Here is a 125,672-nt window from a genome sequence, read left to right as displayed (position 1 = left end):
CCCCAAGATACTGCTGTAGTGAAACACTGGGACACCTGCACCCCAATATTCATAGCAGCAATGTCCACAATAGCCAAACTGTGGAAGGAGCCACCATGTCCTTTTGACAGATGAATGGATAGAAAAGATGTGGTCTATATATACAGTATATTACTCAGCCATCAGAAAAGACAAATACCCACCACTTGCTTCAATGTGGATAGAACTGGAGGGCATTATGCTGAGTGAAATAAGTCAATATGGCTTCACTAATATGTGTAATATAAGAAATAGTGAAAGGGATTATAAGGGAAAGGAGGAAAACTGAATGGGAAAAAAATCAGAGAGGTACTCCAAACTCTGAGAAACAAAGGGTTGCGAAAGGGGGGTCGGGTGGGAGGATGGGGTAGCTGGGTGATGGGCACTGAGGAGGGCACTTGATGGGATGAGCACTGGACTTATACTATATGTTGGCAAATTGAATTTAAATTTTTTTAAAAAGAGGGCAGCCCAGGTGACTCAGGGGTTTGGTGCTGCCTTCAGCCCAGGGCATGATCCTGGAGACCCAGGATCAAGTCCCATGTCAGGCTCCTTGCATGGAGCCTGCTTCTCTCTCTGCCTGTGTCTCTGCCTCTCTCTCTGTCTTTGTGTGTCTCATGAATAAATAAATAAAATATTTTTTTAAAAAAAATTTTAAAGAGTACTTAACATTATCTGACAGACATCAGAGCATGGAATGGAACTGCCAAATGTCAGGTTCTTAATCCCATGCTCTTAGCCCCAAAATTACAGGGGAGTCCATGGCATCACAACAGATTTTGGCTTCTATCTTCCTGCTACTTCTCGTATTCAAAGAGTTTGAAGCTTTCTCTTGTGGCTAAGATCATAGATACTGCAATAATCTCTCCTAAGAATGGCCATGCTTTCTCTCACTGCTGAGCTGACTGCAGCATGCTACAGGGAAAGAGTTAACAGATGGGTAAGAAGTAAAAAACAGAACCTCAGGACAGGGTCAATCGCCATATCAAGTCCAACAGGAAGCCTGGCAGCTCCAGAACAAGGTGAACTCATTTAGATCCAATGAGAGTATAATCTCAAGGCAGTAGGAGATTCCAGAGGCAGATATGGCTGAGAGGAAATGAAGGAAGAGCCAGAAACTGGGTTTAGCGACAGATTACGGGATTAACAAAGTCAAGAAAGTCCTTTGGTTGAGAACTTAGTAAAGAACCTGAAAACTGAAAATTCCAGGTGTTCCAAATCTGGAAATGATAGAGAAATTCTGGATATCCAAGACACGAGGGAATACAGGACAAAAATGAGTAATCTCCTAGCCAATGTAGACTGAAGAAAGAACCATACTCTATCCTTGGACAATATTTTCTATATCCTAAATTTATTTTTTTTAATTTTTTTTAAGATTTTTATTTTTTCCTCATCAGAGACACAGAGAGAGGCAGACACAGGCAGAGGGAGAAGCAGGCTCCATGAAGGGAGCCCAACTCAGGACTCCAGGATCACGCCCTGGGCCAAAGGCAGGTGCTAAATCACTGAGCCACCCAGGGATCCCCTCTATTTCCTAAATTTAAAATGCAATCTATACTTTAAAGACTTTTGTGTTAGGCAGAATAATGGCTCCCCAAAAATGTTCACACTCTAATCCTCAGAACACATAAATATGTTATTTTACATGAAAAAGGTAGCTTTGCAGCTGTGATAATGTTTATGCAATTGGGATAAGAGATTATTTTGGATTACATGGGTGAGATCTGTGCAATCACATGAGCCCTTTAAAGTAGACAAGGAAGACAATATTTGGCCAGAGAGATGTGACAACAGAAGAGGTAGTGGAGAATTATACACACGAGAAGGACCTGACCAGCCATTGAAGATTTTGAAGATGGAAGAAGGGGTTACAAGACAAGAAATGTGGGCAGTCTCTAGAAACTGAGAATGAACCTCAGCTTCGAGCTAGCAAAGAAATGGGAACTTTAGTGTTATAGTGGCAAGGAACTGAATTCTGACAACAACCAAAATGGGCATAGAAATGGATTCTCTCCAATAAGAAACACAACCTGGACAACCTTGATTTTAGCCCATTGAAACTGGGCTAACTTCTGACCTATGGTACTATAACATAATAAATTTGTATTGATGTAAGATATTTGTGGTAATTTGTTACAGCAACCATAGAAAACTAATACAACTTTCAAAACACATTCTCTAAAAAGACCACTTTCTATCATGGGATATAAAAACCTTCAATGGTTGCTAATTTCCCTGAAAATAAACTCTAAACTCATCCGAATGGCATCCAAACCTTCTTGATATCTCCTACCAACACTACCCTACTCCCAAAATATTTCTAAATACATCTTCTGCCACTTGACCCTGTGAAATGCAAATAAGAATAAAAGGAATGTCAGAAGAAAATGTAAAGAAAGGCCCAATGCCCTCTGTGTTTTAAGTTGGCAACCTGGTCAAGACTTAAACTTCACAAAGTCAGATCCATTAAGAAAAAATTCCTCAAGGGGTTCCTGGGTGGCTCAGCTGGTAGGGTGTCTGACTCTTGATTTCAGCTTGGGTAATGATCTCAGGGTCCTGGGATCAAGCCCCGAGTCAAGCCCTGTACTGGACTCTGCATTGGGCATGGAGCATGCTTGAGATTCTTTCTCTCCGTCTCCCATACCCCTCCCTATCCCTGCTTACTTGTACTCTCTCTCTCTAAAAGAAAAAACTTTTTTAAAAATTCCTCAAGCTGAAGGCAAGTCTTCAAGTGTTACAAAGGCAACAGTATCCCAGGCAGTCTTTCCTCTTTGACCACTGCCTATGACTTAGACAAAGACAAGGCATATCAATCACTGTTCAATCAACAACTCAATGTAGGTTTTTTCTACCAATTTTTTTTCAACCCCATTAATTAGAATGAGTTTCCCAGGCACAGTTACCAGAAACATGGGTTCTGAGGATGAATTATCAAGACTGTGAACCATCAAGATTTCCCTGAGTGCCAAGTTAGTTGCAGCTCACAGATCCCTTTCTCTTTGCTCCTCCCTCCACTCCTGGTTCCTACATCCAAGGCTGTACTGTGTTCTCTCCTTGAAGGAGGTACCAGCTGATCTTCACTCATGTTATTTCACTGATCTCAATCCCCTACATCCCCAAAAGGGTTTTATTTTTTTATCTTTTTTTAAAAATTTTTTTTCCAAAAGGGTTTTTAGATTCCATTCTGCCTTGGACAGAGAGGCAAATTTACTCCAAAATAAGAATACAGTTTTAAAAAGGGCCCAGTGAAGTTCACCCAATTCTTGTTCTTTTGTTTGTTTAAATCTCCTCTTTGCATTATGGAGATTGTCAGAGTCAAACCCTCATCTGGAACCTAGAAAGATACATTGAATCTTGGGAGTATCATAAAAAAATCTGCTTTGTTCGTTTGAATGAACTTAATAAAAATAGTGAAGGAAGATAGGCCACTATAGTTTGAACACCTACTATATATCAAGCACCGTGTTAGACATTTTGACATGCATTCTTTCCATATAACTCTTCAAAGTTATATTCCCCCACTTACTTGAGGTTTCTGAAAAAAGATATCTAGTACTTTGTCCAAGCCCACACTGCTAATAAACAGCAGATAAAGGATATAAACCTTGTCCCAGTGACTCCAAAACCTGTGCCATTTCCTTTGTATTTTTCCATAACTACATTTCTAAATACACAGATGTTTCCTAGATACTGAAACTTGCTTCTTTCCTCACATACAGCAAAAAGCCACTATTTAGATAACATAGGAAGTTTTATGGCTTTTCATATGATCCTTGATTTTAGCTCCTAGTGAAAAATTCTTTGAGGCCTGTATATAGTGAGTCTTCACAATTCCTATTTAAATTAAAGACTTCTCTGGAAACCACTTCATAATATTCTAGTTCTACATTCCAGAAAATGATAGATTTAAGTCCAATATAAGCATAACTAGAATAACTTCACCATGATATAAATAGGTGATTGGCAGTATAAGTTCAACTTGTGTGTTTTGGTAAATAGCTTTGAATGAGGATCCAAAGCCAAAACAACATTTTAAAACCAAATAGTTGGGGCACCTGGCTGGATTAGTCAGTTAAGTCTCCAACTCTTGATTTCAGCTCAGGTCATAATCTCAAGGGTGGTGAGATTGAGCCCCATGTTGGGTCCCACACTCAGTGAAGAGTCTGCTTGAGATTCTCACCCTCTCCCTCTCGTTCTGTGCCTCCCTCCACTCGCACATGAGCTCGCATTCTCTCTCTCCCGTTTTCTCTCTCTCCCTCCCTCTCTAAAATACATAAATATATTTTTAAAAAATATTTAAAAAAATAAAACCAAATAGTCCTATTTTGGATTACAAAATCCATTCTCCTTTTACAAAGATTTTCATGTTTCTTAATGAACCAATAACATATTAGCAGAGATAAATTTAAACAATCTATAGATAAATGCCTGAAACATAAAGTTGAGTCAAGAATGAATTATAGAACTATTAGTACATCAGCTTGGATGTGCTATGATTGCTATTATAATAAACAATATATTATTTCTTAAAATAATATATTTAAGTCATAATCAAGGAAAACAGATTTTTAACCTGTTTCATTTTAGCCATTACTGCTTCTGACATAGATTTAAGCATAATTTATTTATCTTCAGGATATAGAAATTTCTATCAGTTATACATTCAAAAGAAAATTATTACCAAGAGTGAAGATATTTTCAATTCAGGACTATCAACCATATGTTATAGAATTACCTCGTGGACATAAATTTTTGTCCAAGAATTTAACTTGCAGACTGATGATTAACTCCAACATGAATTTTTTAAATAGTCATTCTAAAATCTAGCAACAAATTGCAGAAATAATCATTAAATCTTTAAGAGTTTTAGATGAGTATCTACCTTGCTTCTCCTGATTAGAATATTCTACTGCATGTGGATGTTAAGAAAAAAGAATAACTATATATATCAATCATGTTCTGACTAACACCCATCCTAATCAATGTCACATCACATCCTTGGCTAAGATGAATGCTCGAATGAAAAATAGTAAGTAGCCAATGCAGAAGAGCTTCTGAAAAAAGCATTATGCATTTATTTTAATAATCTTTTAAAGATTTATGAAGATACTGGTTTAAAAATACTTAATGTCAAATGGAGAATAATCTTGGCAGGGGTGTAAGTGATATAATTTAGGTGGATCAGTCCACATTCTCTCAAAATTTATAGTTATTTGTTCCAGTGATGCTAAGGAAGATTTGAATAGAAAGGATCAGTTTACACACACACGATTGAGGTAAGTGATCAATTGGCTGAAGAAGTGTGAAGACTTTCTTCCAAGAAATAAAAGACAATGCAGATAAAGAGACAATTAGTGAGAAAAAAATATTTTTCTCTTTAGAAAATAGAAATCAGGGGATCCCTGGGTGGCGCAGCAGTTTAGCGCCTGCCTTTGGCCCAGGGCGCGATCCTGGAGACCCGGGATCGAATCCCACGTCGGGCTCCCGGTGCATGGAGCCTGCTTCTCCCTCTGCCTATGTCTCTGCCTCTCTCTCTCTCTCTCTCTCTCTGTGACTATCATAAATAAATAAAAATTTTAAAAAAAGAAATCATGCAGCTTCCTGCACTATTCCACTTCCCCCCACAGCTACATAAATGTCCTCTTCTTTTGTCTTCTTTTGCAGCAGAGAGAAGTCAAGAATACTAGCCAGAAAAGATCAGAAAAGAAAAACCTAGTATATCTGCCTTTTGTTGTTTATCTTTTCAGGGGAAAATATTAAATGCTTAAGATACAGTATTGTTGGTTAATACTTGGGAAAGACTATCATTTTTAATATAACATTTTTTGAAAATGTGGCTGGTTTATTAAGTTTTATAAATTATGCATATTAAAGTAGTATTTATTGTTCATAATTAACAAAAAGATTATTCACATACAACTGATCCAAATAGTATCTAAATGACAGAAGGAAGGAGGAATTATGTCTAGAATGGGAAAAAAATCAGAGAATATGGAATACAAATATCCATGCATATCTCACACTTAATGGGTGGACAGAATAAACTCAAGTGTCTAAGGAAACCATCTTCATTATTGTTCCACACTCTTTTTCCACAGTAGAACAAAATCAGTGACAAGCTAATATAGGATGTTCATTCTCCAAGTATTAAAGACAAAAAACGTAGGTAAAGTGGCAAATTCCCAGTGAAAGAAGTAAAGAAAATATTCTTGATTAGGATAATTATTATATTTTAAGTCTGGAAAGAAGAAATTTTCAGAGCTTTGTTGAATATATGGCAATAAATCTAAGTAATACTGGAGTATCAAAAATACAATTTCAAATAGATCATTTAACATTTTTATATTATGAAGCAAAATTGGGAAGTACTGGGTAGATAAAAATCCCCCATGAGAGTAATCCAGATGGTCAAATACTGGCATGAAGAGTGAGATTAGGGCATCAGCCTGGAAACTAGGCAGACCTGTGGGACATAACAGACCATTGCAAAAGGTTCCAGAAGTTAAGGCATAGAGAAACATAGCAGTAGACTATGGAAAAAGGAATTCCTATGAAACAAAGGGGATATGATATCAAGGAAATTTGGTGGAAAGGACTATTGGTTCTATCTAACTAATATCTGTCAGGATTTGGTGGCAAGGGGATGACCTATTCATAAAGCCAGAGATCCAGGCACAGATTCTAGTCTGCAGGACTGGTACAAGCAAGGCAAGAGTCAGAAAGACAAAATAAAAGTTCTCAAGTAATAAGGAAAAAGTCAGGACACATTTTTAGCTCCAGATATAGCTGGTATGAACCAAGCAATAACCTGGGAAGGCCAAAACCTAACTAAACAATATGTATTTCTGGAACAATTTTCTGCATAGGCTCCTGAACCACAAGACCAATGCAATGGTTTTTATTAGAGTGTCTGCATCAACCCAGGGCAGTAGCATGTACAGGTGACCTGGATCAAGTAAGAATCTGCAGAAACTCCTTATAGAACCTAGAACCTTAAATGAACACTTAGGGGAAAAGGCAAAGCAGTAAAACATAAAGAGGATAGAAGACATGAAAGAGAGGAAGGAGAGTGTGGCAAATTGTATTTTCCAAGGACAGCCACAGTATCTCCCATCCCACAAGCTCTACTGCGAAGTGATCCTCCCACTCCCCTAACAAGAGGCAGAATCTCTGTAATCAGGGTTTCTCAACCTTGGAATTACTAACATTTTGGGTAATATAATTCTTGTTGTGGGGGCTGTCCTGTGCATGTAGGCTGTTCAGCAGCATCCTTAGCCTCTATTATAGGATGCCAGTAGCACACTCTCCTCCCTCAGGCATGCAATCACTGCGTCTGGTTGAGAACCTCTAATGCTTTGAAACTGGATGGGCCCTGTAACTCTTCTAACCAAAAAAATGCGGCAAAAGGGATACCATGCCAATTCTGTGCACAGCACATAACCAGCCTGGCATCATCTATTTTTTGCCACTTTGGGAATGCTCCCACTTAGAAACTAGGTAACATACTAGGAGAAGCCCAAGCCACATGGAAAAGTCATTGCAGGCTCTCCAGAAGAGCCCCCAGACAATAGCCAGCATCACCAGCCAGCAGAATGGGTGAGCCATCTGGTCCAGCGAAGCTGATATCTGACTGCAACTGCTTGAGAGTCTCTGAGCAAAAACCACACAGCTAAGCCTAGGCAAACCATGGACAAATGAGAGATAATAATAAATTATTCTATAAAATCACTAAGTTTTGGGGTATGTATGCAGCACTGAAATAGGAAAGAATAAGAAGAACATCAGATGATAATATTGCATATATTATTTAAAATGTTGAACATCAATGTTACTAAAAGAAATTGTAGACCAAAAAAGTCAGTAATGTTTATCTTATAACCACAATACTGGTCATGAAATTCACTGACCATTAAGTATTTGTTTTGTAATTAAAAAAAAGAAAACAGATATGCTTGAGTTGAAAGGTAAAGTTTTATTAGTGCCTGTCTTTAAAAGGGTTGGGATCATTTTATTTTATTTTTATTTTGAGAGAGAGAGAGAGAGAGAGAGAGAGCATGTGAGTGAGTTGGGGAAGGGGTTGGATCATTTTAATAAAAATAAATAAATAAATGACGGGCATATGGGTGTCTCAATCAGTTAAGCCTCCAACTTTTGGTTTCAGCTCAGGTCATGGTCTCAGGGTCATGAGTTTAAGCCCTGCGTCAGGCTCCACGCTCAGTAAGAGTCTGCTTGAGATTCTCTCTCCCCCTTCTGCTCCTCCCTCCATTCACATTCTCTCTAAAATAACTAAATAAAACCTTTAATAAATAAATGAATGAATGAAATAGTTCTACCATCTCTGTTCCCTAACAGCAAGTTATTATAGTAAAAAATATAAAGTATACATTTTAGATTCATGTAGGGGGCCAATGTCCAGTTACACCAACTTTCTAGTTGTATTCATTCCAACTGTGAAACATTAAACATAAAATATAAGGATGGCTTTTATCATCTTGATAAACAACACTACCCTGAAAATTTTAGCCAATGCAATAGAATTGACGAGAAAAAATAAAGATGGAGAAGAAGCATGAAAACATGAAACATCAGGTTGCATTGAGACAATCACTGTACAGGAGACAGAACAGTCCACTCTCTTGATTAGAAATCCCAATAGGTTTTACTGATTAAATATGGTATATACATGCAGTGGAATATTATTCAACCTATAAAAAGAAGGAGATCCTGCCATTAGTGACAAGATGGTTGAAAATGAAGGACATTATGCTAAGGGAAATATGCCAATCACAGAAAAACAAATACTGCGCAATAGACTTCTATGAGATACTTAAATAGTCGAGCTTACAGAAACACAGAATATAATAATGATTGCTAGAGGCGGAGAGTAGGGGGGAGTAGGGAGTAGTTGTTCAATAGGTATCAAGTTTTAACTATGCCAGATGAGTAAATTCCAGAGGTCTACTGTATGACAAATTGCCTACAGCTAATGATACAGTATTACACACATGAAAATTTGTTAAGAGGGCAGATCTTATGTGACCTGTTCTTAGTACCAAAGAAAAAAAGAAACAAAAACAAAGGGTTGCAAGAAAACTTCAGGAGGTGTTAGAAATGTCTGTTACCTTGACTATGGTGCTACCACAGGTGTTAGCATAAATCTAATCTCATCAAACTATACACATTAAATAAGCAAAGTCTGTATATTAATTTGTTATGTGCTGAATGCTGGTGTTTTCCCAAAATTCTTATGTTGAAACCCTAACTTCCAATTGTTGTATAAGTGCCTGATAATTAGCTTTTTTTCTATTAAAATGTAAATGACTGATATAAACTTATGATTGTTGAGCCATCCATTTCAAAGTCATCTATCTATGGCCAGCTAAGCAAATAGCTAAAGAGCCAGGGCACTCCACCCATGAAGTTTCCTTTTTAGAAAGCCCTGAGGGGGGACCTCTGGGTGGCTCAGTGGTTGAGCATCTGCCTTTGGCTCAGGGCAGGATCATGGAGTCCTGGGGTTGAGTCCCATATCAGGCCCCCCATAGGGAGCCTGCTTCTCCTTCCACCTATGTCTCTGCTTCTCTCTGTCTCTCATGAATAAATAAATAAAATCTTTAAAAATAAAATAGAAAGCCCTGAGGGACCTAGATGGCTGACCACTTAAGTGATCTTGCTTTTTTCTCCCTGAGCTTTAATTCCAGCTTTCATGTTTTAAATTCACCAATAAAGAGTGAACTTCTAATCCCTAGGTACCCTACTCTTGACCCTAATAAAGGTAGAATCTCAGGTCTGAGCTTTCTCTCTATCGCTACCAAAGACCTCACTGCATGGCCCTTGAGCACACACTATAGAAACTGTGAGTCGGAAAAAAAAAAAGAAAGAAAAAGAAACTGTGAGTCACAAACCTTGTTTTCTCAAAATGCCCTGATGTTTGTTGCTGAGGCATAATAAGAACCACTGAGGGCCAGTCTAGCCACAGCATTGTTTCTAGTGGGGAAACATGTATAAGGCCTGCCACAAGTAGTGTGGGCCCAAGTGAGTGCCCCCAACCATTCGATAGTATCTCTATCTATAGGTTGAAATTAGCACAAAACACCAATACAATTGTATTAGTGGGGAGGTGGGGCCTTTGGGAGGTCATTAGGTCATGACCGTAGAGCGGAGAAGCCCTGAGAGTTCTCCAGCCCTTTCTAGCCCTCTTCCTGACCTATGAGGAGATAAGGAGAATATGGCTATCTACAAACCAGGAAATGGGCTCTCATCAGACACAAATGGGCTCTCATCCCAGGCTCCAAAACTGTGAGAAATGCTTGTGTAGGCCATCCAGTCAATGGTAATTTGTTATAGCAGCACAAACTAAGACATGCTATACTTCAATAAAGCTGTTTAAAAATCAGAAAATATAAGGAAAATTATTTTAATGAGAACATTAACCAAAACTAAAAACACATACAAATTATGGTCTGCCTCTCTGAAGAAAATCACAAAAATTTCCTGGAAGGCATAAAATGAGACTTAAATAATTTCCTTTTATAACTCATTGGAAAGAAATACCATCCTCTTAAATAGGAAAGTTTAATATCATAATATTACCCCCAAAAAAATGGTAATGAAGAAAAATGAGTAGTGGGATGGCTTGCCCTGTCCTACCAAATAATAAAATGTATTTTACAGCTTAATAATTGAAACTATTGCACAAGTATGCCTCTCAAGGCAGAACATGTAGCATTTTAATGAAAGAATTTGAACATGTATCTCTACAAACTATTTTAGTATCTTTAATATTAACTATAAGAAATACAAAGAAATCAGAAGGTGAGATAATTTGGCTAATATATCCATATCTCTTTCTGTGAGCCATTCAAATTGAGAATGGGATCTGCTCTCTAGTTTTAATTTAGGCTTGCTTTTACTCCAGGCTTAGAAGTGCCTTATAAACTGTGCTACGTTCAAATGTGTGACATCATCTTAAATGCTGACATGCAGCTGCTATCTCATCAAATGACCCAACAAACAATTATTCTGTAGAAGCAACAAGAAAAAATAGTGCTGGTTTAAATAGAAATTACAATCAATACAATAAAAGATAACTCAAACCGCAGTGTAGATCTGGATTGATCACCATCAAAATCATTTGTCCTTAGCCTCAGCCAGAGGATGACCAAAAGGAAGTCTGAGAATAGAAAATCAAATTCACAATTCTACCTACCAGAAAATTAGCAGTCTGCAAAATGACCAAAAGCAAACTACAATCTACTCTGAAAAGAGAAGACAACAACAGTTTCAGGATTCAGACTGAAAAAGAAAAAAGCAACACAGATTGCCCCACTTTGTACTCCCAGGCCAATTAAGTGACTGCCTCCTGCCCATTAACTCAGTGCTATTCATGGGCCATTTTCAAAAGATCACCCAATTTATAAACCTGAGAGTTAGCTCTTGAAAAACCCACAACCTCCCTTCTGTGGACATAGCTGATGTTCTGTTCTTAACAAAGTGTTTGCTTGCTGGAAAAATTACTAATAAATGACTTGGCTTTTGACATAGGCTTTTCTGATGATTTGTGTGTGGATTTTAACCGCTCTTATAGCTCTTATCTAAAGCCAGGCCTCCACTTATTCATGAGATCTCATCCTCTCTCTTCTTAAGAAAATCACTCCAGATTTTCCCCTCTCCCTCTCCTTCTGTCTCTCTCCCTATCCCTCCCTCCATCTCTCTCCTGGATCAGTCCCATCAACATACAATCATCCTTTTCCCATTAATAATAAGTATCCATATCTCATGTCTCTTGCCCCCCTGCTGATTTTTCTCTCCAATTTACAGCAAACTTTAAAAAGGTTCACACTTTCTCCAATTGCTCTCCAACCCAATCTCTTATTCCAACTCAAAATCTGACTTTTACAAAACTTTCCCTCTAGAACTACTCTTTCTAAAATCATTGATGACTTGAATATTTCTATAAGGCCAAATCTCAGCTTTCATTTCTCTTGGCATTATCAGTATCATCTGACAGTCATTCTCTCTTCCTAGAAACGGTTTCTTGACTTGGCCTCCAGGACACGATCTTTTTCCCACTGACCTCACTGGCTACTTCTTCTCAGTCTGCTTTATTGACTCCACCACATCTCTCCATCACAGCTCCCCAAGTTTTAGTCTTGTACTTCTTCTATCTACATACACCCACTTCCTTAGTGTCTATATCAGTTTTACGATTTTAAATACCATACATACTCTAAAAACTCCCATTTGTATGTCTCCGGTTTGGACTTTTACCTTGACTTCTAGTCTCATTTATTCAACTGTCTACTCAACAGCTACACTTTGATATCTAATCTGTATCTCAAACTTAACATGTCCAAACTGAACTCCAAGTCTTACCTGAAGATCAATCTGCCCCATCCCTAGTCTTCCCCATATAAAGTGATGACAATCTGATGACTCTATAATTTACTCAGGCCAAAAATTTTGGAGTCACTTTTGATTCCTCTCTGCTGTCTCATATTCAATCTATAGATCCTGCCAGTTCTACTTCAAAACATTTCGACAATCTTACCACTTCTTCCTGCCTCCAGGGCTACCACCCTAGTAAGCCTGGATTATTACACTATCCTCCTAATTCAGCTCTTTTCTTCCAACTTTGCCTTATTAAACTCAGCCTGTTCTCAATACAACTACCAGTGATCTTTTTAAAAAAATTTTTTTCATTTTGTTTTTATATTCAATTTAGTTAACATATAATGTATTGTTAATTTCAGGGGTAGAATTTAGTGCTCATGAGATCCCTGGGTGGCGCAGCAGTTTAGCGCCTACCTTTGGCCCAGGGCCCCATCCTGGAGACCCGGGATCGAATCCCATATCGGGCTCCCGGTGCATGGAGCCTGCTTCTCCCTCTGCCTGTGTCTCTGCGCCTCTCTCTCTCTCTCTGTGTGACTATCATAAATAAATTTAAAAAAAATTTTTTTTAAAAATCCACCTTTAAAAAAAAAAATTTAGTGCTCATAACATCAAGTGCCCTCCTTCATGCACATCACCCAATTATCCCATTCCCCACCCATTGCCCCTCTGGCAATGCTGTTTCCTAGAGTTTCTTATGGTTTGTCTCCCTCTCTGTTTTCATTTTATTTTTCCTTCCCTTCCCCTATGTTCATCTGTTTTGTTTCTTAAACTCCACATAAGTGAAATCATATGGTATTTGTCTTTCTCTGACCAACTTATTTCCTCTATAATACCCTCTAGTTCCATCCACATTGCTATAAATGGCAAGATTTCATTCTTATTGATGGCTAATATTCCTGTGTGTGTGTGTGTGTGTGTGTGCACACCACAACCTTATCCATTCAACTGTCAATGGACATCTGTGCTCTTTCCATATTTTGAGTATTGTGGACATTAGTTGCTATAAACTAATCTTTAACAAAGCAGGAAAAAATATCCAATGGAAAAAAAGACAAATCTTTTCAATAAATGTTGTTGGGAAAATTGAACAGCAACATGCAGAGGAATGAAACTGGACCACTTTTTTACACTGTACACAAAAATAAACTCAAAATGGATGAAAGACTTAAACGTGAGACAGAAATCCACAAAAATCCTAGAGAACACAGGCAGCAACCTCTTTGACCTGTGCTGCAGCAACTTCTTGCTTGACACATCTCCAAAGGCAAGGGAAACAAAAGCAAACATGAACTATTGGGACTTCATCAGGATAAAAAGTTTTTGCACAGCAAAGGAAACAGTCAACAAAACTAAAAGGCAGCCCATGGAATGGAAGAAGATATTTGCAAATAACTTATAAACAGCTAGTATCCAAAATCTATAAAGAACTTATCAAACTCAACACCCAAAATAAAAAGTGATCTTTTAAAATGTAAGTTTTAAAGTCGAGTTTTACCACTTGCCTCTGCTAAAAACAATCCAATGGCTCCCCAACTCACTCAGAATAAAAGACAAGGTCCACACAATGATCTATAAGGACCCTAAAAATCCCATTGCCCCTATGACCTAATCTTCCACCACCCCCTCTACTCCAGCCACACCAGCCTTTTGCTCTTCTTTGGACATATTAGACACATATGCACTTCATATTTTACTTATCCATTCATCAGATGATGGAGAATTGAATTGTTTCTACTTCTTGACTGTTAGAAACAGTGTTGCCATGAACAGGGGTGCCTGGGTGGCTCAGCTAGTTAAGTGTCTACCTTCAGCTCAGGTCCTGTTTTCAGGGTCCTGGGATCAAGCCCCATGTTGGGCTCTCTGCTCGGCAGGGAGTCTGCTTCTCCCTCTCCCTCTCCCCACTCCACCCCACCCACGCATGTGCTCTCTCTCTCTCTCTCTCTCTCTCAAATAAATAAAATCTTTTTTTTTAAATTGTTGCCATGAATATTCATGTACAAGCTTTTGTGTTGATATAAATTTTCATTTCTCTTGCCTATAACCTATGAGTGAAACTGCTGGATTATGTGATAACTGCATGTTTAATATTTTAAGGCACTGCTAAACTATTTCTCAAAGTAGCTGCACCTGGTTATATTCCTACCAATAATGAATGAAAATTCCAATTTCTCCAATTCATATGTAGTATTTTTTATTTTAGCCACCTGGTAGTTATGAAGTAGTATCTCTGTGGTTTTGATTTTGCACTCCCCTAATGACTAAGGATGTTGACCATCTTCATGTGCTTATTGACCATTGGTATACCTAACTATTCAAAGCCTTGGTCCAGTTTTCCGTTCGGAAGGTCTTTTTATTGCAGAGCTATAAGAGCTATTTATAAATCTCCGGTACAAGTCTCTTATCAGAAAGAGTATTTGCAAATATTTTTTCCTATTCTATAGTTGGCCTTTTTGCTTTCTTGATGGGGACTTTGAGACATAAATGTTTTTTAAATTGTTGAAGTCTGGTTTATCTATTTTGTTGTTGTTTCTTGTATTTTTGGTGTCATATCTAAGAAACCACTGCTTAACCTAAGGTCACCAAGATTTATTCCCATAAGTTTTTATCTAAGAGTTATATAGTTGTAGATATTACACTTAGGTCTATGATATATTTTTAGTTACCTGTTGTATACAGTGTGAGGTAAAGATCAACTTTGTTCTTTTCCATGTGGATTTCCAGTTGTCCACCATTTGTTTTGGTTTTTAAAAATATTTTCTTTATTTATTCATGAGAGACACAGAGAGGGAGGCAGAGACACAGGCATAGGGAGAAGCAGGAATCCTATGCAGGACTCGATCCCAGATCCCGGGATCACTCCCTGAGCTGAAGGCAAACGCTCAACTACTGAGCCACCCAGGTGTCCTCCCAGCACCATTTGTTGAGAAGGCTTCTTTTATTGTTTGTCTTGGCACCTCTGACTAAAATCATTTCACCACACTGTAATGGTTTATTTCTGGACACTCAATTCTATCCTATTCATTCATATATCTATCCTTATACCAAAACTACACTTTCCTAATTACTATAACTTTGCATTAAATTTTGAAATTGAGAAGTCTGAATCCCCCAATATTATTCTTTTCCAAAACTGTTTTGGTTACTATGGGTCTCCTGCTAAACCATATAAATGTTAGGATTAGCTTGTCAATATGGGGGAGGGGGAGGTGAGAAAGCCAACTGAGATTCAGACAAGCATTTTGTTGATCTGTAGATCAATTTGGGGAGCACTAATATCTTAATAATATTAAGTATGTCAAACCATGAACATGGAATGTCTTTCCATTTATTTAGATCTCTTTATTTTCTTTCACAATGTCTTATAGTTTTCAGTCCATAAGTCTTATACTTCTTCTGTTAAAATATTCCTTTCTAATACAACTGTAAAGTTTTCTTAATTTCATTTTTTAAATATTCATTGCTAATGTACAGATATACAACTGATTTTTGTATATTGATCTTGTTTATTACTTATAATACTTTTTTTTTTTACTTCTAATAATTTTATCACAGATTCCTTAGTATTTTCTCTATACAAGATCATATCATCAGCTTTTCTCTTTTATTTATCTTGACAGTGGATTTTTGGTCTTTTTAACAAATTTGACTTTTTAACATATATATCAGAAGAAGCAACACACACAAAGATAAATTTAAGAGAATGTAACCAAAAATTTATAAAGGTGTAGGCAGATTTAAAGGAAATAACAAGAGATGATGAAGTACCCACACACTTAGGGAAACCACTGCCAAACCATATTTATTTGGCATTTCTATTCTATTTTCTGTATCTCTAATTATTCCTTTCTAGTACAAATATTTAAAGTAAATTTTCCCAAAGACTAGTATGATAACAATATTAAGGATAAGTATTTTTAAAAGATAAATATTTATAGCTATCACTATGTACCAGGCACTCTTCTAAGCACTTTAATATATTAATTCATTTAATCTTCATGACAAACCTCTAACAAATTAGCCTTCATGCTATAAAGTGATATAGGCTGTTCTTATAAAACTTCAAACTTTGTAAAATCATATACAAAAAATTAAAAGCCTTATGAGGATAATAATGTTGAATTAGACTATTAAAAACCTATACATTTTTGTAACCAAAGCACTAACTGAAAGAAAATCCTAGGGACACCTGGGTGGCTCAGTGGTTGAGCATCTGCCTTTGGTTCAGGGCATGATCCTGGTCCTGGGATTGAGACCCAAATCAGGCCCCCTGCAAGGAGCCTGCTTCTCCCTCTGCATGTCTCTGCCTCTCTCTGTGTGTCTCTCATGAATAAATAAATAAAATCTTTTTAAAAATCCTAATAAAAATCCTAGAAAGAGTACTCACTTCGGCAGCATGTATACTAAAACTGAAACAATATAGAGAAGATTAGCATGACCTCTATGCAAGGATGACGCACTAAAAATCCTGCCCCCCCAAAAAAAAATCCTAGAAAGATGTATCTCTTATCTCTGCTAGCCTTTGTACTCACCATCAGTGAATCATTCACAACTTTTAAACTGGAGCTTGTTCTTCTTTCAAATCTTTGAGTGCAGTAATTTCTAGAGATGAATTTCATTACAGTTTAAAAATCTGAACCAGAGAATAGTCTCATCTAACTATATATATATATTTTTTAAACAAACACAGGATAAATGCTTTCACAGCTACCTAATCTTTACTCATAATTTTGCCAGTAACTGATTATTGTGTAGAATGTAGAGGTCTTGAAGGCACTCTACTTAGTGTCCCACTAAAAGAAAGCACTTCAGCTGTTTTCAGCTTTTTTCTTAAAATGCATATATTGTTAAGGCTTTCTCCCTGAGAGTAAGCTGCCCCTGATAGTTTCTTTTGTCTTCAATCTATATGATTTATTTTTGCATCTATTTCCCCCCATTTCCATTACTTCATTATATCAAATTTTATAACACTGGCAATTATTTGTGCTTAGATACTTAGAATCATGCTCAATTACATACAACATCAACTCCTTTAGTTGACTTGCGAATGTGATTTCACGTTTTTTCAAAAGCCTTTAGAATTTCAAGATTTTCCTTGATGGTTATAACATTTCAGAATCTGCTCACTAACTTCATGACCATCAATCTACTATGTCTTTGCTAAAATTTTTATAATTCATTCCCTATATATAATCCATACAAAAATTTTCTGCCAGCCAGAAATACTCTTTAACTTTTCTTCTTGGTGTTATTTGAAAATAGAAGGGAATATTTTTTTTGGGGGGGGGATATTTTATAAAATAAAATGTAAGGCAAAATTTTTTTCTTCTGCATTCTACTGAGAAGTATCACTCATATTCATGATCTGCTCTTTCTCTCTTAAAGTCCTGTAAACTTTCTCTTGATAGTCTTATGATATCCTTATAAGCTTTCCTCTTTGATATTCTTAAATTCTTCTGTAAAGTGTGAAGTGTTCCCCCTTCCTTTTCTGTCTTGTTTGGCACTCTTTGTACTTTTTAAATCTGGTTTGTTTGTTATCTTTCTTGAACTCGGTGCAACTCTTGGTCATTAATTCTTCAAGTATTTCATTCTTTCCATTCATTTTTCCCATCTCCTCTGGGATTCCAGTCATACAATAACTACTCTGTTATTTCTATGTAACATATAGCTTTTATTTTCTTTTTCTTTTACATTTTCCATCTTTTTTACAGTTTCCTGTTACCTTTTAAGAGTTCTCTGAGCTGAACTCACAGTTCTTTAGTTACAGTTCATTAAGTATTTTTTTCATTTTATATATATGCATATATATATATATTCCATATATATATATATTTTATTGAAGTTCGATTTGCCAACATATAGTATAACACCCAGTGCTGGGATGCCTGGGTGGCTCAGCAGTTGAGCATCTGCCTTCAGCTCAGGACATGATCCCAGTGTCCTGGGATCGAGTCCCGTATTGGGTTCCCTGCATGGAGCCTGCATGGAGCCTGTCTGTGTCTCTGCCTCTCTTTCTCTCTATGTCTCTCATGAATAAATAAATAAAATCTTAAAAAAAAAAAAAAAACCCAGTGCTTATCCCATCAAGTGCTCCCCTCAGCGCTCATCACCTAGTCTCCCCAACCCCCCACCTGCCTCCCCTTCTAATATCCTTTGTTCATTTCCCAGAGTTAGGAGTCTCTCATGTTTTGTCACCCTCTCTAATTTTTCCCATTCATTATGCCTCCTTTCTCTTATAATCCTTTTCACTATTTCACTATTTCTACCCATATGAGTGAAACCATATGATATTTTTCCTTTATTACTCAGCCATTAGAAATGACAAATACCCACCATTTCCTTCAACATGGATGGAACTGGAAGGCATTAATTCTTTATTAATTCACCATCACCTGTATCAATTATGCTGCTTAATCTAATTACTGAGTACTTTATTTCATTTAAAAATATATATTTCAGAAGCCAAAAAGAAATCAGACAGCAGGTGTGTGACCTAGAATCAGCCAACCAGAGGCTCACAGGAAGGACTTCGGACCTGGGAGCGATGACTTGGGCACATTCACAGAGGCAGTTTCAGTGTCAGAGGCACAATTCTCACAATTGAAATGTGAGTGGTGGTGCCAGCATCAGTCCTCATAGAGGTACTTGGTTATGTTCTCAGTTGTTTAAGCTCTCTGGTTCTCATTCTGATCTAGACTTTCCAGTCTCCCCAATGATTCTGTGAGATTGCCAATTTCCTTCCAATAAATGTATTTTCTCCTTAAGTCATTTGAAGTTGAACGTGCAATGGGATATGGGAAAAGTACAGGAGAAATGAAGCACTAATTTCTTCCTCCTATGTAATTGAGATTCTGAAGATATTGTCATAAGTTATGGCTCAAAACAGTAAAGTTAAAAACATATTACTTAAATTATACAATTAATAATAAATAAAACTAATCCAATTTGGAGAGGAGAATGGTTTGGAGGTTAAATGAGATAATTCCCAAACTTTGATGAATAGGATTAAAAAGTTACAGTTCAAAGTTGATAAACCAAGTAAGACAGGCAAAATTAGAGTTGTGAAAGTCATCCCTAGAAGAATTAAGGCAAATGGCAAAATATAGCTAAATCTGGGCAGTGGGACTAATAATGGGGAGTGGAATGAAAACATGTTACTATTTAAAACTTTTTAGTCCACCCTTAGGCTGCATCATACTACATAACAGAAAGAAAGGCTAGTGGTATCTATACACATATGCACAAATGCACATGTGCATGGATCCAGCTGCAGCTCTGAGAATGCAAACTAGAAAAGATTTACATAAGGAATCAGTTCCAGAGCACAGATTTGCCTCCAGATTTGTTTTCTTGGATAAAACACAAAGCAGCCTCACACCCATCATGAGCTAAATCATGTTTAGAAAATGAAGGAAATCTAATCCCAAAAAGTGACTGGGAAAATGCAAGTGTTTTGTCCCTAAGAAGAGCAAGTCATAGAAACTTCAGTTGTGATTGGGATCCTGGCTCCCATGCAACCCACCGATACCTTTCAAGTTGCAACAAACCTGATAGATTAGTTGTTTATTTCATCTGCTGAAAAATATTCATAAACTTGAGCATTCCACAGGAAACTCTCAGCATGAAGTCTTTAAATATGAACAAGAAAAACTTAAGGTCTACTGGAAAATGCACAAGACCTGGAGTCCAAAACTCTGAGATTCTTTTTCCTGCCTCATTGATCTTGAGATGATGATCTTGAGCAAATCACTGCTCCAGCCTGAGTTTTGTGATCTATAAATTGAAGACCGAAATATAACTACATAGAGTTGTTATTAAAATAAAAAGAGATAACGTGTTATCTCCTATATGTTGGCTAACTGAATTTAAATTAAAATTTAAAAAAAAATCAAATGAGATAATGGGCAATATATAAGAATATCTGATAAAATGTAAAGCCTAAAACAAATGGGAGGTATCGTTATTATCATTCTTACAACTGGTCACGAGGGACATCTGTATAAAGATAAGCAGGGCGTAATGGAAAATTCATCCAACTACTAAAAATATAACCTATCTAGGTCCTGGGCTTTGAAGCTTCATACAGAACATGACAGTCAAATGACTTTTATCATAAAAGGCAAGTCTAGTGTTCAAAGAAACTTCTAGAAATATAAAGATGTGTTGTTTTATTTTTCAGTCAGATAACTAGACCTACTATAATAGAGAAATGGGAAAATTATTTGATATTTCATTTTTAAAAAGCTTATCTAAAATGACTATCATTAATGGATAGGTGAAATTTAATAAAAATTAATGATCTTGGGGCACATGGGTGGCTTAGTGGTTGAGCATCTGCCTTTGGCTCAAGTCATGATCCCAGGGTCCTGGGATTGAGTCCCACATCAGGCTCCCCAGAGGGAGCCTGCTTCTCCCTCTGCTTATGTCTCTGTCTCTGTGTGTGTGTCTCATGAATAATAAATAAAATATTAAAAAAATTAATGATCTCTATATTAAGTGAACTTATATATGTAATTTAAAAAGAAATGAAAAAAAAAGAAAAAAATAAAAATAAAAATAAAAATAAATGAATTATTTAGTATATAAACAGAATATAACAACTACTTTACCAAACACAAAGCCCCAGTCTTGATTTTTATAACACAATAAGACAGTTATACTTCACACTGCCAAAAGAGAATAGTATTAGTTTTTATCCTGTACTTCCTATAGCTCATTTATTGATTTGGTATCAGAGAAGAAAAGTTTTAAAAGATACAAAAGTCAGCTTCCTTTCAGAGAGCTACCAACAAGTGTCTCAAAAGGGTAGTCTGAGCACACATCTCTCTAGGATTTCCAAGCACACACTGTCTTCCACAGAATTCTCTGACAAGTCTGCTTCATCCTGGGATTCCCCAGGATCAGAATGACAGAATGAAGAGAAGGATAGGCAGCCATGACTGTCTCAGAGATGAAGACAACGAGGAGATCAGCAGAAGACTTGGAGGTAATGGAAAAGGGGCTGGCCAGGATATAAATCACATGAAGGATAAGGAAGCAGCCCAAGGACTTCAGTACAGTGATGTGAGCCTTGGCCTGAGCATCTCTCCTACCAGCTGTATGTACCTCCATCTTCTTGTGGTGTCTATACAAAGAGACAATCAGCATCCCAGAAGAAACAAGAAACACCATGAGAGGCAATCCACTTCCTGCGTTGAGCTTTACTATATACAGGTAGTGCCAGCTTTTAAGGGGGTACAGAATGCTGCTGTTGCCTTGAGAAGGATTATAGGGCTTTAAGCCAATGTGTGCTACAAGTAACAAACTGATCATGAGGTACACCAGAAGGCACCAGAGACTCAGGCAATAGGCCCTCTGCTTCAGCCACAAGCAGACAGGATGTTCAAGAGTCATGATCTTCCTGCAGTAGAAGACGCTGAGGAAAGTGGCAAACCACAGGCTGGCCTGGCTTACCAGGATCCAGAAGATACTGAGATAGTGAAGCCAACGGCTACTCTGGAAAAATGGAAACAGGCTTAAGTCCATCATAATCAGACACTGCAGGAGAAATCGGCAGACAGCCAGGCCCAGGACAATGAGGTTGTATGAGGACCCGTTGAATTTTCTGACCCATTCACCAAAACTCCAGACCATAAGGACTCCATTTCCCACCAAGCCAATGAGAAATTCAACCACTGCCACCACCATCAGCAGTGGTAGGGCAGCAGTCAGCATGGCTGGAGATAGGAGTCTCTCACTTCTGTCACAGAAGGTGTCCTGCTTCAGCAGATGAATGTGTGTGACTGCGGCTGAGCTTCAGATATCTGGGGGTGATATCACACTCAAGGTAAGTTTTCACACCACAAAATCTGGATTTGGCCTTGTCCTTCAGGAACCTATCCTCCAAGACTGAACAGGTGCGACCAGGCACAGAGAGTTTAGAAGTTATGATTCCCCTCTCCGTATTTGCATCCACATGAATGCACTCTGAGCCTATACTGAGAGATTTGAAACAATACCCCAGACACCAACTTCCCTTCTCCAGGGTCATGAGCTAGGATCTAGACACTAACACATAATATATCAAGATTTCTCAACAAGAAGACCAAATCAAAACATTCTCAGGTTTTACCAGTGCCAAACGTGAGCTCATATTATAAAAAACAAATTTTATTTTTATGAGAAGTATTCTGAATATAAAAGCATGAAAGCTGAATAAACTCAAATCTAAAATATATTTCATTATCAAAAAATAATAAAGTAAAATATATTTCACTATCAAAGAGAGAAATAAGGGAAGTTCTAGGGAAGAAAACAAGCAGAGAAGAAAAACGGTATGTTTAAGTGCCAAATAATAAAAAAAATGGAAGTCAGAGAGAGGAGCCATTACTGCTAATCAGGGTCTTTGAGGTCATCCATCTTTCATGATCAATTATCCATAAACATCTCACACCAAGGTCTTAGGGGAAGGAAATGAGCTCAAATAAGTGAAAAAAGACTAGCACACTTATCAAGAAATATAGGAAAAGTGTTTCATTTAAATGTCCAGATTCCAACCTCCCTGGGAGCAGCCCACCACAAATGTTTATGGAAGGTTGAATTCTAAAACTGCCTCTAAGATTTCCACTCCTTAGTGTATATACCCCGAATAACCCTAGAGCAGGTGGGACAGTACATAAGACGGGTTGTTACTTCTGTAACTAGGTTATATTATATGCCAAAGATAAAGAGCTTTTGCAAATGTAACTAAATCAGTTGCATCTGAATTACTCAAAAAAAATTCCCCCTGGGTGAGTCTAACTTAATCAGTTAAAGTCTTGGAAGAGAAACTGTGCCTTCTTGCTGACGTTGAACAATCCAGCTGCCTGGTTGTGAGAGACACACATGGCAAGAAACCATAGCATTGAGATTGGCCCCCAGAAGACAGCAGCAGAAAAACTGGGACCTTTGTCTAACAACCACAAGGAACTGATTTCTGCAAATAGCCAGTAAGCTTGGAAAAGCACCCTCAGCTCCAGAAAAAAAAACACATCCCAGTCAACATCTTGATTGTAGCTTTTAAGACTCTGCGCAGAGGGCCCACTTAGGCTGTGCCTGGACTCTACCCACAGAAACTGTGACATAAATGTGTGCGTTGTTTTAAAGTGTGTTAAAGTATGTGTTGCTACACAGCAAAGACAGTGGTCAAACCAGACCAGGAACTCTGAGGAAATGAGGAGAAGGAAGAACTGAATTAGAAAGAAGGAGGAAGGCTAGGCTAGCTTCTGAGGAAGGCAACATGCTTGGGGAGGAAAGAGCAAAGCAATCTTAAAAGATCCTAGAAGAAACCAAAAACCTAGCCCCAGGCCCTCTGCTTCAGCCACAAGCAGAGAGTGTTCAGAAGTCATGATGTCCCCGCAGTAGTAGACACTGAATAGCCAGCACGCACAGGACAATGAGTTTGTATGGGGATCCCTTTACATTTTCTGATCTATTCTCCAAAATCCCAGACCACAAGGACTCTATTTCCAACAAGGCCAATGAGAAATTCAGCCACTGCCACCACCATCAGCAGTGCTAAGGGTAGCAGTCAGCATAGCTACAGAAAGGGGTCTCACTGCCATCCCAGAAGGTGCCCTGCTTCAGTGATGAATGCATGTGGCTCCTGGCTGAGCTTTAGATCCTGAGGGTGATACAGTATTAGGGGAGAACATTTCATTTCTCAGAGTTTGCGTTCTGTCACTGTCCTTTTGAAATCCATTCTCTGACAAAGAAGGCACAGCTGTGAACACCAGTCACGTTCTCAAAGAGCTTCATTTCCATTTGCATCTGCATGAAGCTGGCCTAGAATCTAAGATGAAGAACAAGCCCACAGCTACAGATTGTCCTTCCAAAGGAAGCAAGTAAAATCTGAAGTACTCTTGAACCCTACTCCCACACACCATAACTCTGCAAAACCAAAATAAGACATGCTGAGAATCTCAACAGTGGCAAACACAAAGCAGGGAAAGTATAATATTTATGAATAATTTGGCAAATATTTATCAAATGCCTACCATGTGCCAGGCCCCTAAGGCAGGCTTTGGAGATACAATCACCACAAAAACAAAGTCCCTACTGTCACAGAGCTGACATTCTGGTGGGAGAGGCAAATAACTAATACTGTTCTAACATATTTGTAACTTGAATATATAAACCTAGCATTGTACTTATACACATACGAAGGTTTGTTTCAATGGCAGGGAAAACAAAAAAAAGAACAGGATAAGAAAATGAGTGAAAACAACTATGAGACAGGATAAATATTTATTGCTGAATATTACGTGCAGAAGAGGTCAAGGTGGAGAGAGATCTGGGAACCATAGTGCTAGTTCATTTCCATACAGAACTGTTATCAGCCTCCAGACAAAGGGCTGTAATGAAGAAGTATATCTGGACAGTGACAGCCTCAGTGTTCTCTAGTTTACCAGATCAACCACTTGGGTTTACTTTTGATGTAACCTAACCATGTTGGTCATAACACTACCACATCTCTTTCTACCAAAATCCTTTCCATTCATACTCCTACTATTCCACTACTCTGAGCCCTTCACCATTCTCACAGTACCTGAATCAAGGAAAAGAAGGCCATGAGAGACCAAGAGGAATATAACCATAAGAAGAGGCAAATGGGCAAGTTGTGGCTTTCTACTCAGCATCAACAGAGCAGTCTATCTTATAGAGCATAACAATATTGATAAGCTTCTGCTCAACAAAAAAACAACAAAATGAAAGGCAATCTACATTGGGAGAAAATACTTGAAAACCACATATCTGATAAGGGGTTATCATCCAAAATATGTGAGGAATTCAATAGCAAAAAGCAAACAACCCAATTAAGAAATGGGTGAAGGACCTAATATGGTCATTTTTCCCAAAAGACACAAAATGGCCAACAGGTACATGAAAAGGTGCTCAACATCACTAATCATCAGGAAAATGCAAATCAAAACCAGAATAACATATCACTTCACACCTATTAGAATGACTATTATCAAAAACAAATAAATAAATGATGAAAAGTGCTGGTAAGGATGCGGAGAAAAGAGAAACTTTATACATTTTTGTTGGGAGTGTAAATTGCTGCAGCTATTATAGATATCAGTATGGAGATCCTTACAAACAATTTTAAAAGACCTATTATATGATCCAGCAATTCCTCTGCAGAATCCCAAAAAAGTATCTGTGCTCCCATATTCATTGCATTAATCACAATAGTCAAAACAGGGAAACAATCTAAGTGCCTATCAACAGATGAAGAAATTGTTTTAGATAGACACAGAGAGAGACAGTTCCCAATTTACAATGGTTCAATTTACAATTTCTCAACTTCATGATGGCACAAAAGTGATACACATCCAGTAGAAACTATACTTCAAATTATGAATTTTGATCTTTTCCTAAGCTATGCAGTATGACACTCTGTTGTGATGCTAGGCAGCAGCAGTGAGCCTTGGCCCCGAGCCAACCACATGATCACAAAGGTAAACCAAAAAACTTAACAACCACTCAGTTTTTCACTAATTCATTACATGATATATAATAGGCTTTGTGTTGGATGATTTTGCCACTAACTATAGGCTAATGTAAGTGTTCTGATCATACTTAAGGTAGGGTAGGCTAAGCTATGGTGTACAGCAGCTAAATATTAAATAAACTTTCAAAGTACGATATTTTATTTTTTTTAAGGTTTTATTTATTTATTCATGAGAGACAGGGAGAGAGAGAAAGGCAGAGAAATAGGCAGAGGGAGAATCAGGCTCTCTGCAGGAGCCTGATGTGGGACTCAATCCCAGACCCCGGGATCACACCCTGAGTCAAAGGCAGATGCTCAATCGCTGAGCCACCTAGGCAAAAGTACAATATTTTCAACTTAAAATTTAAGTGATGGGGTTCACTGTAAGTTGAGGAAGATACGTGTGTGTGTGTGTGTGTGTGTTATTCAGCCTTAAAAAAAGAGATCCTGACATTTGCAACAACATGGATGAACCTAAAAGGCATTATGCTAAGTGAAATAAGCCAGACACACAAAAAAAGAACGTGTGATCTCACATATATGTGGAATCTAAACAAGTCAAATAGAGAAAAGCAGAGAATAGAATTATGGTTATCAGGGCTGAGGAGGTGGGGGAAATGAGGAGGTGCTATGTAGGATAGATAAGTCCAGAGATCTAACAGACAGCATTTTGACTAGAGTTAGTAACCCTGTATTGAATACTGGACCTGTGCCTAGAGAGTAGATTTCAGGTGCTCTCATCACACACCAAAAAATGGCATCCATGTGAGGAGATGATATGTCAATTAGTTTGACTGTCATTATCATTTTACTATGTATATGTATAATAATTCATCTTATTGTAGACCTTAAATATATACAATTTTTATCTAAAAAAATAAAATGGTTTCACATGGATATAGACAAAAAAGAAACAAAGAACAAGAGTTGCTTTCAAAAACTCAGGACACTTTCATCCCAAAAAGTGCCCTTCCTCTACCATGTTGCCAGACCAAGTATATAATTCCTTCCCCATTCTCCATCTGATACCTCCCAGTACTCGAACATTTTGTACTCCTATTCACAGGCACCCATTTTCAGTGCTTCCCAGAATTGCACCTACTTTGCCACTAGACGGTGCTGAGGCAACTCTTTTGCAGCATCTGTTAACCAGAGCAAGGTCATTTTCTTAATAAGCTGCATGAGTCCAGAAATTCAAAAATGGAGCAGATGAAGCAGGTGGTTAATAAGCATGTGTAACAGGAACAGAAATTATAAATTTGTGTATATTCATAGTCTTTCCAGTTTCCCTCCCCATCACCTTAAAAAGAGGTGGGCTTCTTACTCTGCTGGTCAGTTCCACCTCTTGGAAGGAGGTGTCTGGAGGGACAAGAAGGGGTACAGTCATGACCCACAGGGAGCAAGGATCACAAACAATCCTTGAGGAAGTTTAAGAAAAGAATAATCAGCATGGCTGGGGTAGTGAAAGTAATAGAGTATACTTGGAACTTGGAAGATGAGAGAATAGGAGCTATTTTTGTCTGATTCCATAAACATGAAAATTTGGGGAGAAAGTTAAATACAGCAGATAAAAGTTAGAAGACAGTCTAGAGGCAAGGCTTAATTCTCCTTCTCTTGAGAGTGAGCTGGACTTCAAGACTTCTAAACAGGAGACTCTGGAAACAGAAACAGAGTAACTGCACCTAACCAAGCACTCATGGGTAACATGACCAGTGAGAAGTCATGATGATATCAGGTATCTACCAACACCTCATATCGGTTGGACTCCTCCCCAAAAGCCCACAACCCCAGTCTAACTATGAAAAAACCATCAGACAAACCCAGATTACAGAACGTTTTACAAAATGACTGAACAGTAATCTTCAAAACTGTCATGGTCATGAAAACAATGAATGATTGAGAAACATTACAGACCAGCAGAACCTAAGAACACCTGACAACTAAATGCAAGGTGATATGCTGGACTGGATTCTGGAACAGAAAAAGAACATGTATGACAACTGGTAAAATCTGAATGAAGTCTGTAGTTTAGTTCACAGTTAATGTATTAGCGCTAGTTTGTATCCCAATGAGGGCTGGTGCTAGCATGAAGATGTCAACATCAGGAAAACTGAGTGAAAGGAATCCGGGAACTCTCTGCACTCCATTGTAACTATTCTGTAAAATAAAATTTAAAATTATAACTTCATTTTTGCCAAGTTATAGACAACTCCGTTACATGCAGCCATTTGTATAAAAATTATGTTTTTAACAGTTTGAGAATTGTGTTTCTCCAGAGGAGACTAAGGTTTTCCCATAACATTGTAGGATCATGCTAAGAAATGAGGCAAAACATTTCTGCTCATCCACAGGCAAGAGCTTGCAGGTGCATGTCAATGCCAACCCTCAGCAGGGCACAAACCTCAAGACTAGCTCCCTGGTGGGGAAAACTTAGGAATGGAGTGTTTGGTGCCATTCACAGAAAGGCAACATGCTTCAAAGTCAGACAGATTCGAGTCTGCATCCCAGTTCAACCAGTTAGTAGCCGTGGCCTTCAGCAGTCAATTAACTTCTCAGAGCGTCAGGTCCAAATTCTTTATACAAATTCTGATACTGAATCTGATACGATTCACCTCACAGGGCTATTATGATGATAAAAGGACGTATAAAATTACTTAGCCTGGTGCCTAGAAAATAGTGTTACCTAAGTAATGTTACTTTAGCTTTAATGTTACTTTTCTTTCCTTCCATGGTGACTTCTCTCCACAAACATTCCTTTCTATAAAGTCGGAGAGTGCCTGAAGTCTGCTATTATTCACGTATGTAAATAGAGGATGATTGAGTTGCTGCCTCTAAATGAAGATGATCAGCATTTCTAGAAAGCAGAATAAAGATGAAAGGCTGCTTAGCCCAGGCCTTTGACAGGAGTCAAAAGTATAGAGAGGTACATAGGAGTTAGAGAGCAATATCAATATCAATATCTTTATTTCCTTTGTTGAGATAACTGGATTCAGATTATAAGATCATTGTCTCAACCATGAAAGCAGAAAAATTGAGACAAATAATTTTCCTGTATTTAAAAAAAGTCAATAATGCTTTGAAACCAGAACTAAATCACAAGAAGAAGTTTGGAAGGATTTCAAAACACGTGGAGGTTAAGGACCATCATGCTAAAAGCTGAAAGGGTCAACCAGGAAATTAGGGAAGAATTAAAAAGATTCATGGAAACTAATGAGAATGAAGATACAACCATTCAAAATCTTTGATACAGCAAAAGCAGTCCTGAGGGGGAAATACATCGCAATACAAGCATCCATCCAAAAACTGGAAAGAACTCAAATACAAAAGCTAACCTTGCACCTAAAGGAGCTGGAGAAAAAACAGCAAATAGATCCTACACCCAGCAGAAGAAGAGAGTTAATAAAGATTCAAGCAGAACTCAATGAAATAGAGACCAGAAGAACTCTGGAACAGATTAACAAAACCAGGAGTTGGTTCTTTGAAAGAATTAATAAGATAGATAAACCATGAGCCAGCCTTATTAAAAAGAAGAGACAGAAGACTCAAATTAATAAAATCATAAATTAGAGAGATCACCACCAATACAAGGAAATACAAACAATTTAAAAAACTTACTATGAGTAGCTACATGCCAATAAATTAGGCAATCTAGAAGAAATGGATGCATTTCTGGAAAACCACAAACTACCAAAACTGGAACAGGAAGAAATTGAAAACCTGAACAGACCGATAACCAGGGAGGAAATTGAAGCAGTCACCAAAAACCTCCCAAGACACAAAAGTCCAGGACCATATGGCTTCCCAGAGGAATTCTATCAAATGTTTAAGGAAGAAACCATACCTCTTCTACTAAAGCTGTTCAGAAAGATAGAAAGAGATGGAATACTTCCAAACTCGTTCTATGAGGCCAGCATCACCTTAATTCCAAAACCAGACAAAGACCCCACCAAAAAGGAGAAATATAAACCAATATCCCTGGTGAACATGGATGCAAAAATTCTCAACAAGATACTAGCCAGTAGGATCCAACAATACATTAAGAAGATTATTCATCATGACCAAGTGGGATTTATCCCCGGGATGCAAGGCTGGTTCAACACTCGTAAAGCAATCAATGTGATTGATCAAATCAGCAAGAGAAAAAACAAGAACTATATGATCCTCTCAATAGATGCAGAGAAAGCATTTGACAAAATACAGCATCCATTCCTGATCAAAACTCTTCAGACTGTAGGGATAGGGGGAACATTCCTCAGCATCTTAAAAGCCATCTACAAAAAGCCCACAGCAAATATTCTCAATGGGGAAACACTGGGAGCCTTTCCCCTAAGATCAGGAACAAGACAGGGATGTCCACTCTCACCACTGCTATTCAACATAGTACTGGAAGTCCTAGCCTCAGCAATCAGACAACAAAAAGAAATAAAGGGCATTCAAATTGGCAAAGAAGAAGTCAAACTCTCCCTCTTCACAGATGACATGATACTGTACCTAGAAAACCCACTCCAAGGTTGCTAGAACTCCTACAGCACTTCACCAGTGTGGCAGGATACAAAATAAATGCCCAGAAATCAGTGGCATTTCTATACACTAACAATGAGACTGAAGAAAGAGAAATTAAGGAGTTAATCCCATTTACAATTGCACCCAAAAGCATAAGATACCTTGGAATAAACCTAACCAAAGAGGTAAAGGATCTATACCCTAAAACCTATACAACACTTCTGAAAGAAATTGAGGAAGACACAAAGAGATGGAAAAATATCCCATGCTCATGGACTGGAAGAATTAATATTGTGAAAATGTCCATGTTACCCAGGGCAATATACACGTTCAATGCAATCCCTATCAAAATACCATGGACTTTCTTAAGAGAGTTGGAACAAATCATCTTAAGATTTGTGTGGAATCAGAAAAGACCCCGAATAGCCAGGGGAATATTAAAAAAGAAAACCATAGCTGGGGGCATCACAATGCCAGATTTCAGGTTGTACTACAAAGCTGTGGTCATCAAGACAGTGTGGTACTGGCACACAAACAGACACACAGATCAATGGAACAGAATAGAGAATCCAGAAGTGGGCCCTCAACTTTATGGTCAACTAATATTTGACAAAGCAGGAAAGACTGTCCCCTGGAAAAAAGACAGTCTCCTCAATAAATGGTGCTGAGAACATTGGACAGCCACATGCAGAAGAATGAAACTAGACCATTCTCTTATACCATATACAAAGATAAACTCAAAATGGATGAAAGATCTAAATGTGAGACAAGATTCCATCAAAATTCTAGAGGAGAACACAGGCAACACCCTTCTTGAACTTGGCCATAGTAACTTCTTGCAAGATACATCCATGAAGGCAAGAGAAACAAAAGCAAAAATGAACTACTGGGACTTCATCAAGATAAGAAGCTTTTGCAGAGCAAAAGAAACAGTCAACAAAACGGAAAGACAACCTACAGAATGGGAGAAGATATGTGCAAATGACCTATCAGATAAAGGGCTAGTACCCAAGATCTCTAAAGAACTTATTCAACTCAACAGCAAAGAAACAAACAATCCAATCATGAAAGGGGCAAAAGACATGAACAGAAATCTCACAGAGGAAGACATAGACATGGCCAATGGCACATGAGAAAATGCTCTGCATCACTGGCCATCAGGGAAATACAGATCGAAACCACAATGAGATCCCACCAGTGAGAATGAGGAAAATTAACATGGGAGGAAACAAGAAACGTTGGAGAGGATGTGTAGAAAGGGGAACCCTCTTGCACTGTTAGTGGGAACATGAACTGGTACAGCCACTCTGGAAAACTGTGTGGAAGTTCCTCAAAGAGTTAAAAATAGGGGGATCCCTGGGTGGCGCAGCGGTTTGGCGCCTGCCTTTGGCCCAGGGCGCGATCCTGGAGACCCGGGATCGAATCCCACGTCGGGCTCCCGGTGCATGGAGCCTGCTTCTCCCTCTGCCTGTGTCTCTGCCCTCCTCTCTCTCTCTCTCTGTGACTATCATAAATAAATAAAAAAAAATTACCGAGAGTCAGATTTTAAAGGATGTTAAAAAAAAAAAAAAATAGAACTACCCTAGGACCCAGCAATTGCACTGCTGGAGATTTACCTCAAAGATACAGATGCAGTGAAACGAGGGGACACCTGCACCCCGATGTTTATAGCAGCAATGTCCACAATAGCCACACTGTGGAAGGAGCCTCAGTGTCCATCAAAAGATGAGTGGATAAAGAAGATGTGGTCTATGTATACAATGGAATATTAATCAGCCATTAGAAACAACAAATACCCACCATTTGTTCGATGTGTAGGGACCTGGAGGGTATTATGCTGAGTGAAATAAGTCAATCAGGAAAGGACAAACATTATATGGTCTCATTCATTTGGGGAATATAAAAATTAGTGAAAGGGAATAAAGGGAAAGGAGAGAAAATGAGTGAAAATATCAGTGAGGGTGACAAAACATGAGAGACACCTAACTCTGGGAAATGAACAAGGGGTAGTGGAAGGGAAGGTGGGCGGGGGGTTGGGGTGACTGGGTGATAGGCACTGAGGGGGGCACTTGGCAGGATGAGCACTGGGTGTTATGCTATATGTTGGCAAAGTGAACTCCAATAAAAAAATTTTTAATATTAATTAATTAATTAATTAATTAATTTTAAAAGGTCAGAAATATTATCAAGCAGATCGCATGTGGGCCTGTGTATAGACATCTTATTTGTAAAGCAAAGTATATGTGCATCAAGCCATTTACACAGGGCCTCTTGCTCCTTCCTGCAGAGCCAGACTTACAGTCATGTCTTTCCCAGGCCCTAGAGAGCCCACAACCATCATCTAGAGAACAACCCAGCTGTTCTGACAGGTTAATACCGGTGCTTCCCCAGAAGAATGACCCCACACCCACCCCACTTAGCTAAGGAGGATGCTGTGCAGTCTCTGTTCCTCCCCTGATGTTATCCTTACAAGGGATTCTCTCTCCCTTCCTCTCCCCACCTCAACCTCCATTAACTCAAATCACTTCCTCCTTGTTCACTTCCTTGCTGGGCAAATACTCAAACTAGTTCCCTTCACACTTGTTTTCTCAGGGGATACAACTGGCATCAGCCAATTACCCAAAACCCTGGAGAGTTTTGCCAGGCTACCACCTCTCTCTCTACTCCCATATCCAAGAGAAATGGGAGGCAGGGCATACAAAATTTGAAAAGAATTCCCAACAGATCCTAAATGCTTCTCACCTCTCCAGCCTTCCTTGAGAAGCAGTGGGTGAAACTAGAGGCTCCAGCTCTAACTTACAAAAAAAAAAAAAAAGAAGAAGAAGAAGAAGAAAAAAAAAAATGTATGTTAAATGCCTTCAGTAAGCTTCAGTTTCACCTGAAGTTTCCAGCATTTAAGGCTATCTTAAAAGTTACACTCAATTCATGCTTTAAAAAACTAACCTACTTCCTCTAAACCGTTTGTTTGTTTTTCAAACAACTAAAAATGGCTCATCAATCGGAGAAGGACAAACATAATATGTTCTCATTCATTTGGGGAATATAAATAATAGTGAAAGGGAATATAAGGGAAGGGAGAAGAAATGTGTGGGAAATATCAGAAAGGGAGACAGAGCATAAAGACTCCTAACTCTGGGAAACGAACTAGGAGTGGTGGAAGGGGAGGAGGGCGGGAGGGTGGGGGTGAGTGGGTGACGGGCACTGAGGGGGGCATTTGACGGGATGAGCACTGGATGTTGTTCTGTATGTTGGCAAATTGAACACCAATAAAAAATAAATTTATTATAAAAAAATGGCTCATCAACAGAATGCTAGTAAGAGTGGAAGCCCAAAGTCACACATGTTTAAGTAAATTTAGGCAATATAAAGAAACTTTTAAAATCTTTGAAATGACCCAAAAATACTGAGAACAAACTGATGGGTGGGAGGGGGATAGGTGAAGGGGAGTGGGAGGTATAGGCTCCAGCTTCAGAGTGAATGAGTCACAAGAATAAAAGGCACAGCACGGGGAAGACAATGATATAATAGCTTGTATAGAGACAGGTGGTAGCTATCCCTGTAATGTCATAGCAGGTAAACATAAATTTGTAACGTTATAGCATATATATATATATATATATATAAATTTGTCGAATCATTATTTTGTACACCTGAACTAATGTAACATTATGTGTCACCTCTACTCAAAATCTTTTAAACTGGTTTTGAAATGAAAAGGTAAAAATCCTTAGAATGCATAAGAATTCCATTTAGCTCATACATGAATTGTAGCCACTTTCCCATCACCTATTAGCCTATTCATTCCCATGTTGCAACATTCAAAATAAACTTAAAAATGCTTTCTTCTTTAATGTTGATAAATTTTTAGTTTAAGAATATATCTCACCTAAAACAAAAGGAAGGCGACCTACAGAATGGGAGAAGAAATTTGCAAATGACATATCTGATAAAGCACTAGTATCCAAAATATATAAAGAACTGATATAATGCAACACCCAAAAAATGAATAATCCACTAAAAATGGGCATCAGACATGAAAAGACATTTCTCCAAAGACATCCAAATGGCCAACAGACACATGAAAAGATGCTCAAAAAAAAAGAGAAGAAAAGAAAAGAAAGAAAGAAAGAAAGAAAGAAAGAAAGAAAGAAAGAAAGAAAGAAAAGAAAGAAAAGAAAAGAAAAAAGAAAAGAAAAGAAAAGAAAAGAAGAAAAGAAAAGAAAAGAAAAGATGCTCAACATCACTCATCATCAGGGAAATGCAAATCAAAATTACCATGAGATATCACCTCATGCCTGTCAGAATGGCTAAAACCAAAAACACAGGAAACAAATGTTGGCAAGGATGTGGAGAAAAAGAACCCCTATGCACTGTGGGTAGCAATGCAAACTGGGACAGCCCCTGTGGAAAACAGTATGGAAGTTTCTCAAAAAAAAATATAAATACAGCAGCCCGGGTGGCTCACCGGTTTAGTGCCGCCTTCAGTCCAGGACGTGATCCTGGAGACCCAGAATCGAGTCCCATGTCAGGCTCCCTGCGTGGAGCCTGCTTCTCCCTCTGCCTGTGTCTCTGCCTCTCTCTCTCTCTCTCTCTCTCTCTCTCTCATTCTGTGTGTGTGTCTCTCATGAATACATAAATAAAATCTTTAAAAAAAAAAGTATAAATACAACTACCCTACAATCTAATAATCAAACTACTGGGTATTACCCAAAAAAATACAAAAACACTAATTCAAAGGTATACATGCACCTCATGTTTACTGCAGCATTATTTACAAGAGCCAAATGATGGAAACAGCCCAAGTGTCCATCAATAGATGAACGGATAAAGAAGATATGGTATACATATACATAATGGAATGTTATTCAGCCATAAAACATAAAATCTTGACATTTGCAACAATATGAATGGATCTAGAGAGTATACTGCTAGGTGAAATAAATCAGAGAAAAACTAATGCCATATGATCTCACTCATATGTGGTATTTAAAAAAACAAAACAAATGAGCAAAAGGAGAAAAAAGAGAGACAAACCAAGAAACAGACTCTTAACTATAGAGAACAAACTGATGGTTACCAGAGGGGAGGTGAGTGGGGGGGATGGGTGAAATGGGTAATGAGAATTAAAGAGCACATTTACCATGATGAAAAAAATAAAACAATAAAAAATTTTAAATTTATATATAGAGATAGAGAGAGAGAATATATATATGTATATATACACATATATAGAGAGAGCGCACACACATATATATGTATGTGTGTGTGTATATTTAGGTGAGGTGTGTGTGTATATATATATGGTGTATATTTAGGTGAGGTGTGTATATTTAAGCCTAAATTTCAGGTTTAAAAGCCCACTATCTATTTACATGATACCGTGACATTTGTTTTACCTAAGGAAACTAAGCACCCATAAGATCTTCATACCTCCCTCTCCCCCCTGTATTAGTATATTAGTCAACATTATGTTATAAAATATTAATTATATACATATACATACACATACACACATGTGCCTCTGTGTGTGTGTGTGTGTGTGTGTGTGTGGTGTGTACACACATATATATATTAGCAGCCCTGGGTGGGTTTTTCAGGCTGGGCATATTGTGCTTCTGACACTTTTGATTATTTTCTTCTTGTCCTAGAAGATAAAGCTTTATAACTGGGCATGATCCCACATTGTTCCAGTCTTTCCACACATCTTGTGATATAGTTAAAAAGAAATGGATTTTAGAATCAGAAGACAAACTGGAGGCTTGGATCTACCACTTCGTAATTTATGAGCCATTTATAATACCCGTTTGTGCCTCAATTTTTTCATCTGTATGATGGGTAATACCAACATTCTCTAAGAAGTTGTGAAGAACCAATGAAATTGCATGTGAAAATGTAGCTCAGACAATATTGGGTTTTAGCAATTCAAAGTTAAATGGCAATGTGCCCAAGCTATAGCTACCACAGTGTGTATTTCATGATGTTATACAGACACTGCCCTGGCACCCACCCTTCATGCCAGAGAGTAACTCTTCTTAACAAGGAGTTTTAAACATCCTTCCCTTTAATGAATAGGCAGAGAATATAGAGAGGTGCAGGGTATTGCTTAAAGAGAGACTATGAATTATCATATATTGAAGAAATGAACTCAATTTTTTTTTAAATTCCTGGTTAGTCAGTATTTAGTGGCAGAGCATACTGGAACCAGCAAAACTCCAAATCCACAACATTGCTAAGAACTCTGCCCAAAGAGGACTATGGGCAAGCACCCAAACAAAGACATATGGTATAGTATAAGTTTGTTCAGTAAGGCAATAGAGACCCAAAACTACAGTCTGAAAGAATAGAGATGTTTATTTCCCATAAACAGTCCTGGAGTTAAGGTATAAACAGTCCAGAGCTGGTGTAGCACTCCACAGTGTCAGGAACTGTGAAGCCAACTAGGATGGATGATTCTTCCACTATCCCCAGGCAGTCACTTCATGTGTTGGTCCTACATGGCCAATCCTTACATCCATCATTCCAGACCACAGGAAGAAGAAAGGGAAAAGGGGACGGTAGGGCACACCTGTTCCAGGGGCACCACCTAGAAATTATACACACCACTTCTCCTCATATTCCATTGGCCAAACTTGATCACACATAATACCTACTTACAAGAGAAAGCTGCAAAATGTACTTTGCTGCCAAAATTCTGAGTAGCTAAAAATTCTGTTACTATGGAAGAGAAAGGAAAGAGAATGCATCCGGAGGGATCCACAAGGCTTTCTACTACTCATTTAGAGTTCTTATATCATGATGTATATTTAATCATCCTCAGTAATCCTTTTATCTCCTAATCTTAAGATTCTAAGATGATGGAAACCTTTATTTTTAGCACAAAATGTTGGTTTGGGTAGTCCTTACTGAATAATGCAGTCAAGATTCTGGTGTCCAGAATGGGAAAAATCAGGTAATTTGTAAAATTTAGAGATTTTTCATTATTTAATAAAGAGATTGTTATTTTAATAAGATTATTTACTGAGATGTGTAAATATTGCATAAATATTTTATAAATACAAAATAATTGTATAAATGTAAATTATTATTCCCAATTCCCATTAAAACTGATCAATATTCCATCTTCAGATTTCTGTTCCTCTGTAGCCAGTACTGCTGTCTCAACTCTCCTCCCCCCAAAAAACCCAGTGTTACTGAAGAAGTATGCAGTGCCCATACAACCCAGTACATAAATTCATAAGCAGATGACATACATTCACCAAAAGTCTGATGCTCCCACTACCAAGCCATTGGACTGGTAAACTCCTGGCTTTCCCCTGAATTCCATATCACAGGACAGGGGACAAACTTTTGTAAAGTTCCACTCAGATTGTGTTAATTTCACTATTTGGCACTTGCTTTTGACCTCAGGCTAGCTCCTTGGAATTTAAGATCCTTGGAACTATCCAGGATTGGGCTTCTTTCATTCTAATCACTTTCTTCCACCCATCAACTCTGACCCTTCCCTTCTCTCCAGAACAACCTAGAAATTCAGTCCTAAAGTTTCTTGGTAATAATAGTTCAGTGACTGCGACCCACCAAGGGCTCTTTTTTCTGTACATCTGCCACAATATATACCTGTTAGCTTTCATCTTTCTCTTTCTTCTCTTTTCTCTCTAAAACTCTTTTTTTCCATTTCTATCTGCATCCTCTTCCTATGTTTTAAGACAGTCTAGTGCCTGCTGATGATGATTCACCCATTGCTAAGCCTTTACCCTCAGCTAAACCTCAAAAATTTAACTAATCAAGTGAACTGTAATGTATTATTTTATTTGGGGGAACTCCCCCTTATACTTCAGTAGCCCATGGAACAGTGTGGTGACTTCTACTAGCCAGGGATGCAATACCCATGAAAACTACAAGATATGTAATGTCTCAAACAAGTTCTTTAGAAAAAAATGCCTATTATTTTAAATTTTTTTAATTGCAGAATAAACTGAAATACAGCCACTTAAAGGCCTAGGAGGTCAGTTCAAGAATTACAAAAATGAATTCCTCAGACCTCTAGGATAACTGCTAATGGAGAAAATCTTGCCCCCAAACAATGAGGGGACTCCAGGCCACTATTTACTACTGAAATTCCACTATTTGTTGAAACAAAGAATCTTTGCTTTTGTTTTCAGTTTAGGATGTGTGAGGATAATGAGAATAGAATGTCCTGGAGGGTAAAAGCTGGAAATAACCAAACAGATGGATCTGGTTCTCAAATCCATCCCACCATAAGGGAAATAATGTAGCAAGGTAGCAACTGAGTAAGGAATGTACAGGATGAGGAAACAGATCATCAGCTTCATAGCGCCCACATGAGCTTCAGTCTGAGGATTCCAAAAAATAGTGGTGTTTTTCTGCATCTTCTGTATATGTCTCCTCAAGGAATGTATCAACAAGGAAGCAGAAGTCACATTAATGATAAACTGGAGAACTGAGTGCAAGACCAAAGAGGTCACCAAAGACAAGACACTCCCATGGATGCCACATCCTGTACCATTTCTCTGAGTCACAAATTCAGGAAGGGATGATGTCTGTTTGAGCACAACATACAGGAGAGTGGTGAAGGCAGAAATCAGTACACAGGCTAGCAACAGCCTGGGGATCTTTGGGGAGAGATTTCGCTTCAGCAGGAGAAATACTCCAAGTTGGAAGTCCGTAATCTTCACGCAGTACAAGGCATTGAGCAAGGTTACAAACCAGAGACTATTAGAGTCCAAAAACATCCAACACGACAGGAAAAAAGTGGATAGGTGCACCGACCTTTCCATTTTTGGAGAGATGAAGAAGTAGATGATGTTGAGTAGAAACAGTCCCAGCATAAGAAATCTGGTGATGCCCAAGCTGAAGAGGATCCAATTAGAAGAGGAAATTCTATGGCTTTTGAGCCAAGTCCTATAACTGACCACTGCAATAAACAGATTTACAATGAGTCCCACAAAATTCAAAATTGCTGAGAAAATAATGGCAGATAAAAAGAATATCTGAAGCATCTTTCCTCATCGAGAACTTAGCAGCTGCAGTGCAGACCGAAGAGGAGAAATACTGCAACATGCAAGTAGGCACCAGGACCCAGCCAGGAAGGACATTCCTTTTCTAATTGTCTCCAGGGTGACAAATGAGCCATTAATGGTATAAGAGCCAGCTGCTTTTCCTGAGATGCAAATCTTCCCAGGATTGCATTACTAGTTCTTCATTCATATCCTATTTTCCTTAGAAATGCCTAGTTAAAACAGCCCCAGTGAACCTGGGAGTCCACTCCGCCAAGAGAAGGACAGCTGGAGGGAGGAGATACAGAAGGCTCCAAGGACTTCAAGTTCAAGTGACAGAACTTCAGTCCAGCAATGTCTCTGTCCCTGCTTCACAGTAAACGAAGCTTTTCTCAAGAACAACCCCAGAAGACAGTGGGAATTCCCAGGCTTCATTCCTACCCACTCACCCTCATCCACACATCCATGGAATACTGAAGTCCAGCGTCTCTCTCCCCTTGTAAGCTGGCGATGCTGCAGCTCTGTTTTCTCCATCTGTCCTTCTGGCTATGCCAACATTACTCTTTCATGCCTGAGCACCTACTGTGATTCACAGTTACAAACAGACCAAGTTCGAGGACGTCTCACTTCCTCAAGAAAGCCTTTTCTCAATGAATGCCATCTATCACGATGATTCCTTTACTTTGCATTCCCTCTCCAGTCCCATATACATTTGTGCCATAATCATTTGCTGTGATATGCTTTTGTGTAGAAAAAAATGTCAGCCACTTCACGTGTTTCCTTTTAGATGTGGGTTTATGCTTAGATCACATGGGGCTATTTCTTCTTAGGTATTTAACTGCCAATCAAAGTACTCTGGTACCAAATACATAGTAATGCTTTAGCTATAGTTTTGCATCTCGTCGCTTGATTCCTCTGTAATTTCTCACACAGGAAAGGGCACAATATGCTTGGCATATTATATTATCAAAGACTATGAGTGAATGCGAGAATATGGCATCTCTTAACTACTCCAGCAATTGGGGGAACCCAAGGTACAAACCTCTATGCAGCCACATAGAGGATACCAAATTAGCATCAAAATAAAGCACACACAGTCCTGTTACTTTGTATGGGAACAGAAATACAAATAATAAAACAGAAGGTAAGGTATGAATCCCACCAGGTCCAAGAGGGGGAGTAAATTTATGAGGCCCTTTAAGACAGGTGACAGGAAAGCAAGCCTGAAGGGATTCCCTGAGCTAGAGCCCAGTGGCTTATAAAAGCATTTGTATAAAACTAAGGGGCACATGACAGAAGCATGCCCAGATCAGTCAACCAAGCAAACACAGAGGGAATAAGCAAGGCAATGGAAGGGAAGATTATATCACAGCACATAATTCCACTTAATTATTTATAAAATAACTGTTAAAGTAATTAGTTGAAATACTAGAATTATCACATTTAAATAGAATAAATAATAAGGAGTAAGATATAAAAATTAAATGTCCTAATGATCGCTTTGGCAGCACATATACTAAAAAAAAAGAATTAAATGTACCAAAAGGGGTGGGGGAACCCTGTACTGAGCAGCAAGAAACCCTATTCAGAATTTGATATACAAGGTTGTTGGGTTCTTAGTAGCAGGAGACTCTATAATTAAGATGTGACCCTGTTGGCTAGAATCACCAGTGAGGATGCTGGTTCTGCCAGAATTTATTTCTGAAAAGGTCAATATGGAAAAGCATTAACAAAACCCTTTCTCCCTCTGCATGAGAATTTTACCTTCAGTTAAATGTAAATCTTATGGATACTGCTTTGAGCTTCCTTGAGTGTAGTGACTCTTCTGATGTGTGCGTCCTTTTTTTTTTTAAGTATTTTTAATGATTTTTATTTATTTATTAGAGAGATTGAGAGAATACAAATGGGGGCAGGGACAACGAGAGAGGGAAAAGCAGACTCCCCGCTGAGCAGAGAGCCTGACATGGGGCTCCATCCTAGGATCCTGAGATCATGACCTGAGTGGAAGATAGATGCTTAACCAACTGAGCTACCCACCACCCTGATATGTGTGCCCTTTGACTCAATCTTGGCAGTTATGTCTATGAAATTATTACAAGAGAAACTGACACCCTTGGGATATGAAGCTTTTTAAGGCAGTCCCACCCCTACGCAACTGTAGATCTCTTCCTCTTTTACCTCAGCTCTCTGACTGCAGCAAGGACTCTGCAAAAGAGGAAGGTCTGACACTGCCCTGCTCATAAGCTAGGTGTCCCTGAACTATATCTACCTGAGTAGACTGGTGCCAGAGACCTGGGACAGTCTTGTAAGTCTTACTATTTACTGGAGCCCAAGAAGACCCACTGGTGGGTGCACTGCCGTCATGAGTCCCAACTCTAGATTCATCTGGCAGATCCGTCAGGAAAACTTTAGGGCAAATAGTCAAAGCAAAAGGATAACTTAGCTTATTTGATGAGGCTTTGAAGAATGAGGTCAGTCATGAATAAGTGGGAATAACAAACTCTGAGCTGTTTTCAAGAGTACTGATGTTGCTTAGGAGGAATAAAGAAGGAAAATTCCACTTCTTGGGCTGTTTTCAGTGCAATTATCATTCTATTCCCAATAGGGCACCAGGCATCTTAAAACTCAATTAATCCTTACACAGTTCTAGAAGGAAGATATGGTTGTCCTTATTTCTAGGTGAGGACAATGAAGATGAGACAAAGTAGGTGGCTGACAAATTGCATAGAAAATCAGCAGCTGGGCAACCCCGGTGGCTTAGCGGTTTAGCGCCGCCTTCCGCCCGGGGCGTGATCCTGGAGACCCGGGATCGAGTCCCACGTCAGGCTCCCTGCATGGAGCCTGCTTCTCCCTCTGCCTGTTTCTTTCTCTCTCTCTCTCTCTCTCTCTCTCTCATAAAAATTAAAAAAAAAAAAAAAAGAAAATCAGCAGCTAAGGTGTAAGGTCTTTCTGAGGCCGAGCTCTTTCCACTTGTTACTCTCATTGATTCATTCATTCAATAAACTGTTATCATCGGCCAGGCACTGTGTCAGGTGCTGGGAAAATAGAAGAATCACCCACAGCACATCTTGCCTTCAAAAAACACACAGGAACAGGGTGCCTGGGTGGTGTTGTCAGTTAAGGGTCCAACTCTTGGTTTCGGCCCAGGTCCTGATCTCAGGGTTATGAGATTGAGCACCGCATCCAACTCTGACCTCATTGCAGAGTATACTTGGGGTTCTCTCTCCCTCTCTCTTTGCCCCTCTTGCTCATTCTCTCTCTCTCTCTCTCTCTCTCTCTAATAAATAAAAAAATCTTAAAGAAAAAAATCACACAGAATAGTGGAGAGACAGACAAAAAGTCAAAGTTCAGTGTTTCTGGTGCTATGTGAAGGGAAAACAAAGCGTGTAAGGGGTGTGCTGAGGCACTTGAGCCTTCCGTCTCAGAGGACTAGACTTGTCTTCGCACTCCACGAGGCTCTATCTCTGGCTGAGTGCACTGGTCACGCAGTGGTGGATCTCAGCAACAGAACAAAGCAGTACATGTTTGTGGCTGGCACAAAAGGAGACTAGAGACATAGATCATCTGGGCCAGAATCCCTCAGCATATATGAAGCATTTTTTTCAGTGACACAGAGATGAAATATTTGTTTGTGTGTCTTTAGTGCCCACCAGGTGTGATATTTTTGAGAACAGCAACTGGCATCTAGTATAGCACTTGGTGTTAAGTGACTGTCAGATAAATGTCTGAGGTATAAACAAATGAACCAGAATCAAGATGAACCAGAATCACAAAGGTGTGAGAACTTTATTTATTCCTAGAATATTACAGCAGCATCTGGCAGCTTGGCAGAAACCCCTCCCCTTCTTGAAGAGATCTGCTAGATGGGCAGTAAGGGTACAAACCTGCTAAGCAACCAAAAAAAAAAGTTCACAAATCACCTCTCTTTGGCTGTGAGTACCCTATTTACCAACAGATGGGTGCTGAGGCTAGACAAAACACACAGAGGAACTCCACTCATGAGCTTCTGAAAAAATATTTTTCAGAGTTAACCTGGAAATACTGGTCTGGTCATCTAGCCAGCTCCACTAAGTCGTGATGACAATTTCATTATAGTGAGATCAACAAAATGCATTCACTTGGCAAACTCCTATGTGCAGAGAAAAAATAAAGTTCTTAATTTAGTCTAAAAGTTATATCATCTTTCTCCTGAGCCCCCATCTACTGGTTGGTGGTAAGTGTTTAATCCAATGAGATAAATATCCTCAGAAAAATGTTTAGTCTCTTTTAGATTTAAAAATTAAAATCTGATATTCTACATATGAGTGAAACCATGATTCTTGTCTTCTCCAATTGATTTACTTCAGTCAGCATAATACCCTCCAGTTCCATCCACATCAATGTAATGGTAGGTATCCGTCCTTTCTGATGGCTGGGTAATATTCCATTGTATATATAGACCACCTCTTCTTTATCCATCCATCAATGGCTCTTTCCGTAGTTGGCTGTTGTGGACATTGCTGCTATAAACATTGGGGTGCAGATGTCCCATCATCTCACTACATTTGTATCTTTAGGATAAATACCCAGTAGTGCAATTGCTGGTCATAGGGTAGCTCCATTTTTAACTTCGTGAGGAACCTCCACACGGTTTTCCAGAGTGGCTGCACCAGCCTGCATTCCCACCAACAGTGCAAGAGGGTTTCCCTTTCTCCACATCCTCGCCAGCATTTGTTGTTTCCTGTCTTGTTCATTTTAGCCATTCTCACTGGTGTAAAGTGGTATCTCATTGTGGTTTTGATTTGTATTTCCCTGATAACAAGTCATGTGGAACATTTTTACATTTTATATTTTACATTTTACATTTTACATTTTTACATTTTACATCCCTTAGTGAAAGGGACCCTGGGGGAGAGGGGGAAACTGAGTGGTGAAAAATTAGAAAGGAAGACAAACCATGAGAGACCCCTAACTCTGGGAAACAACCAGGGGGTTGCGGAAGTGGAGGTGGGTGAAGGGATGAGGTAACTGGGTGGCAGGCATTAGGGAAGGCACATGATAAGATGATCACTGGGTGTTATACTATATGTTGGCAAATTAAATTTAAATAAGTTAAATTAAGAACAAAAAAAATTAAAATCTGAGGCACCATCTCATACCATCCTTCTCCCCTTTAATTAGGGTCCAGGTGTATGGGAAAGGAGGTGGAGATTAATGCTACCTCATGGTGTTAGAGAAGTGTCATGTCCACTCTCTCTCTCAGTGTCCTTGTATCCTCAGGCTTCCAGGGAGAGGTCCTTGTCCCCTGGTGGCTGCCTGCCCCCACCTGCATTCAGGGCTGAGTTGGTGCCTGTGTTTTGCTCCCACTAAGGGCAACCTGGGAGCTTTTAAGCAGTCCTCAAAGAGACGGGAAATGAGGACACTCACCTGCCCTCCTTGCTCTCTCTTTTCTCCTTCCCACCATCCCCTGAGGACAGGAAGGAGCAGGCTTTCACTTAGATCATATCCTCCGATACCACCAGCAACAACACACTCCATGGATTCATTGTCAGAAGACTAGAACTCCATGAAGCACATTTTTTGGGCTCAACCCCGATAGGCTGATATTTGTTGCATAGTTACTATGCTTTAGTTGCTAAAATAATTTACAACTACATTGTCTTACTTAACCGTCACACCAGTCCTATGAGGTATTTTATAAAATTCTATGTCATAGTAAAGGGAACTGAAGTCAAGATTCAGTAACTTGCCAAAGAGTACACAATCTAAGTGATGCGGTCAGAATTTGAATCCAATGTGTTAGGCTCCAGAAATAACACTATTAGCCCCCACACTACATATTTTTCTAGCCCAGCAAAATATAAAAATACCTGAAAATAACATATAGTTGTCATCTGCAAGTTATTGGAGTTTTTGAGGTCATTTTTGCCTTCTTAAAACAGAACTTTTTGCAGAATGTCAGACTTTCCTCTCCACTTCTCCAAAGACAAGAAAATCACAAACACAACTTTAAGATCTAGATGGGACTGTTCATCAACTGTTGGAAAACATCAGGGACATTGTTTAAAGCAAAGGACATTTCATTGATAGACATTGAAACTGCCTGAAAAATGTTGGAATGTATTTTTGGGGGGAGTTTTTGTTGTTTGTTCATTTATTTTCATTTCTGATCCTTCAAGACCCAAACTACAGCTCAATCTCATTAAGGATCAGGATCTAAGAAATTGGCTCAAGAGGTCAGAAAATACTAAAAATGAGAAGCAGGGCCCTCTGATGGAAAATTGGAAGGTCTCATGAGCTATTATCATAAGCTGCTGCTGATTCATGTGTTAATACACCAAAAGCAATACACCAGCGATGCACTGAAGAACACATGTGTTTGAGAAAGGCAACCTTGGGAACCAGGAAACCCTGACATGGAACTATACTCCAAATGCAGGGACAAGGCTCATCCCCAAACTTTGACCCATGGAACTTGCTCACAGTGGGGGGAAAACCATGCTCTGGTCCTTTGCTCATGAAACAACTAGATGTAAGAGTCTTAAGAGATTTTAGTAACGAAAACTAATTCATTGAAAGTAAAACAAAACAAAATGGCCTCTTAGGGTTTCTCAAAACGGGGCCTGAGGTACTAGGTAATTCTTCCTCATGTACTGGGACTCACTGAAGAGCTAGAAGATTAGGTAAGTATTCCCCCTTCTATTTAGAAGACCAGATCCTCTCCAAAATAGCCAAATTTCCCAGCGTCATGCCTCTAGCAACAGATGAGACTCCCTTCCTCAGCAACTCACCCATTACCCAGACTCATGTTCCCACTCTCACCCCTAACTTTGTTTTTTTGTTGTTGTTGTTTTTTGGGGTTCTTTTTTATTGGAGTTCAATTTGCCAACATATAGCATAACACCCAGTGCTCATCCCGCCAAGTGCCCCCCTCAGTGCCCATCACCCAGGCCCCCACCCCCCACCCACCTCCCCTTCCACTACCCCTTGTTCATTTCCCAGAGTTAGGTGTCTCTCATGTTTTGTCACCCTCACTGATATTTTCACTCATTTTTACTCCTTTCCCTTTATTCCCTTTCACTAATTTTTATATTCCCCAAATGAATGAGACCATATAATGTTTGTCCTTTTCCGATTAACTTATTTCACTCAGCCTAATACCGGCCAGGTCCATCCACGTTGAGGCAAACTCACCCCTAACTTTGATTACTGGGAGCCCATATATGACTAATGTCATAGAATAAAGTCCCATATTTTCCAGGAGCTATCTCCCAAATTCCTCTGGAAGAAGAGACAGGAGGAGTTGGGGATGCCACATATATGAATCTGATTTCATTTACTCACCAGTTGGACTACCACAATATGCTCCCACTCAGAAGTCTCTGTTTCCAACCCACACTCCAGGCTCCAATGAAATGACCAATAGTCATACGTTCAGCATGTTCACTGCACCATATCTGAATCTGTAGGTTAGGGTAGGATTTAATGGAGCCACAGTGGGAACAGATGGGAAGGATTCTTCAAAAGTTAGCCAAGGGCACCAAGAAACAAAAACAGCCAAGCCAAAATCTTCAGTAAAATGTTACATTCAATTTTAAGAGAGAAAAAGCCCCACACCTAAGCTGGAAGACAGAATCAGGAATCCAGAAGGTGAGAGTTAAGCGGAGAAGTCAAAGTGACACAAAGTAGGAGCAAGTGTTCAAGAGTGGGTGACAATGAATTCAAGAGTAGGGATCAGGAATGAGGGTTAACAAAGCAGATGTTAATCAAGACAACCTGGATTTCCATAGTTAAGCTTCCCTGAGCTGGAAAGCAGCATAGATCTGTAATAATTACAAAAGCATCCATTCAGAACCCTTATATTTTAGTGAATTATGAATGACTATTGAATAATTGTTTCAACAGATATCTTTCTGAAAGAGAATTTTATGTCAGAATTAGGAATTTTCCTAGTAGCTTCAAGAGATAAGTATCAATTCAAAAACAAACAGTGCAGACCAAAAGACATTTATTCCTGTAACTTTAAAAAAGAATACATAAATCCCAGAACAATCCCCAAATTAATTTCTGGTTACATATGACCAAATGCCAAGAAGTATGGTGATCCTTAGTGCTATGTCAAAATACCACTCATTCTACACAATCACAATAATAATAGTAATAGTTATTGTTTACTCCACCTGGGACTCTAAGCACTTTTCATCTGGTAACTCACTCACTGCTTCCAGCAACCCTATCAACAACATCCTATTAATATTCCCACTTTACAAATGAAGAACAATGAAATAGAGAAAAGTGAAGAAATTGCCCTAAAGTCGCCCAGTTTGGGCAGCCCAGGTGGCTCAGCGGTTTGGCGCCACCTTAGGCCCAGGTTGTGATACTGGAGACCTGGGATTGAGTCCCACGTCAGGCTCCCCTGCATGGTGCCTGCTTCTCCCTCTGCCTGTGTCTCTGCCTTTCTCTCTCTCTCTCACTCTGTGTCCCTCATGAATAAATAAAATATTTTTTAAAATTTTTTTAAATTAATAAAGTTAACCAGTTCACAGGGGCCAGGACAGGGGCCAGAACCCAGGCTACCTGTCTTTAGACCCCAGATTCACAGCCATGATGCTCTATACCTGACAGCCCCATTAGTGACAGAAATCTAGATTCAGATTTTCCATGGATCCTACTTAACATACATTCATGAGTTTGAGAATTCTTCACGATCATAAGTAATAATATTCTCATTGACTTCTGTACATTGTTTAATGATAGGAAATAAATTAATGCCTATGTAACTGTATTAAAAGAAGATGTACTGAATTTATAAAAAACTGCTTATATTATTAAAAAAAAAACTCTCAAGTTTTAAAGTTCATATGCATCTTGGTTAGTTTAAAAAAAAAAAAAAACTGGGGATCCCTGGGTGGCTCAGTGGTTTAGCACCTGCCTTCAGCCTGGGGCATAATCCTGGAGTCCCAGGACCAAGTCCCACATCAGGCTCCCTGCATGGACCCTCTCTCTCTCTCTCTCTCTCTCTCTCTGTCTCTCATGAATAAATAAAATCTTTAAAAAAAAAACTGCTTGGACTTTTGCCCAATCTAAAAAATAAAAAATTACTTGGCGATTTACTTGAGCCAAATGACAAAGGAATGCCAGGACAACTGAACAAAATGACTACCACCAGACTGGACAGGAGCCTAAGCCAAGGGTCTTGATTCTCATTCCACTGCTTCTGTCCTCACACAGTGGATATGTGAAAACCAGTCTCCTGTGGGAACTGCTCTTACTGCACAATTCACTGTGAGCCACAATACCAGCCACATCTAGTGAGGGCTCAACACCATACACTATGCCTCCTGAGTCTCTAATACCCTATGAAGCCTGTGTCACAGTCCACATCTTAAAATAAGGGAAGGAGGATCAGAGAGAAAATGGAAGTAACTCACCAAAGACCAAAAGTGTTGGAAATGGACAGAACCAGAATTCAAACCCAAGTCTGTGGAACTGCAATGTTTTTGCTCTTTCCCTCAGGCCTATTACACTGTTTTATTTACATCAACTCGTCACTGCCAGTATAAACTTTAAGTTAAAGCTAGTAATCAGCTCATGACATTGACAGCTATTAAAATACAACCCCACATCTATACAGTGAGTGTTCTTACTATACTGACATTTTTCAGGGACTGTTTAACTCTCTCCAAAACCACCATGCAAAGAGAAGCCATGAGACATGACCCCAGTGGAACAAGGCAATGCAGTAAGGGTCTCTCTGCTACTAGTGTCACAGGACGAGTGCCCCAGAAGGGTCAGGAAGAGCCATGTAGTCTTAAGCCAGGCAGAAGGACTCCCAAGCTCCTGCCGGTGCCCTCTGTCACTTTATGGGGCAAAAGGTCTTTTGAATCCAGGCTTCAGATAACCAGGCTCACAGCACAGCATCTCCGTAAACATCTGCTTCAGCTTATTGTTTCCCAGAATGATAACGAATGAGTGGCTGGCAGGGTAAAACATTGTAACTACTTCTCCAACTCTCTTAACCATCTCAGTTTCTGGTATGAAATAACTGGATGATGTAATTAAAAAGGCAAGAAAGTAAAGCAGGAAGAGAAAGAGGAAAGAGACGATGATTTTGATGGCTCTCTGGTGGGCCTCCGTGCTCAGATCTCTGGAGCTGGTGCCACTGTGCTTCATCTGCTGTGTGTGCCTTCCCAGGGAGAAGATGAGCAGAAAGTAGGAGGCCAGAGAAACAATTAGGGGAGGGAGGTTCCACAGAGTCCCAAGAACATGGGCCACTTTATAGTCATTTCTCTTCTTTCTAAAGTGCTCGGTCACATTCCCTGTACCAGCAATTCCACTGAGAATAGAATAGATCTTAAATTCATGGACCAGAGACATGGCACTGGCACACGATAAGAGCAGTGCACCCAAAATCATCTGTACGACCACTCTGGAAACTCTCCACTTGAGCCAGAGGAACGTCGGATGGGAGAAACTGGCAATTTTCAGGCAGTAGAGGACACTGAGACAGGTGGCAAGCCAAATGCTCAGGTGGTTCGTAAATGTCCAGAAAATATCAATAATTTCCATTACTGTCCCTTCATCATGTACTTTGGAAAAGAAGACCATTAAAATACCATCAACCAAGAGAATCCACAGCAGAACAATCCTGGAGAGAGCCAGGTTAGTGATGATAACGTCAGACAAAGAGACTGTCTTGTTCTTGAACCAGCTGCTGCCATTGACCAACACTATGAAACCATTCCCCAGCATCCCCAGAATGAACTGAGTGACAGACAGAACCAGGAACACGGATTTCCCCAGCCCTGACATGTCTGCTGCTAGGCAGACCTTGACCTTGCTCTTTCTATTCCTGTACAATCTCCTTGCTGACTTGAAATTTTTCCCTGCAAATCTGTCACCTCTATCTGCTGCTTCACTGTACCTGCCTCTTGTCTCGGCCCAATTTAGTCTGTTGTCGAGCACAGTTTAGTGAACTCTCTCAGGAGCTTTCTGATTAGTCTGTCCTCTTCACAGATGACATGGACTGTCACATGCCATCTCTGACCTAAACTCGGCGGCTCTGTGCCAAAATGCAAATGGAACAGTATCCAATGTCACACGGAGAAGGAAGAGATCTGACTCACAAAGAAGGTGAGGATTTGCACTCGATTCCAAAGGGAAGAGGGTTCTGAGCCACCCAGGACAGAAGGGTGCATCACCCGGAGAGGCCTACAGAATCACTCTGAAGAGTGATTATTAAGTCTTATTCCTGGGGAGGAGGACTCGGGGACACACACACACAAGCGGGGAGATGAGAATTCCAGCAGAAGGCACTGTCAGAGTCACCCCTGGAGGGAGGTTTAAGTGCATGAAACAGAAAATGTCCAGGGCCGCTGGTCCTGGGTTAGAATTAAAAGGTGTGCCCCTTAGGGTATGGCTTACATGAGGGGGCTCCACGTCCTTCCCTAGTGGGCCATATCATCAGAAATACTTAACTAGCTGAGTATCTGAATGATAATGATAACAGATTATATAAGCTATTCGAAATGTCAATCTTCAGAGTGCATGACCACCGTATCAGTAGTTCAGGCGGACTCACAGCAATCACATACAGACCACCTCTCCAACCAAAAAAGCCTTATTTATGTAAAACAGTGCTTTACAAATTTTGACTACAGCCAACAGTAATACCTTTCATATGTTTTTTTATATATCACTATATATTTGCATAGTGTATAGACATATTATCCTGGGAACACATACATAGGGGTCACAAAACAGTATTTCCCCTTTCTAGATGTGTGGCAGTCTGATATTTTCCATCCTGTTCTATTTCTTTCAGTACTGCCTGCATATCACAAACTTGAATTTACAACCTATGAATGAGTTGTGATAAATACCATTTGAAAACACTAATCTGAAGGATGGAGAGAGAATCGACGCCATCAAGATACAGAGCAGATGGTTTAGTGACACCATCCAAATAACAGAGGGATGTGCCTTCAGGTCCCCTCAAAAGGACCCCACAGTAGCAGGTGATAAATCTGCATAAACACTACAGAGTCTCTTCTGGAGACATGCCAAGGAGCCAGGTGAACCTCATCAGTCTTGGCATTAGGTGGTGTTCAATATGATTACAGAGCACTACAGAGAATACTCGGGCATAAACAGTCCTCCTTAATCACTCTCAGCTTTCTCGAGCTAACTTAACAACCTGGCCAAATGCTCCGACTCTGTGCTACAGAATTAGAATAAGGCAGGTTCCAGCTGTCTCTGGGAGTCCTTTAACAGAACCTTGGCCCCAGTTGTAGGGCTGATTCCACCACCTACCACTGACATTGTTCAGGTCTTTTTCATGGCTTCGGTTCTCTAGATGCACAATTTTTTTTTCTCATAACACCTTTTATATCCCCTCATGAGAAGAAATACGCCAGTAAGATTCCTTTACCCAGATACCAGAATTATCCAATGAGAAGAAACTTTAGGATATATAGCATATCAGACTTTATTTCACATGCCACTTATGTTTGATCATACTGGGTTTCTTTTTTAAGATTTTATTTATTTATTCATGAGAGGCAGAGACATAAGTTGAGGGAGAAGCAGGCTCTCTGTGGGAAGCCTGATGCAGGACTCAATCCCAGGACCCCAGGATCACGACCTGAGCAGAAGGCAGACACTCAACCACTGAGCCACCCAGGTGCCCCTGATCATTCTGTTTTACTAATTCTATTATTTCCACTCCTTCCAAAATTAGAATGTTTACCTTTTTATAAGTCGTTGTGGAGGAGGGTTAATTATAATTTCAGGATTAACTATAATTTTTGTTTCTTAGTTTTTATTCTTTCCCAGGATGGTGTGTTCCCATGCATACCACATTAGCTGGTGGTTAGAGTTCATTTCAGAGTCTAAAAGACATTGTTGGAAAAAAAAAAAAAAAGAAAAAAAAAGGCATCTTTGGATAATAGCATTATCATTGCTATTATTCCATCAGGTACCAGTAATATGAATTATGAGCCCATACTGGTACCATTCCCACCTCTTAGCATAAATACTACAACTATCGTACTATAATATCATAGCATTAACAACGGCTGCTTCTCAAATGTACATTCATCATCCTCCACTGAAACAGCCACACATATTCAAGTCCAACTCTATAAAATGTGCATCTTTAAACATGGTTTGTTAGGGATCAATGTCATAGCCGACGCACTGAATCTTTGGATCTTTCATCCCCGGCTGCAGACATCTAGAAAGACTACTGAAAGATCACACTCTTGCTCTCAACCAGTCTTCTGAGTAAAAGACCAAAGGAAGTGTATCGGTCAGGGCGTCCATAGGAAACAATTGGCACAAACTGGGTAACTCCAGAATGGTGTTAAAGCGAAATTATTTACAAAAGTGAGCACAGAGAATCAGGAAACCATAAACAGCTAGTGCAGTGTCCCAGGGCTAGGAACCGTGGGGCACCACACCACCATACCACTCTGAGAAACAGATGGCTATGTGGAGGGGACCTCCAGAGATATTCCAGTTTAGGAGACCCCAAAGAAAGTATGCTGAGAGAATGAACCTCAAAACACAGGCCAGCAGACTAACAAGATGCTGCACTGTCATCTTCCTCCCCTTCATTATTCAGGCGCTTTCTCCACAGGGACTTAGGCTTCATGGTCCAGGTCTCTGCATCATTCCTGCTCTGATGTTAGCAAGACAACTGTGTTGACAAGCATCAGCAGTACACTCAGATTGACAGCAAGGCAAGTCACAAATAACATCTCTTTATATCAACTGCGGTCCACTAATCTGAAGAATGCAGAAGGAAATCAGCACAGTTGGGTATATAGGGCAGAGATCAATCGACTGGAGTGCAGGCTTCTGGTCCCTTAAAATCCTGGCCAGGAGAGTACACAAGGGCAAGCTGTAAGTCTGAGGAAGTGCGCATCTCATCGAGTCCTGAAGACCCACTCTTAAACCATATACACATGTTTACATCCTCTATGTGGCTGATCTGTACAAGCGCATCTTACCAACCTTGGTCTTGGGCTGCATACAACCCCACTACGGAACACGGAGCGTACGGCCCACTCCAAATGAGCACAGGTTTCATTCATCACCTTCTGTTCCATCCCCTAAACTGATAAAACTTTGTTTTACAAAAAAAAGAGTCTACTATCCAGATGTTTTCAATATCATGCTGACATACCAGCTGCAGGCTGTGTAGGCACTATCCTGTCATAATGTTACCCCAAAAAATGTTCCTCCAGTCTTTTCCTACCAGACACTGGGGACAGGGACAGTCCTCCAGAATGTCTTTGCTCTACACGCCCCTCCCCCCCAACCCCCCACCCCTGTGCTGAGTGTGCTAAGTATTCAAGGTCCTGACCACCCTTGGTCCCGGGGCTATTTTGTGCAGCAAGCAACCAGAAAGGAGGAAGTCATGTGCCTTCCAGGCTTGTTTACTGCTTGCCATCAAAGCAGTGAGTTCTCCAGGATCAGTGTATCTCTCCATAATGAAATCCATCTGGGCCCTGTGCATTACCCCTGGGGACTCACAGGACAAAGGGAACTCATCCAAACATGCTGGTGTTCATGCTGCTTGTTGTGCTGCCGGTAATATGATCATTTGTCTCTGATCCAGAGGTTTCATGTCTTCTGCTAGCTTCCAGGAAGTAGTTGTCAGGCTAACTTACTAGCTTGTCAACTGGGTAGAATCAAATCTCAAATCCACTACCAACAACCTCAGTTTGGTCACCACTGTTTTCAATAGCCTATTCTAGTTAGTTTCCTATTTTCTCCCTCAAACCCATAAGCCCCACCTATAGTCCACTCTATACTGTGGAGCCTGGGATTTTATAAACCATTTCCCAGATGCCCTTTCCAGATGTCTTGCTGTTAGTATCTGCCAGTAGGAAAACTGGCAGATGAAAAGGAAGAAAATCCTGCCTCTCACTCCAACAGGGTGTCACTTGGTGGCAGTTCCTTTGATTGAGGAAAGATGGATGGATGCAGACTCCAGGAACACTGTTACCAGCCTGGCCAAGGCAATGGCTCTTCAACACAACAGAAAAACCATAATCACTTCCCCAGCAATGCTGCCACAGGTGCAAGCTCATAGGCTCCAGTCCAGGGATATCAGCAGTTTCTGTTCTCTGGGTATATAACCCCTTCCTTTTGCGCTCTGGCAGTGCCCTCCCTCCTCCCTTTTCCTCTTCCCACACTTCTATAAACAATCTCTTACATTAAATTCCCTCTGTCTGAAATACCTATACTGGATTCCACTTTCCTGCCTGGACTCTGAACAATACAGCCCTTCCACCTACTCTTGGCTTGAAATTTTAGTTGTCTCCTAATTTCAAAAAAGATATAACACACATCTCTCTCTTTCACATTCTCCTTGGGGTTCTGAGGTTTTTTCACAAGAAGAAAAAGAAATTCATCTAACCTATGCCATTTTCATACTGCCAGAAGTTTTCTAACTTCTTTACTTGGCTCTATCACGGCCATCTCAAATGTAACGTGTCCAAAACAAAACTCTTAACTTATTTTCATTTTATTTTTTTTCTTCTTTTCATTTTAAAAGCACTATCTCTTACCCTCAATCTTCCCTATTTCAGCAAATAGTAACATCATCAATCCAGTTGCTTAAATCAAGCACCACCTAAGAATTTGATTCTCCCTTTCCTATAATCCCACATCAATTTATCAACGCCTTCTCCATTTTAATCACAAAACATACCCTGAACTTTCCATTTTCACTGCCTCCATCCTGGTCGAAGTTACCATGCCTTCTCATCTGAACTACTCAATGGTCCCCTAACTCATTCTCCACTTCCAATCTCTTCCTCTGTAACAGATTCTCCATAGAGCCACAAGAATGATCCTAAAATATGTACTAGATCATTTTACTCCACTACTTAAAACACTCCAAGGGCTTTCCAGTGCAACTACAACAAAATGTGAACTCCTTATACTATATACTAAGAATCTCTTCCTCATGTCCTCTTGCATGTACCAGGCTTCAAGATAAATCTTACCATATTGTATGTATGGTCTGAGTAAAGGAACAGGCTTTATTGGAGTAAGAGAAAACTCTTATCAACAACAGAAATAAGAGCATGGCTCCTTTTCATCCTCCTATGATTACACACACAAAGGACCAGAGCACTCTTCTGTTAGCAGTGCACTCTGTATGCCAACGGAAGTGCCCCACCCTCCCTATTGCTCTCACTTTTTGTAATAAAAGTGTGAAGGCAACTTCATGAGTAGCAAAACATATGTGCTGCCAAAGCGAGCACTCATCAGTAGCAAAACAGTTTTAGGTGCCAGAAAATCTGGATTTGGGAAGCCAGCCATTACAGGAGTGTCTGAGAAGACCAGATGACCAACACCTTGAAGCCACAGGATATTAGAGTTCCTACTGGTATTAGAGTCAACAGTTCTGTGCTAACTGAGCTTATGTGAAGCACTTTCTGATGAGAGAAAGTGAAAGAAACTCTTTTTTCCCAGCTAGCTTGTCCTCCAGACAACCTAGTTTGAACTAGGGTTATTTTCAGACAATTTTTCTCATTGCAATATAAATCTCCTACAAAAAGAATGATCAGGGTGCCTGGGTGGCTCAGTCAGTTAAGCATTTGCCTTCGGCTCAGGTCATGATCCCAGGATCCTGGAATTCAGCCCTGCATGGGGCTCCCCTCTTCTCTGGAAGCCTGTTTCCCCCTCTCCCTCTGCCATTGTGTTCTTTGGCTCTGTCAAATAAATAAACAAAATCTTAAAAAAAAAAAAATATTTCAGTTTGTCCAGAACAATCATGGTATGTGTCTGTCATGCCAAGTAATTATTAATAATGCTCCATTTCAGTATTTTATTCACTAAACACTCAGACCCTAGGTTCAGACCTTGGCACATAGCAGAATCTCAATAAATATATACTGTATAAACAATTTTTTAAGAAGATTTGAGAGAGAGAACATGCACATGGATGGGGGTAAAGGATGGAAGGAGAGGGAGAGAATCTCAAGCACACTCCCCACTGAGTATGGAACCTGAGGGGAGGCAGGGGTCCACCTCACAACCCTGAGATCAAGACCTGAGCCAAAATGGAGTCAGATGCTTAGTGGACTGAGCCACCCAGAATCCCCAAATAAACAAATATTCTAAAGGAAGCTTGACTTTTGTTTTTAGCTCAAGTTTCAGATTCATTTTTTAACTGATATTGACTCAGTATTGTTTCTAAAAATTATTGTTTCTGGAATAGCTGTAATCCATTTACACAGTTGTATGTCCCTGTGTGAACATTTATTTACCATTCTCTATGGACAAACCTCTGGGTAGTTCCCTTTAGGTTGTTGGTTGTATTATTATGTACATTATTGCTAAGAACCCTCTTGGAAATGTTTCTTGCCCACATGGGCTAGAGCTTCCTGTAGGGTGTACAGGAAGATGGAATAACTAGATAAAATTCTAACATCACAAGTCAATGCCAAAATGTTTTCTCAAAAGGAGGTGCCAATTTACACTCTCCCCACCAGTGCATAAGTTTCCTCTGGTACACATCTATCAAATGTTTTGAAACTTGTTAGTATGAAGGGCTTAATGAAGTCTCATTGCAGTTTCTGGTTTGCATTTCCTGATTATTAACGAACTAAACCCCTTTTTATCAATAGATCATTTATATTTCACAGTCCCTGTGTCTGCCCATTTTTCTACCAAGCTGTTGTTTCCTTTTGCTTCATAGGCCTTCATATATTCTAGATTGGATTTTTATTGCTTTGTAATCCTTTATACGTTCTAGATTGTATTTCAGGCATACTATTGCAAATATCTTCTCTCCCAGTTTATGACTTGTCACTTTTGCTTTCTTTATAGTGACTTTTGATAAAAACTATGTTTAAGTTAAAGGTATCCCTTTCCTATCTATATTTACATTTTTGTTTAAAAGAAACTTCTACACCACTAAATCATAAAGACACTTACATTTTCTTCCAGAATTTTTAAAGTTTTGCCTTTCACAAGGAAGTCTTTCAATAACCAGGAACTGATCTTTGTGTGAAGTGTAAGGTAGAGATCTGATTTGGTATTATTCTGAATTAATAAAAACTAGCATGTTATTGAAAAAAATCTACACCCACTGATCTATGTCACTTTTATCATTTATCATGTCCACATATACATGGTCTGTTTCTGGGTTCTCTATTCTATACCACTGTTGTTTATTCCTGCATCCATAGTATGGTTCTTTTATCACTATACCTTTAATAAAAATAAAAAATAAAGTCTTGCCAACTGGCAAAGTAAGCACTCCATCTCATTCTTCCTCTTCAGGTGTATGTTGATTTATCTTGGACCTTTGCTTATTAATGTACTTTTAGAATCAACTCGTCCAGTTGCTCCAAAACACCTCTGGGAATTTTTATTTGCTCTGTAACATCAATTTGGGGAGGGTTGATATTTTTACCAATGCTTATGATAAACATGGTTTTCCAATTTGTTTAGTCTTCTTTTAACGTATTTCAATAAAGTTTTATAATGTTCTCCCACAGAGAACACATACTTGGAAGACTCATTTTCTGATACTCTTGTATACGGCATCTTTGCTGTTGTCTGTAATTGACTTTTGTACACCGATCTTATTTGCAGCAACTTTTAATCAACCATCTACAAATTCTTTTCTGGTTTCTATATAATCACAGCCATGTGTAACTTCCTTCCTTTTCATCCTAATACTTTTTCTTTCCTTCCGACTATGCTTGCTAAAGTCTCAGCATAAGTTGCCAATGAGAAGTGGTGGTAAGACAACCTTCCTGTTCATTTTAAGAGAAATGCTCTTCTAATCTCAAAACTGTTTTTTTTTTTTTTAAGATTTTATTTATTTACTCATGAAAGGCAAAGAGAGAGAGAGAGGCAGAGACACAGGCAGAGAGAGGGAAAAGCAGGCTCCATTCAGGGAGCCGGAAGTGGGGCTCAATCCCGGATCTCCAGGATGACACCCTGGGCTGCAGGCGGCCCTAAACCGCTGCGCCACCAGGGCTGGCCTCAAAAACTGTTGGAACCAAACCTTTGACACATACCCTTTGTTTTTATGTCCAAACCACAACGTCAAGATTAGCATGTCCTCAGGGAACTCCCTTTCATCAGTGTTACCTTACTGCTCTAGTTCCAGCTTAGTTTAGAACTTGTCACTCAGGGAAGTTCCTTTATTCCTACAAGCCCAATACTACAGATTGAACTGTGTCCACTCAAAATTCAGATATAGAAACCCTAATCCCCACTGTGACTGTATTTTGAGATAGGACCTTCAACAACAAAGTGAAATGAGGTCATAATGGTGGAGCCAACACAACAGGATTAGCATCTTTATGAGACACCAGAGAACTCACTCTCTGCCAGCAAAAATAGGTCATGTGAGCACAGTGAGATGGGGACCACCTACAAGGCAGAAACACAGGCCTCACCAACCATGCCAGCACCCTGAGCTTGGACTTCTAGCCTCCAGAACTGTAAGAAAATGTCTGCTGTTTAAATCACCCAGTCGTTGGTATTTTGGTAAGCCCAAGCTAAGATACCCAAGGATGTGATAAAAACTAGGTCATACTTAGCATCTGGTTATTTCACAGTGGGAAACCTCCTCACTCCAGATTGAGTCTGACATACTGCTAGGAGGCATAAGGGTGGTATTTTCGTTAACTTAAGCACCCTTTATTTAACAAGGGACTGTTAATTAAGGCTCCTCATTAGAGACTCTAAGCAAAATTAAGTAATGTTCATTTGAAAAACTATGCTTATATTTATTCTTTTTAAGGCTAATTGCTAAGGTTTTGTGTACATTGTATGTACAGTCCCTCCTCAAATTGAGACTGAGAGATAGGTTAAATGTTTGAAGGATTGTGAGAGTAGAGGTAAGATTTTACTACTACTAGCAGTGAAAGGTCTTAAAAGTGAAAGAATTAGAGTAATAAATTCATTGTGTATAGGAGATAAAGAATGTGTGAATTAGTAAGAATGAGGTTTAACTGCAAAGCACAAGTAAGTGGCTTAAACAAGGTAGAGATTTATTTGTGTCTCCCAAAGAAGTCCACGGGTTGAGCATCCAGGTCTGGTGTGGTGGTTCCACAGTCATCACAGATCCCAGCTTCCGTCTTCCATCCTGAAGATCTTCTCATGGTCCGAGATGGGTAATGGAGATTCAGCCATCATGTCCACATTTCGGACAAGGGAAAGCCAGGTGAGGGTCTGGAGAAGCACAAAGGATGAGCCTCCCAACAAAGTTAGGCATTTAAGGAGCTTCCCTGGAAGCACCACCGGATGACTTCTGCTTGTACCCCCTTAGCAACCATCAACTGCAAAGGAGAACAGGAATGCAGTATTTCAGCTGTCACTCCCAACAGAATATGGGCTCTGTAAATTAATGGGTTCTGTAGAAAGGATAATGGATATTGTGTAGTGAATTAACTACCTTTCTTATTAATTACCTTTCTTATTTTCCATATTTTACGATGCTTGACATCTTCGGCCCTGGCAGACCCTGAGGAACTAACCCCTCCCAACATTAGCTGGTTCCTAGAAATAGCAAACACTGGCACCTGAGCATGTCTGTAACATGCAAACCAACCAATCCTGATTCCGTATTCTCCATTAGCCTCCTTTTATCAGGCTCTTGCAGTCCAGAACACTATTCTCTGCCCAAAATCACCAGGTACCTGATAACTAGGGCTCACCCTTATTGCCCAAAGCCCAGTGAAAATTATTCTTATCCCATTAAACACACACACACACACACACACACACACACACACACACAATAAAAGCTCTGGTCCATACTTTCCTTCATTCCTTCTACCTTCTGCCCTACCTTGGTGCTTCCCTAAGTGGCTCTAATGGTGTGGCATGAGACCTCCTCTTGAAAACTATAATAAACTCTTCTTTCAAGACAGTTTTTTTCATGTCTGTCATCTTACCATACCTGATTAACACAAATCCCTGCCACACTGTAAAACAGGTAACCAACTGGAATCTGTCCCACAATATGGTTTTCCACAACAGAAAGCTAGAATTCTGGCAACATTCGTTATGTTGTCTCAGAAAATGTGCTTAAAAAGTGTTTAACAGAAGAAAAAAAATGTCACTCCTGTCTCAACTTCTGAGTTCCACTCATTAATCACCAATTATAAGCTAGGAAATCTGTGATTAAACTATGTTCAAAACTACTCCTGATCTTTCCTCTTCTCAAATTGGCTCCTACATTCATGTTCTTTAGTCTCAGAAACAAAATGTCACTATCCATATGGCTGCCCAGTTTTAGAATTCTCACTTAATGTCCTTTTCTCTTACCACCAGCACCTACTTGGTCCCCAGTGCATCCTGGGCAGGAGCTATATGTTCCGTGTTCTTCTTCAACTCAGTATCCCTTACCCAGAGCCCAGCACAGGACCTGGCATGTAACTGTTGCACAGTGAATGAATCACCATGAATACCAAATTCCCCTCGTGTCACCTGTAATCCCCACTCTGCTAAGCTTGCTAGGCTCCTTCAGTAGCTTCCTAACTGCCTGCAGGCTCTCCCCCATCTAATCTTTTACAGATCTTCACTGTTCTTTCTACAGCACACTTCTGATATATCTAAGACATGTAGCTCCCCACTGCCAGAGTCCTCTGTTACCTTTCAAGGCCCTTTATAATCCAGCCCCAACCCCCTTTTCATGTTTTATCTTTGACCAATCCATATACTTCTATGTTTCTGGACCTCTGTTCATGCTGTTTCCTCTGCTGAAAACTAACCTAACTATTCAAATCTGTGCCCACAGGACTTTACTTCTACCATTACTAGAGTGCTCCTCACACCGTAGCACACTTCATGCATGGGCTCCTGCTTCTGTCCTCCCCACCCAGCTGCCATCATCCTAGACTATGAGTTCCTTCAATGCAGGAGTCCTGTTCTATTTACCCCTATATCCAGGTTTGTATTCCTACATGGTACAAAGCAGGCACCCAACTGACTTTTGGGTTTTAAAAGATGCCCATATTAACTGTAAATAGCCATGGAAGATTAAAAGCAAACCAAAAAACACTAAAGCAGACTATGTTCTCGATAATCCTTGAACATTAATAACAAAAACAAAGACCAAGTACAATTACCTAAAGTTAGTAAGTATCCTATGAGACTTGAGGAGATGGCCATGGTGACTGAAAGAGATATGCCTTGCTTAAAATAACTACAAGAATAATAATGACCAGTATGTATCGAGCACTTGATTCAATTAATATATGCTGGGATCCCTGGGTGGCTCAGCGGTTTGGCGCCTGCCTTTGGCCCAGGGCACGATCCTGGAGTCCCGGGATCAAGTCCCACGTCGGGCTCCTGGCAGGGAGCCTACTTCTCCCTCCTCCTGTGTCTCTGCCTCTCTCTCTCTCTCTATCATAAATGAATAAATAAATAAATCTTTTTTAAAAAATTAACATATGCTAAGTAAATTATATGCATTATCTATTGTGTTGGTCACAGCAGGCCTATAAACTAGGACTACCATTTTCCCTCTTTTATCCACAGAAGAGCAAAGCGACAAAAAAACAAAACAAAACAAGGCAGGGCAAGTTAATGAAGCTGAGCAAAGGTCACTCAGCTGGTAAGTACAGCAGATGCAGGCGGTCTGACTACACCGCCTTAACTGAACTATCACAATAAACCACCTTTTCCCCAAATGGGCAGGTATAGCAGGAAGACTACAAAATGTCATGGTGTAGCACTACACAAACAACACCCCGAGGTCCCAGAGCATGGCGGAGAGCAAATGAATGAATTAAAAAGAGACAAGGAAGAGAAATTTCATTATTGTGGCTGCATGATTTGGACAGCCAAAAAAGCTAAACACCATCCTATCACAGGCTGTGGGGACAGCAGAGGCAAACATAGTAGTGAGAGCGAGCTGCAATGCTGTCAACGACTGCCAAAAGTCTCATCCTCTAAAAAGTGAGCCTGTCAAATACCTGAGCAACTTTGCTGACAACTTCAACTCTCACTAGCCAGGAAACAACTGGTGGAAATAGTAAGAGGAGCAGATACTATGAATAATAAGTAAAGAAACATTGCTTGAACCAAGAGGAATATGTAAAGATGACCTGGCAGAGAGATGAACTGCGACTTATTTTCCTGTAGGATCATCAGACTGAGAATGAGAAAGAATAAAGAAGCAGAGGTATTTCTCCCTCACTCCTGATTCTATCCCAACCAGAACCTATCACGTACTACAACTCCCAATGTGACTTAGATGCACCCTGAAAGGCCAAGAGTTAGCCACAGGGGTTCTGGAGAGCAGGGCCAATGGAAGTGGGAGGCAGTAGGAAGCACACAGCAGGCAGGAAGCAAAATGCCAACTCCACACACCTAAACTCACACTCCAGGTGTCCCTCTCATAAGCTGCATGACTTTAACATGTTACTTAACCTCTCAGTTTCACATTTCCTCACCTGTAAAGTCAGAATAGTACCACCTTCTTAGGGTAACAGTGAAATGAGACAACGATAAAAAGCACTGAGCTCAGGGCCTGGCACCCAGGGAGTAGCCAATAAACGCCAGGTGTTAATATGGTAATTATTACCCTGTAAGAGATTTCTCCGTAACTCATCAACTTTTCTACAATGATTTGCTTATTGTTACTCCCACACCAAGCTTCAGGGCATATAATGCAAACCCGGACAGAAAAGTAAGTAAAGTGATCCTGCCCTCATTTTCATATCAATGTTTCAGGGCAATCCAACCAAACGACATTTAGAAAGCCCTAGAATGTCACTGTGCTAGGCTAGGCTGGATGGGGCCCAAGAGGTGGTTTGAGTATAAGGTAACTCTGCCTTCAAAAACTGCATGGTCTCTTCCAAAAACACACTACCAGTAATTTCTCATGAGTTGTAGAGGTTAGGTTGCAAACCAGTTGGCAATGACAAGTAATCCCCAAAAGAGCTACAAAAACATGTCTTTGGTGTTTGAGGATGTCTTTGGATTAACTGTCCAGTAATCTTTAAGAAATTGACTGACTGAGGATTGTACTGGCAACAAGCAGTGGATCTCATATGGCCTGGTCTTTAAAGCCAGTCATTCTGGGTCATACGACTGGGTCAAGCCAGTCATTTCATGCATTAGGATGAAAACAAAAGGAAAAGGAAAAAAAGGTAAATGAAGTATCTAAGCATGCGATACTAACATGCAGAAGATAGGGATAAATACATGAGAGACTATCTCGTTCACCTCTGTCAAGCAGTATTAGGGGAAGGTCAAATCAGAAGTGCAAGCCTGGCTTGAAAATAATGGAAAGATTTTTTCCAAAGTGAAAATAGTTTTGCTTTTTCTTATTATAAAGTAAATATAGGTTCAATGCTAAAAATATAAATATTAACATATATAAAAGTGCAAAAAATAAAGAAAATCACACATGAATCTCCCCATCCAGAGATCAAACCTTTATATGTTTCTCCTTGCAGACTTTTCTAAACATATACTTGCATCAATTACCTCTTTTTCAAAAATGGAGTAATAACACACATGCTGTTTGATCCTCTTTCTCCCATGCTTCTATGTATCATACTCCTCTTTCCACCCAACATGGAACCTGAAAATCAAAGTCATAGTGCAGTTCTCCACAGGTATACTCCCTGACACCGTAACAACATGAAAATGGGAATGCAAGACATAAAACTTGGCCTAGGAGACCAGATTCCACATACCCACTCCAGCTTGGACAAGTACAGTATCTCAGCACAGGTGGCTGCCCAAGTGGGAAGGGCAGAGGTTTTGCTCAGGGAGCCTGCCTGGTTGTGGACCTCGGATCTGCAGCACCTTGCACATGCTGCAGCCTCTGCACTGCATACCCGACTCTGAAAGCTCTGCTGCCCAACCTCAGAGCCTTTCATGTAACTGCCAGCAGGAACGTGCAGAAGCCTTCAGTTCACATGGATCCTGCTGGGTGTACCTTTCTGCCCCTGTGCCCTAGACTAAGAGCTGCTGTGGGCTGCTCATTAAATCATTTTGTTCACCTTATTACCTTCCCACAGCACTAATATAACAGGAATACGAATCTGTATCACTTCTCACAACTTTTAAAGAGTATAAAAGTAGCTCTGCCAAGAGTGGCCCAAAGTTAAATTTGATGTTTCATTTTGTTTAAGGAATGTGGCATAGGGGCACCTGGGTGGTTTCAGTCAGTTAAGCGTCTGCCTTTGGCTCAGTTCATGATCCCAAAGTTCTGGGATCAAGCCCCACATGAGGCTTCCTGCTCAGCAGGAGTCTGCTTCTCCCTCTCACTCTATGCATGCTCATTCTCTAATGAATAAATAAAAGTCTTTAAAAAAAAAAAAAAATAGTGGCATAAAGGAGTGAGGACTATGTCACCAGACAGTTTGAACGTAAAACCTAGAGCTAAGGAACTCCATCTTTCCTTGACCACACTGCACTGTAAATACAAAATGCTGCTCAACTGTGGGTCAGCGAAGCCACGCCGGTCCAGCCCTCAGAGGGAGGGGTCAAGACATGCAGCCTGGGGCTCACGTAAGCCAAAGCTAGAGGCCAGGTGGCCCAGGCAGAATGAGGGATTTCTATCAGAACTGGGCACCAAGCTTAGCAGCAACCAACTATGAGCAACTGCAGCCAGCTAGCAGGCAGACCTGTGCAGGTCCAACACAGACTGAAAAAGGACAAGACGCACTGAAAAACCGGAGTTTATTTTCTGTAATATTAGGAAATTAATAGTACTTGGTAACTTCCAGAATCTTATGAAAGTTACTGTGTTGAAAGTAACTGTGTGTTCACAATGCTCTGTATATGTGCATCCAGGGACCGTGTGGAAAAATAAAAGGAAAATGTCATAGCCAAGCCTCTAACCTATGGAGGTAATGTCAAAGGTTGTTTAGAGGACCTCCCCCCGCCCAAGTTCTGGATAAGACTAAAACGATAGAGAATGGGGCTTAGAAAGATAGAAAATGGTGGAACCAGACCCCCTGGGGCATGAACTATTTCATCCTTCCATGTAGTTTTAGATCTTTATTGCTGATTAATAAAAGCTACAAGTGAAATTTGTCCAAAAACAAAAGAGGGGAAGAAGATAGGTTAGTCTTGAAGCAGTTTAGGTCAGATACCAACCACTGTTCAGCAACCCCTTCCAGTTGGGGCCTAAAGCTTAATATCCCACTGGGATCATTCATCTGTCACCGGTGATCCAGTATCTCTTCCGTACCACACATTTGGGAAGGTGCAGGCACACAGAGAAGACACAGTCCTTGCTGTCTAGTTTACAGAGCAGAAAGTAAGAAAACCATTATTCACAACCACGGGATAAATACCTGACTCACAGTGAAGCTCAACCACTACTCAGTGGCTGAACCAATACTATAAATAGAAGTGAGCACAAAAAACAAGGAAGTCTCCCAAAGGACATTTATCCCTTTGTCATAAGACAGATGAACCTAGCAGTCCACTATTTCACACACTTGTACACAAAAACCATCCCTAAAAGATTAAACAATTAGCTGCACAGGTCTATGAGACCGAAAGGGGAGGGGCAGTAATAGTCAAGAGAAGTATTATCACTCATTTTATATAAAAGAATATTTTAATTCTTGACCTTAGGAACTATAAAGACTATACACGATTTGGAAATGAGACTGTACCAAACAATGGCCAAAGGAGAATCGTCCACTCTATGCCTTCTCTTTGGTCTGGTCACTCAGAAATATAATGTTATCTGTAAAGAAACCAAATCATAAATATTATTTTCAGAACTCTTTCTCCATCTCCTTTAATTGCTCGCCTACAATGCACCCATATGTTAGTGCTGTTAACAGGATTTTAGAAAAATTCCTAAATTGTGAAATAACTCCTGCTATGTTCATCATGAGAGGCATAAATGACAGGCACCAAAGGAGCTAAAAGTTGGGCTTCAGCTATGTGTCAACAACTCAGACCTTGTTAGAAGTGTGGTATTTCTTGCCTTCCCTGAAGATAATTCTAATTGCTCAGCAATAACTTCCTACAAAAGAACTAGTCATAGATTTCAATGCCTGCCAGACTCTGATAGATGCCATGAAACCAGGCAGCACACCCTCACACAGAAGAGGATCCAGGCATAGCATTCCACTTACTGGAGGTACAGAGAAAGGACGGGGTCCAGTATATGGCACTATTAACAGAGACAGATTCATGTCTAAATAGGCTGTAACACTCACACAGAAGACATTCTATTTTTACATTTTAAAAGAGATTGAGTTTTATATACTCATTCTTGGGAAAATTTTTACGAATCAGTATCACAGAGTATTTTCATACAAGGACATCAGACACTGCACTTAAAATGTTGTCCCAGATGGAGTCAGTTTAGGACGAGCAAAGGAAAAGGAGTAGTACTTCCTGCATAACTTGAAAAAATCCAGATTCTTATAACTTTAGAATTATTCAAAGTGGGTATCACAATATTTATAACTATAGTCTTCTAAGTACATAGTATCTTGATACAGAATAGTTATTGCAGGAGATTATTGCAACACCACAGTGTAAAAAGGCAACAGTGCCATCCACTGGTAGTTACTTTTATATTAAAGACATGGATCCCTACAAGAAAAAAAAAAAAAAAAAGCAGTCAAGTTTAAACTGTTTCTTTCAATAAATAAATAAATAAATAAACAAACGGTTTCTTTCAATTCAAATGTCACTAAAGATCTACTCACCTTTACTACTAGCCATAAATCTATGTTAACTAATCAATTAATTAACTCACCCATGCTGTGAATACAAGTGACAAGAAGAGAACAAAATGGCAGATAATCTGAACCATTTCTATTTACCAGTTGGCTTGGTTCAGAACAATCTATACAATGCAGTTTACCCACACTTTTGGTTTATAGTCGAATGTCAAAGTGTTAAACGCTTCATAAATACATATTTGATAAAGACTTAGAAATGTCAGCTATTTTATTAGAAAGTCAGGTTTCCACTGCTAAAATCACAGGTGTAGATGTATGTCCTATAGAGATCTATAAATAAATTTTTGAACAGGTAGGTATCTCTGGAGACATGGCCCAAGGAAAAGCATGCAGAAGTGAAACACTGTCAAGACATCCAAAAATCATGAAATCAAAATAGCTGGGACCTCATCTAAGGTCTGATAATGAGGGCAGAGAACTATGTTGGCTTCAAAGATCAATATGCCTCAAAGAAACCAGTAAGAAAATATATTTTTTAATTATTATTTATGACAAGTTATAATTTAGCAATGGTAGAGTGGTTAAGACATGAACTCCAGAGCGAAATAAAAAGGAAAGATAAAGGAAAATCTGTCAATTAAAAGAGACTTAAGTTCTCAGAGGTCTAGCCTCCAGAACTATGAGAAAAATAAATGTTTGCTATTTAAAACAAAATAAGAGACTTAAGATACATATAAACAATGTAATATAACATATGGACTTGTACTTATAAAGCTATCAAAGAAACCTAAAACACTGTGATGCCTAGTAAAACTTTTTTAATGATTTCTTAAGATTAGGTGTGATAATAGCACCATAGTTATGCTTCAAATAGGAATCCGTATCTTTCAGAAATACCTACTGAAAATATTTATGGATGAAATAATATAATGTCTGGAATTCACTAGAAAATAATTCAAGTGGAGGAAAAGCGGGCTGAGGAAATAGAAGAAATAATATTGGCCATCAGTCGGTAATTGTTGAAGCTAAATGACAGAAGATCTTTTTTTTACTTCTATGTTTGTGTACGTCTGACATTTTCCATAATTAAAAAAATTTTTAAGATCCCCAGTTTTGACTATCTCAGAAGTTCATAAACACTAAGACATTACTTTCTTTCATTTCTCTGTATTTACTTATAAAAAGTTTCTCATTGTTTATTTACATCCATAAAAAGAAAACAAAAGAATAAAATCAATGTTTAACTGTCTTATTTTTTAATAATTTACTGATTAGGTAAAAAAAAAACCATCTCTCTTATTAAAAGGTGCATTTCCAGTAAGATTTCAGTTTTCAAATTTATGTATTAAAATTACGTTAGTAGCTTATGTCCTAAAAGCCACTATAATGATAACCCAATCAAGAAGAAATATAACATTTATAGCCTTCGTATCACAGAATTTAAGTATTTTTAAATTTCTGTTATGTATGAGTTTTTGTTAAGAATATAATAGGATGAGTAATAAAATATTTTTATCCATACAATATATATCAAGATGTATTTCTTAGGAGAAAATGGAAAAACAAGTTCAGAGAAAAAGAAAGAACATAAAATTTCCAAATGTTGAAGAGCTCGTTCATGTACAAATTCAATTTGTACATTCAATTCAAAAAATTGAAGGATGACAGGATCAAATTGCTATGGTTTTTACACCCATTAACACATTTCAGAGTAACAATTTCATATTGAAAAAAATGTTCATGTTGACTTAGACATGTACAAAGGGCTACGTTTGTTTCAAAATTCTTGTACAGTTTTTTTAAAAGTTTGAAAACCCTGCTCTAGGAGAGATCTTAGTCTTCTTTAAGCTTTGTGTCCTTATTTTCTACATTGTTTTGCATTTTGTCTAACAAAAACAACAGGAACTTAAAATCATCATGTCAAGACCAAGCAGGCTGTGAATAAGCCTGCATAAACGTCTAAAGCCACTAACAGCAGCCAGCGCAACTCTATCTCGGCACAGGCTTCTGGCTATGTAGGCCATGTCCTCAAAGACATTAGTTTCTCTCACTTCAAACAGTTAAGTACTGACACAAACGCTTTACTCCAAAGTTACCTGTGAAATGAAACTGTGTATAGAGATAATTTTCTGAAGGGTCAGGCAAATGCAGAAACTCATAGCAAACTCACAAACCAGACTCCCGCTTCTCATGGTGAGCTGCCTGACAATCTCAGCAGCAGCACTCAAAGCCCCCATGAAAGTCGCTTACAAGCCAAGGGTTTAAAACAAGGGGGATGGGAGGAGGGAATAGTATTATCACAAGCTTCTTACCAGCTATGATTGTTGTTGCTTGTCGCCTCACATTATTTTTGTCTGTGTATTCACCATAGTCTACTTTCCCTTCTACATAAATTCGGGACCTAGTAAAAATAAAATTTACAGTTTTCAGTCTGGAGATTCCAATCTGTTTTATAAGAGAGAGGAGGATGAAACACAGAATCAGGGATGCCTGGGTGGCTCAGCAGTTGAGCCTCTGCCTTTGGCTCAGGTCGTGATCCCAGATTCCCGGGTTCGAGTCCCACATCAGGCTCCTTGTGGGGAGCCTGCTTCTCCCTCTACCTGTGCCTCTGCTGCTCTCTGTGTCTCATGAATAAATAAATAAAATCTTAAAAAGAAACACAGAATCATGCATAACCTCATTTTTGCTATCACATCTCAAAGTTCAACATTAGGAGTACTGAGAGTACTGAAACACAAGGTTTCAGACACACAGACTCGACACATCCAGGTAAAAAAGACAATGTTCTCAGCCTTCAGCTGACAGCAGTCCTTATTGAAATTTTTTTTTTAAGATTTATTTATTCATGAGAAACATACAGAGAGGCAGAGACACAGGCAGAGGGAGAAGCAGGCTCCCCACAAGGAGTTTCATGTGGGACTCAATCCCAGACCCCAGGATCACACCCTGAGTTGAAGGCAGATGCTCAACCGCTGAGCCACCTGGGCATCCCAGAATTTTAATTTGAAAGTGACTTTAAGACCATGAAATGGAAGAGTAACACGTGGCATCCTTTAAATCTCTAGGACTGATTTCCAACATGTCATTGTCTCCCACTTTTCATTTTGGACTCCCTAAAGGATTTGCCTATTTTCGCTTATTTTTCAATTCCTTTCCACAATCAAGTTCATGAACCTACTTCAGGAAGAACTGGCACGATTAGCAAGGGTTTAACATAGAATACACAGCAGGCCTTGTGTCTTGGGAGTCCAAACTGAAAAGGATATGCCATAAAAACATAAGGGACTTTCAACTGTAACTTAACTTTGACAAAGTCAGGTAATATTTTTACTAACATCCTCAAGGGACTTAGATTAATAAAATCAAAACAGGTTTTCAGCTTAGCATTTCACTTGGAGTTAATTACTAAGCCCCTTCTGCACTGTTTAGAAGGCTGAACCCCAAGACAACCGTAACTGATTTTAAAGGGCAGAAAATGCATGCTGGCATCAATTTTCAGAGTCCAAAAAAAAAAAAAAACAAAGTAAAATATAGAAAGTGGACAAAACTGGTAAAATGACTGGGTACCAAAGGGAACACACACAGATTCATCAATTGTGGCTGAAATTGCATACAGATAATTTCCTGTATTTATATGTGGGTGTAAATGTGCAAATTCACACATACATAAAGGACTATGGAAGTACATATAAAAAAAGTCACGCAGTTATTGAAAAGAAATAAATTTTATTTATTCCTAAAATTGTATTTTGGAGAATATAGTTCATTTCTATAAGACAAGTACATTTCTAAAATGTTAACTATGAATACAACTGCTGTTCAACACAACTTTTTGTCCTTCTACAGGTTTGGAAAAGATATTTTTTATTTGTAATCAATCCAAGCATTCCAAAAGGGGACTATTAAGCTGATACAGAATTATCAAATATAAAATAACTGCTGTGAACACTGCCATCCGTGTGTCAGGCTTCAGATGTCCCAGATCCTGGGTTAAGGACTCTGCGTGGATGCCAAGAGGTGACAAGGGAATCCCTAAAAGCATGGGTTGCCCTTGCTCACACGGCATTCAGTACGCTCTGCATTCTCTCTTGTCTCACCTGCTTCTATTCACGAACAATCCTTATTTGTCCTAAGCTGTAAGTTCTCAGAAAACTAAACCATGTTTTATACACCTCTGAATTAGTCACACATAGCAACACGCCATGCATATAGTACTAAGCTCTGAATAAATATCCTGACCTAACAGAGTAATAGTAAAATAAAGGAGTTAGGCATTCCCTGAGAACACCTATTACCAGTTTTTTAAACCAATCTGTAAGATCCTTCCTTCCTCAACTTACCCCTTTTTCACATACTGATATGCCACATCTCTGAGACCTGGTCGGAATACTGATATTCTGTGCCACGTTGTCTTTTGACTGACATCACCTAAATCATAAGAATAGGAAATGCAGTTACAAACGCCAGCACACAAAATAAATGCCAAAAGACAACATGCCCAGCAAAACCAAACCACAATTTGTAAGAGAAAGGAACAGAACTAGAGACGAAAGAGTCTCTAATCAGCTGAGAATAAACGTCTCTTTATTGCTGATACAATTAAAACCCCAGTGTTTTATACTCACCCATTTGGTATGTTTCACTCTCCCCTGACCGCCACATCTCATTTGTCGCTAGAGAAAATATCGTGACTGGGTTTTTCCCTTCTACCTGCCTCATGACAGGGTCCTGACCCACTCGCCCAAGCAGCTGCACACGGTTCAGAGCTGAAATGCAGCATGTAAATAAAATGAGATTCAGAGAAAAGGTCCAGAAGGGGAACAGCTACAAATAGTACTTTAACTCCAATCTCAGCATTAAGCAAAACCCACGTTCTAGAAGATTGGGTGTAACTTGGGGTGAATAACAAGAGGTTGGGAGGGGAAAGAAGAGCTGTCGAGAAGAGAGAAAATATTCTTAGAGAAAGTATCTCACAAAACACACATTATGCTCTTTATCTTAAAATCTTAGACTATCTTTTTTTGAAAAAAACTATATGGTTAAAAGAACAAATCTGAGCTCTGAAAATCTTTATACATAAATATATCTAAGTATATATATTTCTGTGAAAGAATAGCTTGCACAAACTTCCACTCCCTCAGGCAAACAGCACATGACCCTGGGAGACTGAGGTCACCAAACAGGACTCAAGGAAATTCTACGAGGCCCCTGCAGCCCAATGGGGCAAGGCCAAGAGGAGAGAGGCAAACAGGAGCCAAGAGCCTGGGGATCAGCAGATTACACCCTAACTAGTTAGTGCACCTCGTCTACAATATTTGCACATTGCCATAAACAACATACTTTGAACTTGGAAATTAGCTATTACTTACATCTTTCAAGAACCAAGCTGCTGGCTATTTCAGACTCGCGTCTCACAAACTGATGAAATACCTAAAGTGGAACAAACAAGTAGAATGACTTTAATTTGGAGGAAAGGGAAACGCAAACAGAAAACCTGCTCACACTCAGTCACCATGGGGTCAGCGGCTCCTACAGCACACATATGCCCAGAAGACAAGCGATGCACTTCATGTGTTCCCCCATCACAGCACCAGAAGGAGCAAGCAAACGCTGGTGGGCCGACTGCCACAGAAGCCCAGGGGTAGACTCCTAGATGGCATGCACAGGAGAGTTAACCTGGAATCCTCTTTCTTTTGTGGCAACCCTCCGGACTGTGGTGCTTCCATGGCTCCACACAAAGGGTTAAAGTCATATATGTGTTGGAAAAAAATCATGCTTTCGACGGAGCAAAGAAAAAAGTCTAAGATAGAGACAAATCCGATTCACTGATAAAATACAAAAATGGGACTAGTCAAGTCAGTCTGTCAGAGGAAGGTAGTACCTGACACAAAGTAGCAACATTCAGTGACATAAGCCATCACTACTGAACACCAGCTAAGTGCTTTACCTCTTACAAACCAGTCCTTGGAATAAATCTATGAACTATGCAAAACTGGGACCCCTGGATGGCTCAGCGGTTGAGCATCTGCCTTCTGCCCAGGGCGTGATCCCGGGGTCCTGGGATCAAGCCCCACATCGGGCTCCCTGCGAGAAGCCTGCTTCTCCTTCTGCCGGTGTCTCTGCCTCTCTCTCTCTGTGTCTCTCATGAATAAATAAATAAAATCTTAAAAAAAAAAAAGACTCCCCAGCATTACCATTCCCTGCTGCCCAGCTCTCCTGTTCATCAAACTCACATGGGGTTACTATAGGTCAGTCACTAAACTCATTCTTTAATATGACAAACAACTGATACATTCACTTATGCCCCCAAGGCCTAAAAGCTCCCTTCTGTACTGGTTTATTCTTTCCTGAATGGGGAGTAAATTTTTATAAGACTACCTCACCCGAGTTCATTCCCCAGTAAGAAACATCACCTGCTCTGATTTCAACTTTTTAAAGAAGTAGCCTTCTGTTGCCCAAAGTCTGTGTTTTTCATAGTCCAAGTGGAAGAGTAAATATCTCACATCCTTGTCTTTGGTTTTAAAAGTCATCATGTGATGCCTGGGTGGCTCAGCAGTTGAGCCTCTGCCTTTGGCTCAGGACGTGATCCTGAGGTCCTGGATCAAGTCCCATGTCGGTTTCCCTGCATGGATCCTGCTTCTCCCTCTGCCTATATGTCTGCCTCTGTCTCTCATGAATAAATAAATCTTAAAAAAAAAAAAAAAAAAAGCTGCTAAACAGATGTGTAGGTTAAAGTGAAGATCCAAATACAGAGTCAATTCTACAGCAGACTGGGGGAGACATGAGAACAGGTTTCAGAGAGGAATTGATTCTTCACCAGTCTTAACAGGATGGGGACTAAGAGAGGTGTTACAAACCAGAACCTATAAACTTGGTGCCCAGACTTAAGTGAGGGAAACAAGTGGTTTGGGCTGGTGGAGGGCTTGGAGAACTAAGGAGTCAGACTGGTGGGAGGGAGCACATCTGCGCTGACGGCTGACTTCCGCTGCAGCCCTTAGCACAGGGAGATGGGGTGGAAAGATGAGGGCGGGGGAGGCCGGTGGTCAAAAAAGGAACCCCATGGGCAGCCCGGGTGGCTCAGCAGTTGAGCACCAGCCTTCAGCCCAGGGTGTGATCCTGGAGACCTGGGATCAAGTCCCGCATCGGGCTCCCTGCACGGAGCCTGCTTCTCCCTCTGCCTGTGTCTCCCATGAATAAATAAAAAAAATCTTTAAAAGAAAAAAAAAAAAAAAAAAAGGAACCGCATGCCTCAGAGAAGAATGCTGGAAATGACTCTCCTAGTCTTTAGCTCACGCAAGACAGTAAAGGCTCTGTAACTGATGTAAATGCAAGTTACATGTTTTAAAAAATTGACTCCCCCCAAAAAAAATAAATAAAAAATAAATATAAAAAATTGACTCCCGTTATATAGGCAAGCTGGAAAACCTTTGTTGTCTTTGAGAACAGCATTTACTCAGATGAAATCTGCCCCTGATCCTAGCAAAGGAGTACACATCTCCCTCTCGTAGGTCCTTCGCCTACCGAGGTCAAAACCCTGAAGAAGCCTCATCACCTGTGCTGGACGAGAACGCATCTCAACACCATCACGGAGAAGCGACTGATTACCTGTAATACGGGTCTTCGAAACATGGCTTCTATTTGCTTTTCCTACAGTGTAGTGTGTGGTCTTCCCCTGGAAAAAAAGAGAGAGAGAGAGAGAGAGAGAGATGTCACTTAGAGCAAGAGCACAAACCCACTAATCCTAACGTCCCGACTACATTCCTAATTTTACGCAGTCCCCCTCGCCACCATAAACATCCCTGCACATTTTACCAGGACTTTTCCTCTCAAATGAAAAAAAAAAAAAAAAAGAAGTTGAAGTCGTTTTTACTCTCCTTGCTTCTTCCTCTAACTCCTACCAAAAAAAAAAACTGATTTTTTTTTCCCACTCGCATTCCACGGTCTTCTCAAATTCCAGCAAAATGCAAGCCCCCTTGAGCTCCCAATTAAAAAATATATATATGTAAGAAAATAAAAATGCAAGCCCCCCCCCCTTCCCAGGGCTGATTTATATTGACTGCCACATCCAACGCTCCTAAGTTTGTTCCTGACCCATAGTGGAGGCCCACCAAGTATGACAACGTCACCAAGGGATGTAAATCTGAAACCTGGAGCTGCTAAAATCACCGCCTTCCATGCCGGTGGCAAAGCCCACGGAGACCCCGGGACTCCCCCCCACCCCCCGGCCCCGGCCTCCCCGCAGGGACGGGCGGGTCCCCTTCCCAAAGGTGGCGCTCCTAACCCACCCCGTAAAAAGACCTGGGAAGTGACAGAAAACCCTGAAGTCCTCCGCACGGGGGAGAAGAAGAGCCGAGACACACACACAGCAGCCGCAGCACCTCCTCGCCATCAGCAGCGACGAGCTCCCGCTCTCCCCCTCCCGCACCGGAAGCTCTCGCGGGTTCAGCGTCACCGCCACAAGCACTTCCGGGGACAGGGAGAACGCACGCCTCGCGAGAGGAATGAGAACGCGGAACGGCTGCGGCGTGCGTCGTAGAAACGCTCCGGGCAGCGCTTCCGGAAGCGACGCGGTAGTTCCGCCAGCTTCTTTTTTTTTTTTCCACCTCCGGGCGGAAGCGGATGAGGCAACGCCGCCGAGCGGTGAGTAGCGGAAGTGATTTCAAGTTTCTAATAAAATGAAATGATTGGACGAGCTTCCCCTGTGGCCCAGGAGGGGCCGAGGTGGGCGAGGGCAAAGGATGCTCCGCCTGCGGGGGGAGCCTGCGCAGGTCCAGGCCGGCCTGCAGCGGGGAAACCCGGGGGAGGAAGTCGAGCTGAGAAAGGAAAAATTAAGGGGATGCAAAAAAAAAAAAAAAAAAAATTGGCGATCAAAATAATATTTCAGGAAGAGTCAGGGTAAGATTTTTAAGAATGTTAGTTCAAAAAAGAAATCTGTGATGAACAAAAAATAAAAATAAAAATATTTTTTTTTAAAAAAAGCAAAATTTTAATTAAATTCTGAGCCATATTGAATCCTGAGGCACAAGAGGGGGGAAAAAAAACGTTCGTTTTTACATATACCTCCCCCACCAAAAAAAAAAAAAAAAAAAAATTCCATGATATTAAAATACTTGAATATCGAAAATTCGAAGAGAAGGTTTATTAAAACGCACCCCATTAAGTTTATATTATTTATGCCAAAACCAGAAGTCAGTGTAGTTCTACTTTCCTGGCTTCCCTGGAAGTAAATTGATGCATAATATTTACAGCAATCTACTTATTATGCTTTCCTTCTTTCCAGCCGTGGGCCTTGCATGTGCGACCATGTCTCTTAACCAAGTTGCAATCTTTTTTTTTTTTTTTTTCTTTTTTAAGATTTTATTTATTTATTCATGAGACACACAGAGAGAGGCAGAGACACAGGCAGAGGGAGAAGCAGGCTCCATGCAGGGAGCCCCACATGGGACTCAACCCCTGGCCCCCGGGGTCAGGCCCTGGGCTGAAGGTGGAGCTAAACCGCTGAGCCACCCAGGCTGCCCTAATTTTAATATCTTTAAAATATTGCATTAAAGTGTCCTTGAGCTTGGTTGCTGTGTTTCTTGGCACCGTCAGCCTGGGGCCTGCTCAGTGGGAGGGTACTGGGGTGGTCCAGGTTGCAGGACCTGGGCCAGAGGCGGCCTCCCCAGGCCTCTCCTCTGCTGGCCCCGGGGGCCTGTCCTGGGTTCCCCGCCAGACCAGTCTAACAAGCAAATTGCCATCTGGGGACCCTATACCTAGAGAGGTCTTCACTGGCCCATTTTTGTCTCAAAAGGAGAAAACACAGACTACTTAACATGGCTTCCAATGGACATTTTAACCTGCTCCTAAAAGCCTGGCTGACGAGCTGGTACATGCTAGACGCTTACCTCCCGTTTAACCTCTACCTTCACAATGTTCAGCTCCTGAAACAGCATGTTGTACTGCCTTCAGGCCTCGCGCAGTTATTAATGGTCCCACACCCACCGGCCGTGGTGCTGCTGTCAGTGCCCTGCAGTCATCTCCTGTTTAAAAATCTTACTTCTAGGGGCTCAGTGCAAGTCTAACTCTTGGTTCAGGCTCGGGGTCCTGAGATCCAGCCTCACCTCAGGCTCATGCTCAGCCCAAGCTGGCTGGAGACTATCTCTCCCTCTGCCCCTTCCTCCCCTACCTCTAAAATAAATAAAATCTTGGGACCCCTGGGTGGCTCAGTGGTTGACCATCTGCCTTTGGCTCAGGGCATGATCCTGGGGTCCCGGGATCGAGTCCCGCATCGGGCTCCCTGCATGGAGCCTGCTTCTCCCCCTGCCTGTGTCTCTGCCCCTCTCTCTCTCTCTCTCTCTCTCTCTCATGAATAAATACATAAAATATTTTTTTTAGAAAATGTTGAAAAAAATCCTTTAAAAGAAAAATCTTCCTTCTACTTGAGCTGTTCAGATGAACGAAAGCAAAATAAGCAAAATTCATCCTTTCCTCCAAAACCAATTTCCCCCTTCTAAACTCTGTTTACTTTAATGGTACCAACATTATCCCTGAGTTGAACTTTGGAATCATCTTTAAAACCTCTTCCTAATCACCTACATCCAGTTTATTCATATCTGCTCAGCCCTAAATTTATTTCATTATACCATGACCTCTCCCTCTTTGTATTTGCCCATACTTCTGAGGAGCGTGGAAAGGGTTGTTTAGAATTAAAAAAGCAGAAAGCATGCCAATTGAAAACAGCCTTGAGGAAACTCATAACTTTATACATAACATCTTAATCTAAATAGCATCTTAAACTAATCTCAATTCTCAGACAGGAATTACCAATACACATGTTCTTAGACTATTGGACCAAATTGTATGTGCTGCTTTCTTTTTAACTCTTAACAAGAAAAACATTAAAATATACAAAATATATAAATGTGGGCAGCCCAGGTGGCTCAGTGGTTTAGCACCGCTTTCAGCCCAGGGCCTGATCCTGGAGACCCGGGATCGAGTCCCACGTCGGGCTCCCTGCATGGAGCCTGCTTCTCCCCCTGCCTGTGTCTCTGCCTCTCTCTCGCTCTCCTGTGTATTCTCATGAATAAATGAATAAAATATTTTATTTATATATATTATATATAAAATAAAAATATATATATTATATATAAATCTTTTATATATATTATATATATAATATATATATTTATAATATATATATATTTATATATATATACATAAAGGACGTCATGGAAGAATGGAGCTAAAACATTTTCTTATCAACTACATCCTCCTTCCCCTCAACAAATGCTCCAGCCAGGCATTCTCAGTATCTGAGAATGTTCTCACTGTTCTGTTATCTGCAATGCCCTTCTCCATACTTTCAAAACCCTCTACTCAAAGTCCTTACTTTGTTCTTCCATTTCACTTTCTTACACACTTAGTCTTGTATTATAATTTAGATGACCATGAAGGTAGCTCATCCTCCGCATTGACTGTGAGCTCTTAGAGGACGGGGACCTTGTGAATATCCAACCAAAAATTATGCTTTAAAGCAAGGAGAGGCTTTAGAACAGTGTAGGTCACAGGCCAGAACAAAGAAATAGGAAGATAAAGTAGGAAGAACCCAGAAGGATACTCAAATAAGCCTGAAATTAGAAGACTAAAAACAAACAACAAAAGAATCAGAGACATGGAAGAGTGGCTGAAATGGATTTTTGTAATAGAGATGCCTCTTTCAAGAATCTCCAATTTGCATAATTGTAGACTCTCTGTAGTTCATTCATGGACCCAGAAAGGGCCTTCTTGATGCTGAGAAGTACTGACAGACAGCAATATGACTTTAATCAGCTACCATTACTCCTGGCAGTAGTGGAATAATTCAGGGCTTTCATCCTTTGCAAAGGTAGTTGAGAAAGAGAAGTATCTGTCATAGATGCCCAGGGCCACAAAGTTATCTTTGGCCTTGCCTTTTTTCCCCTCTAAATTAGAAAAAGTCTTAGCTATATAGGCATTAAGTGGTAGAGACCAGTGTTGGCAATGCTTTATCACAGATTGTCCAAATCTTCCTATGTCATTGCTATATAAAAACATTTTTTGGAAATTTCAATGCAATTTTCACTTTGTTTCTAAATCAGTTTTTCTCAAGCCTCATAATAACGGGTGGAAAATTATAGCACTTACTATCTAAATGGATTACAGCAACTACTTTAAAATGGCTCAAAAGCAATTTTAGCAGCACTTCATAGTTATTAGTTATTAGAGCTATTTTTTGTTAAATTTTTTTTAAAAATCAACTTGACATTTTTATGTAATTCAGGATTGAAATTATGGTTCATACAGAGATAAAAAAGCTTAATTTTTCAGGCTGAAATGTTGACCTTTATCTTTTAATGTTCATCATTATACAGCTTTAGATAATGGCATCTATAAACTGATACATATGTAAGAGTTTAATAAAGCACAATATCATTCCTTTAAGTCTCAAGATTATCTGTTGGCAACTTAACATCAGTGTATGTTTAAGATCTATAGAAAAGTAGCACAAATTTATTATTTAAAAAAAAGTAGCACATTTATATCCTAAAGTATTTAAGTTCAACTTGTTTAATATTGTAAGTCCAATGATGTTAATATTTGATAGTATGACATTTGATAACTAGTTCCTAGGTTACCTTATGATCTCTGTGCAAAAACAGAACTTTAGGACTGAGGATGGAGCATCTTACAGAGGCAAGGGGTCAACTTCAGCTTCCAGCTGAACTGAAAGGGATGAAATCCTCAGCCCAGTGAAGACTCAGTCCCTCTCACACTCAGTGTCTATGTAGCCACCTGCTGGTTTAGTAACTTTGTGGTACTCTGGAGTCCCCCAGAGAGAGAGGGAGAGAAAGCAATAGTCTGGCACCAGATCCACTCAAGTGCTGACATGGGCTCTGAGGAGCAGGGTCAAGAAGAGGTCATAGACCTTAAAAGTACGAGTGGTCAATGTCTGAGAAGACAAGTATAATTAAAGAATTCTGGTCTGTACATTGCATATGTTTAACAATATACCTGTTTCTAAATTGCAAATTGTGGTTGATCTTGCACTGCAATGGATATGCCTGGGAGGCAAGAGATAAATTAACTCCATTTTAGAAATGTGAATTGAGACTAGACTTTTTTAAATGACAATGAGCAATATAGAGCACTTTACCCCCACTTAACTGCATGGAAATAATTGCTACTCCAAGACAGAACAAAGAATGCTATGATGGTCTATTCAATTTAAAAACACTTGTTTTTTTGTTGTTGTTGTTTTTGTTTTTTTGTTTGTTTGTTTTTTTAATGGAGGGTAAAGAAGAATATAAGGCAGCAAAAAAGCCTACAGACCATTAACAGGCTACCTTAATTAACATGATGCACTAGAAGTTGTCAAATGCCTTTATGACAGAAGTATTTTATATATTAGAGCCTGACCATTATTAGCTTTTAGGCCCACAAAGCTGGGCTTTGCAGCCAAGACCTGTTACTACCAATCTACCAAATGTTCTCATCTATCTACTCCCTATCTACTCATGAAATAGTTTCCAACAGAAATTTCTCACTCTTTGATGGTTACATATTATAAAGAAGAGTACTTTACCCAAATCTGACTTTGGACAAGATAAAAACCTTTATTTACAAATGTTCTATTCCCTTAAAATATATATACAGAGAAAATAATCAGGATTAAAATATGATAAAATCACAGGAAACAAAGCCAAATTCTGATAAAAGTCAAGGAGAATTTGGTGACACCCAGAAAATCAAAACCAATCCTAACAATTACAAGAGGGTTAGGGCAAATATTTTGAAGAACCACCACATTAAATGTTCCCTGAACCCCATACCCAGGGTCTTGTTCCATAAGTTAATAGCCAGTTCAGAAATTACAAGTTATAGATAGTCTATCTCTACCCACCTCACATAATGTTGAAGCCATTTATTTAATAAATATACTATCAGAGGAAAGGATTGTCTTCACTGAAAGAATACAGTAGGAAAACCACTTGCTCAAAGTGGCTGAGAATTATTTTAGGAATACCATCATTTACCCCTAAGAAGCATTACTGAAATACATGCACATTTCTTGAAAGCAGTTACCTCAATTCAAAACAAAATTATATTCCTTTCTACGTGCAGGGAGAGTCCCTGTTCCTCAGTAGGCAACCAGCTACAGCAGCCTCTTATTCCATATGGCGTGCCTAGGGCCACTGCCTTCTCTTTCAGTTCAGAGATGCGTGCTTTCCCACTGTGCATCAGTGAGCGTGACAAGTGAACAAACTGTTGATAGGTAGCCTTAGGAATATATCAATAGAGAAGATAAATGCTTCCAGTTATTGTATCTGGGACGTTGCTAATACAGGGCCTTACTAGCTTGAGGACCTTGGCTGTAAATGCTAAATTAGGAGTGGTTATTGAAATCTTTGGGCATTCAAGTTGGTTAATCTCCCCATTTACAAGAAGGTTGACATGGTCAATAACTATTTCTGGAAGCACTAAGGCAAAAGATGGGTTGGTGTGAAGGGAGTTCTTATGGGGAAGACTTCCCACAGGTGAAGCTTGAAGACTTTGCACTTTTTCCTCCTACCAGGCGTTTGGTACATCTTGATCCTGTGGGGGTCCCAGAGACCCCAGGGTCACTATGCTCTTCCTGGGGGGACCAGGCCTGCTGAGCTTCTCTCAGTTCCCTGGCAATTAAAGGGAAAAAAAATATATTACTTGATCCTAAACTAAAGATGATATTTATGATCTAAACTAACATAGATTTTTCTTTTTTATTTCAGTATTTATAGAAACAACCCTCAGCTATACACAGAATAAGAAATTAGCTCCTGTGATTTTCTTTAAAAATGGCTGGCACACACATGCCACAACACATGGCAGATTAGATTTCCTAATTCCTACTGATTGGGGCATAAATTATGTTAAGAATTTTTAAAAATAAAAGAATTTTTAAAAATAAAAACTAGATAAAGATACCACTAAAAAAGGACTACAGGTCAATACCTCTGATTAACACAGACGCAAAAATTTCAATAAAATACTAGAAAACTGAATTCAACAATACATTAAAAAAATCATACACCACAACCAAGTGGAATTTATTCCTAGGTTGCAAGGGTGGTTCAATATTCCCAAATCAATCAATAAGATACATCACATCAATAAGAGAAAGGATAAAAAACATATGATCAGTTCAATAGATGCAGAAAAAGCATTTGACAAAGTAAATTATCCATTCATGATAAAAAACCCTCAACAAAGTAGGTTTAGAGAAAACATACCTCAACACAATAAAGGCCATCTGTGAAAACCCACAGCTAACAACCACCTTAATAGGGAAAAACTGAGAACTTTCCCCCAAGGTCAGGGACCAAACCAGGATGTCAACTCTTACCATTTTTACTCAGTATAGCAGTGGAAGTCCTAGCCACAGCAAACAGAAAAGCAAAAAGAAAAAGAATGCAAACCAGTAAGAAAAAAGCAAAACTTTCATTATTTGCAGATGACATGATACTATATGTAAAACCCTAAACACTCTACCAAAAAACTGTTAGAACTGATGAACAAATTCAGTAGAGTTTCAGGATACAAAATCAATATGCAGTAATCTGTTGCATTTCTATACACTAATAATGAAGCAGCAGAAAGTGAAATTAAGGAATAAATCCCATTGACAGCTGCACCAAACCCCATAAAACACCTGGGAGTAAACCTAATCAAAGAGGTGAAAGACCTATACTCTGAAAACTGTAAAAACACTGATAAAAGAAATTGAAGATGACACAAAGAAATGGAAAGAAAATCCACACTCATGGGTTGGAAGAACAAGTATTAGTAACATGTCTATACTACCCAAAACAATCTACACATTTAATGCAATCCTTATCAAATACCAACAGCATTTTTCACAGAACTAGAACAGGGAATCCAAAGATTTATATGGAACCACAAAAGACCCTGAATAGCCAAAGCAATCTTGAAAAACAAAAGCAAATCTGGAGGCATCAGAATTCCAGAGCTCAAGTTATAGGACAAAGCTGTAGTAATTCAAACAGTATGGTCCTGGCACAAAAATAGACACTGATCAATGTGATCAATGGACATCCAGAAATAAACCCACAATTATATGGTGAATTAATCTCCAATAAAACAGGAAAGTATATCCAATGGAAAAAAGTCTCTTCAACAAATGGTGTTTGGAAAACTAGACAGGACATGCAAAAGAATGAAACTGGACCACTTTCTTACACCATACACAAAAATAAACTCAAAATAGATTAAAGACCTAGGTGTGAGACCTGAAACCATCAAAATCCATCAAAACCATCAAAATCCTAGTGGAGAACACAGGCAACTGGGAGAAGATATAAGACAAATGACATGTCTGATAAAAGAATTAGTTTCCAAAACATACAAAGAATAGAACTCAACACCCAAAAAGTAAATCCAATTAAAAATGGGCAGAAGACGTGGACAGAGATTTCTCCAAAGAAGACATCCAGATGGCCAACAGACACATGAAATTTTGGTCATCATCACTTATCAGGGAAATGAAAGTCCAAACTACAATGAGACATTACCTCACACTTGACAGAATGGCTAAAACCAACAACACAAGAAACAACAGGTGTTGCTGAGGATATGGAGAAAAAGAAACCTTCATGCACTGTTGGTGGGAATGCAAACTGGTGCAGCCACTATGAGAAACAGTGTGGAGGTTCCTCAAAAGCTAAAAATAGAACTACCTTACAATCCAGCAATTGTACTACTGAGTATTTACTCCAAAAATACAAGAACATTTTCAAAGAGATAGATGCACCCTTATGTTTATAAGCAGCATTATCTGCAATAACCAAATTTTGAAAGCAACCTGAATGTCCATCAATTCATGAATGGCTAGAGAAGAGGTGCTATATATATTTAATGGATTATGTGGCCATAAAAAAGAATGAAATCCTGCCATTTGCAAGGATATGAATGGAACTAGAGAGTGTGGTCAGAGGAAGACATATGATTTCAAACATATGTAGAATTTAAGAACAAAACAAACAAGCAAAGGGAAGAGCTAAGAGAGATAAATCAAGAAACAGACTCTTAACTACAAAAAGCAACCTGATGGTTACCAGAAAGGAGGTGCATGGGGGGATGGGTTAAATAAGTGACTCTTAATCTCAGGATTGTGAGTTCAAGCCCCACATTGTGCCAATAGCTTACTTTAAAACAAACAAACAACAAAAACTACCTTTCTAGTGTGGCTGTCTTGGACTTTTCCAAGTTAAGTTGCTGCTGGAGCTCTTCCGCTTTCCTGAGGGAGGGCCGGAGAACTCGACTTCTGGCCAGACCTGCTGCAGAAGGTCTCTCACTTGGGTCAGGGTGGATCATGTTCTGTTGATGTCGGACCAAAACGAAGGCAATAGAAACTTCACTGCTGGAAAAATCTGCCCACCCAATCCAACTCCAACCCAGCTTCTGCTGGTGAGTTTTGTGAAACTCTGCTTTTAACTTTATGGGGGAAGAAATAAATAAAAACTTAGTTCCACCGGGGATGGAACCATCATCCCTACACAGTGGCATCCGTCATCCGTACCTCTGACTTGTCCTTATCATATTTTAGAGCTAGTGGGTGATTAGCTAGTCGAGTGTGTTCATTTTAAATGGGAAGAAACAGAGGTCCTGAGATTAAAAGTGACTTGTCCAAGTGACTTGCTTTCAAACTGAGGTCCAAGATAAAAAGTGACTTGACCAAGACTAAAACTCAAGTTACCCAACTCCTAGTTCCATTTACTTTCAACTACAACATGCTCCTTTTCAGCTAAAACTAAGTATACCCCACCATGACAGTATTCCTAAAAGCATTCATCTTCAGGTAGAGAGTGTCTTAACCTAAAACGACATAAATACAGTAGAAAATAGCTTAACTATTTATAGTAATTAGCAATATCATATAATGGTTCATATAATATGAACCTTCTATTTGGGGACCAATGTTCAGAGCCAGATCCACCATTCACTAACTAGCTTGAGAAAGTGGCTTGACTATGCTGAAACTCACTTTCTCTTTCCCGATATCTGGGATAACAATATTCACCTTTTGGATTACTGCAAGAATTAAATGAATTAGCATATATGTATAACAAGTGCACTGGGCCAGCACTGAAGAACTCAGTATGTATTAACTAAATCTAGGAGCAGTTTACACATAGAAATGGGTAATTATGCTATTCATGAAGCTCCACTGTGAGCAAGGGTTTGCCTTGTTTTTTCAGGAAAGCAGCAGCATGGAAGAGGGACAAATCTGTAGCTAAAATTGAAGTTTTCAGGTAAACTGTGAAACTCAAGTTTAATCCCCAAGAGTAGATGCTTCTAAGGCTATTGTAGGGATTGTAACTAATCCTGTTCCTTTAATCATGACTTAAGTCTTATGTATACATTTTGTCTTCTTAGTATGATCTTAAGCTTCTCAACGTTGTTTCCTTGTACCTCTGTTTCAACATAAGAGCCTCCTTTCCTTGTCCCACACATGCTCAGGTGCTACTGAGTACCAGTAACACATAGGTTCCTGACATTATGCCTTTTTCCAATAGTCCAGACGTTGGGTGGTATTGCCAGTAATTCATCAATAAAGTGGCTTTTACTTTCTTCTATACACTCAGAAATCAGATTTTTTCATAATATCGCCATTACCAATGACAATAGTTAAATAAAAAGCAAATAGACCAGGTTTGCTTTTAAAGTTAAGCAATCATCAAAAGGTGAGAATACAAGTCCAGGAAATGCTCTAAGCCTAGGTTTCCTGACTACCCATCTTAACAGGGTTGTTGGGAATGGCAGAGAAAAAAAATTAACAGGATTTTAAACTAGAACAAACAGGTGTTATAATATCCTAAGTTTCTTTGAGAAACTTTCAATCTCTCCTGTGTCTTTTCTGGGCATCAGGATCCCTTTCTCTGTCAGTGGCACTACCAACATCTTCTTTTCCCTTTCCCTACCTACTTGCAATTATGTTTTTTTAAAAAATAGACATTTCTATCTTCTCTTCATCTCCTAAGAGATACCACCTTGAGTAGATTGTGAAATTCTTCTGAGAGCTTCTGAGGAATGTCTGGAAGGTTCCCCTCACGGATATGATGCCATTTGGCACCATTTGCGGGTAAAGATTCTGCTCCTGCAGCTACTGCAATTGTTAATCCCAAGGCAAATATGTCTGCTTTGGGAAGGTGCTGATAATCCTTCAAAACAGAAGACAGGAATGCCAGTTAGTTTGCCAAGTGAAGTGAGTCTAGACTAAAGACAACTGTTAAAGAGAGGTTCATTTGAGTGCATATGAGCCTAAACAGACACAATGGGCCGGGTCACATCTGACATGGCTAGTGGTTTACTTCTAGAGAAGACAGAGGATACGGCACAAATCCACCTGATTCACACTACTGTGCCCTGAAGAGTGTAGGGCAGAAGCAAGCATAGATTGGTCACAGATATTATCCTTCCGGATGGTATTAAATCTTCCTAGCCCTGACTCCACAGACATCCTAGAAGGTGTGCAATAACTGAAAGTCATTTCACTGGAGCTGGTCGTACTATCAAAAGGATGACAGCATGATAAAGATGGGCTGAAGCAATAAAAGCTTCCTTTTTGCTTAGGAATCCATGAGTTTAGGAATTCTAAGAAATACTAGAAACAGTAAAGGAGGACCTTTATAAAGAACAGTAAAAATATTGATTAATCTACAATTGAGCCAGCTTTCCTCATGCTATTTTTTGGAAAAGTTTATCATCTTTGATCTCAATCCTGAATAGGATAAGGGATAATATAAATTTAAATTATAAATACATACTTTTTGGGTGGCCTGGGTGTGTCATTCAGTTAAATGTCCAACTCTTGATTTCAGCTCAGGTCATGATCTCAGAGTCATGAGATCAAACCCCTCCCTCATTGGGCTCTGCACTCAGCAGAGTCTGCTTGAGATTCTCTTTCTCTCTTGCCCTCTACCCCTCCCCCCACTCACATGCTAATTCTTTCTCTGAAAATCTTTTTTAAGAATTGTAAACATACACTTTTCATTTCTTGCACTGTAAAATAAATAAAATCCTTTTTTTAATTATAAATATATTTTTTTCATTTTTTGCACTGTGAACACTCATTTGAGAGTCAAAAGGTTCAAGGAATTATAAAATACTCTGTTTGGGGCACCTGGGTGATTTGGTGGTTGAGCATCTGCCTTCAGCTCAGGTCATGATCCTGGGGTTCTGGGATCGAGTTCCGCATCAGGCTCCCCAGAGGGAGCCTGCTTCTCCCTCTGCCTATGTCTCTGTGTCTCTCATGAATAAATTAAAAAAAAAATACACTGTTTCCCTAGTCTTTACCTCTTGTAAAATCTCATTGGCCAAGAAGCGACTATCTCCCTCCTCCACTTTTGGTTTGCTTATTGATGTCACATGACCCAAGTCACCTGAAAAAAAAAAAAAAAGAAGGAAAGAAATAGAGCTCTCTAAAAGCATGTCTTTAAAACTGAAATAGGTGAAGTCATCACTATAAATTTTACAGGATAATATACAGCTCAGGGCTTAAGGCCAACTCACCAATTTTATACATCACATTGGCAGAGAGAAACCAATCAGCTTCATTTTCAATCTCCTCTGGGACTACAGGAGAGTCGCATTGCATTTTATGACAAATGAAGATGTTACCTAACAAAATACACAATTGACCTAAGTAATGATCCCTTAGCTTTTTCACCCCAAAGATTCTTTTCTGTTTGACATTTTAGCCACCCTCCTTTCTGTGTATTTGTAACAAGACTATCAAGATTTCTTTTCCTCACACTACTTCTGAACAGCTCAGTGATTGAGGATACCTATTTTGAGTGAAACTGACCTCAGACACATTCCATCCTCTGAAGAGGCTAGTAGCCTCAGAACAAAAAAAATAAGCCTGAAAAAAAAAAATGGTAACATCATTTCCTGGAGTTTCACACTGAGTGCCAAAACCATTCATTTCTGTTCACTTTAGTCAGTGCTGAATTAGAAAGAGTATATACAGCACTAGTTGTCAATACATTCCAGATGCAGCCAATATGCTGTCACTTAGCTATGCAGTAAGTTAGAGACCTATTTTCATACTTTGGCTTCGCTGTCTGGGAAAGAGTCTTCTGTCTCTCTGTCCCCTGGGCCCAGGGCAAAAATAGATAAAGCCGTTTAAATTTTTTAGGGAAACAAAAGAAGGAAACAGATTTTGCCAGCAAACAGCATCTTCAATGCTTGGTAGACACGCAGGCACCAACTCTGACATAGCGGAGAGAGAAATAAATCTGTTGAGAGGAGCAGAGGGAGCCATACTGACTAGGTTTGATGTCCAGATGCACCATGCCAGAGTTGTGGATGTACTTAAGCCCAAGGGAAATCTGCAGAAGGATGTCCTTGAGTTTCAGCTCTGGGAAATGATTGCCAGACTTTGTATTTTCAGATATAGCAGTCTGCAAGCTCCCACCTAGGAAGGAACAACAGAGAGCAGCCCCGCAGAATGGAGAAAAGGTATGAATCTGAATAGATAAAAGCATAATAAACATTTAAGAAAATTCTTATGAAGGGGTTTAATCCAACAAGTCTAGATTATTCAGTTTTAGTGTAAAACATAATTTTGGCCCCATCTATTCCACAGATGTGTTGGAGAAGAACTACAGGACTTTTAAAGAAAATAAAATGCCATACTGCAGGTATCCAATATATGGTTCTATTGCCTTGAGTCTGCCCCAGCTAACATTTTAAAATTGTTATCTAATGATTAACCAGAAGCTCAATCAGGCCTAGACAAATAACTACTGCTGGCATTGATGATTAATTCAGCGTCAAGCTAGTAATTATAGGCTACTTGTAACTTTAATGAAATTGATTCTGAGTTTAATTCCATTAAAAATATCTAACAAAATCAGGATATTTAATGATTGCTGACCCAAGGAAAATATGAAATTTCAATATATACCTAAATCCTATTTGAGCCATAGTATTTGCTTATCAACTATAGATAGGCTCCTGATTTATCATTGTTATAAGTTAAAAAAAAAAAAAAAAAAAAAAAAGGCCTGGACTCATCTGACCATCTGGATCTTGTTTGCCCCTTTCCTAAGGTATTAGAATGCTTCTGAACCCTTTATTTATTAATTTTCATTTACTGGCAGCTTCTTCAGTCAAATTATAGAGTCTGGGGTCTCCCTGGCAGTTAGGGCTCCAGCCTTCAAGTATCTGTCCAGAACAATAGGATCAGAGGTGATAATGGCATTTTTTTTTTTTTTTTAGGAAATCCATACTTTCATGTATCCTATGTAAAATTCAGTATAAATATTGACCTGTCATGTTAAAATAATTATATTCAGAAAGGAGAATTTCAGCAGTTTTCAGAAACACCAAGAGGCCTAAAGTAAATGGTGTGTCTTTTTCCTGGGAATCTTCTTAAAACTTATGTGTGGAAAGGACATTAGATAGAAAGTAAGAGTGTGTTGAAACAAAGTCACCTGAAGTCTGAGTTTGCAGATGAAGCTGTGAGATATGGCAAGAAGAAGGAAGCCTACATCCAAGGATCTCATGTCCACTGGAGTCCATCTCCCTCCCTAGTAGGCTAGGTGCTCCTTCAAGACAGGGCCCCAACCCATTCATTTTCACTTTCTCAAGGTCTTGCATGTCATCTATATATTCTGAACTGAAGGTCTATCCTGGCAACAGAGGGAAAGGAAAGATGAGACAGGGCCCCCATAAAATGTGTGGAAAGAGGGAAGCATCCTGGGGGTAGATAGGAACCCTTCAAGATGGTCCTTTAGATTATAAGCAGAGATGTGTTGCCAATTCCCTGAAGAGCTACAGGGATTTATTAAGGGTAACTACACCAGTGCTAGCAGCACTTTTAATTACTTAGAAGCTCTGTAGGTAATATTAAAAGTTATCCAAGTGATAATCAACAGTAAAACTCACTGAAAAGCATTTGTGCAAAGTCGGGAGAATGTCTTTATTTTGCCACAGCTGAAGCTTATTGTCTCCCTCTTATCAGAGAGTGTTATTAACTGTTCTTTGCTAAATAGTACTAAGGAAGTATGTGTTTATAGACAGAGCAATACCAAATGAACTAAAAACTTCATCCTTACTAATCTCAGCTACACTGGAGCCTTAACTCCATACCCCAGGGTACCACCCAAAGATGGTACCATAATTGCCAGCATTGTGCCCTAAGAGGAAACAACCAGCTCTCAGCTCTTATCAAATCATGTTTATGAAATGGGTGACTGAGTTATTTCCTTTAGATAAAAGTGCTTTCCCTACTTGGCAGGGGGGAAAAAAAACGTAAAAACATAGCTACATTTTTCCATCTGCTTATGAGATCTGACAGATACTAAAATAAATAGCAAATGCCTTCCAACAATGAAAGGTAAACAGAACAATTAAACAGGATATTTTGCTCATACACTTGTATTCTCAAAATCTTGATTTTATGTTGCTATCTATAGCACAATCCTGTTTTTCTGCTGGTAAAGTTATTCCTTGTTTGGTAGAAAAATATAACCAGGATTCATGGTGTTTCACAGAGGACATGGGGACTTCTGGATGTCACATCACTAGACCAAATGCAAGAACCACCATCCTAGGAGAGCACGCTCTGTAAAACTTCAGTGACAGAAGTTATCACAAGAAAATACTGTGTGGGGGAGAGATTAATCATCCCAACCTGAATTGTTTGGAATCCTGGTGGTTACACAATTGATCTACTAGGTGGAAGACCTTCAGACTTCAGAGGCTGGCCCACAGGTGACACGTAGGGAGTCTTGACAAGGGTGAGGGTGGAGGAAGGAACATTTGATTGGTTCAGGGCTCAAGACACACAGTAGGGGGAAAAAATCAGATAACTGCTGGTCTCTACTAGTTATGATGTAAATTATCTAAATCATCTAATTTATAATCTTAGTAAAACCATAACCATACATGTTCTAGCCTGACTGCTATGACAGGCTGGGGGTATAGGGGAAAGAGTGGCAGGCATGAGGAGGAAGAGATGAGCAAGAGGGAGAAGGAGAGGATGGAGTGGGAGAAGGAGTAGAAGGAATAGGATGCTGGTACTTTGCTATTTTACAAATACTTAGGACTTAACTCTCCTTCATTTAGAGCCATAGGGCTAAGTCTCAACATGAATTATCCATAACCACAAACAGGACAAATATAAGGGTGTGCTTTATTGTCGATGATCAGTTCATATTTGAAAGCAATGTATGTGAATTACAATTTGAAAAATCAGAATTACATTTTAATTGACAAGTACACAGTGAAGTTAGTGGATGCCATGGTAAACAGACAAGGATTCCTCATAATCTATCACATCAACTTCAAAATTGACTGCCTGACATCCAAAAGCCAAGTCTTCCCACACTTTACCTTGTTGCTCTTATTTCCTTTTATAGGGATCACCTCCATCCTCTCAGTGTCCTTACTGTCCACTGGTACAGACCCATTCCCAGTACCCTGCCCTTTGTCTGCATGCTCTTCCTCTAATGGAAGTCTTCCCTCTACTTCTTAAACTCTGGTAATCCTGCAAGGTTTCCTTCAAGTCTTACCTCCATTATGAGACTGCTCTAATGGCAACTATTGACTGCTCTAATAGCAACTATTATTGAGTTTTTACTATGTATCAGGTATTGTCACTGCTAGCATTTGGCATAGATTGTTGCTATTTCTCAAACTACTCCCATAAATAAATATTATGATTTCTTTAATCAATGGGATTGACATCCCAGAGATCCTACAGCAAGCGTGCAGCACTAGTCTTAGATCCAGCTCTGCCTGACTAGGCCCACAACACCACACTATGCTGTCACTTGCTCACATCCATCTTCTCTGAATGCTTTTTATCCACCTGACTTTGCAGCAAATGGTCTCTTATGTATTCATTGTAACAGAGCAAGAGGAGTAAAGCTCCTTGAAGGACTTACCTTAGCTCACTCTATAGTATATCTCACCCTAGAACTTAGTATAGCGTCACACTTTGAGAAGGTATTCAAATGTTGAAAAGAATCAGAAGATGATTTGTAATAAGATCACTCCATCTTATTCTTTTTGAATAAGATTACTTTTGTTTTGTTTGGCTTTCTTGGTTAATTTTTGTTATTTGATATTATCTTTGTTAGTAGCTGAAATTCATGAAGATAAAACCAATTTTGGGACTGGTAGAGGAGAATAGGGAATCCCTGGTTATGATAAGAAGAAATTAGGAAGAGAAGATTAAGAAAAATCTCAGCCTCTGAATCACAAGGAAAGGGTCTATTTTTTTTTTTTATCCTAAGGAGATTATTAGGGAAAAAAAGGATTCAGGTGAACTTGGGGAAAAAAACCACAACAAAGTTCACAGTTAAGACTCCAAGGAAATCAGGCCCTAAGGAAACAATAAGGGAAATACCAAATCATTATTTTGCAGCATGTGTGTACTATTTTCTATGTTTCTAGCATTTCATAATATTATCATTTAACCTATTTGTATGTAAAATGATGAAACTTTATCACTGTCCCTCAAAAGTCAGGCTGCACATACATACTTGGGGCTATCTGGTGGTTACTAAAATTACTCGAAGACTGTACTATTAGAGAAACTTAAGGGTGGGTGTACATGTTGTTGGGGAGCAGGTTTGGGAGGCTTGCCATTTTCCCATATTACCATAGCCAGAATATGGGTTGCTACCCCTAAAAAGCTGGCAAGCTTCTACTTAATTTGGTAGCACTTTCATATTTTACCAGTGAACATTTTGGTAAAAAATATTTCTGAGAATAATCACGTGTAACTCTATGATTTTATCAACCCCTTAATCACAGATTAGAAATATGTTAAACCAAAAGACTACTTTTTGGATTTAAGTAGCCCAGAAAATTTTTTTTTTTTACCAGTTTCTTGTGTATGTCTGGTTCTGAAGGACCTACAAGAATATATCTGAAGCCACTGCATTTCATTCCAGCACCCACCCCACACATTGTAGTGAGAACACTAAAGTTCAAAGATAAGAAGCATCTAGATGCATGAACTATCCCCCAATTCAGGAACCCACTTGAAAATTAATCAAAAGTTGGCTGTGTAAGTTTACCACTCCCTTCCCCCCAAATAGTAGGGTTTATGGCTTGCATGCATCTTTTAGAATACCTTGCAAATGTAAGAGGAGGAGATTTACCTACTATTCAAACCACTAGAGTAAAAGTTTTCTAAGTATGGAGTAAAATGTGAAGGGATTGATAGCTTCTATGTGTCAGCCACACATCAGCTCTGAAAGAAATATGAAATAGCATAAAACAGAAATTCATTTTGAATACAACTCAGTGTCCCCAGCTCACTGCTTCCAAGCAAAACTGTAGTAGTACAGACTTTTAGGTATTGCTATCCTGACCTAAACTATGAATGAGAGGCAAAGATTTTTTTTCCTATTGATTTAAAATTCATCTCCCTCTCCACAGATACTACTCTACATACTTACCATTACAGTATTCATTCTGAATGATCATGTGGTCATCTTCTGCCCATGCAGAGTAGTAACGGACCACATGAGGGTGATGCCCAAGCACTGCATGAGCATAAACTTCATGCAGAGCCAAATTCCTAAAAGACAGAGAAGCATCAAGAAAAATGAGTCAAGATGATATACATACAAATTTTTTTTTTAAAAGACAAGATATGAGGGATGCCTGGTTGGGCATCTGTCTTCGACTCAGGTCATGATCCCAGAGTCCGGGATCGAGTCCCACATCAGACTCCCCAGGCAGAGCCTGCTTCTCCCTCTGCCTGTGTCTCTGCCTCTCTCTCTGTGTCTCATGAATAAATAAATAAAATCTAAAAAAAAAAAAAGACAAGATATGAGGCATTATTCACAGTGGCAGAACACTGACTACTCACTGCTTACTATTTTATCTCACTTAATTTCCATAACTACTCAGTAAGACATAGTGGCAGGGATGAAGGCTTTAGAAAGCTCAGTGACCGACCCAATGTCAAGCCAGTGATGATAGACCCAAGAACCTTGGTCATCCTGGAACCAAAATCCATGGTTTTTGATTAGACGGCATATGTAAAGAGCAATCTTCAGTTGTTACTATCTTGATGGCAGACAGGCTTTGAGTCTTAATTTTACCGTATCACAATTTTTAAAAACCTCGACAGGCTTAACAAAAAGGCCTTGGTAATGGATATTGTGATAGGTTCTCTATCTTCTCTGTAAAGGCTAGACAGTCCTTAGAATCAATGTTTTTTCCACCAAGATGATGTAGTCACAGGGACAGTCTCGGGCAGAGATAGTCATTATGGAATAGAAAATCCAACACACACACACACAAAGTAAAATGTAGTACTTGATGAATTTCGGTATAAAAAAAATGAATTCTGAGGTCCATAATTTCAGATTCAGCAAACTAATAATACATTCCCACAGTTCACAAAAAGCACTGGTTGAATCTGAAAATAATTGTCTTCTTTGTAAAAGGAAAAACTTCTAGACAATTAGTTCTGGGAATGAAACTTAAATTATTGTTAATTTGTCCTCGCTTGTAGTCTTCAAAACACCGAATTCATTATTGAATTCGTTACTAAAACAAAGTCAAGATAACCAGTGAGTTAACAGTAACTTCCTACTTGGCAATATTTCTAATGAACTAACAGGCTGAAGATCATTCCATAAATCTATTCATTAAAGCAAAAGCAGTAAGACCAGTAGGAAAAGTCTTAGGAGCCATGAAAAAACACAACATGATTGCACCCAAATGGTCATGGTATGTTTTGGGAAGTAACTGATCTCTGATTAGAAAAATTCAGAAAGTTTATGAATGTGAGACCACATATAATAGAGAGGGTAGCAACAGGTATATTTTTGGTGACATCAGTACTATTATTTAAAATGTTTTGACAAGAAACAACTTTCCAAATCCAAGTGTGCACTTCTAGTACATTTCAAAGGTACTTACTCATTTGATAATCCTGCAACAGGTTTCATGGACCGTTTTATTGCATAAACACATCCATCCAGCCTCTTAATACACTTGTAGACTGTACCAAATTCCCCAACTCCAATTTTTTCTACCTCCAAGAATTCTTTTTCATAGCGGGAAGCCATATTGGTTTCTCGTAGAACACATCTCTGAAATATTTTATTAAAATATTAAAATAATTCTAACATATTGTGAGCAATAAACTTAAGGCATATTCAAAAATTTCTGTATGTTTTCAAAAAGACTTTTGAGGCCAATCTATTGGATTCTGTTTGTGTCAGTATTCATGGTAGCAAGAACCACCCCAATTGCTGACTACCTTCTCTGTATTCTTCATAACTGTCTAAACAACTCTGCACTGTCATTGTTTTCATATATTAAGTCTTTTTCTATGTTATTTCTTCTGTCTGGGATATTCTTCTTCTCAATAGGTTTTTAGAGGGGACGCACTTGCTCACTGCAACAGCTACTGTCCTCTCCTAAAGGAATGGCTGAGATCCAGGTAGAATATATTAAGAAAAAAAAAAAAAAAGGGCACCTCCCTTTGACTCTGGTCTACTTAGATCACACTCTGGCTGCTAGTGTTTCCATCTCAAATTGAATAAACTTATTTGTGTTCAATTTGCTTCCTAAAAAATCTTAGTCTAGAGAACTAAATTGTCAAATTGATTATTTTAGTTTATGTGCTTAGGTATAACAAGCCCTCCACCTACTGGCTGACCAGCAACATCTCTCATTACTCAGCTAGTAGGTAACCCTAGGCAAAAGTCACTGAACTCTTATTAGTTTCCTGATCTAAAGTAGTGAGCATCTTAGCAACCACTCCTTGGGGTGCTTTTGAATATTACATGAGAAAACGTGTGGGGGGAGGAGTGGGTTGGGTGTGTGTGTAACTTAGCTCAATGCCAAGCACACAGTAAATTATCAGGAAATGGTAGCTAAGATGACAAAAATCTCCATGAATTTATATGAATCTCAATCCAAATTAATTTATCTGTGAAGTCATCCTTTCCTAATGTCCCCGTTAGCAAGAATTTTTTCATCTAACTTTGAGTTTAAACAATCCTGACCCTTACTAGTTCCTCGTTTCAACATCCAATACCAATCAGTCTTCATTAGCAAGATCTAGAATTTTCATTGCCCTTAGCCAATCTCCAATTCTGTTTCCCCCGTGTCTGGAGCTGCCATAGCTACCAGCCCTCTTTCCATCTCTTCTAATAGTGAAAATTATTTTTGCAAAATGATAGAATCCAACATACCTAATTGTCTCCTATAAGGAAACCAAACTTCTGGTCAGAGACCTCAAGGCCTTCTACCAGTTGCTCAGCCACTACCTTCCCATCCTCATCTCAGACACCAAATAAGCCAGCTTACCATCCACATCACTCATCCATCAAGCCCTCCCCCTCCACTTTCATAAACTGAGTATTGAACACAAGCATGCTTTCATGGTATTATAAACTTCTTAATGGCAATTTAATATTCTACTATAAATTATAGTTTATTTAGCCATTCTTTTATAATTGGACATTTAGTACTCTTTTTTTTTTTTTTTTTTTTTTTGCCATTACAGTTAAGGCTGCAATAATGGTGCTAATATTTACAGTATTTTTTCTTAGACTAGGTTATCAAATGAGGGATGCTATCTCAAAGATTGTGAACATTATTTAAAAATCAGTAGATACTGACACATTTAAGAGCCAAAATTTTACATCTAAATTTACAGCTTTATGCCATTTTTTCTCTCTTCTGCCTTTCCATTTTTGGACCTTAAATATCTTGAATTTTCCCTTCACCCTTCTACCCCATGAATATAGAATTTTTCCCTAAATCCAAGATAGAAGCAGTAGCCATTAATTTTACAACACTCCAAGGTAATGATTCAGCAATACGCTTATCAGGCCTGTCTGATACAGTAATAACTAGCTAAGAATATAGACCCTGATGAGAGTCCAGATCAATTCAGCTGCAAAGCACATTTGTAAATCTACAAAGTGAGTTGTGGGGTTGGTAAGGAGGGACAGAGAGAAAAAAAGAAAGAGAGAGGAGAGGGAAGCAACAGGAAGAAGTGACTAAGTTAGGACAGCTACAACAAAGAACTGTGCTCACCTTGGCAGGCAGCCCTTGTTCTACCTTGCCTTCCCCTGGGTCAGCTTCCTCACTTAAAAAAAGAGGGAGAAGAAGTGATATCAATGTATGATTAGCACCACTAAGCTTGATACTATACTAGGTTCTGGGACTGTAAGAGTAAATAAGACAATTCCTTCCCTCCTTCAGTTTATATTTTAAGACAGGGATAAATAGAACATTTCAACATAAGAAACTGAAAGAATAAGAACAAGATATCATAGGACATTACAGGCAGCACCCAAATCATGAAGTCTTTCCCAAAAGAGAAGATATGCAAACTTAGTTTCCAAGAACGAGTAGGAATCAGCTAAGGTTGGTAGTGGAGTTCTGGGCAAACAGAGCAACCCTGAACAGTGGGGGTGAGAGTACACAGAGGATTGGAAACAGAGCCCTCTTCCTGGCCTCAATGCGACCTGCCCCTCCCACACCCACCTCCCCTGCTCTGCACTAGATTCTCAGGCAAACCAACAGTACAGCAGAATAAACTCTAACGCTGGCTAAGATATTTTCAGTTACTTTCCAATGAGCTGAAGTCTCTGACAAACATCCTCTTTGGCATGAGCAGTTGCACTCTGGATCTCTAAGCCATATTTCAATCTCTAGAGCAGCCAGCTATAGATTTTTCTTCTGGAGAAGCAGAGGATAGAAAATGTAAACAGAGGAAGACTTTACACTCATGGGGACAGATTGACACTGGACATTCGTGACTTAAGTTTATTTTTTTTATTTTTTTTTTAAATTTTTATTTATTTATTTTATGATAGTCACAGAGAGAGAGAGAGAGGCAGAGACACAGGCAGAGGGAGAAGCAGGCTCCATGCACCGGGAGCCCGACGTGGGATTCGATCCCGGGTCTCCAGGATCCCGCCCTGGGCCAAAGGCAGGCGCCAAACCGCTGCGCCACCCAGGGATCCCGTGACTTACGTTTAATAATACATTCTAATACTTTATAACACCACATCAAAAATAACAGTACACTAAGTAAGGGAGAAAAAGTACTCAGAAGCACTAAGAGCTGTTACAAAAGTGCCATCACTTTCATTGCAGGGATTTAAAATTAATGGTCTCTTCTGACTAGCTTCAGTGAGAGGTGAATCAATTCTGATGATTTGCAAAGAATCCTCAAGAGCTAAAACCAATAGAATTCTTGTTAACAAAAGTGGACCTGTATACTTGTACTAAAGTTCTGTTTACTTAAGATGCAGGAGATAGCATTGAGAAAACCTATTCTGGCCACAAAGCTGATTGATACGGAGTCATTGATTCCAAACAAAACAACTCAACCTAACATATTAAATGTTCTTTGTACTTCAGATTGTTAGCTGTGCATTTATTTTGCTGACTATATGTGAGCAAAAATGACTGGCCCATTTCAGAGAGGCTTTCATCATGTAATAAAGAAGCAATGAAGAGACGTAGTAAAGAAGTGTCCCTCAGTTATATGCACAATCCTCATTTGGACAATTCCTAATATTCAGTGGCCTTGGGGAGTTGTGCAGTTTGGCTTTCCATTCTTAGCACCTCTAAAAGCAACACTATGTTTTTCTCTTTAGCCAATCTGCCATCACCTGCAGAGAGGTTCAAATCCTTGCTCTATATCTCTCAGTCACACAGTCTAGACTCGAAACAGCAGGATTCTCCTTGAACTGTGAGCTACACCTGCCCCAATGGCTAGCCTTTTGTTATCCAGAGACCACATGAATGCAATTCCATAGCTCGCCCACTTTGCTAATGGAAGTCAAAAGTCTATTGCTTACTCTGCCCTATTCTTTTATAGAGAAGATACCTTACAGTACATATCAGAATGGGGAGACACTAGAATCTCCATGACAAAGCAGGTTACAACCAACATTAACATTTAGGAAGGAGGGGATGTGTGAACATGATATCAGTTGCATTCAAGTTGAGTTCTTGTTCCTAATCTTACTTTCATGCTCTCCCCTCTACTTGACATTAGTAAGACCAGTTCCCAAAAGTTAGAGGCGACAGTACACTTACAGATCTCCTCGAGTTTTCCTCTTGCCATTGGATCGAAGGAATTGTTTTCTATAGGACTCTGGGGTAAAGGGATTAATATTGACCAGAGCTGACGAGGTCATCTCATCCACAAAGGGAACAGGTGTGAACCTCAAATGCTTAGAGCCTCTGGAGGGGAGCTTCTCTGTTGAAGAAATCACTGACTGGCTTAGCAGACTCTGAATGAGAATGACAAAAAAGGGAAAATAGAATGAGGTTAGTAAAAAAAAAAAAAAAAAAAAAAAAGAGTTCCATATCAGCTAGTTAATATTTGAACCAAAGAATGTTATTGCTGAAAAGGAATTAGAGGTTATCTGGTTCAGCACAAACTAGTTGCATTATAACTGGTCCTCTTATGAAAAATACAGATTCCTAGTCTTCCTCTAGATATTCTGATTAGAGGATCAACACAGGAATCTGTACTTTGGTTAAGCTCCACCTCCTTCCCCTGGGCAATTTTGAGGCCAGCTATGAAAAATGTCAACTCTAGTTCTACCTCTGGCTTTTTAAAGACTATACTCCAGCTTAGACAAATGAAAAGGACTCTAGAAGACCTGGTCCTTATAGTCTCAGTATGTACTTTGACTCCCCCTTCAAGTATTCACCCAAATATTTGTTTGGTGCCTACTAAGTAGCAGATGCCGGGCTGGATGCTGAGGTGGACAGAGGTGAATTCCAACTCTTAAGGGATGCACAGTCCATTAGTCAACAGTTCATCAACCTTTCAGAAATAATCACTTTGTACAAGAAAGACTATCTATCTAAACATGAAAAGAAGTTTCCAGTTCCACTTAAAATACAGCACCAAATGAAAAGAGCTCCATAAAGTAGAGTAAGGAAATTGAAAAATAATCCTCTGAGCCCTTAAGATTCAGGGCTTTGCAGTGGCTATAACCAGCATACCAATAAGTAGGAAAATGTACAGGACTTACCACTCCAAGTGGGGTACAGTAAGAGAACATATGCCTACAACCTAACCAGAACTAAACCAAAGGACAGAGGGGATAGGTAGAAGACAAAGAATTCTGATGAGACAGCAGAATGCCATTATAACCTAAGTCAGGGGCCAGAGAGCTGTGTTATGGTGTACAGCAGTAGACGCAGGGCCATGATATAACCACATAGTATAATCATTGTACTGTGAGGCTCTTTCTAAAAGAATTCCACTATTTGATAATATCTGCCCATGGCTTTTCAGCATAGAAGCAGAAGCTAGACTATGACATGATATAAAAATGTGATTCAAGAATGAAGATAAGGGCATCCTGGGTGGCTCAGCGGTTTAGCACCTGCCTTCAGCCCAAGGTGTGATCCTGGGGACCTGGGATCGAGTCCCACGTCGGGCTCCCTGCATGTAGTCTGCTTCTCTCTCTGCCTCTGTCTGTGTCTCTTATGAATTAAAAAAAAAAAAAAAAAAAGAATGTGAAGATACAAGGAATGAATATTGAAATTATAAACCCTAAATGATAAAAGCAGAAATGAAGGAAACTATAGAGTATAACTAGTAACCTAACCTTTTTTTTTTTTTTAAGTGAAGAAAAGTCATTGCTAGAGTCCAGTTTTTACAAAGGTTTTACAGGTCTTAGAGTTTACAGGATGAACAACCCTGGGGCTATTGTCAGACAAAGCCAAAGATAAACTCACAATTTTCCTGTAAGTGTAGTATAGGGCTCAGTGTTTGCTCAAGTAAGTACAACTATACCATATAATATTTCTCAGTTGTCTGTGTGACTGAGGAAATGAACTTAGAATTACACTAAACCATTCCCCGAGAAACAGTTTTTTTGTGATGCTGATGATTATATGGGAATTAAAATGTGTCTGTCACATCTGAAACAGTGGGGCATCTACACCCGGAATGCTGCACACTCTGGTTGCCACACTTTAAGGACAACAAAAAGGCCTAGAAATGTTTCAGATAAAAGGAAGGAAAAGCATTCACATCAGGGCAGACAAGACCAGAATTCCTAATCTGGAAATATGAAGGCAGATAGATTTTGTGAGTTCCACTTAGGATACAGAGAAATATATTAATTATACTAATTTGGATTTTATTGCCATAATGGTAAGTAATTGTAAGTAATCTTTTTGGAAATCCAAAAGAACTTGTATTTATGAAAGTTCTTGTTTGGAACAAGGTTTATGAAAGGAAGTTCTGCCTAAAAGTAAAGCAGATTGAAAATTTCTGGAAAGATGTCCAGGTTTAGAGTATAAATATGTTCCAGGGAGTGTAGCTAATTCTGTAAGTAACAGTTCTGTTACAGATGATAGAGGGAAGGGAAGATTACGGAATAGCTCCCTCGCTTCTGAAGATGGCAAGAGGAGAAGGCAACCTCCTACCTTCAAGATACAACATCATAGTATCTCAGGACTTGCAAAGACTTTAAAGACCTGTTTGGTACAATTAGTCCCCTGATGCTTGAATACTTTCTACAACATTCCTGCCAAGTGGTCATCAACTAGTGTTCAATGCATTTAGCCACAGGGACCCATGACTTCCTCGGGAAACTCTTCTATTCTAGGTTGTTCTGCTAGGAAGTCTTTACAGTGACCTCAAGTCACTTCACATGATTTCTAGTCCTCTCCCTTTGGTAAGGCTGAACAGAGTCAATCCTCCATTACTCTGCATCCTTGTCTTTAGCATAACATCGCCACTGATCATTGCCCCCCCCCCCCTCTCTCTCTCTTCTGATCCAAACTATATTCCTCATAAAGTGTGCACTTTTTCATTTGCATTTCCAGTTTCCCTCCCAAGCTCTGTTCTTTTCCTGCCCCTCAAATCTTGGCACTTCCAGGATTCCTAATTTGGACCACTTCTCTTCTTACTCTGGCACTCAGGCTACTTGAGCTTATCTGCACCCAAAGCTTCAACAACTTCCAGAATGCTAATGATATCCAAGGATAGATCTCCAATGTAGTTTGGTTTTCCTGCACCCCAGAAACATTTATTCAATGATTTATAGGACACCTCTGTGTTCTCCAAACCTATAAATGCCTCTAGCATCAACTGTCTTGATCCAAGGTACCCTCTACTCAATCAAACAAGGCAGAAACTTCACAGCACCCTAGATCCCTCCTTTTCCCTCAACCCCTCCATCAAGTTGATGAGAGAACAAAAAGCAAGCTGAGTGTAAAACATGAGCTGACACCCTACCAAGCCCCACCCCCTTAAGGTGAGATGGATAGATAGCATCATTATTATATGTATATAATGATGCTATATGTAATAATATATAATGCTATGCCCAATAGCAATATATAATGCTAGCATTCCTTGGGCACTAGTAACTGCCTAAGAACACAGGCAAAGTTGAAAAATAAATGATCAATTGATAAAGATCGCAGTCATGGGACACCTGGGTGGCTCAGTGGGCATCTGCCTTCAGCTTGAGGCATGATCCCTGAGTTCCAGGATCGAGTCCCACATCGGGATCCCTTGAAAGCCAAGCATGCAGGGGAAGGTCCTGTCACCACGCTGGGTGGGAATGGGATGAAGGCACCCTCCCACATCTTAGTTTCCACCCTCAGGTCCTCCAGGCCTCCCACCCTTCTAGGTAGACTGGTGTCCCTGCTGTCCTCTCACCCTCAAGGGTTCAGCATGAATTTTGCTTAAGAACATTTGAGGGGCTCCTGGGTGGTTCAGTCAGTTAAACGTCGACTCTTGATTTTGGCTCAGGTCAGGATCTCGAGGTTGTGGTGTGGAGCCTCAAGTGGGGCCTGGGCCAGCTGGGTGGGAAGTGTGCTTGAGAGTCTCCCTTTCCCTCTGCCCCTCCCAATGCAAGCTCTGTCAAATCTTTTAATAATCAATATTGAAGATATTTGAGAAATCTTTATCATCTCTGCAGAGGTGCCTTCATATGTGTAACGGCTGTGTAAATGCCTTTCAGGGACCCACCGTGATTTCTATCGGAAAACCCTATTAATATTTATTGAAGTATAGTCAACATGCAATGTTAAACTAGTTTCAGGGCTACAATTTAATGACTATGCTGTACATTATTCAGCTCTCCCCATGAGAAGTGTAGTCACCATCTGTTCCCGTACAAAGTTACAATAGTACTGACTCCATTGCCTAGGCTGTACTTTCTCAATTTCTGTGGCTTCTATATTTGAGAACCAGATGCTTATAGCTCCTAATATTTATCTATTTTGCCCATCTCCCACCCACTTCCTCTCTGGCAATCAGTCAACGTGATCCATCACATTAACAAGAGAAAGGACAAAAACCATACGGTAATCTCAATAGTGGCAGAAAAAGCATTTCACAAAACACAACATAAAAAGCATAGTGGGTTTTGAGGAAATGTCCATCCACAGAATAAAGGCTGTGTAGGAGGGCCTGTAGCTGACATCGTACTTTATGATGAAGACCTGAAATCATCTCCCCTAAGAGCAGGAACAAGACAAGGAAGTCCCCTCTTAGCCCTGGAAGTCCTACGGTAGGAAACAAACAAGGAAAAGAAATGGCCCTCGGTGTCCATTGAAAGATGAATGGATAAAGAAGATGTTGTCTCTGTATACAATGGAATATTCCTCAGCCATTAGAAACGACAAATACCCACCATTTGCTTCGACATGGATGGAACTGGAGGGTATTATGCTGAGTGAAATAAGTCAATCAGAGAAAGACAATTATATGGTTTCACTCATACAGGAAATATAAAAAATAGTGAAAGGGATTATAGGGGAAAGGAGAGCAAATGAGTGGGAAAAATTAGAGATGGTGACAGAGCATGAGAGACTCCTAACTCTGGGAAATGAACAAGGGGTAGTGGAAGGGGAGGTGGGCCAGGGGATGGCGTGACTGGGTGACGGGCACTGAGGTCACCAGTGCCCATCACTTGATGGGATGAGCACTGGGTGTTATACTATGTGTTGGCAAATTGAACTCCAATAAAAAAAAATTTTTTTAAGGGGAAAAAAAGGACTATGGGCTTATTGGAACATTTTCATGTCCATTGCTCAGGCTGCAATACTTATAGGTAGGAGAAAGACTATCATTTGACTGGAAGCTAGTACCCTGGCGGGAATGATTAGAAGACCCAGAAACTTGATGCCCTTTCTTTATTCCTATTCTTACACAAAGTTGTCTTTCTTGGGCATAAGACAGCCACCTAAGTCACTAGGGTAGCTGCCAATCTTAAGAATCTTATGTAAGGTTTTCTTTCTCTTTGGTCTAATATGATCCCCTCCAAATTCCTAGTCTAGCCACTTCTGGCCACGAGACAGTCCTCCACTCAGAGCTGGCTGAAACCAGTACCAAACTGAATTAAAACCCAACTGAGGATCCTTTCCTAGTGAAGTCAGCTATAAAAGATTACATGTATTGGGATATTACTTAGATCGTGATGGATTTCTATCTTTACTATTCTTCATCAACGTCCCCTACTGACTACTTAAATTACAATAGTATATAATTTCCCCTGTAAAACTTTTCTGGTATTTTCCATGAGTTAAGAATGACAAGTTCTCCATGGCATTTTGGTTCATTCACTGGCACCCATTGGTAGTCTAGAGCGCAATGCAGAAGCTGAGGGACACCAGGATCCCTCCTACAAGGCAAGGTGGTATTCATATCATGTTCTTAGAAGGTCGCCTCTGGTCACTTTGACACTAGGAAGCTCTGACATGTCCTGTGTAGGATGCCACCTAGGAGTCAGGGGGGATTTTTGGTAATGGACCTTCTCTACTTTTCTGGGAGCATGGGATTTTCTTTGGTTCTTAAGGATTCTCCCTTGGGATGCCTTTTAACTCACTGGAATCAATTCACATTGCAAGATCTAAGGAAGAAAAAAAAGACTGATCTTCTGTAACATTGAATGGCCTCAGTACTCCTTAGGAAATGAAGGAAAATAGCCCTTTAATGGAACATTAAACTTCAATATGATTTATCAGATCTCTTCAATAGGAAACAGGGCACATGGACTGAGGTACCTATGTCCAGGCCTTCAATGCCCTAAATCGGATCCCAATCTAAGGGCCTCTTGCATAATGTGTCTAATCACCAACCAGGTTAATAAATCCCCTCTGAACATACTGAATGATGATTGTTTAAATAGGCCCATTCCTTGTAACAAACCTGGGTCACTGGAGAAATCACCAGCCAATCCAAAGAGGATACTGGCTCTGTTACTATCTCTCCTCCTTATGAACCTTAAGACCCCTCTGCTCCCAGCCCACCTCTGAACATACCAGGAGGGGAATTCCCTATCTTCTAAGCCTTCCACCTAAATCTGGATTGCATCCTCTTAGGGAGGGCGCTAATGGAGAAATGGGCACAGTTAGAGTCCATATCCCATTCTCCATAGCAGACCTGACTCAGATAAACATCAATTAGGACAATATTCTGAAAACCTGTTTTCAATTCATTGAGGGCTTTCAACAATTATCTATTATGGTTGATTTGACCTGGCAAGATACATTCATCATAAGAATCCATTGTTTTACCCCTGAAGAAAAGAACCATACCTGGGCAAGGGGCTCAAGAACTTGCTGATGAACTAGCAGTCAGAGATAGATACTGTTATCCAGTAGGGGGAAGTGCTGTTCCAGTACTGAACCTCACTGGAGTTACACCATCCAAGATGATAGGGAAGGGAAAGACAGGATCATGTGATAACTTGTTTAATGGAAGGAAAGAGAAAAGGATTCTTTAAAACTGTAAACTTTGGGATCCCTGGGTGGCGCAGCGGTTTGGCGCCTGCCTTTGGCCCAGGGCGCGATCCTGGAGACCCGGGATCGAATCCCACATCAGGCTCCCGGTGCATGGAGCCTGCTTCTCCCTCTGCCTATGTCTCTGCCTCTCTCTCTCTCTCTCTCTCTCTCTGTGACTATCATAAAAAAAAAAAAATTAAAACAGAACAAAAAAAGATTTAAAACTGTGAACTTTGATGAAATTCAGGAAGTTACTCAAGGAGCTGATAAAAATCCAACTCTATTTCAGGGTTGTTTGATAGACACTGTCCCTAAGTATACAAATCTGGACCCAATCTGAGGGAACAATTATCGTAAACATGCATTTTATAAGTCAGCTGGCCCCTGACATCTTCTGAAAATTAACTAAAATGGCTTTAGGCCCTCAAACACCCAACCCCCCACCCCCTGCCGCCCAGTGCCCACTAGAGGTAGCTGCTGGGGTCTTTAATAATAGAAGTATGGCCATAGGGCAAGAAAAGGACTGGAGAGCTAAACAGCAAAATAAAATTCAGGCTCCAATATTGGCTGGCACTATTGTGGGTGGATTCCCCACAACACCAGACTAACCAGGGGCCAAAGAAAAATCTGGTGTCAGACAAAGGACCAGATAAGACCCCATGCTGCAGGTGTGGCCAAATCAGCCATTGGAACAAAGAATGTCCACACAAATGCTCTCTACCAGGGCCATGTCCTGTCTATAAGAAAGAAGGACATTGGAAGAAAGATTGTCCTCATCTCCAGGGAGAGGAAGACAGGAATTCACTTCCCTGCTGGAGAGCAGGAACCAGAGGATCCAGCCTGATGGGGCCTTGTGAGTGTTCTGGCTCCCTTTGAAATCAAGAGGACTCAGCCCCAGGTTACCCTGGATATGGAAGGAAGTTTATTGATTTTCTTACTGATACAGGAGCCACTTACTCCGTTCTTATTCAGCACTGTGGCCCTACTGGTCTTTTAACTATAAATTGTTAGCATAGAAGGGGAAACTAAAACATGCTACCCGACAATGCCTTTAATCTACAAGTACAAAAATCAGTTGGTTACTCGTGCTTTTCCTAGTCTTTCCATCTTGCCCCACTCCGTCACTTGGATGAGACTTAATGTATAAGTTAGGAAGCAGGCTTGCTCTTACTAAAGAAGAGGACAGCTTGTTCTCTTTGCCCTGATATCCCTTCTAAAATCTGGAAGCAAATCCACAGGTTTGGGATTGTAATGTCCCAGGAAGGGCTCTTAAAGCCCAACCAGGTAAAGTGACCTTAAAAGGACCCAACCACTATACTTCATTTAAAAAAAATAAAAACAAAAAAAAAACTGTCCCTTAAAACCTGAGGCAAAGGTTGGGTTACAACCACTTAATGGTAAATTTCTCAAACATGGTATTTTAAAACCTTGTCAATCTCCTTTATAACACTCCAATTTTACCAGCAAAGAAGCCAAATGGAGACTATCAGATGGCACAGGATTTAAGAGCTATAAATGAAGCAGTTATACCTATTCATCCCATAGTGCCAAATCCATATACTGTTCTCATCCAGGTCCCTGGTGATGCCCACTGGTTTATAGTACTTGATTTAAAAGACACCTTCTTTTGCATCCCTCTAAGTGAAGAAATACAGCCATTAATTTGCTTTTGAATGGGCTCACCTTCAAGCCTACAGGCTGCTCAGTTAATTTGGATAGTCTTTTGTCACAGGGATTAAGAGGCAGTCCTCACTGATTGGAGCTGCACTTAGCACAGACCTCTGTGTTATCTCCTTGCCTCAAGGGACTACATATAGTTCAATATGTGGATGATATTTTAATCTGTAGTCCCACAAAAGAAATGTCTGATAGCAATTCTATAACATAATTTCTCGGCAGGCAGAGGGTATTGCATCTTCTCTCAAAAGGCACAAATATCAAAACAAGAAGTGCAATATTTAGGATATGAGCTAACACCAGGTCATTGTACCATATCTAATGACAGAAAAAAAGGCTATATTGAATCCTGGACCCCCAGCTACCAAAAAACCCAACTCTGTACTTTACAAGATATGGCAGGTTTTTACCCCCTATGGATTCCTGGTTTGGGGCTCTTAGCCAAACCATCATATGATTCAATTAAAGGCCCTGATGAAGACCCTTTATTCTTTGTGGAAGGGCCAACAGACAGCCATTCAAACATTAACCGCTAAGCTTTCATCAGCCCAGGCTTTGGCTTTCCCAAGTTTAGAAAAACCTTTCACTTTATATGTAGCAGGAAAAACAAGGACAAGCTTTAGGAGTTCTTACCCAGAAATTAGGAAATGAAACAAAACTGGTGGGCTATTTTTCAGTCATTTATACCCCACAAGGGTGGCCAGCTTGTCTTCAAGCAGTGGCTGCAACAGCCCTCCTGGGTAGAAGAAGCTTCAAACTTTACTCTGGGACAATTCTTGATGGTGATAACTCCGTATCAGGTCCAAAATGTCCTAGAGACCAAAGGCCACCAATGGATAATGGGAGGCTGACTTACTAAATACCAGGCTATGCTTTTAGACACACCTGAAATAATATCGAAAGCCTGTTAAACTTTAAACCCAGCTATCCTTAGGCCTGTACCTGACCATCATACATCTATGCTACAACATGACTGCTCAGAGATTATTGATCTTGTTTATTCTAGCGGACCAGATTTAAAAGATTCCCCTACTGAAAATGCAGAGGACAATTGGTTTACTGATGACAGCAGCATGGATAAAGGAAAAAGAAAAGCCAGATATGCTATAGTTAGCTTAGCTAAGACCATTGAGACAAAAGCCCTTCCAATAACTACTTCTGTTCAAAAGACTAAATGAATAGCACTTACCCGTGCTCTTCACTTAGCAAAAGGCCGAAAAATTTTTATACTGACTCCAAATATGCTTGCCTGGTGCTACATGCCCACGGGGGAAATTTGGAAAGAAAGAGGGTTACCATTATTATCAAGCCATAATTCCCTGATCAAATATGAGCCTGAAATAATTCCCCTTCTTGAGACTGTACACCTACCTAAGAAGGTAACTGTAATTCATCTCAGAGGATGTCAAAGGATATGATCTTGGAATCTAACGGAAACAATTTGCTGGACCATGTAGCCAAGCAGGCAGCACAAAACAAATATTAAGTCTCATACCAATCTTAACTCCAGGCAAGTCAATAACTCCAGTCTATTCAGACCAAGAAATTCACATAGCCCAGGAACAAGGAAATTCCAAAAAAGGACAGAACTGGCTTATTAATAATGAGGGAAAATCTTTACATCCAAAAATAACTAATGGAAGGTAATACAGAATTTACACCAAACTACTCATTTGGGCAAAAATACTTTAAAGCATTTAGTTAAAAATATATTTGATGGAGTGAATTTAAGAGTTATAATAAAACAGGTTTGCCAATCCCATATGTTTGGGCACAAGTAAATCCAGAAGGTGCAGTCCATGCCCCACCCTCCACCTGTTTTGAAACCAGTCCAAAGCCATGGTATATATCCAGGAGAGGACTGGCAGCTTGATTTCACACAAATACCTCCTTGAAAAGGCTGTGAGTTCCTACTAGTGTTTGTTGATACTTTCACTGAATGGATGGAGGCCTTTCCATGTAAAACTAAAAGAGCCACAGAAGTAATCAAAGTTTTGTTGAGTGAAAATATTCCTAGGTTTTTGCCTTCCATGATCCTTCAAAGGGACAGTGGCCTGTCTTTTACTGTTCAAGTAACTCAACAAATAGCACATGCTTTAAAAATTAAATGTTTTTTACATTCAACCTGGCATCCACAATCCTTTAGCATGGTAGAGAAAGCTGATCATACTTTAAAAGGACACTTACTTAGTCTAGAGACCCAGAAAAATTGGGTTACTCTCTTACTAATAGGACTTCTTAGAATAAGAACCACTCCAAAATAACCTCTAGGACTGAGCCCTTTTGAGTTATTATATGGAAAACCATTTCTTACAGTGGACTTGTGATTAGATGAAGATTATAAACCTTTGTTAAACTATTCACTCAGGCTGGTTTAATTCATAAGTTACTTAATGGATATACTGATCATGTGTTCCCAAAACCTGACTTACTTATAACTGAAAGTCCATCCCATGTAAGCCTCAGAGACATGGTTTATTTAAAAGATTGGAAGTCAAATACATCAGGGGACTTAAATCCAAAATGGAAAGGTCCATATCAGGTTGTGTTATGTACTCCCACCGTAGCAAAATTAGAGAGCCACTCCTCCTGGACTCATGTACCTCCTTCACAGGAAACCCATGAACAAACTAATGTGCCTTCTTACTCCTATGAACCTGGAGAAGATCTCAAACTTCTCTTTAAATGAGGATGAAGATGGTTCATACCACCCACAGATTACCTCTTTCTGTTCACAATGACCTCAGCTGCCTCCACCTTTCATTACTCCCCCATGTTTCCCTGTTGAACAATGTTGACCCATCGGAAGGTACATCTCCATGCCCCTATTCAGCAGGAAGAAGCTACAGAAGATGAGATCTGGGATCCCTGGGTGGCGCAGCGGTTTGGCGCCTGCCTTTGGCCCAGGGCGCGATCCCGGAGACCCGGGATCGAGTCCCACATCGGGCTCCCGGTGCATGGAGCCTGCTTCTCCCTCTGCCTGTGTCTCTGCCTCTCTCTCTCTCTCTCTGTATGACTATCATAAATAAATAAAAAATTAAAAAAAAAAGAAGATGAGATCTGCTGGCTTCAACAATCTTAAAGACTTAAGGATCAGATTTGTTCAAGGGGGAAAATGATGAGAGAACGAAAGGCAAGATGAGGCAAAACATGTGCTGACACCCCACCAAACCCTCCTCTCCTTAAGGTGGGATATATACATAGAACATTTCCCAGGCACTAGTAACTGCCTAAGAACAAAGTCAGGGGGAAAACAAATGGTCAATTGATAAAGATCCAGTCATGTAGGACATGAAACTCACTATGCTTTGTAACTGTCTTAATGATTTACAAGAAAAACACCATAATAGACCTATGGGAACCTATAGACTCAATTTCCTGGAGCCCTAAAGTCGCCATCGCCTGCCTGGCTATAAAACCCTATATAATCAGACACTCCTCACAATCACAGCACAGCTCTTTCTGCCCACAGGTCCTGTCCCCCTGCTAGAATAAAAATACCTTTTTGCACCTTAAAACGTCTCAAGAATTCTTTCTTGCCCATTGGGCTTGACAATCCTGCATCAAAGTCACTTTGCAAATCCTAACCATCCCTCAATTTATCACTGTGTACCACCAATGTAGTTTAGACCTTTCTCCTTTGTCAACAGATCTGCTTTGAATACTGCTCTGCTTTCAGGGTCTCTCCCACTCCACGCAGCCTGCACATGAAGGTCAATTGTTCCAAAAGGCCTCTGATCAAAACTATTTAATGAAGGTCTCAAAGCTTTCAGAATAAAATCTCAATCTAGCTCCTGCCTACCTCCTCTGACCTCGCTGCCTGCAACTTCTCGTATACAGGCCCCGTATCTCTAGCACCGTGCAGTTTCTAGGTGTGACATGATCTTTCCTCCTCCTAACCTGTTAGACACTTTTTCCTTGGCCTCAAGTTCTCATTCGCTTCCTTACCTGGCTCACGCTAGCTCATCCTTGAAGACCGCTCTCAGACTTGACTTTCTTTGGAAAGGCATCCCTGATCTTGGGACTTAATTCCTAATTCTTTCTCATCATGCCACACCACTTCCCCCACACCCCTAATCTGAACTTTATTGTCTCAGTTGTTCATCTTCATTCATTTTAAGGACACTTTTTGACACAGTGAATCATTTGCCAGCAGAAGGTCTGATATCAAGGTGCTCCATTTTAAATGAATGAATGAAATAGACATACCGTGACATGCTTCCTCGTCTGCGTACCCTTGCTCAGAGACACACTCTTTCAGCCCACTCTCTCACTAATCTACATACACCAAAACCATTCTCGAAACACCTATCACATAGTGTCTATAGATACATCCCCTGTCTTTCTGCTGATTATAAGCACTTTGAGGGCAGAGACCATGTCTTGTGTTCCTTGCCCACATTGGGTTCTCAAAAAATAAATGGATGATTGATTGGTTGGTGTTGGGACGATTGGAAAATCCACGGATGGACACACAGGCATTGTAAAGTAGTTTGTCTACAATAAAGACAAGAAGCTTGGTACTTCCTAGTGGATGTGGTGTGCATGCTCAGCAGGAACTAAAGCGGCCTGCTGACAGTGACTGTGTCTGCAATCAGAAGCACAGATGTTGTTATGACGGCATGAGTACCTCAAGCTGAGCCAGCAAAAAGCAGAGCTAATGCCAGTCCTGGAGCTCACATACCATGGCATGAGGTTGTCAGAGGTAACGATGGCCTTCCATGGCCTTAATAATGTGTAGATACAATATAAGAATAATCACGGCAAGAATAAAGGACTAAGCTAACTACTTGGGACCTTAGCCTATTTGTCATCCTCAGCTTATAAAGAAGTATCACCAAGTTAACTTTTTGATCACCTATAACGGAAGAGCCTATCCCTCACCAGACTGAGGAATGGGGAGGACTTCCTTCTGAGAAGAGCAGTGGCAAAGGTATGTGAATATGTTCAAACTGTGAAGGTGAACATTCTTATATTAGGAAATATTAGTAGATAATTACGTAAGAGTAGAGCCAGTTGGCGTAATGGAGAGAACAGCAGACTGAGACCAAAAGATCAGGTTTCTAGTCCTGCCTCTGCCATTGGCTGAGCCAAAAGCCAGTGTATCTCTTTGAACCTCGATTTTCTCACATGCAGAATGCATAACAGGGCTCCAGATCTCAATCATCCTTCCAGTTCCAATATTCTTTAACTAGGATTTTTCCCCCACCAAGATTTATTTGTGGCCTACACCAAACAGTTGCTGACATCAACAATTTTGAGAAGACAGCTAGCAAGGCATGTAGTTCTACTTTCTGATAACTTAAAACTTTTCTTCATTTTCACCAACAAATACATAATTAAGGACATGCATAGCCCATGAGGCAAATGGGTCAGATACACATAAACGACCGTGTCCTGCTTCTCCATCAGCTGAACTAGAACCCAGATCTTGGCAACCTGGGTCCCCTTGCCCCACGACTTACTTACTTTGGGAGTGTAGGGGCTCTCGCAATGCACCACCTCGCTCCTGCTGTCTGGCTGGGCTGGTGTCCCAGGACATTTGTGAAAGCCTGGCCCTGGAGTCCTCAAAGCCTGATCTGGACTCATCTTGTCTTTTTCCTCAAATGTGCCCACTCCATGGATGCTACTGGAGGGAGTCCTGGGAGGTGTGAACTTTGCCTCTGACTCCTGGCCTTCAGCCCAGTCTGGGGTTTGACTCTGGGTCTCCCTGCTTTCTGGTGCCTCCTTCTGCCCCTCACTCTCGCTCTCTTCTTCACAGTAGGAAACATTCAACTTCTGCTTTAGTTCTTTGTTAATACTGCTGTCATCCATCTCAGCCAGAGAGCTTGACAGCACCAGTGAGAAGGCCTATCGGAGGGGAGCCCTGTAGAGCTCCAGAGGAGGAGAGGACACTGTAAGCTGGCAAATCCCCCAGTGTTAGCCTGCCTCTCCCTCTGCCCACTAATAGTTATGCAGAGGCACGGCATTAGTTTGCTCCCTTAAGTACCCCATATCTGTAAGACCTCAGCTTATCCTCATTTCCAGCCTGATTGAAGAAAGCTCCAGCGACTCTCGGAGCAATTAAATTCAATTCATGTATAGAACTCTTCTGGATATCCCACATAGTCTCCCTGAACCCACGTGCTGCAAAAATCCGGGTGAGATAGTTGGATTCCTTTAATTCTATATGGCTTTAAAAATACCCATTAGCCATTTCGGAAACAAGCTCATTATTGGGAAGATATTCTTTCCAGTCTTTTCTACCTACCATTAAGAAATACCACGCTCTCCTGTCTCCCCCACCCACCCGTGGCTAACAGCGGTTAACTAGAACTCAGCATCACCAGGGTATTATAATCATCCTTAAACAGCTGCTAACTTCTCTTGGCTGGAGTCCCTCTCCCCAGCAGGGAGACACCTGAGATTTCCTCCAGACACACCTGCTATAATTCAGGCATCTCACACCCTCCACCCTCCGCCCCCCCCCCCCCCCCCGCCCCAGGTATCAGCAGTTAAAACTTTTAGGGAATAGGACAAATGTCTAAACTGACAAAAAAAAAGCTGAGTGACACATAGAAGCCAGTATGTATCATTTGAAAACAGCAATTACTTTGCCCCCAAATGCCTTATTTTGTAATCTTTAAATTTTTTAAAAATAATTTATTTATTCATGAGAGACACAGAAAGGGAGAAGCAGAGACACAGGCAGAGGGAGAAGCACACTCCATGCATTGAGCCCGATGTGGGACTCGATCCCAAGACCCCGGGATCATGACCTGAGCCACCCAGGCATCTTTTTTTTTTTTTTTTTTTACTGTTAACCTACATCATTAAATTTCTTTCTTAGAGGGGCCCCTTGAGAAGAGTAAAAAACTCTTTGAATAAAAAAAAAAAGTCACTGATACCACTTTGTAGGAGAAACCATGTGAAAGGTCATCCATGGAATAGGAAAATGATATACATGAGCCTTCTTGTACCTTCAGGGGAGACCCTAGAGGTACTGGACACATGAAATTATGTACCTGATAGACGTGGGCCGAAGAGAGGTGCTGAGGATGGTTTGATCTGGCTGAAACAAAGTTAATTTCTCTTCTCTTACAGTCTTTGGTTACTCGTTGCCCATCACCAGTCTTCCATTTCCTCCCCCTTCAATCCCTTCAGTCCTTTCTCCTTTCTCAATCTTTCCCATCTCTGACCTGAGCTCATGAGGACGTTAATCCACGTGAAAACTAACCGGGAGGATGTAAAAGTAACTTTTTCAGCTAAAAGGCTTCTCATGCTCCTGCTTTTTACAGGTGTGCACACCACTCGATCCTTCTCTTGACCTTCCCTAGCCCATCCCGCCGGTGCCGACCTTCCCAAATCATTCCACAGGGACATCACGTTGCTCATGGCAGGCACAAACTCACTCACTGCCCACCTCTGGCAGGGTTCCCCCATCCCGCAGGGGCTAGAGACGATTAAGTCATCAACAGGAAAAGGAGGACTCTGGTTATAAGTAAAGAAATTGCTGTGAGCTGAGATCCAGGCTTTGGGAGTGAGATCCTTATTTGCAACTATCACGGCAGGCCAGGTGATATTCCTTGCCGTAGCCTTGGTGTTGACCAGTGTTCCCCTCTTAGGCCATGGGTCGTCCGTCATTCTTGGAGCCCTAGGCTAGCCAAGCCTGGGTCCACTCTCAGGCAGGACGGGACTCATTGGAAACACTCTGAGCGAATCCCAGGCATGCAGGCAGGGCACGGGGCCCAGTTCATGGGGCGTTAACTAGAGACACCAGTTTTTTACCATCACCACCCCCCACACACACACACACATACTCCCCCTTTCCTCTCGGCCTTGCTAGAGTTCTCAGTCACCCTCACTTACGACCACACCACCTACCTAGGGAGGCAGCTGTGCCGTTGTTATAGTTTGGGTCCCAGGTCACCAGCATCACCAGTGGTGCTTCGGTTAGAAACGTGCACCATTCACCTTTTCGCGTATTGTCACTCGAAGGACAATTGTGCTAAGGCTTCAGAACAAGAAAGGCATAATAACAAGTACAAAGAAGATGCTCCCAAGTTGGAAAGCGAATAATGGGAATTGGGCAGGTCCTGACCTTGACGGCCTAAGGGAAGCCCCAGAAGCCTGCATTTTGCCTCTGGCCCACAGCCCCACTCTTTGAGGCGTCTTGCCTCACTCTTGTTCTTTGCTCTCAGCGTCTGCACATGATGAAAAATTTTCCTCTTTGCTTCAGCTAATACCCTAGGCATCCGTCCCAGGCAAACAGCTCCTCATCATGAGATGAGGGGTCCAAGGGGGAACACAGGTAATCTGTGGCAGTAAGGGAAAAGGGAGAGTTTTTCCCTTAGTACCTGACACGTAGTGAGGGTTCCATAAATTGTTTTTGTTGTTGTTGACTTGGTTTTTTATTTTTTAAAAAGATTTTATTTATTTATTCATGACAGGCACAGAGAGAGATAGAGGCAGAGACACAGGCAGAGGGAGAAGCAGGCTCCATGCCGGGAGCCCGACGTGGGACTCGATCCTGGGTCTCCGGGATCATGCCCTGAGCTGAAGGTGGCACTAAACCCCTGAGCCACCCAGGGGTCCCTAAAATGCTTTTTTAAAAAAAAAAAAAGATTTTATTTATTTATTCATGAGAGACACACAGAGAGAGGAAGAGACATAGGCAGAGGGAGAAGCAGATGGATGTGGGACTTGATCTCAGGACCCCGGGATCATGCCCTGGGCTAAAGACAGACGCTCAACCACTGAGCTACCCAGGCGTCCCTCCACAAGTCGTTTTTGAGTGGACTTGGGAAAGCAAAATAAATTCATCTAAGTTTTGTTTTAAATACTCAAAATTTGACTTTTTGAAAGTTTGAATATTTTTCTTATTGTTTCAGGGGTTGCTGCAGTGAGGCAAAGCAATGTTCCCAGGATGTCGATGGAGGAAGCCAGCTTTGCATCTCAGGGCTAAGATCCCTACACCCTGTGCTTGGGAGAAGCTCTCTCCCGCTGCTGAGGAGCCAGAAAGCTAGGCTCAGAGCCCTGCTCCGACGCAACCTTGGTGCTGAGGCCTCTGAAACACCAGTGGGAAAAACAGAAGCAAGAAAGTCTGTCCATTCAAATCAGTTTAGAAGAGGTGGAAATTCATTTTCACCTTTAGGGTAGACTGTTTGCAAAAGTAAAGCTAAGGCCACGGAAAATGAGCCATTTGTTTGAGAGTCTATGGCTCCAAGGAAGGACATGCTGGCCTTATAGTTCCCTCAGGAGGGAGAATTGTAAAAAAATATATATATATATATATATCTATATATATATATAGATATATATATCTATATATATATATCTGAAGAAGCCAAAGGGAAGCTGTAGCACATTATTTATTGAGGACTGAATTCAGACGGAGTCATTCCAGACTCCGAAACATACAGGTATTGGATTAGAGTATATTTGATGAGCCGCCCCGCCACCCCCCACCCCCTACCCCCTGGGACCCATTGGGAGGTGGAGGTCTGGTTCCCCAAGCAAGAAAGGGACACTTCTCCGAGGCTTTCTGGGAAGCTGGGTGGCTCCAGGACAGGAAGCGGAGACTGGAAGAGGGCTGGGGCTGCCAGCCACTTTCTGGGCCTCAGTCTGTTGGGCCTGGGCTGTGAAGGCTAGAGGCCAGCCTGAGGGAGGTACAGGCTGGTGGAGGGGACCGTTGGCCCTGGTCCCCAGGACGTGCCCTCGCGAGGCAGCAGGGCAGCAGTCAGCGTTCTCCCACCAGGGCCCGGGGCCTCGCGGACGCAGGGAGGAGTCCTCTCCAGCTCACTGAGGAAACCAGAGGACTAGGCAGGGTCTCGGGTCTCTGGGGTCCCTGCCCACTCCAGCCCCATGTCCCCCCTCATCCTCCTCTAGCTCCGTCTCTCATCACAACCGGAAGTGTTGCTTCAGCCCCACAGAGGGAAGTTTGCAGTGACTTCGAGAAAAGCAGACTACGTTCAGCAGCAGCATACGTTCGCCAGCTCCGGGGACACATCCACCAGCAGCAGTGACAGCAGGTGCAATGTGGTGGCCCATTGCAGCACAGAGCTTCAGGTGCTCCTGACTCCTCTTTTTTTTTAATTGTATCTATATATATTTTTAAAGATTTTATTTATTCATGAAAGACATACAGAGAGAGAGAGAGGCAGAGACACAGGCAGAGGGAGAAGCAGGCACCATGCAGGGAGCCTGATGCGGGACTCGATCCCAGGATCGCGGGATCACAACCTGAGCCAAAGGCAGACACTCAACCGCCGGGCCACCCAGGCACCCCGCTCCTGACCCCTCTAACAGCTCAGGGTGCTTAGCTCAGCAAGGCCAGGAGGCCTGACGAAGACCTTCTCTTGACCTCCTCCTTCCACCCTGAGAGAGTGCACAGCAGCAGACCCCCATCCTTGCAGTGACTCTAGTGCTAGGTACATAATTTACTGACACTAGTTCGTATTTGGCCGCCACGTTTCTCATGTGCAAGTGCTTACACAGCTGTATCTGCTAAGTAGCACTGACAGCAGAACGGAATTCCAAGGAAAGATTGTGGGCTGAGCAAGATAAAGCCTGGAGACCGTTTTAACGTCTCGTTAATCCTTTTCTTCTTATTTTGCTTTTTCTCGTGGAAGTGTTCAAACACACCAAAAGTAGAGAAAATACAGTATAATGAGTCTCCATGTATCAGCGATGTAGCTTCAAAAATTATGGGCAGCTGTACAATCTTGTTTCATTTAAATCTGCAATTTCGCTGGGGGCGGTTGGGTACTGGAGGTTTTTTAAAGCAAATCACTGGTAACACATCCTTTCATTCATGAAGACTTCAGCGCCATTAGTGAAACTCCTCAGATTAATCTATTCTCTTCAGATCTACTAAACATCTACCTGATGAATACATGAGATTCTGACAAATTGCTTCTCTTGCCACGGTGTCACATTTGCTAAAATTACAGGATGTCTGTCAAAAATAGCTGTTACAGGGCAGCCCCGATGGCTCAGCAGTTTAGCGCCGCCTTCAGCCCAGGGGTGATCCTGGAGACCCAGGATCGAGTCCTGCGTCGGGCTCCCTGCATGGAGCCTGCTTCTCCCTCGGCCTGTGTCTCTGCCTCTCTCCCTCTCTCTGTGTCTCACGAATAAATGAACAAAATCTTAAAAAAAAAAATAGCTGTTATAATAGAGACACACTGCCTGTCCCCTCACAAAACACACTGTTCTTCTTAGAAAAAGAACAGATTGCTAACCTGACATCCCACTAATTCAGAGACCATTGATGTACTGCCCATATTTTAAGGAGCAGTTATTTTGAAACAATGGTCTAGACTCCTTAGTCCACTGATCTGTTTTCTGTTACCCACATTTATGTGGGTAACAGAATTTATTTATGTGGGTAACAGAATTTATGTGGCGCTTGGCCATTCCCAGATTCTCCAGAATTAGAGCAGATGGGTCGCCCGTGTGACCTGGTCCAATGCCATTCCACAGAGATGAGATCTCTGTGTCTCCCTGTTCCTCTCTCTCACGCACACACACACTCATTACTCTCACAGGAAGGAATTCATAGGAATGGCAAAGAGCTGGATCTGGTGTGCCTTGATCTTGACTGTCTCTCTGCTCCCAGGGCCGGGGCTCAAGAAGTCACTAGTTACTTGGTCAAACGTTGCCAGCCATTGCTTTATGCTTCTGACCCAATTACAAGATCCCCACACTGAAGGTTTATCTTCCTCAAACAAAAAGAAGCAAACGCTTAATGATTTTGGGGAAGTGTGATAAGGAAGAAAGTAAAGGGTAACCACCAGAAGCTCCAAAGAGAGAAACTGTCAAAAGTGACTGTCCCCAGGGAGGGAGAGGGCCTGGGGGAGGGTCTGGGGAGAAGGAGATTGCTGCTCACTGTATGTCCTGTGTGTAATGTGATTGTTTCATCTTTGCCATGGAGATCTAATTAAAATGTCAAAATAATTTCCAAGAATTTAAATGAAAATTATAAATAAATGCATTTAAAAAAAAAAGATTTTATTTATTTATTCAAGAGAGACACAGGCACCCTGCAGGGGACTCGATGTGGGACTCGATCCCAGGACCCTGGGATCACACCCTGAGCCTAATGCAGACGCTTAACTGCTGAGCCACCCAGGCATCCCAATAAATGTATATTTTTTTACTGGTCCATAAAGTGCTTGAATGCCTCCACTCACTGCTCTGCATCTGCCGACCTCTAAGCTCACGAGGGTCTCCCTGGGCTCAGTCTCCCCAGCTTCTCCCTGGGGGCATTCACTTCCTGCAGTAGCACGCAGCCCACAGTTGTAAACCCTCTGTAACCGGGTGCGCCCTGGAGGGACATCTGCATGGTGTCCAGACCCCACTCCTGAACTTCAGGTCTGCAGCTCCCTGACCCAGCCTCCCCCTGGATGTGCAACAGGCATCTCGATCTTAACGTGGCTGAACCCAAGCTCCCAACCTCTCCTACCAAACCTGCTCCTCCCGCAGTTTCCTCATTTCTCTATAAACAGAAACATGCCAAACATCTGTAAGTCATCACTGACTGCTCTCTCTGTGACCCTGCATCCAGTCTAGGAGAAACCCTTTCAGTTCCCCTGACCTCCTCCTAACGGCATCTCCTGCTTCCCTGAGCTGGCCTCCGGGCAGTCTGTTCTGCACACAGTAGGCATGGGGTCCTTCTGAAAGCCCCCCCCCATCCTCCAGGGCTTCCCATTTCCCTCCAAATATGGAGCCAGCCCCTGTTCTGAGACCCATGAGCCAGAAGACCCACCCCACAACCTAGCTGGTTCCAGGCTCCTCACTGTTCCTCCAGATGCCAAAATCTTTCCATACCTGCCTCGCCCTAGTCCCTCACTTCCTCCGGGCATCTGCTCAAAGCCGTTTATCAGAGAGGCTTCCTGGACAACCCCTAGAGTGCCCATCACTATTTCTCTGACTTCTTATCCCTTTCAAGTCTCTTCACAGAACTTATCATTGCATCACGTTTAGTGGGTGCATTTTGTTTTTATTTTTTTAATGTTTCATTTTAAACACTGTGTCTCCCCATCCCACCCCCCAGTAGAATCTAAATTCCATGGGACATCTGGGTGACTCAGTGATTGAGCATCAGCCTTCAGCTCCCAGGGTCCTAGGATCGAGTCCCACATCAGGCACTCTGCATGGAGCCTGCTTCTCCCTCTGCCTGTGTCTCTGCCTCTCTATCTCTCTCTCTCTCTCTCTCTCTCTGTGTGTGTGTGTGTCTCTCTCATGAATAAATAAATAAAATCTTTAAAAATAAAAAAAAGAATCCAAATTCTATGAGGACAGGATTTTAACTCTTGTTTGGGGCTCTATTTCCATGACCTGGAACAGGGAACAGGGTGTGGTGCACAATAGGTGCTGGGAGTCAAGGTGTTTGCTTGCACAATGAATACAATGAATATCTTTCATGAGGTTTCAAATTTTAAGTTTTCAACTCCAGCACAAATTCCAGAGGAATGTGTTTATTTCATTTTATTTTTTATTTTTAAAAACATTGATTGATTGATTTGAGAGAGAGCCAGAGAAGAGGCAGAGGGAGAGAGAGAGAATCCCAAACAGGGGCCCGATGTGGGGCTCAATCTCATGACCCTGAGATCACAACCTGAGCCGAAACCAAGGGTCGGGCACTCAACCAACTGAGCCACTCAAGCGCCCTGATTTTAGATAACTCAGTAATTTTAACTATTCATTCTGTTAACCCCTAAGCATTTCTGCCTCAACCTGAGCTCAGCCTCTGTGGTGTATGATTTAACGTGTTTTCAGCTTGGGCCAAACCAACAAATTCCTGTAGCACAGACAATCTGGGAGGAGTGAAAGGAAATAGAACAGGTGGGGCTGCAGTTATAGCTATTATGGTCTAATGCATACAGTAGACGCGAGGAAGGCAGGAATCTGAAACAGATCAGATTTCCCAGGATGTCTCTGGATGCTCAGAGCTTTGGGTCCTCAGGATATGTGGGACTTAAGTTCACAGGAGAGATAAGCATATAGAGATCCTCCTTACACCATTAGGAAGACTATTTTTTTATCCCTTTATGCACATTCTTAATTTCATCCTGTTACACTTCAGTTTGTCCCACAGTCTGGACTCCTGTCTGGACCACTCAATATTGACTCCGGTCAACTAACTATGCAGCTTGATCGTGGAGGCAGTGTAACCTATTCCTTAGCTGGATGGAAGACTAATCCTCAAAGAGAGAATTAAATGGCTTAGTCACATACAGATACTGGTTTTTCCCTAGTAAATATGTAAAACTCGTGCAGTTTGAGTGAAAAAGCTCACAGGTTTTTTTTTTTTTAAACTGGATAGAATCATTTTAAATAATTTTCACATGGAGAAATAATTGTCAAAGAAATAGCTGAAGAATTTTTTTAAAGAGTGAAAAGAGAAGACTACCTCTGCTAGAAATAAAAACTTACAAAACTTTGAGGAATAGACATATCAATGGTGAAGAATACATAAATTAGTAAATACCAATAATTCAATATTATAATTTAAAGGGGAATTATAAATCATAGGAATTGAAAGAATTACTCAATAGTGGTATAGCAATTATTGGTTAACTATTCAATAAAAATTTTAGAGTCTCACTTCATATCACATTATCAATATAGACACTGATTAGATTAAGAAATTAAATGTGCAAAACCAATATATAAATACCTTAAAGAATAAAAGTGAATGTTGATCCAATTTCGGGGTGTGGAACCAACTTCCTGATGTCAAGCCAACATTAGAAATCACGAAAAGAATTGGTAAGTTTGACGACATAAGGTTTAGAACTTCTAAATTTCACAAAGCAATTAAGCAGCATTGAAACCACACAATAAACTGGAAATAAGATTAGTAAAAATTATGTTAGAGAAAATACAAATATTCTCATTATATAAAGAACTCATGTAAATTGATAACAAGAACATGAAGACCCTAGAAGTTAAGCAAGCAAAAGGCATCACAAGCGGTGCCCTGCAGAGCAGCCACAAATCACCAACATAAATTTTGAAACCAGGTTAGAGTCAGTCACAAAACGTTAACTTAGAAACAAAATGCCACATCACATGGCACCTGATGTGATGAGCACTGGGCATTATATGCAACTGATAAATTATTAAACACTACACCTGAAACTAAGTACGTATTACTTTATGTTGGCTAATTGAACTTAAATAAAAAACAAACAAAAACAACAAAATGTCATGTTCATCTGACAGATTGGCAAAAAAAGTTTTAAACAGCAATTAAATCTAAATTAAATTAAATCTTACTATTAATTATTATCTATATATAATATAATATAATATAAAAAATATATATAATATATATTATTAATATTAATCTAAACTAAATTAAATCTAATCAGGACAAGAGCAAAATGAAATTGACACCCTTATCCACCACTGACTCAACACTTTGGCAAGATTATCAAAAACCTTTAAAAACACACTTAAGGGCAGCCCAGGTGGCTCAGTGGTTTAGTGCCGCCTTCGGCCCAGGTTGTGATCCTGGAGACCTGGGATCGAGTCCCGCGTCGGGTTCCCTGCATGGAGCCTGCTTCTCCCTCTGCCTGTGGCTCTGCCTCTCGCTCGCTCGCTCTGTGTCTCTCATGAATAAATAAATAAAATCTTTAAAAAAGTAAAAAATAAAAACACACTTAAACAAAAACACCAATACATTTTGACCCAGTATTGCCCCTTTGGCACTGTGGCATAAACCAACAACCCAAATAGCTGATTGTTCCTGCTGGTCACCCCTCCTTCTAGATTTCATTCCTTGCCTGATAGCTGCCCTCCTTGATGGGCTCTAGGCCTGATGAGAAGGGATGTCTGTCTTCTTCCTGGCTGCCCCAGCACTGTGTGCAGGGCATGACATATAATTGGTACTATTAATTCAGGGTGAAATTTTGCCAACACTTTATTTTTTTTTAAATTTTTATTTATTTATGATAGTCACACAGGGAGAGAGAGAGAGAGGCAGAGACACAGGCAGAGGGAGAAGCAGGATCCATGCACCGGGAGCCCGACATGGGATTCGATCCTGGGTCTCCAGGATCGCACCCTGGGCCAAAGGCAGGCGCCAAACTGCTGCGCCACCCAGGGATCCCTTGCCAACACTTTAGGCCCAGCAAAAAGAGGAAGGGCTTGATTGTCCAACAAGGAGAGAATGGTTAGGTAAATTTTCGAACACACATACAACAGGAACCATTAAAATGACGCAAATAAAAACTTCCTAATAGGATGGGAAAATGTTCATGGTCTGATGCTAAGAAAAAAAATAATAAAATTGATATATGGTATATTTCAACATAAACAGAGAAAACAATTATATCATTTAAGATATAGCATTATTTTTCCATGCCACCAAGAATTTTAAAATACCCCCAAGATGAGGAGTCCAGCATAACCCATATGCAGCTGCGGCAAATGTATCTCCCACAGGAAAGAGCCAGGCAGGGCAACTTGCTCATCTCCACTTTGTCATCGGCTAGAGGGAAGAAAAGCATCGCCCCCAAGAATTTGAACTATAAGCCAGTCTTTGCGATAGTCTGCATTTTGAATTCCCACTACCAAAGAACCTCAAGCAGAGAATTTCACTCAAAGTAGTGTCAGGTTGGTGGTGCCTCCAGATGGCTGACAAAAGCAAACACAAATCTCCTCTGTGAGAACTCGACCTCAGCAGGGCTGGCAGCAATTATGAGTCACGGTAGCAATGTTACCCAATGAAAAGCTGCACCCCAGAATTGGTAAAGCAGGATAAGCAAAATCTTAACAGTGGCCAACTCAATGGTGAGATTATAGATCAAAATTACTTTTATATAATGTCTTTTATATACATGTTTATATATTATAAATATATTTATATAATGTAGATATGCTTTATATAATGTACTTTATATAATGTAGATATATTCACTATTTGGGAAGATAATTTTATTTTAAAACTTAGAAAAAAATTAATAAAAGATAGATGGGGTTCTAGGGAACTCATTTTGAAATATAACATCTTAGGGACTTTGTTTTTTTTTTTTTTTAAGATTTTAATTATTTATTCATGAGAGACACAGAGAGAGAGAGAGGCAGACACACGGGCAGAGGGAGAAGCAGGCTCCATGCAGGGAGCCCAATGTGGGACTCGATCCTGGGACTCCAGGATCACACCCTGGGCAGAAGGCAGGCGCTAAACCGCTGAGCCACCCAGGGATCCCCATCTTAGGGTCTTTGAATGTGACTGCTCTGCACTTCCTCTTGCCCTTCACACTCCTTTCCCAGGAGAGCTGTTCTAATAGCTAATTTTAGTTTCTATCATTTTATGAAATTCAGTAGATAGAAGATAAATGATAGTCAGGTATAGAGCCACTTTCAGGCCGTGAATGTGTGTTAAGAGGCCTGTCATCACCATCATTAACCTTTTTGAGCACCTGTTATGTGCAAGATACTAGGTTAAGCCTGCAGAAGGAGCCGGTGGTACAGACGTGTGAGTCTCTATTCACCTGCCTAGTTGACGAATGTCCGTGTTGCACCTGTTACGCAAGGCTCCAGGAATCTGAAGATAGACATAGAGGCTGGTGAGCTAGAACATATACGTAAATGGAGACTGGGAAAGGCTCTGGGTTTAAGGTTTGGACATTTTGGTCTTCTGTTTATCTAGCAGATTACAGATAGGGTGAATATATATAGGATGGAGACTATGAGTTTATTTCTCGGTACATACACAACTTGATAGTATTATACTGGGGGTTCAGGGTGGGGTTCACACAAAAGATCAGGGAAAAAGCGGTCCCTCAGCGGAGAAAGAGAAAAGTCAGAACTGAAGCTGATGGCTTTCGAAATCGACTAAGGATTTTCTATGAACCCCCACTTTTATATTTAGAAATACTATTTTGAATGCCTCAACCCTTGAGTGCACCCGGAGACTAATCGGAGGAGGTGGGAATAATAGGAATAGCCGTTAAAATCGTAAGAAAGCACGATTCAAGGAGAGAAACTTGTTCAGACACCAAATTTATCTCAGCAGTCTGCTCTCAGAAGGACCCAGTGGATTTATGATTTATGCAGCAGGTGTCGCCCAGGGGGTGTTGATAAAGATCCATACCCCATGTGCCCGAGACACAGTGGTGATACAGTTTAACCCCATCTTCCCAAGGGAGATGG

At 40.3% G+C, this 125,672-nt stretch overlaps 5 protein-coding genes, 3 long non-coding RNA genes and 1 pseudogene across 16 annotated transcripts; 4 read left to right on the top strand and 5 right to left on the bottom strand.

The window, feature by feature from the left end:
* The first annotated feature begins 16,787 nt into the window (after positions 1-16,787).
* LOC144285174 (U6 spliceosomal RNA) lies at positions 16,788-16,872 on the top strand (annotated as a pseudogene).
* A 4,362-nt stretch (positions 16,873-21,234) lies between these two features.
* On the bottom strand, positions 21,235-22,122 carry TAS2R5 (taste 2 receptor member 5). The gene has a single exon (XM_077848429.1). The coding sequence runs from the start codon at positions 22,120-22,122 to the stop codon at positions 21,235-21,237; it is 888 nt and encodes a 295-aa protein (XP_077704555.1).
* A 16,168-nt stretch (positions 22,123-38,290) lies between these two features.
* On the bottom strand, positions 38,291-39,441 carry TAS2R4 (taste 2 receptor member 4). The gene has a single exon (XM_077848428.1). It carries the CDS (start codon positions 39,439-39,441, stop codon positions 38,545-38,547), a length of 897 nt encoding a protein of 298 aa, XP_077704554.1. The 3' UTR covers positions 38,291-38,544.
* Positions 39,442-46,407: 6,966 nt separating this feature from the next.
* TAS2R3 (taste 2 receptor member 3) lies at positions 46,408-53,691 on the bottom strand. The gene has a single exon (XM_077850182.1). It carries the CDS (start codon positions 50,227-50,229, stop codon positions 49,279-49,281), a length of 951 nt encoding a protein of 316 aa, XP_077706308.1. The 5' UTR covers positions 50,230-53,691; the 3' UTR covers positions 46,408-49,278.
* A 5,068-nt stretch (positions 53,692-58,759) lies between these two features.
* On the top strand, positions 58,760-68,249 carry LOC144284975 (uncharacterized). Of its 3 annotated transcripts, none has more exons than XR_013353362.1 (5): positions 58,760-58,898; positions 59,470-59,623; positions 61,202-61,353; positions 61,945-62,020; positions 67,971-68,249. It is a non-coding gene; the product is annotated as an uncharacterized LOC144284975 (long non-coding RNA). The 3 variants fall into 3 exon arrangements; XR_013353361.1 differs by lacking the exon at positions 67,971-68,249 and adding an exon at positions 62,104-65,668; XR_013353360.1 differs by lacking the exon at positions 67,971-68,249 and having other exon boundaries at positions 61,945-65,668.
* On the bottom strand, positions 59,430-75,536 carry SSBP1 (single stranded DNA binding protein 1). Of its 7 annotated transcripts, XR_013353359.1 has the most exons (9): positions 75,378-75,536; positions 74,685-74,751; positions 72,449-72,509; positions 71,705-71,845; positions 71,420-71,507; positions 69,392-69,480; positions 66,051-66,124; positions 65,524-65,667; positions 59,430-59,738 (listed from the first exon to the last, which is right to left on the bottom strand). XR_013353359.1 is itself a non-coding variant. In XM_077850191.1 (8 exons), exons 2-7 carry the CDS (start codon positions 74,706-74,708, stop codon positions 66,081-66,083), a joined length of 447 nt encoding a protein of 148 aa, XP_077706317.1. In that variant the 5' UTR covers positions 74,709-74,751; positions 75,378-75,536; the 3' UTR covers positions 59,430-59,738; positions 66,051-66,080. The 7 variants fall into 7 exon arrangements, 6 of the variants coding, with proteins under 6 accessions (XP_077706317.1, XP_077706318.1, XP_077706315.1 ...); XM_077850191.1 differs by lacking the exon at positions 65,524-65,667; XM_077850189.1 differs by lacking the exon at positions 59,430-59,738 and having other exon boundaries at positions 65,410-65,667.
* LOC144284976 (uncharacterized) lies at positions 75,296-116,809 on the top strand. The gene is made up of 3 exons (XR_013353363.1): positions 75,296-75,719; positions 88,525-88,592; positions 116,399-116,809. It is a non-coding gene; the product is annotated as an uncharacterized LOC144284976 (long non-coding RNA).
* Positions 80,726-113,342, bottom strand: WEE2 (WEE2 oocyte meiosis inhibiting kinase). The gene is made up of 11 exons (XM_077850183.1): positions 112,998-113,342; positions 99,180-99,376; positions 97,161-97,212; positions 95,028-95,200; positions 93,551-93,672; positions 88,402-88,548; positions 87,642-87,749; positions 87,426-87,511; positions 86,120-86,290; positions 84,304-84,446; positions 80,726-81,745 (listed from the first exon to the last, which is right to left on the bottom strand). The coding sequence occupies exons 1-11, from the start codon at positions 113,340-113,342 to the stop codon at positions 81,589-81,591; spliced, it is 1,701 nt and encodes a 566-aa protein (XP_077706309.1). The 3' UTR covers positions 80,726-81,588.
* Positions 116,808-119,462, top strand: LOC144284978 (uncharacterized). The gene is made up of 2 exons (XR_013353364.1): positions 116,808-116,929; positions 117,396-119,462. It is a non-coding gene; the product is annotated as an uncharacterized LOC144284978 (long non-coding RNA).
* Positions 119,463-125,672: the final 6,210 nt, after the last annotated feature.

Source organism: Canis aureus, chromosome 15 (assembly GCF_053574225.1).
Source record: "Canis aureus isolate CA01 chromosome 15, VMU_Caureus_v.1.0, whole genome shotgun sequence".
NCBI classification, from domain to species: domain Eukaryota; kingdom Metazoa; phylum Chordata; class Mammalia; order Carnivora; family Canidae; genus Canis; species Canis aureus.
The sequence above is the reverse complement of the archived record's forward strand: the minus strand, read 5'-3'. Positions and strand labels throughout refer to the sequence as shown.

Excerpts from the sequence above, each read along its gene's own strand:
- WEE2 (XM_077850183.1), bottom strand. The coding sequence starts at position 113,342 with ATGGATGACAGCAGTATTAACAAAGAACTAAAGCAGAAGTTGAATGTT. Across the intron at positions 95,201-97,160 it reads AACAAGGGCTGCCTGCCAAG|AGATGTGTTCTACGAGAAAC; the intron begins GTGAGCACAGTT and ends AAAATATTTCAG. Across the intron at positions 81,746-84,303 it reads AAGACAGCCACACTAGAAAG|GGAACTGAGAGAAGCTCAGC; the intron begins GTAGTTTTTGTT and ends TTTAATTGCCAG.
- TAS2R5 (XM_077848429.1), bottom strand. The coding sequence starts at position 22,122 with ATGCTGACTGCTGCCCTACCACTGCTGATGGTGGTGGCAGTGGTTGAA.
- TAS2R3 (XM_077850182.1), bottom strand. The coding sequence starts at position 50,229 with ATGTCAGGGCTGGGGAAATCCGTGTTCCTGGTTCTGTCTGTCACTCAG.
- TAS2R4 (XM_077848428.1), bottom strand. The coding sequence starts at position 39,441 with ATGCTTCAGATATTCTTTTTATCTGCCATTATTTTCTCAGCAATTTTG.
- SSBP1 (XM_077850188.1), bottom strand. The coding sequence starts at position 74,708 with ATGTTTCGAAGACCCGTATTACAG. Across the intron at positions 72,510-74,684 it reads TTCGAAGACCCGTATTACAG|GTATTTCATCAGTTTGTGAG; the intron begins GTAATCAGTCGC and ends GTTCCACTTTAG. Across the intron at positions 66,988-69,391 it reads AGCAACAACAATCATAGCTG|GGATCCATGTCTTTAATATA; the intron begins GTAAGAAGCTTG and ends TTTTTCTTGTAG.